At 49.1% G+C, this 126244-nt stretch overlaps 10 protein-coding genes and 1 non-coding gene across 13 annotated transcripts in view; 3 read left to right on the forward strand and 8 right to left on the reverse strand.

Annotated features, from left to right (window-relative positions):
• Window positions 1-21372, reverse strand: part of LOC131208089 (uncharacterized) — a 28182-nt gene extending 6810 nt beyond the window's left edge. Inside the window, exons 1-17 of the mRNA XM_058200735.1 lie at window positions 21023-21372; window positions 16357-20935; window positions 14887-16296; window positions 11422-14789; window positions 11261-11348; window positions 10887-11040; window positions 10433-10817; window positions 10123-10212; window positions 7966-8172; window positions 6858-6964; window positions 6304-6482; window positions 5001-5495; window positions 4339-4514; window positions 1807-4229; window positions 1139-1726; window positions 662-908; window positions 1-573 (exon numbers count right to left, since the gene is read on the reverse strand). The exon at window positions 1-573 is cut by the window's left edge and continues 6810 nt beyond it. Of these exons, the coding sequence (XP_058056718.1) occupies window positions 1-573; window positions 662-908; window positions 1139-1726; window positions 1807-4229; window positions 4339-4514; window positions 5001-5495; window positions 6304-6482; window positions 6858-6964; window positions 7966-8172; window positions 10123-10212; window positions 10433-10817; window positions 10887-11040; window positions 11261-11348; window positions 11422-14789; window positions 14887-16296; window positions 16357-20935; window positions 21023-21372 (15419 nt within the window). The remainder of the gene's footprint in view (window positions 574-661; window positions 909-1138; window positions 1727-1806; window positions 4230-4338; window positions 4515-5000; window positions 5496-6303; window positions 6483-6857; window positions 6965-7965; window positions 8173-10122; window positions 10213-10432; window positions 10818-10886; window positions 11041-11260; window positions 11349-11421; window positions 14790-14886; window positions 16297-16356; window positions 20936-21022) is intronic.
• LOC131212992 (small nucleolar RNA U6-53/MBII-28) lies at window positions 11117-11209 on the reverse strand. The gene has a single exon (XR_009156942.1). It is a non-coding gene; the product is annotated as a small nucleolar RNA U6-53/MBII-28 (small nucleolar RNA).
• A 26069-nt stretch (window positions 21373-47441) lies between the features above and the next one.
• Window positions 47442-48608, reverse strand: LOC131209728 (ribonuclease P protein subunit p30). The gene is made up of 4 exons (XM_058202859.1): window positions 48492-48608; window positions 48321-48430; window positions 47834-48252; window positions 47442-47764 (listed from the first exon to the last, which is right to left on the reverse strand). The coding sequence occupies exons 1-4, from the start codon at window positions 48571-48573 to the stop codon at window positions 47443-47445; spliced, it is 933 nt and encodes a 310-aa protein (XP_058058842.1). The 5' UTR covers window positions 48574-48608; the 3' UTR covers window position 47442.
• Window positions 48609-48858: 250 nt separating this feature from the next.
• LOC131208090 (uncharacterized) lies at window positions 48859-49573 on the reverse strand. The gene is made up of 2 exons (XM_058200736.1): window positions 49436-49573; window positions 48859-49371 (listed from the first exon to the last, which is right to left on the reverse strand). The coding sequence occupies exons 1-2, from the start codon at window positions 49571-49573 to the stop codon at window positions 48859-48861; spliced, it is 651 nt and encodes a 216-aa protein (XP_058056719.1).
• Window positions 49574-50251: 678 nt separating this feature from the next.
• Window positions 50252-57761, reverse strand: LOC131211337 (casein kinase I-like). 3 transcript variants are annotated; one of them, XM_058204763.1, is made up of 3 exons: window positions 57626-57761; window positions 57461-57541; window positions 50252-54703 (listed from the first exon to the last, which is right to left on the reverse strand). In XM_058204763.1, the coding sequence occupies exon 3, from the start codon at window positions 54436-54438 to the stop codon at window positions 52825-52827; it is 1614 nt and encodes a 537-aa protein (XP_058060746.1). In that variant the 5' UTR covers window positions 54439-54703; window positions 57461-57541; window positions 57626-57761; the 3' UTR covers window positions 50252-52824. The 3 variants fall into 3 exon arrangements, with proteins under 3 accessions (XP_058060746.1, XP_058060745.1, XP_058060744.1); XM_058204762.1 differs by having other exon boundaries at window positions 57621-57761; XM_058204761.1 differs by having other exon boundaries at window positions 57461-57544; window positions 57621-57761.
• A 702-nt stretch (window positions 57762-58463) lies between these two features.
• LOC131208765 (putative oligosaccharyltransferase complex subunit CG9662) lies at window positions 58464-59188 on the forward strand. The gene is made up of 2 exons (XM_058201645.1): window positions 58464-58737; window positions 58803-59188. Exons 1-2 carry the CDS (start codon window positions 58596-58598, stop codon window positions 59111-59113), a joined length of 453 nt encoding a protein of 150 aa, XP_058057628.1. The 5' UTR covers window positions 58464-58595; the 3' UTR covers window positions 59114-59188.
• Window positions 58997-60281, reverse strand: LOC131208763 (calcium and integrin-binding protein 1-like). The gene is made up of 5 exons (XM_058201644.1): window positions 60073-60281; window positions 59748-59995; window positions 59569-59678; window positions 59412-59503; window positions 58997-59345 (listed from the first exon to the last, which is right to left on the reverse strand). Exons 1-5 carry the CDS (start codon window positions 60156-60158, stop codon window positions 59324-59326), a joined length of 558 nt encoding a protein of 185 aa, XP_058057627.1. The 5' UTR covers window positions 60159-60281; the 3' UTR covers window positions 58997-59323.
• Window positions 60282-61037: 756 nt separating this feature from the next.
• Window positions 61038-76599, forward strand: LOC131208091 (uncharacterized). The gene is made up of 4 exons (XM_058200737.1): window positions 61038-61096; window positions 61276-61704; window positions 71155-73543; window positions 73622-76599. The coding sequence occupies exons 1-4, from the start codon at window positions 61038-61040 to the stop codon at window positions 75314-75316; spliced, it is 4572 nt and encodes a 1523-aa protein (XP_058056720.1). The 3' UTR covers window positions 75317-76599.
• Window positions 76600-76629: 30 nt separating this feature from the next.
• LOC131209628 (eEF1A lysine and N-terminal methyltransferase homolog) lies at window positions 76630-78790 on the reverse strand. The gene is made up of 3 exons (XM_058202738.1): window positions 78686-78790; window positions 78509-78631; window positions 76630-78442 (listed from the first exon to the last, which is right to left on the reverse strand). Exons 1-3 carry the CDS (start codon window positions 78775-78777, stop codon window positions 76630-76632), a joined length of 2028 nt encoding a protein of 675 aa, XP_058058721.1. The 5' UTR covers window positions 78778-78790.
• A 3766-nt stretch (window positions 78791-82556) lies between these two features.
• Window positions 82557-120024, reverse strand: LOC131210974 (uncharacterized). The gene is made up of 2 exons (XM_058204308.1): window positions 119277-120024; window positions 82557-87382 (listed from the first exon to the last, which is right to left on the reverse strand). Exons 1-2 carry the CDS (start codon window positions 120022-120024, stop codon window positions 82557-82559), a joined length of 5574 nt encoding a protein of 1857 aa, XP_058060291.1.
• A 2820-nt stretch (window positions 120025-122844) lies between these two features.
• LOC131208092 (uncharacterized) lies at window positions 122845-125658 on the forward strand. Its single transcript, XM_058200739.1, has 4 exons — window positions 122845-122967; window positions 123033-124912; window positions 124981-125215; window positions 125275-125658. Exons 1-4 carry the CDS (start codon window positions 122845-122847, stop codon window positions 125608-125610), a joined length of 2574 nt encoding a protein of 857 aa, XP_058056722.1. The 3' UTR covers window positions 125611-125658.
• The last annotated feature ends 586 nt before the right edge of the window (window positions 125659-126244 follow it).

The raw sequence follows: 126244 nt of genomic DNA on the forward strand, positions 1-126244 counted from the left end.
TGATTTTTGGGATTGCCTGGAACGCTCGTGACGGTGATGGTGAAAGGTTTCTGTGGTGGCTGTTGGCTCACCGAAGACGGTGCACTAGCCGGGGTCACCGAGACGCTCGGCGGAATCTGAGGTTTCTTCATCGAGCTTCCTGAAAAGCTGCCACCCGGTGGTGTCGGATCACCAAAGATCGTCTTGTGTTCCTTGGCCGCCGACAGGCCGAGCACGATCTCGTCCAATTTTCGGCGTTTCTTTTCTTTGCCCAGTGGCGGTTCTTCAATCGGCACGCTAACGTTATTCTTCTTCATTAGCTTCGACAGCATGTCGTTCAGTTTACCCTTACCAGCGGCGGCCGCCGCTGCCACGGCAGCCGACGGGGACTGCATCATGCCTGCCGGTCCTGAGGCACTGGTTATACTAATACCACTCGGCAGATGCTGCTGCTGGCTGTTGGAGGACTTTTTATTCTTTCCAATGGAAAAGTCCTGCACCTCACTAAGATCCATCGGGCCGCCAGCACCGGCACCCGCAGCTACACTGCTGTTCTTGATCATTTCTGCAATATTAACCTTTGGCAGACTGTAACTGTAAGGACGAAAAAGCGAAGACAAAAAGTCAAAACTATGCAAAGGAAGGGAGGCCCTTTAAAATCACACAAGATCCTTCCTTTTACCTGGAAGATAAATCGATCGGGGTTAGCGTGCTCGACGTTCCGGGAATAAGCGTCGGTTTCGGGTAGGACATTTGGTTTCGCGGAGCATGCTGATGGGCCGGTGGTGGTTGCAGCACGTTCGAATTCGTACTGCTACCACTGCCACCCCGTGCGTTGCTTCGAATCTCCTGCACGTCCTCGTCGTTCCATTGGATACCGCCGCCACTGTTGCTCGACGAGTGTGACGGTTGTGACTTTGAATTCGGAACTGCAGAAAATGAAGACAAAACAAGTCGTTAAACACCATCTCGAGACACCATGAGTTGAAACAAAGACTATGTTGGCCAATAAATTAATGTTTTTGAATGGTTGACCTGCGGATGCATGGCACAAACCCAAAATCTAAAACCAAACGCATGAAACCAGGATGCCAGATGACAGTAATGGAAGCACACCAACACTGAAGCAGTGAAAGCTTAATATGAAGTATTTGTTTACCTGGGCTTTGTGTATTATTCAGCAGCGCATGCAATTTCGCTCGCTCGGTTTCAACATCGATAGCAATGTGTCGCTTGCGTTTCTTACTTGTCGGTGGCATCGTCACACCGACTCCGGCCGCTACCGCTGCCGCTGCATGAGCTGCTGCTGCTGCCACCGCCATGCTCTGATTCATCGACTGCGATCCGCTACCAGTAGCTCCGATCGAGGAACTGTTCCCGGATCCCATCAGCATTCCACCACCGGCAGAGGAACCACCGGTGGCCGAGTGCTGACCAAGCGCCGCAGCCTGGCTGATCTGCTTCGCATTTTGATGATCGGTCGTGATCGTTATCACGTCCGGTGTGCTGGACGCCGACCGACGCAGCATATCGTCGTTCATCGGAATAATGCGCTTGATCGTCTCGTATAGCGGAATATCCAGATCGATGCCAAGGCATCCAGTGTACGCTGAGTACGATTTGCCGACCGGCCACTCACCCTGCTCAACGCAATAAATAATGTGCCCAACGCGACGTTCGAGCGCAAAATCGCGGAACCATTTCACGATCATCGACGTATCGATCATGCTGGCAAATTTGCTCATGTCTACAAAGAAAGGGGAATCCAGAGGACATTAGAAAATGCTTTTAACAAATTTTTCAATGAAAACACTTTGATAGACATACTTTTCAGATCCTCTTTGGTGAGACTGCTGTCGAGCTGCTTCAGCTTCATCAACGGTTGAAATACCTCCAGATCCGGGAAACGAGCCTTCAATTCTGCAGCCTGCTTCGAGCAGCGCTCCTCCTCAGACACCAAGTTCACGACCGCTGGTTTCGCCTCGACCGACTTCTTCTCCTCCACGATGATAACATCGGGAGATGGTGACCTTTCTGGCGCTGCTTTCGATTTCGCTGTCTCTTCGCAGTTTACAATGACCGGCGACACTTTTTCCGTATCGTCACTACTGACGATGAATTTTTCTTCACCCATAACCATTGGCGCCACTTCACTGACCGGCTCCTTTTCCGTAGTACCAACCGTGGATTCTTCAGGTGCAGGTGCAGGTGCAGGTGCAGCCGCAGCAGCAGCCACAGCCGTAGTGTTCTCGTCGACCAGTCCGGAAGCAGCAGAATCTGCTTCATTCTTTGTTTCCGGATCACTACTGGCTATCGTTTCATGTACTTTAGTGGGAGACGAAGCGCTAGGTGCTTCCTGGTTGACTGCAACTACGGTTGAGGTTTCCACTTCCGAACCATGCTCCTCCTCGTTCGCCTTTGGCCTTGGCTCTTCCACAGATTCCGCTTTGACAGTCTCAGTAGATGCTATGTGTTCCTCAGTCTCCTCCTTTGCTTTAGAAACATCTTCCGAACATACAGCATCGGTAGGGGTCAATTCTGCGGATGGTTCCGTCGCCGATTTCTTTTCATCATGTGCACCTTTAGCAGTGTTTTCGGCGATAGTGTCCCGGTTGGCAACGGCTGCATCTTCTACCAGATCACCTTCTTTGTCTGCTGTTTCGCCGTCCTTAGCCTCGTCTCCTGTCGGTTCGTCTACTTCCATGCGCAATTCCTTCTCGACGGAGGGTGTTCTGCGTCCATCGACTGATGGCTTCGAAGCAAGATTCGGCTCCTCTTCGTTGGTGTCCATTTTGTCATCTTCCTTCTCTTTCATCTCGGTCTTCGAATCATCACTAAAGCTCGGGTCAATCGTTGTACTTTCCATTTCCACTTCTTTTACCGCTTCAGTGTCTGAGGGTTTTACTTCCGATTCAGTAGAGACCGATTCGTCCTTTTCGCCATCTATACTGATTTTTTCTTCCGTGCTCACTGCATCCGGCATGTCGGGGGTTTCTTCCGAGGAATTCGGCAGCTCAACAGCCATTTTCTCGGGACCATCGGTCTTATGCTCCTCGTCGGTGGAGACAGTAACAGCATCACTAACCGTATCATCCACTAACTTTTCTTGCGATTTCTCTTCGGTGAGTGACTCCTTGCCATCTTCCGCCATCTCTGCATCTTTTACCGGCTCGACATCACCGGCGACAATGGAATCGACAACCATCAATTTCTCAGAAAGGTCCTTCGAGGGGAGATTGTTTTCGTCACCAGCATTCTCTTTCTCAGTTAGCTGCTTTTCCGAAGATACTTCCTTGGCCGAAGATGCTTCGTCGATTGTTGTCTCCTTCTCTGGCGACATCTTTTCACAATCTGACTTTTCAATCGGTGCCTGCTCGTGCCCCTCGGAAGATTCCTGTTCAACATTCTCATCTGCCAGAGGTTCCTCTGTAACTTTTTCCGGAGATTTTCTTGTGCTTTCGGCATCTCGTGCACTTTCCTCGTCTTTGCCATCTTTTTCCAAAACAGCAGAGGCAGTCTTCTTGTTCAGATCTACGCTCACCTCTTCCGCAGAAAGCTCGGCAGTATGTTCTTCCTTCACTGGGGAAACCACTTCTGCTTTAGTAGTAACATCTTTACCAACATCCTTTCCCTCTTCAACCGAAACAACGGTCGATGTTGCTTCTTTCTCCTGTTTCACCGTCTTTGCGGCAATCGGCAAGGAGGCGGCAGTGGTGCTTTTTTCAGGCGACGCACTTTTGGACGAAGCAGCTGAAGCGGCCTTGGCGGCCGCTTCCGCCTTGGCTGTTGCTTCTGCCTGCATCTTCATGAGATGTTGATTTTGCAGTTGAATTTGCATTTCCAGCTGCTGCAGGTACTTCCTTGCCGATTCGTAGAAAGGAAACTCGGGATCGGCTAGAATCAGCTGCTCAGAGCGATAGATACCGTACTTCAAAACGGCACGCAGCAACTCCCGATCGTGCCGACCCGGGATCCACCAGTCGGGCGTGTCGAGATTGTTTTCGCATAGCCGGATGTTTTCCTCCAGCTTCGGGTGTTTGATGATTTGCCTCGCCTTGGACAACAGCTCCAGCCGGTCGAGAATCAGCTTTGCATGATCCTCTGTTACATCATCGACCAGCCCATCGAGACCCTTCTCGTCATCGTTCAGCTTAACGCACGCCTGGCGTTTACACATCGCGATGAACACTTTGTAGAAATCGCTCAGATTTTCGTCCGTTTTCTTATCCAACTTGGCAAACACTTTGAATCTGTAACATCGAAAACATTTGTGAATATTGTTGCTCGCAAGTTCGACTTCTTGCTAAGGTGTGTGCCTTGCCAAATGACAAACAACACTACGGACAGACTACTACTCACCGACTCCAATCGGGTGTGGGGACGGCCGTGTTAGGCTGCAGGTCGATGCCGTAACCGGTGAGCACGCGAATGAACTCATTTTCTTCGCGCCGTGTCCACTTCTTCGGTATCTGCTCCAACCGAACGCGCTCCCGTTCACGCATAACTTGCTCATTCTTTTCACGCCGTTCCATTTTCTACAGAAACAATTGTCGATATCACATTAGAAAAAGAAACATCAAACAACGCATAGTGTGGACGGTGGTCATTTGAAATCTAGTCAAATTACCAAATAATACACAAAAAACTACCCCTACAGTTACAATCAATTTCTAAAAGGATTGCTGAAGTAATCAACCATAACCAACCAGAAAAGAAACTAATCATAATAAGAAACTAAGTAAACTCATTGAATGGAAGAAACAAAAAACGACAAATAATATCAACCTTTAAAAAGTGATGCCCCATTTGCCTCATTTATCCCATATATTACAATGCTCAGACAGAGTGTAGCACACACCTGCACATATGTTGTTGTTGCGAGTCGAAGTGATAGATAAAATAAGGTCATAAAAAGAAGCCCAAGAAAACCTCACAGCGTGAGTCCCTTTTGTTTTGTTAATGCGAAACTTGTCCCAAACGGAAACAAAAGTGAATACGATTTTTTTACTGCTCATACTAACCAAGTACATTGCAAGCTTCTGCAGATCTATGTTCGCCAGCTGGTTCGGGTCGGCCGGATTTAGGCCCAGTCCAAGACTGAGCATAAGACTGAAATCGGCTGCCGTTGGCATTCCGGAGGTGGGTGCCTGCAGGCCCCCAAGGCCTCCACTTCCAACGCCGCTCGTTGATGGTTGTGGTTGCAACTGTTGCTGCTGCACTCCCTTACCGACCGAACCGCCACCGACTGACGGGTGACCAATACCGCCGCTGGAAGATCCGTACACACCAGCGCTGCCGGGAACGGAATGTGTCAGGCCCATTGCGTTTCCTCCCTGACCACCGACGACTTGTCCCATTTGCGCTTGCTGCTGTCCTTGCTGCTGTTGCTGTTGGGGTTGTTGTTGTGATGTGGTTGTGACAATCATTGGACCAGGCGTAGTTGAAGGAGTCGAAGGTGAAGAGGATGACTGCCCGGACAGTGTCGGTGTACCCGCTGGTGGGATTATCGACTGTAGCTAGACAACAAATGCGTGGGTCGGGCGGTCGTGAAGAATGCAAGTAGTGCCGATTTTAACGTTGTTATATTTTATTTCACGTGACATAAACCGTGGAAGAGAATAAGCAGCAAGTTTAAGATTGGTACATTATCAACATTGAATTAATCAATGCCCAATAAGTTTAATTCAAATGTTACAATATAACGCATGGAATGATAAGTGCAATGATGAAAACATCCAAATGATCAAATGTTCTGAGTAAGTGCAAAATGATGGCCTCACAGAAGCGTAAACGAACATCGATCAATTCTTACTCGTATGTTGTAATACACATATCTCATCTTAACACTTTTTGCGTATTATGGTTGCCTTTATAAAGGCCCCGTGAAAATTGCTCAATGTTTTTGCATTCGATACTCGATTCGATGCTCCAGAATTGCGCAACACAACCGTAGCAATACTTCTCATAAGTAGTTTGTCATTCTTCTCCTGTACTGATACAATCTAATGAATCTATCGTGGTATGTCTCATTTGTTACTAAGGACACTACATCTGCTTGAATAGGTGATACATGTGCAATTTACAGGACGTGACAAACATACTAAATTTGATAATAGATCAAAATGCGTAATACGAACGGCGGTTCAAAACATTTTCATTGATGAAAATCACAACTAAATCCAAACTAGACTCTACACATGGTCGTATCTATGAAAGACAAACTGCAACGTTCTATTACGCGGAAGAAGTACTCAAAATAAACCTTTCATGCAATCGTGGTGATCGATAAGTACGAAATGACATGAATTTTAGTCTCATTCTTACCTTGGCCTTCTGTTGTTGCTTGAGTTCCTCTTTCTTGTAGTTGCGTTGATAGGACGTGATCACTCGTCGCAGCCTCGTGTTCAGATCCTGCATCGTTGGCCAGGCCATGTTCTCCAGGTTCGAGTCGGAGGGTGCCGGTGTTGGTGCGCTAGTCGTACCCGCTGTGGATTCTTCATCATCTAAATTAGTATTTATTACAAAAGGGGGCCGTTGTTAGGATAAAACCAAATCTACTTTCTAAGTTTGCCGTAGAGCTACATGAAAGGACAGATGCTGGAGATGATGATGATTATTATGGGTGGAGAATACTCAACCCGACGACGGTTGGGTGTGGTTGTGAGAGGAAAGTGGTGCAAAACGTGGCAAATAAGGTGCACGTGTAGTTTGTAGAAAACAGGATTCACTACTTCAAGTTACTTTCTGATTTGGAACGGTTTGGGAACGTATTTACAAATCAAAAGCAATATTTTTCTTCGACAATGTCAAAACACATAATTTACGTAACACATTACGAAATGAAATAATGATGATGTATATGATTGTTTCAGACTCACCATCCTTTGAATCGATGCCAACCGAGGCCGATCTCATCTCTGACGGAACACCATCCTCCGGATCGTCCTCATTGTCTCCCTGTTTGGAGTTTGCATCGTCATCCGTTCTGAAGAGTGTAGAATAAAAAAAAAGATGCTGAAGAACAGTAACGCTACGCTCAAGGAGTGTTGGGCTTTCCGCTAAGGGTAGTGAATGAAGTCATGAGGCAGCAAAGATTAAATAAGCATGAAGGCCTCCTTCGGTATAGAGTTGTGCTGCCTCGAACAGCATTACGAAACCGTAACATCAGTATCCAAAAACATTCTCACGATTTTTAACTTCTGTTAGAACGCAAGGGAGCGCATTAGAACTAGTGGATTCAAATGAAAACACAATGAGGTTGATTATCACCATGACTTGGAATGAGTATTAGACGATGATAAAAAGCGACATTAACGGCGTGGGGTGAATGAAACATGATATCCTTAATTTATTCCGGCACTGTATGCTTGAGATGCAGAAGCTTTTTTATGAAGAAGACAGTTGACAATAGTTAACGAATATTTGAGTTTGTATGCATTACTCTCTACCACTTCGTTCCCATATGACATCGTGATGGTGTTTCATGGTGTTTCAATCTATGTCCATTGTCTGCACACGGTGCTTTATGTGGCTAATATTGCTTCCGCCTAACACCAAATAATGCTAACTATCGACAATTCGAAGAAGCATGACATCGATGGGACACAAAAATGGACGAATCTGACAACACAATCACGACACGAGCGACAGCGAGTAATACAATGAAAATACCACACGAATCCTTTCTTCTGAATCAAATCACATAGAACGAAACGAACAGGATGCAGGGTGCAACCATCGATCGACGGTACAGACAAAAGACGCAATTGCTCTTAGAATGCACGCAGAGTGAGCATAAAATGTCGAGGTAGTAAATAGCAGTACGTTATTGTTGGTTTACTTAAAAATCGAATTCAACAGAAAAAGGGTCACATATCATATACAAATAAAGAGGTCCGGGGAGAGATAGTATCTGAATAAAAAAGTGGAAGATACTGAGAAAGATACATAGAGAGAGTGAAGGAATGGAAAAACACTTGAACTTACTCTTTAACAATCGCTGTCTCTTCGATGGTGCCATCACCGGGACCACAGTGGCTCTGGAAGCAGAGCATCGGATCCGCTCGCATCCCGCGGTAGTTTTCGCAGCCAAGCTTGTACGTTCCCACCAACAAACTTCGATCGCAACAATTTGGATTCCACCATGAGCACGGCAGCTGATCGGGCGTAGGCGGTGGCCGAATTGGGAGATCACTACAGAGAGTACAGAGGCAAAAACACGTACACATGCGCGCACGCACACACACACACACACGCAAGGTTGTCGATTAGTCCCGGCGCGTTGGTGGTGTGGTGGCGTTTGAAGTGCAGTGCGTATCGTAGAAAGGAAACGTAAATCATTTGCTCACAAACAAGACGGGCATTGGACCGGCATTCGCTAATGCTTCCGTGGGGTGGAAAAAGGAAAGTAAAGGGTAAGCCTGTCGGTTCAATAACTAGGAGGAAAAATAAAAGATCTACAAACGGGAAATATTACATGACGAAGGTACAAACACTGACATCGTATAAGTGTTACATGTTTACGATATCTTTCGCTATCTTCATTCTTTTTGTTTATGATCCCGTCAACATAAAGCATCTAACGAAATCGCGATTTTAGCACAAGCCATACGAACAAAAGAACTTTAAAATATGTATCATGAATAGCAACAAAAAAAGGGTTCTCTAGCTCACTTTGGTAGCAAAAAACAAATTTTTGTAGCCTTTTCATTTTCACGCCTCGATTTGCCATCTGCGTACGCTCAATAGTGGGTTTCGATTGAGTTTTGTTTCCGGTGTATAGTTGAGTTGGATGTTGTTAATAAAGTCATACATTTATGTATTTACACACGCAGAAAGAGAGAAGGAAAGAGAGAAAAAGAAACAATCCAATGGTTCCCCGGGGGACACAGAAAAAGAGATTTAGGACTACCCACCCACGCCGCGTTTGGACGATACCAGGACGCCACAGGTTCGCGGCCATCGAAGGTTATACGTAATAAATTCGAAAAAGAACCGTGCTCGGCCCTTATCCACAAAAATGTATAAAAACAGTGAGAGAATGTAATAGTAGCAAACATTACATTAAAAGAAAAGATAAGGACACAGACATAGAAATCGAAATCAACAACACCATTAATAAGGGAATATTCGAAATTGATAAGAGAGTGTAGCACACTTAAACACAATTGATATACACAAGGTAAGCAGCAAGGCATCTTGTCGGTTCGCACGGACTGCAAGATGAGGTGGGATTCCAAGAGACAGAAAATAGTAGCCCAAAGAGATGAAAAATAGGTGAAACTTTGTGAGTCCATATACTTGTAATTAACATTAAGTTGGTTCGATTTAAATTTGCAAAGTAGACAACAAGAGTAACGAAAAAACAAACAAATGGTAATTAAACAGTAAACTGTTTGTGGTAAGTGTGTATCGAAGGAGAGTATCGATGATCAATATACACATCTGATCATATCGTAAGGACGTTAAGGATTCGGGCAGTTTAAGCGATATTTTGCAACTTTTTGAACGAATGAGTAGCCTTTTTACAAATACAAATTGAAAGAAAAGCACAAAGGAACGGGAATATCAATACGACAAAAATTGCATTCATATCGTAACAAAATATAGTTAAGCTTTTTCTGCTTCGTGGATACGACGCACAGGAAACAACATTGAAAATATCAAAGAACAAAACTGAAATCTGTGTCACTAAAGAAACCCGACAAACGTAGATCGGCGCAGTAGGTCAGTGAAATGAACACGGGAAACGAAAGTTGCTTTCCGTTAATGCTTATGGAATACGGGATAAATGGCAGTAAAATGGATTAGCAGTGTTATAATTCGCACACTTCGCACATGAAATGATTGATCGCAACCGTTAATGTATGTATGATGAATTTGGTTAGTAAGAATTACTAATTAGTTATCGCAAATATTTATCAAAGAAGAACTGCTCGTGGAAGGCTTCACAACAGAAAAAAGTATTGCTTTTGCAATAGATGGAAAAAGTGTAGATTAAAAAAAAATATGCGTAAAAAATTAGCAATGGAACAAAAATAATGGTAATGTAGCCAGGGCAGATGCTGATGAAAGGGTGGTGTATAACCACGAAATGTACCACAGGAATGTACTGTCACCAGTAAGGAGCAAAGAGGAATATACCTTGCGTTAGCGCCATCATTGATTTGGTTAACCAAGTCTCCAAGAACTTCGTGCTTGATGTAGTACAGCATGCGAACACGTAGCAGTACTCTGGAAAGAAAAGAGGGTAACAGCAAAGTTAAGAAAACCCAAAATGCCTCACTTCATCTCTCCGCACCGCCGCACCACACCCGGGACAACGGTGTGCGGATGTATTACGATACAAAATCGTCGAAAGTAGGACAAATTGAAGCGCTACCGACGACACAATGGTGAGGTGAAAACGGAGATTTTTTTCTGTTTTGAAGAGGATGTTTTGCATTCTTCTCACTTGTTAGCGTGTCTGGTAAGGTGCTTCTTGTAGTTTATGTCGAGCAGGGCGTCCGCGTCGTATTTCTCGTCTTTGCTCCAGTGATGCGGATCGGACGTCGGTGTATTGGTGCCCCCAGTATCGGATCCGGATTTGGCCGACTTTTCGCCCTTCGGACCGGAAGAGTTGGACGAAGCGTCCTCGTTTGCTTCACCGGCTCCGCTGCTGCTTCCTATGCCAACAGATACAGAACCAATCGACGCCGTTGTCGGGCAAGTTGATTGCGGAGTAGTGGGACCCGGTGTTGCTGTTCCCGATCCACTACCGTTGCCACCACCGCCGGTCGCACTCGATTCTCGTTTCGGTGTATTGCAGGCAGACGTTGAACCCGACGTTGATTTCCGCCCTGAAAATGCAGAAACTCATCGATTTATAACGTCAATCGCTTCTTTGGATTACACACCAGTGACAGTACCTTTAGCGTTTCGACCTCGGGGGACCAAATTGTGCAAGCCACTGTGGTTGCGGGCAATTTCTCGCTGTTCACCGCCCTCGTTCGGTGTTATCAGGTCCCAGATGAAGTTTTTAATTTTTTCATCACCCTGATAGCGCTCCAAACAGTAGAGTAGCTGAAAGTTAAAAAAGAAAATCACAATGAAAGCTAATTTTGCCAAACATATTGCCGGAATTTGGTACAAAACCAATATCATTCAGTGTATAAAGTGAGAAGTTCAATGGAGTTTTACTCAGCGAAAACCTAAAGTTTTCTCAATATTAGCATAGCAGTCATCATTATGAAGCTGCAACGTCAACTATTTCTTTTAGCACAACACAAAGTGTGATACTTACAATGACCCGGGCACAATCTTCAACGTCCTGCTCTCGCCAACCGCGCTTGAACTGTCCTAGCTCGAGAATTTCTGTCCATCGTGCCCAGCTAAAGAAGAATGTTATTTCAAACTCAATGTTAGTTTATCCTAAAACGCAATACCACAACGCAGGCAGCTTACCCGTGTGACAGTAGTCCCTTTTCGACCTTGAAGCACTCCGACCTCGCCCAATTGCCGTACGAAACTTCATCGGCGCCCAACACCGCGAGCGTTTCCCGATCACGTGGCACATAATCGTCGTGCTGCAATTGCTGCAACTTTTTCTTCTCCTTGGCGCCACGCGTCCGCTTGCTGCGCGTCTTTAGACCGCCACCACCTTCTTCACCATCCGTACCCTGCTCACCAGACGACTCGTCCGAAATGTCCATCGGCACATCGTCATGACCATACCGCTTGATTTGCGTCCGTCTACGAGGTTCCGCTATTACCAGATCTTCAGTTTCATCCTTCTCGCAAGCGGTCGGATCAATCTCCGCCCTTTTGGCCCATTTGTTCCAAAAGTCCGGATCGTCAATGTTGATGTCGCTCCGGTTGGCCGCCGCGGCGAACGATGCCTTCGAGAAAGTCGAACCTTTCTCGCTTTCCATCGTGATCACCTGCGTTCTGCGCAACAAGATCGAGTCGATATCCTCTTCGCAAAACTTATCCCCTGCGTCATCGTCCATCACCGCACCGTAGGCTCCCTTCTTGAGCAGATCTTCGATCTCTTTTTTCGAAAGTTGACGCTGCGTGCCGTCCTTGTTTTGCCCAGTGTTCATACTTTGCAGGACGGCCTTATCAAGACCCAGCTTCAGTGATGCCTTATCGAACATTTCGCGCTCGTACGTGTTGCGACAAAGCAATCGATAGATTTTCACCATCTTCTGCTGACCGATACGATGGCACCGTGCCTGCGCTTGCAGGTCATTCTGTGGGTTCCAGTCACTATCGTAGATAATCACCGTGTCAGCGGCCGTCAAATTAATGCCCAATCCACCCGCTTTGGTACAAAGCAGGAAGACGAACCGATCCGAGTCCGGCTTGGAGTAGCGATCGATGGCAGCCTGGCGCAAGTTACCACGAATTCGGCCATCGATTCGCTCGAACGGATACTTCTTGTACATCAGGTAGTCCTCTAGAATGTCCAGACAGCGCACCATTTGGCTAAAGATTAGCACGCGGTGTCCGTTCGCTCTCAGTTTCGGGAGAAGCTTATCAATCAACACCATCTTGCCGGAGGACACGATCAAATTTTTGTAGTATGCTTCGGCATCTTCACCATGCTGCTGCCGGTAGTCGTATTGAATCTGATCCTCTGCGCCATTCAGCAGATACGGATGGATGCAGCACTTGCGCAACTCCATCACGGTGTTCATTAAATTCGGTATGTTGGCCGAAGTTGTGCCTTTCATGAGAAAAGAAAAGTTCTGCTCGAGAATACCACGATAGTATTTCTTCTGGATGTTGGTCAGCTCTACTTCAACAATAGTCTCCTCCTTTGGAGCGAGCGACTTCTCCACGTCGTCCTTCAACCGTCGCAGCATCATAGGTTTCAGCAGAGCCTGCAGCTTCAGCACTTCACTCTCCGTCTTGAGACTGCCGAACTCGCGCAGGAAATCCTCGCTGCACGCGAACTGGCTTGGTTCAAGGAAGTTGAGCAGTGAAAACAGTTCGTTCACATTGTTTTGGAGCGGCGTGCCAGACAGGAGCACACGATGTTCAAGATTCAGCTGACGTAAACCCTCGAGCAACTTACAGTTTCGGTTCTTCAAACGATGCGCCTCATCGATGACGCACGTTCGCCAAGTGAAGTTTTTCAAGTCTTGATAATCGGTCACGATCATTTCGAACGTGGTGATGAGTACGTTAAACTTTGTGATGTCGCGAATCAACTTGCCCGTTTCAGTACGATAGTACACTTCGTAGTCTTGGATCATCTGCCGGCTCGTCGCCGACCCGTGATACACGATCACATTCATGTCCGTCCAGCCCTCGAACTCTCGTTGCCAGTTCGGTATGGTTGACAGCGGAGCAATGACCAGAAACGGGCCTCGGATACCGTACTCGTACACCGAGTTAACGAACGTTAAGCTCTGAATCGTCTTTCCCAGTCCCATCTCGTCGGCCAGGATGCAGTTGTTACCCTTGTACCACGAGTAACGCAACCAGTTCAAACCCTCCAGCTGGTAGGGACGAAGCTTGTTGCCAGCCTTGAAAATCGGTGACTCGGGCAGAGCCTTCCACTGGTCCGGGTGGGGTCGCTTCTTGGTTTTCCACTCACTCTTTGGTGGAATTTTGTTGAACTTGTGGTACTGCTCGATCTTCGGCTGATCCACGTCGTCCTCCAACTCCCAAGTGCTGTCCTCGTACGGTAAGCTCTTCCACTTGACAAGATAGTGTTTCACGGACTTTCCCTCATCGTCCGTTAACTCCGACACGTCCAGTACACGGTCAACCTCGACAAAGTCCGGATTAAACGACTCTTCGTCTAGACTTTCGAAGATGTTCAGCTGCTGCTGTTGTTTCATCAGAAAGCGCTTGATCTTGTTGCCGACCCGCTTATCGCCCTTGAACAACTCGTCTTCGGTGCGCCACTCACAGTGCAGATAGGAAAAGTTGCGATACTTTACAAAGTACTCCTCCACGTCTATGTACACCGGTTCAGGCTTCTTTTCCTCTTCCTGCGGCTCGCCAGCTTCTTTCTTTAGCTCTGTCGTGTCAACCGGAGGCATCGTGATCACTTCGGCAGAATCGCCCTCTTCTTTCTTCACCAATGCTGTCGGGGATTCTGTGGTTGCATCGTTAGTTTGCTTAGTGTCCGGATCCTTGTCTACTTCTATCTTTTGAACAGCATCCGATTTTTCAACAGAAGTGCGTTCATCGCTTTCTGCCTTTTGAGGTTCAGTGCTATCACCAATGTTCCCCGTTTCGTCCTCCTTCGCTTCGGTTGACTCAACTGGTTTGAACGTGGAATTTTCTTCTGCATCCGTTTCCATAGGTTCTGACTGCTTTTCCTGCTCCCCATCTTTTGAGAGTAGTTCCGTATCTGTTTGTTTCACTTCCAATTCCATCGCTGTTTCATCCTTGCTCTTTTCGGGCACATCCGTTTCCATCTTTTCATCAACCAGATCGACTGAAGTAACCTTTTCCAAGACAGCAGATTCTCCAAGAGTTTCTTCGGCTTCCAAGAGTTTCTTCACTTCACCTTCATTCTCGGTTGATTTCGTTGGCAACGTGGCTTCATGCGTTTTCTGTTCTTCGCCCATCGTGCCATCAACGTCTTCTGCAGTGTCATGCTTTTCACCTTCCACTTTGTCGGATTCTACTTTAACTACTGCATCAGGGCCACTAGCCTCCGTATCGTCCTCTTTATCACCCTCCTTGCGTTCGTTCTTCAACCTCACTTCGCTCGCTTCCAGATCAGGCGTTTTTTCTTTTGGAGGCCGTGGTGGAGGTTCCGGTTTAAGCTCGCGCCTTCCCCTTCGTACGGCCAGCACTAGCTGGACGACCTAAAATAACAACACAAACATCGTTACGATTTGCTTCCTTTACGTTATAAACTCGAAGGGTTCAGTTGATCGAACAGTTGATCAGTTGATTACTTACCATGGAATCTTCCTCCGAGGTGTTGACATACACGTAGTTAGGTTTGTTAGCTTCGTCCAATTTGACTTCGCCACTTGCATCTTGCAAAGCGACTTTCGCTACATCCGAAGTGCTAACCTTATCGTCTCCTTCACCGGCTAAACCCAACGATCCGGCGGTGCCACCACTAGTATCACCACTGCCAACCACGGAACCATCCAAGCCAACTGTGCCAGCTGCACCCTCAACAACAACACCGTCCACAGCACTAACGTCCTTCCGTTCGAGCGCTCCTTCCGACCGTCGATCCTTTCGCCCACCACTTGAAGTTGGTGTCGGTGACATGAGTCCCGATTCGTCGTCTGAGAAACGCAACATAACGTCATCGACGTACTTTTTGCGCTGTGTGTTACGAGCCGAGCGTCTCTTGGAACTGTCGGCGTCCATGTCAGGCGGCGGAGACGGAGGCGGTGTGCTTAACAGGTCGTCCCCTTCCCCATCGGACTCGGTGACAATCATTCGACTGCGACGCGATCGACTCTTCGAGCTGCCAGATTTACCACCGCTTCGACGTGACGAAGACCCGCCACCCCCACCGCCACCGCTAGGACGATTACGATTTTTGCTGCTACCACCTCCTTCGCCACCCTCCTTGCGTTTGCTACTGCTGCTGCTCTTTTTCTTGCTCTTGCTGGGCGTTTCCGTCTCTCCGCTTACACTCTCATCGTGTTCTTTCTTATCCTCCTCTTCCTGTGCAGCGGTCGGATGCTTATTGTTGGGTATTTTCGATACGGGGATGTCGTCAAAATCGGTGACATCTTCCGTTTTAGTGGCCGCCTCTATCATGGTGCTATCACCACCTTCGGAAAGTTCCTCCGTTGTCGTAGTAATCGCTCCCTTCGACTGGTCATCACCAACGACGTCTTCAGTTTTTGCACCGGATGTGCCTTCGGCTGGAACATCAGCAGTGAGATTTTCTTTCACCCCGAAAACACCCTCAGTTGCAGACGATGGAACATCACCTGTAGGACACTCTGCTCCTTCCGCCGATTCGACGGCCGTCTGCAGTTTCCTCGCTTCGGTCATCATTGTCAATGACTCTTTCGTGTCGTCTGGTGCGCCCTCGAATGCCACATTCTCAGAGACAGTGCTTTGCTCAATCTCATTTGTGATTTGTGAATGCATTAATGAGGCCAACGACTGATTCTCCTCGTTCTCGCTGGCCATTCCAGTGGCGGACGTTTTCGATTGCTCATGATCACCAGCCTCGGCAAGCGTCATGCTAGCACCATCCGCGGTATCATCCATCGACAACGAATTCTCACCGTCGCTCGCAGCATTGGTGGTGGTTTTCCGACTACTCTTGCTCTTTTTCTTCGAACTCTTCTTCGATTTACTTTCCTTCTTTGCCGGAGAATCCTTCACCACACTCTCAGTTGAAGCGATCGATAAACCATCGTCACTTCCCACTGGGGCTCCTGCTGTTGCTGCAGCTTTTGCCGGTTTTTTCGATTCGCGAGGTTTGCGTCGTTTTTTGATCTTCTTTCCGCACGCATCAGTTGATGTGTCGAGATCGCCCGCACTACACGACAAATTGTCTTGGGAGAGATCACCTGCTGCATTAATCCCAACGCCACTACCTTCTAGTGCTAGTTCGTGGAACCCATCGGAGCTAACCTCTGGTAAGCCCGTTCCCGCCGTTACGGAATCTTCCGATACCGGTAACAGCGTTGTGGCCAGTGGTGCATTCGGTTGCGAAGCCTCATCGCCCGAGGTGATTCCGCCAACAAGCCCAGGCAGCAGCACAGGAGTTGTGGTGCCAGCCACAGCCGCCTCCTGTTGCGCGGTCTGTTTCTCTGCTGACTTTTTCGCACGAGATTTGCGCGGTTTGCTGGAGGGTGCTCGGGCCCGTCCACGACCTGTCGTGCTCGTTACCTGCGGACTGTCGATCATGGCTTGCGCAGCAGCTGCCGCAGCCGCCGCTGCGGCGGCCGCAGAAACAGGAGCCGCCACACCGAGGGCCGTTGTTTGCGGGTAAAGCGGATGACTTTGCATCAGTAGGCACGGTTGAGGCCCCAAGCCCTGACATCCGTCGGTCGTTTCATGCTGCTGCAACATTGCCATACGTTCCTGGAGGCGCATCATCTTCTCCTGATTGTCGGCTATCGGTAGCTTGTACATGTCCTGCATCTGCTGCTGAATAGCGGCCCGCTCTTGAGCGTGCGACAGCGGCGTTTGATAGGGCGGCGGGGGCACCAACATCATACCATCGGGCGCTCCCGTTTGCATGCCGTGCATTGCTGGCGGGACACCTGTTGTAGCAACAGCCGCGGCAGTTCCGGTCTGTGGTTGTTGTGCTTGCGCATTTTGAGCACCAACGTGCACCATCGTTCCACCCGAAGTTGGATGCATTCCATAAAGACCCCCCGCCGTCGGACCTGCTTGACCGATCAACGTTTGTGTGTACGTTGGATGGGAGTGCAGCTGTGGACCAGCAGCTCCCGCCAAAGTCGTTCCCGTGGCAGACACGGTACTGGTCGATATTGATGGTTCACCACCTGGCAATATTGTCGTGTCGTTTACTGCCGTCGTCGACGTCGGTACAACTGTGGTCTGATCGGGACTTTTACTTGCGGTCGTCACTTCCGGTGCCTGCAGATCCGTCAAAGACGTGAGAGGACCCCCTCCGGCCGATGGTTCGTTCGATATCGACTCCCCTAACTGCTGTTCCAGCATCGAGGAGGTTTCGTTCGCCAACAGATTGTTTCCATCTGAATGTTGGTGATGTTCTTCCAAAAGTGTAGCACCTCCGTCAATCAGGTTGGCAGCGGTGGCCGACGGGTCTTTCATTGGCTCGTCTAGACCGCCGAGATTGTTGTCTTGCCCCAGCAGTAAACCGGCAGCAGTGGCATGCTGTTGTTGTTGCTGCTGATGCAAAGCCTCAAAGTCCGTACCAGCCATTAACGAACTCGAACTAGATGACTTCGTATCGTCCGTGTTGGATTCAGCTGGAGCAGGGACGATGCTGTCGCGAGATTCCTCGTTGCTACTGCTACCGGTCTGCTCGGCAGACACTGACTGCTGCTGCTGCTGTTGTTGTTGCTGTTGTTGCTGCTGCTGACGAGGGTCTACGACCTCCGCCAGTGGCGTTAGGGTTTCGTGTGAATAAACGGACGCCGTGCTGCCTGTGCTCAACGTCTGATTCAAGCTTGGCGGAGCCTCATTCGCATTGCTCGATGCTAAGCTATCGATCAGGCTAAAGTCGGACGTAGGAGGCACCTGCTGATGATGTTGCTGCTGTTGCTGATGCTGCTGCTGATGCTGTGCCTGTTGATGGTGATGATGTTGATGCTGTTGCATTTGTTGTTGTTGCTGATGCTGCTGCTGATGATGTGGTTCCTGTTGCTCAATCAATCCACTTGAGGAATGATGTTGCGATTGATGTTGCGATTGATGTTGCTGTTGCTGCTGCTGCTGCTGCTGCTGCTGCTGCTGCTGTTGTTGCTGTTGTTGCTGTTGCTGTTGCTGCTGCTGCTGCTGCTGTTGTTGCTGCTGTTGCTGTTGCTGTTGCTGCTGCTGTTGTTGCTGTTGATGGTGATGGTGATGATGTTGATGCTGCTGATGGTGATGGTGCAAATGGTGATGATGCAGATGTTGCTGTTGTTGCTGATCAGTTATAGACGATATTGGTGGCAGTTCGACAATCGATTGCTGCTGGTGCTGCTGATGTTGCTGGTGGGCCTGGTGCTGTTCCAGAGAAGCGCTACCATGCATCGATGGGAGATCGTTCATCGATGACTGTTGCTGTTTTGGTTGATGTAGCTGCTGCTGCTGTTGCTGCTGCGATTGTTGGGAAATGTTGTTCACCGCTTGCAGGTGCTGATTAGGGCCGCTTGGCGACATCAGCAAATCGTCATTAAATGACGGTGAGTGGAGTTGCTGCGAGATCGAATGTGATAGGCTGACGTGACCGCCGCTTCCACCACTCGCTGTTTGCATGGACGCTAGAGAAGCGTGGTGTTGCTGCTGGTGCTGTTGCTGCTGAGCCTGCATAGCCGATTGCGGATGCTGACCGGGCCCAGCGTGATGCTGCGGCGAGGCAAGGTGAGATCCGGGCTGAAGTTGCGTGAGCATCGCTGCTTGCTGCTGCATCTGCTGCTGTAGCGATGACAGTTGCTGAGAAGGCTGCTGTTGTTGCTGTGCCGCTGACTGCGAACCCGTTGATTGACTGTGGGGCTGCGAAAGGTGCGGCTGGTGAAGGCTATGTACAGGTTGGGCCACCGAAGTGACCGGGTCGACACCGACACCGTGTACGGACTTATCGTCCAGAGAGCCGTATTGCAGGACGCCACCCGGACCCCCAGGCCCCGTTGCCGCCGGGGACGGTATCACAGGCATAGTGGTTTGCGACACGGGAGGTATCAAGCTCGAGATGTCGTTCAGTTGGCTGATCTGCTGCGCATGCGGTGGTGGCGGTCCATGCGGACCGTGAAGATGTGGGGCGTGTGCTGAGTGCATCGGGGGCATATGCTGCTGTTGCTGCGGACCTCCCGGTCCCGGTGGACCTGACCCTTGCATACCGTGGTGCGCACTACCGTTGATACCTCCACTGCCGGGCCTTTGCTGCTGTTGCTGTTGAACTGCTGCCATCGGTGGCCACTGCTGGTGCTGGTGTTGATGTTGCGGTGACATCGGTAATCGTGGCCCCAGTGGAGACAAAGGGTTATTGGCCATCTGCTGCTGATGACCCGGTGGCCCCCGATAGGCTGCCTGAGCGTACTCCATACCCGTTGCAGCCGACGGTGGCATTACCATCTGTTCCAGTGCTTGCAACGTCGTGTTGACGGCACCGGGACCACTGCCGCCCGAACTGGCTGTCGTCAGTTTGGTGCCCGGCATCGAACTGACCTGCGGTCTTGGGCTCTGCATCCCTCCGCCTCCCGCCACGGATCCAGCACTGGCACCTCCCGCGCCACTACCCAAATGAGGGTGTGGTGAGTGTGTTGACGTTGCCTGCGGCGATTGCGATGTTACAACACCACCAGGTCCCGGAGGTTTCGCCGGTGACATTACTGGACGCGGTGACATCTGTGTGTGAGGAGACATCTGCGGTGGGCGAGGTGACATCTGCGGCGAGAGCTGAGGGAAAGGAGCCCGATACTGCGGACTTCCACCGTGCTGAGTCGGTTGAGGTTTGGTAGCATTCGGCAGGTACGATTGTTGCTGGGGGACACTAGCCCCGTAACCACCGGCACTACCCCCGCCGCCGGCACCTGGCACTACACCGGGCATCGCTCCCGGATGCGTCATTGGGTGATGTCCCGGACCCGGGCCAGGTTGCTGTTGTTGCTGACCCAACGCCCCCAGCCCATGCAGTCCGCCGGCAGCGGCAGGATTCGCTTGTGCCCCCGGGTGCACAAGGCCCGGATGCTGCTGTTGTTGACCCTGCCCCCCTTGCTGGTTGGCTACCAGTCCCGGATGGTGCTGCGGTTGGCTGCTGTGTGTCTGCTGCTGACCAAGCTGCCCAGGGTGAAGTTGCTGTTGCTGCGGTTGCGGTAGGTGGGAGGGTTGCTGCGACGGATGCGTCGGAGCTAGACCTCCCGGTCCACCGGTCGGTTGCTGCTGCTGCTGCTGCGGTGTGCCGAGCTGGTGCAGGCTTGTGGGAACCTGACTACCACCGGCACCGAGGTGCTGCCCGTAACCACCACTAGGATCAAGCTGGTGTTGATTGTAGACGTGCGCGGACCGTACTGCGGCGTGTTGCTGCATGGCCGCCGCTGCCGCAGCCGGTCCGTAAGCCCCATACCCGGTTTGGGTCGGTCCCGGAGCTCCCGGGTACATCGCGTGGCCCGGTTGCGGGTAATGCTGCGACACGCGCTGCTGCTGCTGAGCTTGCTGCTGCGGTTGCTGCTGTTGGGTCGGTTGCTGCTGTTGCTGCTGCTGTTGTTGCTGGGGTTGACTTAACGCACCGTAACCCTGGCCGGGCATCATTCCACCCATCATCGATTGCTGCGTCGGATATTGCAGCTTCTGCGGATCCTGCTGCGGATAGCCTCCCATGTGTCGATACCTGTGTGCCAAAGTCATGGACACGATATTAGTTGTTGTCATATTTGGGGGTCAGACTGCGATCGGAGTTTATGAGGGCAACACTTACCCCGTAGGTGCTTGTCGCTGCGTTGGGCCTTGCGGTGGAACCTGCGGTAGCCCGTATTGCATCGGTGACGCGTACGGATTGGGTTGCGGTGGTGGAGGTGGCTGTGCCCCCCACACCACATCGCCCATGCCGGCCATCCCGGCCGCACCGTGGTCTGGCATCGAGTACATTGAGTCGGTGCCGGCTGGCTGGTGATACGATGGGTACTGGGATTGCGGAGGAGGCTGTTGCTGCTGCATCGGGTGTGGGGCCCGATGCCGCGCGTATGGCCCTCCCGCATTACCCGGTGGACCCATTCCCCGCGGGGCAGTAGGATCGTATCGATAGTAGGCATCCCTGAAAGTGGACATTGAACATTAACACTCTTTCGCAACCAACGATCGTGAAGGGCGCTGACAAGGGGACCTATGGAACTACAAATTTGCACAGTTTCGAGCCTAGTCGGAGATTGGACACGTTTTGTCGGTGCATATTCGCACCGCATCGTGTCTTTTTAGCGCATTCGGTTCTATTTCTGACTCGTGGTTTGCGCGCACGTCTTGTGATCGACGTACACGACATACGAAAAGAAAAGATTTAATTAATGTACACACCGAGGAGAATTGGTGTTATTTATAGAACATACTACACTTCCAATGATCCAACGGAACCATCATTCACTTGCTGGTCGATCGTTCGGGAGGAGTGTGTTTGTTGGAGTCCAAAAACAAAGAAATTTTAAGAAAACCACGGACATTGTGAGTTCAGCCAAAATGCGCTTAAGCTTAATGTTTACTTTTCATACAGAAAAACACTCCTTTGAAGATCAAGAGCGAGAGATTTCAGATGCGAAACACATTTTGTGAGAATTAGTTTTCTTAGCACAAGTGGTACTCTCACACCCGCCTGCGATCGTTTATCAATTGATATTAATCCACAAACTGTTTGCCAATACTTACATTTTGAATTGTTATATAAAAAATAGATCGGTGGACCCTTGGATCTATCGTTGTTTACTTAATATAGATATTTGTTTTCTTGTTTGTCTCTACACGTGCGTTGCGTACGGTCTTCTGCCTTTCTGACAGAGTCCAGTGGAGGACCGTTGTGTTGCCGTTCCTCTAACTTTTTAACACTATTTTAACGTTTGTTTCGTTTCGTTTCTTGTTTTTGCTGGTTTTTGTTTGTTTGTTCACGAGCTTTTCTTCCTACCACTGCCGCCGCGCCGCTGCCGCTGTTGCTGCCGCTGCCGCTGCTGCTTCTGCCGTTCAGAGTTCATGAAGAAGGGAAGAAGCGTTGCCGTTGGGTTTTTCGTGAGTTCCGTGCGTGAAACGCGTCCACAAGTTGGCAGGAAGCGGATTTATTCCTCTCTATTCCTTCTCTACGGTTACGTGTGTGTGTGTGTATTGTATGTTACGTCGAACAGCAGACTGTCGGACAGGCGAGAGGGCAAATACTAGCGGGGTGGTAGTGGTAGTAGTAGAAGCAATAGTACTTTTGGCGAAGAAAAGCGTTGCTACCGTCCTCTTTTGGCCTTTTCTTGTTCTTCCACGTTTCACGTCCAACAAAACGAGTGCGAAACGAAACAAAACGGGTACACGACGGTTGCGGTGCTGTTGTTGTCCTTCTTGCTTAGCAGTTTTATAATAAAATGCTAATGCTTTCGTCCGGTTCACTTGCGTCGTCCTCCGAGCGGTTCATTTGCAGTGCTTGGAGCTGCTTCCTCTTCTGTCGGAGGAGAAAAGGGACGGAAAAATAATCAATTATTTATCACATTCTATTGCTTTCCAAGTTTCCATCACGCTGTAGTGGTCCCACACTGGCTACAAATCTGAGCAGCACCAACAACACACACTGGTTTTGCTTCACGCGAGAGAGGAGTGTTCTTGAATGCCAATGTCAGTTTCTTTCCATGCCTAAAAATGCGAAACATATTTCCTTGCGCAGAACTCCACCATGCAACGCTGGCAGAATGTTATCACTGTCCCAATAGCATACTGAACTAGGGTTCATACGAGTCAAAACACGTTCGGGAAGCTCTGAAAGAAATAGAAAAAACGATTGTGTTAGCGGTTGTATAGAAGCATTTCATTTATCTAAAATATAATGTCACGGATAAATCACTTAATAGGCACAAAAAGAAGAGAAAATAAAACACAATTATGGGTAACTTTGCAGTAGCTGCGACTGTACTTGAAAATGTGACAGTTTGGAGCGACTATTTCTCGGAAGAATTTGCAACATTCCCTGTCGACCGACTTTCAATCGCAGTCACAAACTCAAACGTTACACATAGACTAAAACAAGCATTGAAGCGTTACGGTAAAGCCAATGGCACAAGTGAAGTGCAGCGTAGTGACCATGCCGAAGAAGAAGGACCTCTTGTGGGCCTGCAACAGTAGAGACTATACAACACCCTAGAAGACCCTCGACGACGCCCGTTGGCACCCATGACGAACGCAACACTACTTGAGCAATTGAGTACAAAAAAGCATCGCGTTTCGTCTAAAAGGAGTGCACGTTTTAGAGTCTTCACTATGCCCACACTATCTGTCCCTCTGGTTAGTATTTTGATAGAGTTTTACAATCGGTCGAGGCTTTACTACAGTGGCACTAGCACCCAGAGAGGTGGCCAGATTTGCAAGTAAATGTTACCTGTTGCTAAAAACCGATAAATGTTTTCTCTTTTACCGGCCAGCCGCGCACAACAATCGGACTTTCTGCAACGGCACTACACAAAGTGGAGTGTGGAATGCGCGTTTCGAACTCGTTTGACGGAAACACATTTGTGCCCAACACAACCATCAAGAGAGAGAGAGACAAAGACAATCACACAACACCCGGAGGAGGAAAATAATCTCCGAAGCCGACCATTTATGACTCGGCGCGGGTGTGTAGCTTCTTCCCGAACTCCAAACACCTTTTGGTACGCATCCCCGTCTTGTGTAGGTATGTATGTGTGTGTGGCAAAAATTACACAAAAAGTACAGCATACCACTCTGAGAGAAAGCCGTCACCGGGGACCGTATCCGTGAGAGCACCAGCAGGGAACGAAGATGCCCAGTGAACAATTTTGAGAGCCCGAAGCTGCCCCTCTGCCTGCGACGCGGCGGAGGAAGGCTGAGACGAGTGAGATCGAACGCCCCTCTGCCTGCGACGAGGCCGAGGAAGGGCGATCTCGCAGCGCACGAAGTGAGAATGAGACGCGTTCGTTGGTTGCCGGGGAAAGAACGGAAGGAATCCCCGTGAGTTTGAAATCGCCGTGAGTTTGCTGGTGGAAGACGAACGTTGGAGAGAAAGAAAAAGGAATAGAAATAACAGAGACAGCGAGATCGTGGCAAACTCCCGAAGTACCGAGGGTCCGACAGTCTCTCTTTAAGTTTTGGTGAATCGGGACGAAAACTCTGCCTCTGTTTTTTCTAAGTGCCAAGTGTAAAGTACCAAGTGCTTGTGCTTCTCTGTCGATCACGGGTGATCCTGATAGAAATAATCCAGGTAAGTTTATTGGACAGTATTCAGTGACAACCAAATAATGTTGAAATGTTTTCGCTTTGCTCGTTTCAGATGTCCAATCAGATGTCCAGATGGGATGCAAAGGATTCGATGCAATGCGTTTTACAACGAAGGCAGCTACGCACCAAATTGTGAACCGCTAGTGCAGAGTGAAGAGTGTATGCCAAAAAAGAGAGAGAAAATATATCGAAATGTACCGCCCAAATACGAACTGTTTCATTTTGGTTAGGGGGAATATGGGAGAAAGAAAACGAAAAAAGCGAGAGAACACACAGGTGAGAGACAGGGGGCCGCTCGGTGAGAGAATTCAAACCACTGCCCACTTCATAGATCAATCCACGGATCACTGTGATTTCACTATGGAAGCTCTTCGGGACAAAATATATGAGGCAGCCGTCCAGTAGTGGATGAGTAGTGGATGAGTAGTGGAAGCCTCCATACTGAGAAATCGAAAATTGTTCACTGGGTGAAAAAGTGCTCATTTCGAGAAGCAACATAACACAGCATAAGATGGAACGGGACGGCAACACGCCACACCGCCGGTTGATTTGCTACATTTCGGCTTCACGGATCCCTGCTTGTCCAACTGTCCATCTTCCGTTTTCCTTGACCATCACGCCAACACCACACTCTGTCGGAAATGGTTTCTGGTGAGATTTTTCTTTCGCGAACTCGCTCCCCGCGAGCGGACGACGGACGAAAATGTAAAATCCAACAATGGCCGGCCGTCCTCCTATTGCGCCACCTGCGGCACACACCATGACCCGAAAATACTGCCCGCGTCCGTCCGAGTGATAGCCGAGGCGAAGATACACAGGCGTTCATCCCCCCGTCCCACCCAGCATCGACCCTCTTGCCGCTGATGCCTGTATCCGGTACTCCCGGTGTGGTGTGGTTCCACTCTCTTATTGCTATCGATTTTTCCGGGGCACTGCGACAAAATCTAAATACACACACCATACGCCGAAACGGGTGTCCATTCAAAGAGTCAATCGCTATCGATCGTGTCTCGTGGCGCTCTCCGCGGTGGTTAGCATTAACAAGGCATGGGGCTGATTTAAATTCAAACATTAAACTACATCTTGAGTAGCGTTTAATTTTGGCCAATTTGTTGTGGTCACATTAAGCTACGGAGACGATCATCACAAACACAGTTTTACTTTCCAAAGGCTGCTGACAACAAACGAACGCTAAATGGGAAAAGCTATACGCTTATGGATAGCCAATAACGAAGCACATACAGCGTACAACATTCCCCTCTTCAGAGTTCGTCAAACAGAGCCGAGTCGCTCGGTGGGGCATAACCATGTCGATGGAACACATTTTGGATTGCTGTGGGATTAAAGATTAACACTAACAACTAACGCCAAATCAAACGCAACGGAACGCTTCCTTATCTCTCTCCTTGGGGGCTACTACTATTTTGGGCAAAATTTAATTTAATTCAAATCCTTTCCATCGGTAATCGAAAACACTACACTCTTCCAAATTTTCGTTCAGAGAAGCTAGAAATAAGAAGGCGCAAACGAAAGGATATGATTTGGGGAATAATGGCGTAGCCCATCGATGAACCTCTTTCTGTGACGTACATACACGAGACGTGCGCCGATGCTGCGCGCCGGTGGCGGTGACTCTATATGCTACGGTCTCAGCGCTCTTCCCGACCATTTTGCATCGATGCTTCCGGAAGATTCGATTAACGAGACACGACATTCTTCGCAGAGCTCATCTCTACACATCGTCGATATGGAGCGGGAGCTATGTTTTCCTATTGCCCAGCGCGTTCTACAGCAAACGATTGTTACCGACCACATACGCCGAGACGTGGCGCGGTCCCATTGGGCAATAACAATAATTTAGTCGAATTGTGGCTCCTGTGTGTCGCGGCGAAGTGCGGCGAGCTAAGTATTTTCTTTTGTAACGTCACGTTTGAAAGGGCACACAAACATTGATCGTCCCGATAGAGAAAGAGCGAGGTCAGTATAAGACCAAAAACGGAAAAAGGATCTTCCCAGCGACGTAATTTTAGTCGTCCTTTTGTTTTGAAAAACTTAAATTGTCTATTAATGTGAAATCGCCGTTCGCACATCGAAAAAGAGGAAACTCACGGCACACGGACGGTTGGCAAGAGAGACAGCATTAACAGGCGGCTACCCGCTGTGTGTAGAGGGCAGTTAAAACAAACGTCGAGAGGTGAGTGACAGGCGGTTGAGTTCTGCGCCATGTTTTTTTTCGGTTTCATTATCGACCCGCAGTTTCATTTTCTTGGCCACAAATGTGCTCCCTCCTGCAGCAGCAGCAGAAGCACCACCAGCAGGATGAAATTGATTCATTTGAATGCCTGTTTTTATGTTTTCGCAGGTCAGCGCGTGATACAAAGAGAGCACACCACTACAAACAGACGATCTGGTTTTTTACACACGATGCTTAGAGGTTCGTGCTCGCGTGGTTTGGCTGTATGTCTCAAGGACACTTTCCTCAACTCAAAACTATGGGGACTATGAGTTCGACTCTCTACGAACTGCGATTTATAAAGCACACTTTTTATATTAAAACACAGCTTATAACTGGTTAAGGCAGCATTCTGCGTATGATGTCATATGCTACCGTGGCATAAGTAAAGACCGCAGCTTACAGTGATCAGGTCAGTTGGGATGTTTGGTGTTGAAATGATAACCAAAATGAGAATGTTTTGGCTATCAATTATCACAGGAGAGATGTGAACTTTTTTGGTTGTCTCTTTAAATAGAGAAGAAAACAGACTAACGTGTATCGGCGCAGCAGAAATTCACCCGCCGCCCATTGAATCCGCTTTGGGAAAAACCAGAAAACAAAAGGAAGTGGACCAAAGTGGGTACACAAAAACAACTAATTTAAAAATGCAATCAAAAGAAGAAAACAATCAATGCGGCGCTTGTAGAGGTGAATAGAACGAACCGCGGTGTGCACCAGAAGTGCCATCTCTCCACGCCACACCGGTTTCGCAGCGGGCCGACTCTGCTAACGAAATGAGTGTGTATTGGTGGCGTAACTTAACTGGACACGGAATCCTAACGGTGATGGGCTGCAGAACCCGTAGAAGAAAATGGCATGGAAATGATGATGCCCGGGGTTTTCGAAGCTACCCTTCGTAACGTTGACCGGGAAGAAGGGAGCCATTTTCCACGATTGATTCCAACACACCCGACGGGGCTATGAAAAGGCGCTGTCAGCCTGTTAACATCATTCGGTGTAGAACTGAGACCGGGACCGGCTCCAAGGAAGAATCATTTGAAAGGGCGGATGACACGGCCAATGAAATAAAGTTACCAACAAATCGAAGTGTCCGTCGCACTGCTCCGGTGTGGCGCAGCACAAGGTGCAAAAAGCAACCATCGCATTAGACACCACTCAACTATCGGAGAGATTCGGATGATGCTGGGCTTTTCGGGGTTTTGATTTGTGGATTCGAAGGGTGAAGTCGAAAATGGCCTCACAACACAGCCACCGAAACAAAAAGGCACCGAGCGAGCGAGAACGTGCGCTGTGGCTGTGGGGTGAACAAACTTTTGCGCGGAGCACGGCAAAGAACGCGCGCGCATTTCACCAGCACTCGCGGTTGCCTTCGTCGTCTCCCTTGCGCTGCCGGTGGCTGCGGCTTGGCCTAGCCTAAGACGCTGAAGCGAAGGAGAAGTACCATGATGATGACAAGACGAAAAAAAGAAGCAAAACACAAGGTAACTAAAAACGGCCATTACCTTCGAAAAGGTTTTAGATAAAGTTGAACGCTCTCCGCCGGTCGCGCGTATGCTATTCCGAAGCTCGCGGCTCGGCTGCGCTCTACTCTCGTTCTTTCTCCCGGGCTCTCTATTCGTTTCCTTTCGGATACATTATTATCCGCCGGTGGTGTTTGGCGGCTGGCTGCTGCTGGCATCCCGGGCGCAGCGTTACCCGCAACCCGGTTTCTCTCGGCTTACTTGTGTGTCCACCACCCAAGCCACGCCATGATGACGTGACAAATGCCAGGCCAGCGGGGCTCATAACCTGCCAAGAGCTTGCCGCTTCGGACTGCGCGGGCTGATGTCGTGTTTGCAACATTAAAAAGAATACTATGTTCCGAAAACTCGTTTTGTCCGCAGAATTGCACCTCTCTATAGAGCACTTCGTTCAAGTGTTTAAAGCACACGTTTTTCCGCCGCCACCGATAGTCTCCCGGTATACTAAATGCGCGACAATAATATTATTTAAACCATACATTCACCAGCGGGACCCCATTTGAAGCGATCCTATGGCTGACAATAAACGGACCATCATCTAATGAACACACATTTTAATTTTACATCACAAAGCCCCTACACGCTACACTCGTTCATTTGGCTTCGTGCAAATCAACCAAAACACACAATTCGCCGCTTCTCGCCCATAGGGGGCACTGAGCGGCGAACAGGTTTACCAACATTGACACGTCAACCCTTCTTTATTCCCATTTCACTATCAATGCTCCCTCTTCTTGTGTTCGGGGTGCCGGGCTGCGCTCTCTCTCTCTCGTTAATAGCCATTGGTTGCGATAATGTTTATTCTTTCCGTGAAGCTGAAAACATGACGCCGCCGAACACAAACTCCGACGATTCTCCTCAACCAAACCCCTTTTTTCCGCGGGTTAACGGGATGGCGGCTTGCGTAACCTTTTGACGCGAGAGCATTCTTAAAAGGTATTCTTGGGTAACCATTTTCAAATGGAAGAAATAAGCAAATACAAACGGAAAGAGGATCGTAAAAAATACATTTACGGAAGAGCGAAACTCTGGAGTCGGGCACGCGCGTACAAGATGCGCGATTGCTGCAGATTCCTTGGTTTTATTTTCATTATTATATTATCGATTAGACAGCAACGAGCGGGCAGGGTCTTTCTCATTCAGCTCTGTGCGCCACCAACCTTCTTCGGAATCCAGAACGAAATCCTAGGGAAGGCCGTTCAATTTGCAATCGACAAGAGTTGCACCAACACACGGACGGCATAAAAATATCCGCAACCGAGGGGGAGCATCGAAATATATCGAAGCGCGCAAGCAAAATGGAATTGGTTCCGCAAGCTTCTTCCCCATGGATAATCGAAATCGTTAATTGGAACCGAGCTAGGCTAAGTGATGCCCTGGCTGCTGTGCGCGTGAACGGTGTACGTACCCCGATGACGCGCTATTTTAACTCTGTCCACAATGAGGGCGTTGAAACGTTGAAACGAAACGAAAGAGCTTGCCAAGGGAAACGTTTTTCCAACAAGAAATATCAACTGGTGCCAAGCATGAATGAATTAAAAAACGTAAAATTTCTAAAACAAATCACTAGATACGGTCAGTACCATAGTTATACCAAAGGTTACACATGCAGTTCTGTAGTGAGCACATGATCCCGCGAGAACGCGCTGGCACCATCCACAAACTGGGCGTTGGCATTTCCAAATCGCTCTCTTCTTGGTCTGTAGTAATGTCACCATTCCAAGAACGCTAAACCACTCCGTAATGAATCGCAAAAGCCAGCGGTACAGCTGCCGCGCTTCAGAGTCAGTCACAGTCAGACCTCCTCGAGGGGGGCGGCCCGGAGCCGAATCAGTGGCCGCCCTAAGTCCTAACCTAATCAACCCTCCGAAATCCCTAAAAACCCCTCATCATTCTCATTTCACTTTTCTACCCGCCGACCACCCGAAAAAGGAAGCCGATTTCAACCAAAAGCATCCACCGCCCATCAACGAACACATTGGTGCGAGACCAACGGGGCCAGGCAAAACATGTCCTTTTACGCGGTTCTTCTGCGGGAAACGGCGGTAGCGTGGGCTGTAAAGGATGATATTGAAAGCACGATGGAAGAAATGTCTCGAGCGCGTACACCAACACAAACACTCAACATGGCACGGGTAAGGCAAAGCCAACGGTCTAATACAAGCATATCTGTTACGAGAGACGACGGTAACACACCTGGCATGGCGCAACATTTGTACCGAAAAAGGAGCGTAACATGAAAGAATGGACTCCGGAAAGGAAGAGGAAACAACCTAAAACAAGCAAATCGACGTCGAGTGTCGTGGTGTGTTGGCCCGGCGGCTGCGTTAAGTATTCCGGCGGCGGCGGTCCCATTTCAAGACGCGAATGATGAAGGAATGAGAACAAGAAAACACGATCGATTTCTTCATTTGTCGTACAATCTGCTTCCACATTAAAAGGATGTCGGTAGATGACGCGTGTGTAGCCAAACGCCACTAGAGAGTTCATGAAAGATCTGCACGGTGGAACCGAATGTTTCACCGTTTAGGTCTCATCGACTCAGCGGATGCAGGAGAAGCTTCTAGAAAGCACAGCCCATTTTGGCTATTTTATGGACAACCGAATGACGCCGACCGTGGCAATGTGAAGCAATCCGCGGAGGGTTTAGCAAAATATGACGCAAGTAATAAAAAAAACATATAGAGGAGGGTTGAAGGATGCCATTACCCGAGTAGGGTGGATGATGGTTAAACGTACGATGGGCGGGTGACAAAAATTCTTACTAACAACTGGGACGCCAACGAGAAGAAACGGCAAACAGTGATGCGCATGCTTAAAAATTAACAAAACAATAATTCAATTCCGTCCTTTCATTCGTCCCACACTCGTCGAAGACTCTTTCTCGCGTACCCTCGTTGTGCCCTGCGATTTCCCTAAACAAACCGGACCTTCCGAGAGGCGTCTCTCTCGCTCTCTCCGTGGCCAAATTATCACAAATCCACACACATACACACATGCACATGCGGCACAGTGCGGCCATCAAAGAGCCAACCACACACCAGGAGTGAAAGGATGACGCATGCAAACAGCATCGCACTGGACACACCAAAATGAACATTTCTCTGTACGCGATACGCTGAGTCCATCTCTTTCTCTCCATTTGCCGTTCTCCGAGAACGGCGCATTTGGAACCGTGCCATCAGAATCGACGTCCTTAAACAGCACACAGAGACAGTTCTCCGCCCTGAAAATCAAATGTTACGAGGCAGGGCAACCTGCCTACAGCAGGAATTGAAAACCCATTGGGAAGTGGCAGGCTAGAGATGCTAACATTTCCACGGCGAACCTCATCTAGACTAGACAAAAGTATTTCTCTTAAATCTTGCAGTCGCTTATGATGATTTTTTAAAATCTCTCTCACACCGAGTGGGACATGGAGCAATAAGCAAATCCGAAGCTACCCGGGATGATGTCAATATTATTGACCGGCCCGTTCGAGAACCCCTTTTGTCGTGTATCCTTTTTCAAATGTAAATTTGTGTGCGTGATACCCACGCTCGTTTGTTTAACTCTCGTGTCATGGTTGAATTCAGTTTTCCACCAGCTAAACATTTCTTTTGCTATTTGCCGAAACTACGAGAGTTATTCGAACGTTCGGGAATTGTTCTAAGCTCGGGTTTGTTACTTTATCTTTCCCTGCATTCGCTACAGGCTTGCTGGCCGACCACATAATAATTCGTTTCTAAACGGTTTCAGTTGTTTTGGCATCGACATAATTTCTCGACTCTCATAAGAAACTCATTTCAAGCCCCAAGAGCTGACTATTTCTCACCAGAAAGTATCAGTAACGTTAGTGTGTTTCGTGACGAAATTAAGAACTTCAATGTACACACCTTCAAGCACGAAGCCGGTAAAGGCATAACGGGATTCTTGAGATGCGCTCTCTTTTCGATCGATAGTTTGTCCTAACCGAGGTCGGAACAAAATCAGTCTAAAGTGGTGCCGCTGTTCCAAGACTGCTATGCATTTGGACGGTGTGTGCATGACCGAAGGGCAATACTTGTAATCCTGTTTTGTCTCACACATGCAACATACGAAACTTCCGGTTAGGAGCCAGCTTCCTACGGGCAAAGAATCGTTTCAGCAGGAGATTCAGATTCGCCTTTGGTTCATCATTCCGTCTTCCACAAATAGTGTAGTCCTTTTTCTTCTTTCCCCCAGTTATTTAGCAGCCAAGTGATAAACGAATAAGTAATTTTTAATAACCTACCACAACCGTTGATCTTTTTTAGCATGTAGTGGCGAAAAGTAAAAACGTTGCCTTTTGTATAATTACCTGGAATAAAAAGAGAGAGAAAATATAACGTTAAGTTCTAGGTTGGGATTTAGATGGTTGAAAAAATAGCCGTAGACACATGTGAATGTCCTCAGAAACACTTCTGCGCATAAAAGTATGTCATTTTTTCTTTCATTCATTCATTTATTAACCCAGAATAGACTTTTTCACCCAAGCAACTAATGAAAATAATCGCTACAATCAAAGCGGGTTGCATATAGCGTTTCTTGTATCAAAGCAACCCAACTAACATCAACATGGCGCGGCTGACTGCTAATTAAAGGCGGCCATGATCACTAATATGTTGACGACCATCGCTTGTGACACGCGCTTTATGAATTCAGACGCCTCGAATATGACCCTTGTTAAAGCACCAACGAATTGTGGAAAAGTAGAAAACGAACGCACACCAAAACACATTTTAAATGCTTCGCATTCAGCCCGAGCCACCTCTTTTTTCTAATATTTACATTTACGGGCGAAGTTTGGACTTTCAGAGCGCAGACTAGAACTGACGAAAGGGTATGGAAGGAGGCGTACAGGAGGGCAGGCGACAGATGTTGAATGTCTTCAATCTGATGTTGCTTCTGCTCTTATATTTGAACTTCGAAAAGAGATTCAAGCCTGATAATCTTTTGACGAATAGAGGTCTCGCATGCGACAGGAATGCAGAGAAAAAAAAAAGCTAACCGCAGAGCAACGGTATCCTATCCTGAACAATGTTGGCACTATTCTCGAGTACCATCATGTCACATACACATTAACAGATTTCGTGTCATTCATGCACAAAAAAAATCAACCCCTTAGAGAACAAATGCGGCTTGCAAAAATGGTCAATAAACGTATGGGAAACATAGTTTAAGGTGTCGTGTCATACACATTGAACGTGGCATCATAATGATGAGCAATCACACCAATACCTGCGACCTTTCGCTACGAACGTGCGATGTGGCCGTCGACGCCATTTGCAAGGCACGTGGTAATGAAGTGCTTTTTGGCGATGACAACTCGCATGCGAGGAGCATGGACGAATTGAAGATTTTCCATATATTAGCAACTTGATTAATGGTTAACTGTATAAAAGACGGGCGACGACGAGTATCACCAAAAATCAATGCCACATTGACACACGAAGAGCAGGCCAGCGTCGGGGCAGCAGAGTTCAAAAGTCTGACAGTGGATTCTCCTATCTCATCGTTGCCGTGGGAGCATAATGCGATCAAGAGCCTTCCAGTGCGAATGCGAGTGGTGTGGTCGTCCCGAAATCAGCTAACGTCGTCAACCTTGCGCATGTTCCAAAAGCAACACACAGAAAAGGAGACTACCGTGTGTACACGTATATGTGTACTTGCGCCAAATGTAGTTTGTAGCCTACCGACCGTAAAAAAAGATGCTCTCACGAAAAGATTCTATCGAAATGTGACAACATAACTCAACCCTTAGCTTGCTTATACTGGTGTGTAGGTAGCCTCCTATCAGTAGTTGAAATTCTGTCAAATTGTCTTGATACATTTTACCCAAAAGAATAAGAGCATGTCGATTCATTCCGTCGCATGTTATAAAAGGCGTGCTAATGGCGAACATCGTCCTAAAGACAACATACCAACAAACAACTGACCTTTTACGACCAAAGTCCTCAACAGCCCATTCTGCTGATGCCCATTCTGCTTTGCATTCACTGGAAAGCCAAACTTTGCATGTTACCCACTGTCGTACCACCAGTTTACAACTCCTTTTTTGCCTATAACCAAAAGCAAGTATTTGAGATTCCGTCACTCCCCTTATATTACTCTAACTAACAATTCGCATTCAGCAGAAATTGGCACCACAGAAGCAACAGCAGCTGATCGAGTAGTAGCCCAGTAGCCCCTTGCCGTTGCGAAGCATCTCCATCGTCTGTGCCGACTCTGACAGCTAAGTGCTCACGCGCGTCAACAATTATGACAGATCGAGTGGCAGCACCGCCAGCTACGCTTCAACATCATAATTTCGTGTTTGTCGATTGTTTTGGTACTACTGTGAGGACCTTTTTCGCTTCTGTTTTCGTACCGAAACTGTCACTTTTTTGATCTTCGCGAATAGTACAAAAAATGCCATTGCTCGCATCGCGATTTTGTAAACCTCCTCATCAAGATGCTAACCCCGCGGCGAAGAGGCTAACGCCGGTGGGAAGACAAAGAAGTCCGATCGCGGTTCTCTCTTCTGTCGGCGCGTTCCGCCGGTGAAACGTCGATGACACAAACACTGCAGCGCTGCTGCCCCCGTGCTGTGCTCGCGTGTGGTTACGACGCCGGGTGCGTGACCGGCGTGACTTGGCTGGCTGGCTGGCTTGTTGGGTTTGACTGGCCGCTGCCGCCGGTCTCTGGGCCACACAAATACAAACACCCTTTCACATCGCGCGGCCGGTCCGTCGAACGATTTATCACGAATCCAACGCACACACCAGCAGCACCAGACATAGTTACTCACTGCGCCTGTGAGAAAATAACGCGCAGTCTGGGTGCTCTGCTCGCTCCAGACACGACTCACGGGCCACGGGACAAGGACGTGCGATTCGCGAGGAAACGACAGAAATGACGGCAAGTGAGAAAAACTGATTCTGGCGAGGAATTCCCTGACATCGCACGGAGCACGCGGGCGCGTGACGCGTTGTTTGGACTGACTCTTGTTTTTAGCTGCTGGTTGGCTCACCAGCCGGGGCCTCCTCAACCCAACTTAAGGCCTCACCGGTAGAGATTGTGTTCCGAAACATCGGAGGTTTCAATCTAAAACCAGCGTCATCATCATCGTCCGCTGTTTTTTAGCGATAGACAGGACGCACCTACTGACGGGGACGGCGCGTCTGGAGCTCGCGTCACCAAGTGTTTCCGACGGGACGACCGACCGACGGACAGGCATCCAGCAAGGATGATAGTTTCATGCCAACATTAGGGCGTTGTGTGCCGTAGCGAGTGCTTTACTGGTAGCGGAAGAAAATGGCGCAGACGACGCGGAGGCGCGAGGACACACGGCATGCTCGCCCACCCCTTTCCGGGTCCTTCCCTCCCCCGTGTGCTCCATTTCATTGATATCGTTCAACAGCGACCACTTTTCCCTCTTCACAATTTCGAAAACAGCCCTTGCCAACCACTTCTTCCCCCTCGGCAGACCCCAAAGAGTGCGGTCTGTTCTATATACACACTGCTGCGTAACACACTCTACGGTTCCCACACACAAAAAGCACACATACACATATAGGAGGAACGGAGTGAGGTCAAGGTCGCTTTAGGTCGATCCCCTTTTCACGCCAGTGACTGAATCTGCGTCTCCGTGTACCACTTTGCTTCGTTGACGGTTTCGAAACGCGTTAGCTCCGTCTCTCTTTCTCGCTCTCTTTCCGGTGGATCTCCCACGCGAGTCCCAGTGTGTTTGTGTAGCGTCACACATACTGATGGGGCCGCCCCGTGTCCCCCTCCGGGACCGTTTACGCGAGTTGGTTCAACAATTTTACTCCTTCACATGATGCGCGCCGTCATCGGGGTTTGCCTGCCAGGCGCCCCGCCGGCCACCTACCAGGAACAGATGAGGACGCGTTGTTTGTGAACCGGCTGTGTTTTGGGAGGGCAAAACGAACACGTCCACAGCATGCGATGCCGTACCAGCTGACTCCGTGACGTCAGGGCAACCCGCCATCGGCGGCTGCTGCCGTCGGAAGGGAGGCCGATGGGAATCCACACGACAGGAAGCCGGCTTGTTTTTGGATCCGGCTTAATGATTGACAACGAAGAGTCGCTTGTTTGGAGCTCGCCGTCCGGAAGCATAGCCTTAAGCCAAGCCACATCAACTGAGACGAACCCCGCGGCAAGAGCAAATCACTTAAAATGGCGGAAATGAAAGTTCGAGAGCAACGCGCGTTACGTTGATCACAGTCAGGCGCGACACACCGTTTCTGCCCAAATCCGTCCGCTGCTCTCTTTTTACTCACTCTCTTTGACCATTTTAATGCGGTGGCCTCTCCCCGGGGACGTCCTTAAGATGGTGACGATGCGCAAACCATTTACCCGTTTCATTTGGGTTCCCGGGAGGGTGGTTTCCATATCATTACCAAACCTCACTGATAATCTTCTGGGCGGTTGGGGACAAATGACAATACTTCTCCAAGAAATGAAGAAGAAAAACAAACTACTCGACCTAAGAAAGGCAGCGGAGGGAGCGTGCTACAGCACCGGACACCGCAGCACACAGCAGAGGGAGATAGTGTGGGTTCAATGGATACGACGAGTTGGCCTCCAGGGCGCTTAAGTGACACACCATCGCAGCGCTTTACCATCAAAGTTATACTGCCCGGGGCTATTAAAAACTATCTCGAAGCTAAACGAATGAAAGCTTCTTCTTCTGGGATCGCCTTTCTCAAGCCGATTCCAACCTTTCACATCACTCGCCACGGACTACGGTGCATGAAATGACACTCATATCGATACGGTATGTGAAAGGTGGTTTCGGCTCAATCTTTAATCGGAGTTGAAATTGAACACCGAAAGCCCAAGAAGAAACCACACAGCTCCCGCATCAGTACAATGGAAGCAATAGAGCAATGAAGTACACCAATGTACCTCCGGACATCGCGCCGTCGTTGTCCGTCATATCGCGCGTCGTCAACCACAAATGTGCCTCTCTAAAAATAAAACAAGAGGGCCCGATTTGTCAGCATATGCTAATGAAGCAAAAACGGGCTTATCGAAATCGTCCCTTTTACCGCCGCAGCAGCAGCAGCAGCAGCAGCAAGTAAAGGTGTTTTAGTGAAGCCGAGGAATCGAATTTGCGTCCGTTTGGTTCGTTCGGTCGCCGCGTTGGTCGGGTCGAGTAACAACGATTCATGACGTCGTCCATCTGCTCGCGAACGCGTTGCGGAGAACATGCTTTTACCACCGAGTGTCCAACTCGCGGTTTGAGAGCAACAGGGCCGCCATATTGGAAATCGAGAGTACGAGCTAAGCACTTCCAATCATCTGCCGAACCGGGGAATTGTTTTAGTCAGTCGGTTGGGTTTGGGGTCGTTTATTTCCTTCTTAAAAAGTTTTTTCAACAATGATGCTGTTCTTCAACACTATCCAAACTCGAAATATTGAAAATTTGTGGCTTTTGCTTTCTTATCAAAATCAAACAGACACAATCACACAATATAGAGCGCATGAGGGACCACATCCAATCGAAACCAATGTCCGCGTACACCTTTCGGATTTGATGATGTTACGACGTCCATTCACACGATGAACATTCCTCGCACAAGATTCTCTCTTTCTCTATCTTTCTCTTTGATTATCCTTTACTTACTTATCCCATGTACCCAACGGGTTGATTTCTCGCTCTACCATTCAGCAGTTTTGGAACTCCGTTTCATGTACAACACGTCGTGGCACACTCGTACCAACCGCGAAGACATAATAGTATCGATCTGTGGAGCAGTTGTACATATGCAGACTTTTAACGACATCCGCATACACTACAACCTGGCACTGATAACGATGACGGCGGCGACTGTGACAGGACAAATGTGGCGCGGACTGGCAGCACTGCATCACCATCATCACCCCCTCATGACTCGCTCTGTAACTGGCGTGGTGCGCAGCCACCAACACACAGCACACAGCGAGCGTGTCGCCATAATTTTTGCTTCCCATTGTCACGCATCCTGGGGACACACGACCCATCTGTCATTTTATCGTCTAATTGGCTTGCTCCAAACCTGGATGCCGTTGGCTCCGTCAAATTCGTTGCCATTCACCCAATATGAAAGTATCAAATTAAAACAACCCTATGAAGCACACATTAAACAGAAAAGGACACTTTAGGAGACGGAACAAGTATCAATTCCGAGCACCAGCAATAGTTCTCCAAAGTTCACGATGCAATCAATGTCGCCAGCGATTGCGCAGAGCAATCACATTGTGTCCACCGGTGGGTGCCCCAACCTGAGGGCGTCAATAATTTATACCGAAAGGCAGCAGCACAGGAGTAGCACAGAACCACAGCCAGAAATACCGGTGATGCGACACGTGAAATCCAATCTAGGGTTTTGTAACTACGGTGTGCAAGCAAATTGAGATTGGAAGCAGATTCCAAATTTCGTAATCACATTCTGCTGTTATGCAGGACCGTCCAGAAGGACGACATCCTCGAAATAGACCTGCACAGCATCACTGCTTCGAAAACCAAGCTTAGCAGAGAGCACGAGCTCCTGCGTTCCGAGTCAACTCATTCATTTATAGTTCTCGATTACATGCCATGATTCGATTCAATTGGCAAATGGGAATGGCAGGCAGGCTAATGGAGTTTGGCAATAAACTATGTACGATTGATTTGAGATCGCACATCGAGAGAAAACAATGATTCGGAAAGAAAGTTTCGATCGATCGACCGCGCCGAGAGAAAATGCGACCTTACCCCCACTATCCGGGGGGGTGCACTTTATAATACAGCAACACAAACCATAGAGTAAACGCGGCTTGTCGTTGCTCAATCAAAAGTGGGGACACACGCAAACAAAACAAAATGGCCGATCGGCAGCTTACGCGCGTTCACCGGGGAAAGGCCCCGGAACCGAAAGAGTGCTGGTAGCGGGGAAAAACAAGCGCAAGAAGACGCAATCCCCATGCAATCCATAATTTCGCCTATACGCCGCCGAGACGACACTCCGCACCGCCGCGCGCAAAGAGGTAAAACGCGCGTCCCGTCGATGGTAGCGGTGGCGGTGGCGGTGGCGGCGGCCGCAACCGGTCACCAGCAATTTCAGTTTCTCTATTCCTTCTCACTTCCCTCCTCAGCTACCCCCGCCGTCTGGCGACGCAGGCAAAACGTTCTCTCCGTCCGAGAGCGCGAGGTCGTTTCTTTTTCGCTCCTCTTGTTTTCACCTTTTTCTTCAGCGTCTTATCGCGCACCGTGCATTGCTGCACGCACACTGACGCGAGCCTCGCGCACAGTGCGGAGCTCTCCTCCTTCTGTGCCCGTACCCACCCGCCGACGGTGGGCTGCCTCTGTAATAAGAACGGACGGCAAGACTATGCCGCACACTTGATGCATTAAAAAGGCAAACCTCATTTTTGAATCAACGCGGTCTCGCACTTGCTGTGGCCCGTGGGACTGGATATTCAAACTCTTTCGATTGCGGGCGGTGGTCTGTTCCCGATCTAAGAAACGTCGATCGGATATTCGCAAGTTGTCCAATTTTCATACCAACAGAGGTGATTGGGGCGTCATCAACATGCGCGTTCCGTCCTTAGTTAGTAGAGTGTCGGAGGGACGAGGCCTATTCGTCGCACCCGGAACGTAGCAAAGCAATGAAGATCGTTGTTTTTTCACCGACAACGTTCTATTTATAGTGCGCGGGCAGCACTCGGTACGACGGGCTTACATCCATTCTTTTCTCCGTTCGTCCATTCGACCGCCGCGCATACTCTTTGTATTCTTCTTTGCATTCAAAATACGACAACGTTGGGCTAATGTACACGCCACGAAATGACAAGTAGCAAGTACATACGGAGCGGGCACACATTGGCACTAGAGTACATCTTAAGGTATAGTGCCGCGCGCACCCGTTGGCAGCAGCTGCCATTGCAGCTTCTTGCGTTTGATTATTTGCTATCTTTGCCCTTCTTCCCTATTCATCGACATCTCACGCACCCACACATCGACAGCAATCGTCGTGCAGCAGATGCATGACTAATGGCATGCCGAGCTCTCCACACCATCATCACCGAACTCGCGTCGCTGCATAATGTTGGTACATGCCGCACTTTTTCCTCATATCGATTCCTTGTGGTAAACCCCCGTCATCAGCTACGACTTTCGGACACCGTGGGAGGTGTCGTGTGAGTCTTTAGCAGAAACATGAAAATGTTTAGAAAATTTGATAAAATAGGAACTACAATCTCACACCATAGCATACACCTCGCACACTTTTGTCAACGCGTTCATTCTGATACTGATAATCAAATCAGTAAAAACATGAAGTATGTTTTTTAAAAAACAATCATTTTAGGACAAACTATAAGCCTGGGCCGAAGTTTGCTACCGTGGAATGCAGATAGAAAACAGACAACTAATAAGTGCTGATAACCTTTGATGCACCCTTTGTGCAAAATTTTAGTGTGTGCGTGAGAATGTGTATACACACTAATGCACTCTCGCGTATGAAAATGCACATGATAAACATAACCTTAATTAAAGGGTACGAATTAAATACCATACAACCGATTGAAGAGCTTTTTGTTTTGTTTACAAATTAAGTACAACTCACCTCGATAAAAATCAATTTGTTGACGAGCAGCACTGAGCCGCCTTCACTTTGAACTACCGTTTGCGATTCGTGGATCAAAAAATTAATTAAATAAATCGCTTTTAATGTAGCTCGGCACCTTTTTCGTGTGAATCTGCGTTTCAAATAGCCTTGCCTTCGACCCGTAGAAGCAATGGTTGCTGTGGCAAATCCATGATTCGGTTATTTTAAAGCACTGTTTGGCTTCTTCCACTGGGGCGGTACAATCGATTTTCAACCGTTGCATTCCGTTGCGTCGTGGTTAGTAGTGCATAATACGACTTGTTTCTCCATAGCAAAGCGGATAGGACTATAACCTTTGCACTCCAAAATATCGTAAATAAAATTCTTTTTTAAGGGCGCACCAATAATCGAACAACGAACACATAGACTCGCGCTTTTCTGTTACTCAAAAAGGAAAGTGAGAAACAAAAGCGAACCCACAGTTGGCATTGAGAGGTGAAATTTGGCGAGAAATCGAATCACAACACACTGACTGTTGGCGCACTACTGCTGGCGTGGCGGCACCATTCTAATATATTTTGGTTTTCTGCTTTTCACACGAAACACCGAGGTTAACGGATCAGTGTCGGTACCCGCCGTAGCAATGGGTATCTCGCCGCACTATCGTAAAAGAACCGTGAATTCATTTTCGAAACGCAATACCATTCGTCGTCCAATAGCTTGTCAATTTTCTCGCTCTCACTACAAAACACCTTCATGGTACAACCGCTCCACACCTATCGCGTTCGTCGATGGGCAAACAGTCAAATGAACTCTTTTTATCAAGCTCCTTAAAAATGTTACTAGGTACAGGTAAACCCCACCACAGAGAGTGTGTGCAGAGAGACATGGAAACGTCGGAGAGCCACATGAACTAATATTGCACTCATTTGCAACAATTAGACTATACAACTACAATTGAGACCGAGCATCGAATGGGACCGTATACGCAATCGACACGAATTCTTTTGCTCGCGGCGGCGTGTTACGCGAGCAAAATGCATCCAAAAATAATCCACTGTAGCGCCGTAGGGATAGAATTTGACCAAAGTTGGTCGAAAAGCAAAATCAGGACTAAGAAACAGACACCATACGCAGCGATAAGCAAACACGCGACACTATAAACCACAAAACCACACACTCGAGCGAGAGAGAGAGCTCGTTAAATAATTTGCCATTTATCCACCCGTTGGGCTAAGATAACATCAAGTATTCACTGATGGACACACTGCTCCGCACAACTCGGTTTGCACTCACATCTTCCTTCTCCCTAGTCGTCTCCATTGCATTTCGAAGGCAACCTTTGGAAATCCAAAAAGCGGTGTCGAGAATTCGCGACGGAAGCACGATGAACGATACTGGCGGCGAGACGAATTGCGACCAACGGGAACACCCTTTTACTGACTGCCGTTTCAAACTGCGAGAGAGTGCTGCTGCGAAAACGCGAGCGAGAGCGGACGAGGCTCGAGAGCAAAATCGAACCTGACCGACCTCGGCGCAGCGATTGCGGCGGTGATACCTTTTCTCTGCTACGACGCCATTATCGCCACCATTGTTTTTGTCACTTCACAATCTCAACTTTTCACCCCATGCACGGCCGAGAAGACGCTTGTTTGCTTGCTTGTCGGTGTTGGGCACTGTTTTCCAAACAACAATATACATACAGCCAGACACAATCCCCACCGCCAAGCCACTGAAAACACAAGGCAGTGGAAAGCAGTGGTAGTGGTAATGTATGTGAAACCGTTTCCCGACACACGCGATTTCGGATCGAGCGTGCGTTTAACGAACCCGTTCAAGAAGGACTGTCAGTTCTGCTAGATTGTAAGCGCCACTCAACCAATGAAAAATCATCGCTCGCCAAAAGCCCGTCCTACACGAACACCATCAAATCGAAGTGTCTCTTCGGAACTTTTCCAACACATGCACCGGAACGAGTTGGAACGCACAATGCTGAATGTTGCTCGTCCGCACGCACACTATCGCAGCTGCCGTACTTCACCTGAGCTTCTCTGTTTACAGTGGCTGATTGAGTTCCCACTTCGTGTGTAAGCAAGCAAAAGCTATCCTCAATTATCCAATTGTGTTTGCTTTTAACTATTGAACATTGAAACCTTTCCATGGCATTACTGGAAGCCCTATTGACATTTAGCCACTAGCAATGCATCTTATCCTGGGCAGCAAGTTTGTAACAATCGACAACCGAAAGCCGGTACAACAAAACATAAACCTGCCAAAGAGCGTAGCGTCCGCTTTACTCTCTCGCACACCACACAACAGGGCGGTCACGGGTTGGATGTGGTTGTGAATCGAATCGGAATATTGTCGTCACACTACCACCCCAACCGTGCGTTCGGCAATACCACATATTAAAGCATACTCCTACACGACACTAGGGAGCATTTAATTTTATGAAACCGGACTGTGGACTGTACGTCAAAACATTGTTCAATCTAATTCTTAATCATTTCTCGAACGATAAAGATGCTAAAGATAAACAGATGCTACGTTACTGGCAGTGTGATTTCAGACGGTATGATGAGCATTATATCTTATGCGCTCGCATATTTGAGCAACTTACTTTGTAATAACAACAATAGTTCAGCCGATTCCATTCTTTTAAGAAAAAACACAATAATAGTTGGCTTAAATAATATGGAAGCAACTTTCTCCAAAGGTTTACATTTTGAAGCGCTTACGAAATACGTTTTTCATGCTTCTTCGCTACTAGTTTTCTTCCCCGAAACTAGTTTTGAGCAGCTTCCAGGAGAGAAAGACAGCAGTAGCAAGAAGGTGAGTATAGATCCATCGCAAACGGAAATGATACCGAGCTATTCGCTCTGTAATTAGCCATACAGTCACGCGCTGCTCGTTGGCTCGCTGTGGTCCGACACACAAATAACATGCAAAGAAGACACATTTCGGCTGCGGAATGAACTTGCAAACACATTGAACTGTTTCTTTGACTTGGTGTATGAAGACAGACCCTACAAAGACTGCACGCACAATGACCCCCATTCATTGCAGTTAAAAGAACCTTTAAGATGCTCCTCTTTTCATCTACGTTCTTTTTGTTGAATTCAAACAATATTACAAACGAATGAATTTTGAAACATCTTTCATCCAACGTTTTGTGTACATCAGACCCACCACAGCAATGAAATCGGAGAAAATATGGCACGGTGCGAGGAGGCTTATCGTCTCATGAATTCTTATCCAAGTACTTTGTACACCATTTCAACTCAAAGTACTACACAATGATCAGTGGTAACTAACAGTAAGTTAGAAGCACTGTTTCTGCTCTAGGTGATATTCTACATTTAACACACCGCGAAACATGCTGGTATGTGTTTCCATTTGTACGCGTGAGTGTGCGTGTTAGTAGCAAACCTAAGTATTGAACAGACGTCGCTCAATCGCACTGGCACGCGCGCGGTTATGTTGACCGCCGCAGCCAATTGGATGGATATGTACCGGGAATTGGTTTTGGTATTGGTTGCATCTGTATTCATTTCAGCCGCTGTTGTTGCTATTGCTGGTACAAAGATGAACCATTTCTTACTGCGATACTTTGGCGTACGACGATTTCGTTGCTGAAATAGGAGACACGACTGTCAAAAGATATTGCATGATGACAGAGATTATGCGTGAAGTTCCATCTCATTCTTTTATTGTAAAGATTGAACGGGAATATGCGAAAATAAGTGTAAATGCTTCGTTTTAAACATAAAAAAATATGTATACTTAAACACAAACACTTACCTAGTTGCTTAATGAAGCTTCGCCGATTGCCAACCTCTGTTATTGTTAGGGTGCGAAAGTGTTTTACAGAAAAACCGGCCCACACTGCAAACTTTCACACTGTACATACCGTACTCTACGACATACGACTTTTTTTTTAAGAATGATGACACGCACGGACAAAACACGAACCACTAAGTAAACGATCATCTGCGAACATGTCACAGCGTTGCCAACTCGGATACTTTCTGTCACTTTCGTCACCACTTACTTAGCAAGCGAAGACGACTCATTTCGATACACCAACGTGTTTACAACACACGAAAACAAACGCAACTTAACCGAAAACGAGACAGTCTCGTGAAAATGGTTTTGGTTTTTTCACCATTTTCCAACAGGATTCGTTCGAGCAGTTTCGTCCGAACTGGCACATTAATAATGACCGTAGAGATTTACAAGCTGGAGCTGTTTCTCACGGGTTGGAAAAATGCTTTTGATTTTCTCTCAGCGTACGAACACGGTGCCATCGTTCTCCGAGCATCGACCGTGGTAGAAGAGAGATTGGAGACAATTTTACTAAACTCCTTTTTAACCGTTCCCCAGTCAACCTTTCTTACGCTCTATTCTTGCGCCGCGGACAAATGGATCAAACGTGTGGGGAGCTATGAACCGGTCTCGACCAATGCACAGGTGCAGGCGAACGTTTCTGGTGAAGTGTCCAAATTACGAAGAGAGACAGACACAGCGCAGCATCGGTGGTCACCATCTTTTCCGGTCCACGTCATTAGGCGAACGATAGGTCAAGCGATAGCGTTTTTACTGCTGCGTGAGCTAGTTAACGAGCAAGTAGGCTATGAGAATTCGTTTCGTTCAAAGTTTGCCTTATGGCTTTTATGGTTTTCTTCTTTTCTACTTTTCACTATTTGTATCATTGGCCAAGTATAGTGTACATAACATAGGCGGTTTGATTTGCAATTTCGCACCGAACAGTTCGGTTGGTGCCCAATTGGAACCGGGTAATGGACATTTGTGGTAAAAAGTGATAGAGAAATCCAGAGACAGAGAGAGAGAGTACAAAGTGGGAGAGTAAAAAGGCGAGAGACAGATAAGCAAAATGGTAAAACAACATCGTTCCACTATACAATCCGTGCGACCACGGAAGACACTCATCCAAGCAATAGTAACAATCGAAGAAATCATAAAAGAACCAGGTGCGAGTGAGAACATCGACTCGCAAGATATAAAAGGTTACTGACGAAAAATGAGAGCAAAAACGAAGTAACGAAGTACAGCTTCTGCTGAACGTTATCTGCTGTCTCGTTTCGCCACCCCGGGAGGGCCTTTGTGGCAAAACTTGTGCCTTGTGCACCTTGAGTTCGCTTCTGCATATTCGTTTGTTAGCTTCTTTCACTTCTTTGCACATTCCCGCTTGCTTCTTCGCCGCGTCCGCTCTTTGGCGGCTCGCTGTTTCTCTATCTCTCCGCATATTATTGCATGCCGCCTCTCGCTCACCGTAATCGGGAACTGCAAGCCAAGAGAGCTCTCGACACAGCTATCGCTTGTCCATCCGTCGTTCGGTCGCAAGCATTAAAGCACAACACACACTCCTAATTGCAATTGAAGCGAAATGTTAATTCGCGCACACTTTGACCGAGGCGAAAAATCCTCCATCTTTGCTCTTGGCATGTACCGCGTCGATACACCGTTAACGAAAGCTGTCGTAGGCATAAATCCACGTTGCCATCGATATTTTGCTCTACGCTTTCCAGTTCTCACTTGCGCTTCGCTTGATAAAAATGTTTGATAGATTTTTCAATGGTGGAAAACCTTTTGCACTTCTTTCTTCGTGATATGGTTGCCTTTTTTGATCAGACGAATGCTCATTTTTTCATGCAGTGCGATTGCATATAACGATTTACGAAACGGTTTCGCCACGGACAGAACGTTTTTCTTTCTGGCTTAAATTTCCTTTTCCCTCATCGGTCTCATCTTGATGCGAACACACGCAGGCACACCGGAATACACTGTGCCATGGGAAAAAGAAGCAACATTTTCTCTATACCGATATTCGTTGATCTATATAATGTAATTTGCACTGACCGCTGTTCGCACCACATACCGAAGACACGGTCGCGAAATTTGGCTTCAAGGCATCACTCGGTGGTACTTTTCGCAGTGCCCAGCGCAAGAGAAAAGTATTTCGAATGATTACTAGGCATCGCCGCAACCGAAATGACCCATTCCTATTCGATTCTTGAACTCGTGTTTGATTCCCACGGCGAAAAATCCGGAAGCGAACACCAATTCGAGCGGGACACTCACGCATACACACAACGGCACACCGCTCTACTTCGGACCAACGCCATCGGATTACAGAAAAATCGATCACCTTTTGTCACTTATTTCCCCCGAATAACGATAAATTGATGTATGGATGGTTGAAAGGGAAACAAGCAAGCACATTTTGCCAGTAAAAAGCTCACAAACCCACTTCTCAACATCGAACGCATGCACTCCGCATGTATTTACGGATGAACCGACTATCATCATTACGCACCATTAAAAAACACCTCCATTTTGTTTCTTCTCATCGATACGATTTTTATCTGTAGCTTCACTCCTTCACTCCAGCGCCTTCGCTGCGACTTGCTGGCTCCGCTGTCGATGATCAACCAACGATGAGTGACCAACGGTGTTGCTCGACGGCCGAGAGCGAGCCCACCGCCCGCTTGCTTCTACTTCTTTCTGCGGCTTTGTGTGAGCGAGACGCACTGTGTGCTCGCGTTGTCAAACTCCAATTTAATCTCTATGCTCGTTTTTATTCAACCATTTTTTCTTGCTTTCCCTTTTTTTTCGGCGGTTGCACTGCATCCGAATCATCCTCGTTATCCTCGTTAGTCACTTCCATATCGAACACGTCCTCTGCTGCATCTCCACTTTCATCGGTGTCGCTGATGTCCTCTTCGAGTTCGGTATCGGAATAATCGTCACTATCGACAGTAGTTGGCTTTTTGGCGCGGTCTCTGATCACCACTCCGGCCTTACCGAACCTTCGGCCCTCGGCTGAAAGCAGCACCCGGTTCGCGACGCCTCGTACTGATTCCTTGGATTGTTCCTCGCTCAGACCAAAAATAAGGCCACTGAAAAAGTAGTAAAAAGAATACGATTCATATTCCCCGTAAGGCTCAACGGACGGTTTGCATTCTTACAGATTTGCAATATCGTATGGACTGCGGAGTTGAAATTGATCCTGCGCGCTGCTGGAAATGATGACGTTTTTCGATTTACCATACGCGTGGTATCGGTGCGATCGTTCTATTGTCCTTTTTCGATCCGTTGAGCTCACGATGGCGGGTGCATACTTAATCTCAAACACAATGTTCCGTTCCACGGCTAAATAGTAGTACTTTCGGTTCATTCTAACCTGTACCGTGCCACTGTTGTAGGTAATAATATCGCACGGCAGTGTCTGGCAGGCGTACTGAAAACTCGATTCATTGGTGGGTAAAGCGGCTATAAGGTTGTACGCCCGTAGATTGTTCGATTTGTTCAACAACAACGAAACAGATGCATCGGAAAAGACAACGGTAAGCCGATTTACCAATCTGATCTGGCCTCCATACTTAGCCTGAAAGTAGTTTACGAATTGCATGATTGAAGCAGCAAGAGGCTGTGCCCTACTCTACCATACTTTACCTTCAAGTCCCTCAAACAATAAGGCACAGGAATGGGATCCTGCTTTTTGTTGACATCCTCCGGGCGGCAAAGATCACACGTTTGCTCGATCGCGACATTGCGGTACCCTACTGCAAAGATACAACCCAAAATTAATCTGCTATATGCATCTTACAGGGCACTGTGACTCACAATCTATTGCTTCGCGAACGATTGACATAAGGTCACCGGAACTAGGGATGCATAAATCCGAAAAGCCGGTGTATCTGTTCATCGTGGTTGAAGAGAAATCGGGAACAACTTCTTCTGTTTATGTTTGTATTGCATTGGTAACAAAAACCCACGTGGGTGAGTGACTGCTCGAATGTCATAACTGAGTGACTGGTAATTCGAGTACATTTCTGTACTTTCAGGATAGAGATGGCCTTAGGATTGGTTTTAAAACATCTTAATTTAAAACATGTAAGTCAACTTGGCCGTTGAACAATGGTTTTATCGCGTTGAAGAGCATGCACTTCCAAGGTCTTTATTTACAAGTTTATCACATTTTTCCAAGCGCTTAAGCCACAATCGACTTCTGGTTGACGAGATGTCCCGGCAGAGGAGCCACATGCACGGCTCCCGGATTGGCAGCAACGTATTTGGCAGCATGGGTCACCGGCAGGTAGTTGTTGTATCCGTATCCGTATCCGTGTCCCAGACCATATCCGTTTCCAAGACCGTATCCGCCATACAGTCCCAGATGGTCAACCGTCTTCAGGGTGTTGACGTTGGCCTGGACAACGGTCGGAGCGTATTTCGATCCGTAGTATCCGTGTAGTCCTTGGTTGTAGCCGGAATATGGCAGACCAGCGGCGTATGGCAACGCCGTAGAGTAAGGATACGACAGTCCGTGGTCCAGCAGCGAAGAGTATCCCAAGCCACCAAGGGAAGAATAGTGACCATATCCGTCGTACGCATTCAGGCCATAGGCTCCGGAGTTGTAGGAGTACGGGAGAACCGATTGAACGTCCGGAAGGTACGATCCGGTGGATGCGGTGGCCAAAGCCAGGACGGCGAATGCGACAAAGGCCTGATTGAACGATGAATCGAATTTGAAAAACAAAGCCAAAAGGCATTTTGGGTTAGGAACTCACCTTCATGTTGTTGTTTGAAAGAAGTTCGGCTGTTTGTAGCGATCGCGAAAAGCTGCCGGTGAACTGTGATTGACTGATCGGAGGATCGTCTGCTTTTATAACGATGGGTGAGCCGTTCGACTTCCGTAAGTCCTTCATGATGAGCTTTCCCTTTCATTTTTCGTCTTTCCTGGTGGCTTCAATATAAAAAATGTGTCTAAGAGCAGATTCACTATCAGTTCGGTTTCGGATCATTAACTCTTCGCGCAACGTTATCGACCATTGCTTATTGCAAAATGAAGGTCATTCTTACTTTTTGTTGAGATCCGAAAAGCATTCTGATGATTCCAATTTTTTTACAGTTTCCAAATAATATTTTGCCTTAGCTATGCTTCTCAATGAACTGTGTCGAAAATGGTCGTTGATCATTCGCCACGCATAAATACTTCTACCCATCGTGGTATAAGCCTTTGGCCACCAACCCAATACCGATAGCTTCAGAGATGGCACCCAAAGTCGTCTGCGAAGTACGGCTGTGAAACTATGAGAAATTTTGGGCAACAAGTTTTGCTCTCCATCATTGCCAATTTACAATTTAAATGCACAATGGACACAGCAGGAATATGACGGCAGCAAAGAACAGAAAGGAACGGAAACACAATCAGCCGTAATCGTTGACGCGTGGAAGTCATAGGCTCATCAATTCTTATCAATAGGGCATAACAAAGTGGGATGGAAAGAATCGTCCTCTTCGTTCCACCCTGTTGATAGCTTTCTTTCGCCGGTTGATCGTAACATTGGATTTAATGAAAACAATTCCAACTATTTCTGTTGATGTATATTTTTTGTTCCTTGTTTTGTTTGTATGTTTTATTCTGTCCTTTCATTAAACGAAACTTCATTCTGTTTGCCGGTCTGCATTTATCGTTACCATTCCTTCCAAACCCTCGAATTCCATCGACAAACGGCACCCTCTCACCAAAACACTATTCTTCCGATTCGATGGAATTCAAAGGTTCGGATGCCTGTCCACTCGTGTTGCTCTCCCTTCTTCATCCCATTCCTAGCTGGAGTAGATTAGTGCTCCTTCTTTACCATTTCTCGGTCCTGGGTTTACTGTTGATATCTCGCTAGAGAAGCGCTATATCAACTCCCGTGTTTTGTTTAATTTTAATTTTTTTTGTAGTTTCCGTTGACGCGCGTAGTGGTTACTATTGTGTATCTTATTAATGCCTAGAATTTCTTAAATGTCGTAATGTTTCCCGCAATGCCGCTTCACCTTAGCATTCACCACGAAAAACATCTTAATCGGCCCCTCCGGAAGCCGGAAGCTGCTCCGGAAGATGGTCTCTTCTTATCCGTTCCGTTGGCAATAAGAACTTCAGTACGTACGGTACACACACACACACACACACTATCGATTACTCTAAAGGTATCTGAGGATAGAGTGTGAATACTTCCATTATCCTTGTTAGATTTTATACATTTACGTTCTCTGTTCTCATGCTAACTCGTCATCGTCACGCACCGGAGTGTCATTCGCGCGGAGGAAGTGATTTAGCTGCGCGCCAAAACCACACAACTACGGCCCCCGAAAGGTGGGTTTTACCCGAATTACGACGAGGATGCGCAGAAAGGACAAAGAATGTGCTTCAAGTTTTCTTTGCGGTATCCTTCCTCTGTTTCGCTTCTTAACGGTTCCCGTTCAAAGATCGTGATCACGCGCATTCGCTTCTTCGTGCACGCCAGTCACTTAGCGGGTTGCGGTACACTTCAAGAGTGTTGGTTCCTAATTAATTACTATTCGATCACCATTTCTTGCTTGTTCCTCTGCACATCTCTGTCCTGATTTCGTCCGATTCCAATTCTAGCTTGTATGAGGAGTGTACGCGTCAGTAAACACCAACCTAATCGCAGCAAAAACATGCAGATTTATCTATATTGGTTGCTGTTCTCTTTTCTGTGTATGTGTGTGTGTGTTTGCAATTAATTTCATTGTTTATTTCCAAACAGAGAGGCGAGTGTCACCCCAATGTAGGTAGTAGTGATAAGCTTCTTAGCGTACCTTGCACAGTTCATCCGTTCATTGTTCCTTTAGAATCCTCCCATCTATCACGTGCAACTAACAAATATTCTACAATCCCGCTCCTGTGTCCACGGTGCACTTTGCAAGTGTTGCTTCCCAATCGTTGCCACCGTTTCTATACTTGTCTATGCTTTGCGTTACTTCTGTGCCTTTTAAAAACCGTTTCACCACACCCGACCAACCCTTGTGACCCCTCTTGGCAGAGTTCCTTTGCACTTGCACAGAAATGATTCTTTCTCGCGCTCCAAACACAACGATCCTTTGCGTTCCGTGTTTCATGGCGCTTTTTTGTTATTGATTTACTAGTATTTTCGCCATACTTTGTTTTGTTTGTCTAGTTAGTATTTAATTTTAATTATATTTTCATGCTTTCTTTTTTCGTGCTTGCATGCAGAAAGACTTGTCAATTCACCAAATGACCGACCGTTTTGCTTTCTTGTCACTTTCTATGCTTCACACTTTTCCTAACTATACGAGTATCCAGTTCTGGTGCGTCGACCATCCGCTACGGAGAACGTGAAATATGAACTGCTACCGATCGTGCTCGTGTGCCCCCTGTTACAGACAAAAATTATAGTAATAAAAGCACTGCCCAAAACCACGGAACCACTTTTCTGCGACTTTACGAAGTGGCACGAAGCTTGTTTGCTTTCTTTGCATAAGAAACATGTTTTATTTTCATTACACTGTATACATCGATTAGATTGAACAGTGTTTTGTTAACAATCAGTCCAGACTTGGTCAGCGGACGGGAATCCCCGGGATGGCTAATGGTTGTCGATGTGATTGAGTGTTGCGAAAAGCAACGTAGAAAAAGCCTGTCGTGTCTTGGCCGTAGATTTTCCCCAATTCGAACTTGACATCGTCAAAATTTGGCATTTGACCGAATGGAGAAAAGCAGGAAATTTGATGAATGAGCGCGTTCATTGTATGATATAAAGGCCCGAAAAAGTAACCCGCCAAGAGCTTACGTACTTCTAGATATCTCCAAAACGCTAGATCATGATGTTTTTCACACATTCACTTAGTTTTTGTCGTTGATTTGCAGCACGAACATTGAATGGTTAAATGTTTGCATACTATAAGCACGTTTGCCCGGTGTCTCTTTTGATCAATCATTTTCCCCACAATAAGTTTCACCTAACATTCTGAGTTGGAGGATAGGAGCGAAAAGGGGAAAGAAATGGAAACGGACACGGGATTGTATCCCGCAGGGTTTATGGTAAGAAAACAAATGCTATTGTCACAAGTTGAAGAAATACTTGAATGAGAGAGGTCCCGGGCAGGCGCGGTGAACGTTGGAAATTTAAAAGAGAATTTAATATTATTCAGCATTTCTGGTGTCTAGATTTTGTCCGCGCAGGCGGATCGACGAGCGGCGTTCGGGTGTGTCGTGCCTCGAAAACGAAGCTGCTGCTGCCGCCGCCGCTACCGCAACAGGATCGGAGCTTGGATCATTGCCACCGGCGCCACTACTGTTGTTGTTGTTGTGGTTGTTGTGGGACGATGATTGACCACCCGTCGTCTGCTGCGGAGGCCCACCAACGACACCAACACCGGTCTGTCCGCTTACCATAACGCCACCAACACCTACGCCTACCATTGCCCCAACCTGCTGCTGCTGGACGTTGGCTCCGGCACCACCACTCATCGGTCCTCCTCCACCGCCGGGTTGTCCCTTCTGCAGCTCGGTTCTTATGAAGTGTTGTAGCAGGTGGCGCGTCTGTGGAGTCATTTCCTTGTTCTTCTCGGCGGCTGCTGCGGCCGCAGCGGCTGCCACCGCAGCTGCACTGTTCCCCGTGACCGTGTGACTGACCATGGCTCCACCTAGTGTGCTGCTGCTGTTATTCACGTTGTTGGCATTGTTAACGCCAATACCACCGGGTGCCACGATACTTCCCCCCAGCACTGTTGCAACACCACCACCGCCGCCGCCGCCCTTGGACGGTGTTGTGGCCGACGTGTTGGTGATCTGTTTTTCGTTTTGTGTTGCACTTGGCGTTCGACTCTGGCCTCGCTTCATGCTCGTGAAGGTGTTCAGATTTGGGCGTCCAAACTTCAACATGTTCCAATCGAACACGTAATCATAGACGAAACCCTGCCGGTGGAAGAGTGTCCGGAACAGTTTGCGTAAGTAGCAGTAGTCCGGGCGCTGGATGAAGTCCATGTGGCGACAATACGCAAGGTAGAGGCTGAATTCTCGCGGAAAACCCTTGCAAAGTTCCTCGACGGGCGTCGACAGCTTTTTCTCCGAAATGCGCTCATACTTTTGGCGCTTGTTGGCCGCCTTCAGGCCCTGCCAAGGCAGCGTACCGAGATTGAAGTACATCAACACGTATCCGAGCGACTCCAGATCGTCACGGCGCGATTGCTCGATGCCGAGATGTGTGTTAATCGACGCGTACCGCGCGGTACCGGTGAGATTTTTGTTTTCCCGGTACGGTATGTGTGACATGCTGCGCGAATCCTTGTACTTTTTCGCCAGCCCGAAATCGATTATGTACACAAGGTTGCCCTTCTTGCCGAGACCCATCAGGAAGTTGTCCGGCTTGATGTCGCGGTGGATGAAGCTGCGCGAGTGGATGAAGTCGATGCGCGAGATCATCTGGTCCGCCAACAGTAGCACCGTCTTTAGTGTGAATCGGCGCGAGCAAAAATTGAACAGATCTTCCAGCGACGGACCGAGCAGCTCCATTACCATAACGTTGTAATCGCCTTCCGAGCCGCACCACTTGATCGTGGGAATGCCCACCGCGCCCTGGAGCATCTTGTAAAACTTGCTTTCGATGTGTAGCTGCGGGTGTTTAGTTTTGATGCACTCCAACTTGATGGCTACCTCCTCGCCGGTCGTGATGTTGGTGCCGAGGTAGATGTCTCCGAACGAACCGGAGCCGATCTTGCGCCCCAGCCGGTACTTGTTGCCGACCCGTAGCTCCATGGTGCAGCACGCTTTCTAATGATTATTTTTCTTGCCGATTGCACGTACTCCGTTGGTTTTGTTTACCCTCTTCACCACGAGTTTCGCTTACTGATCGGGTCCCTTTGGGTTCTAGACGCTGTCTTCGCCCTGTTCTAGCCGCTGCGCCGCTTTACCGCGCAGCTTTGCTCGCGATGTTTGCTGCTTTGTTGTCAGTTGTCCTTACCGCTGCCACGTTTTATTTTTGTTGACCACTTACTGCGCCCAACAGCAAGATGGACGGTTCCTTCGAAGAATGGCGGAATGGAAACGAGAAAAGACAGAGGGAAAGAAAGGCAAATTAATAAAATATTTAAAATGAGAAAAGAGCTGTGATGCAATGAGAAAAAGCTTTCTTTGTCATCATGGCAACCCATCGGATGTCACAACGCCATGGAAACTGCTCCAAATTCCCTTTCACAATGTTTCGTTACTTCTATTGGCCACCGCGAAAGAAAGTAAATTAATGGGGACTTCACCATGTCCTCTATAAATGCATTGAGAGCACTATAATCACACGTGTCTGTTTTTCGCTTGTCCCACGTAGAACGTTATTACATTGAGCGGTATCAGCAACAAGCGTCTTTGTAGGTGCTCCGCATTCATATCTTCCGCGATTTCACTCTTCTCTGACTCAGCTCTGCATTTGCCATTGTGATTTTGCTGGTCACCGTTATACGCATCCTACAGCATATTTAGTACCCTTGCTCTGAGCCAAACGAACACTGCCCCGAGTGCAAAATGGTAAGGTGCTGCGATTTTTTCCACTGACTCCGATGAAAGTAAAAAAAATGCCCGGATAAAATATTTATAACGTGATTTTCTCAAGGAAAAGTAGCAACACAGCACTTTCAACAGCGTTTTGGTTCCATTCGCAACAGTACCATTTTTTCTCATCGCGTGGTTACGAACATAAGCAGCGCCGCCAACAAGACTGGTTTGTTTGCGGAAGTGACCACTATGTGAGGGCTAAAATCGCTTGAGTATAGGATTGACCTTACACGAGGCATACGGAACAAATAACATCATGCCAAGAATTATGAAAACAGCCTTTTGTAGCGTGTTGTTTTCTGTCCAAACTAGGGCCTATTCTAACGGTCACATCCTAATCATATTTGCTGCACAAGGAGGTTTTACTTCAAACCTTCAAAGGGAAAACAACACAATCGCAAATACTGTCTGTTTAACTCTACCTTGAATCAAATTTAGAACACGAGAATCAATGCAGAGCACAACGGAAACCTGAAACTTGAAACCCGACACTACCAACACCGATCATTGCGAGATTTGTACACACACTATCGAACGAAGAATCAAATTCCGGTACGTCTAATTCTTGGTCCAGCTTTTCGTGACGCCATGTAACTTTGCTGCAACAAAAGTATATTTAACTTAACGTCTTGGCTGTTCTAACAATCCATCTTCCAACTGAGCCTGTGAAGCCCCTTAGTTTGGGATACGCATAACCAAACATAATGTGGCTTCCTCTTGTACAGCTAAGAAAACGTGGAGCGCAAAATTTGAAATGTACATAAATGTTACGGTCAACGGGAGTAAAGAAAAGCCTTAGGAAAACATTTTGAACTTTTAGGCACGTTTTGATTTTGTGTTTCTTCGCTTCGTTTGAGGGCTAAAACATGTTTTTCTTGGTTGGAAAATCAGCAAAGACTAAGAAGGCTTGTCGATGAGCCACAAAGAGACTGCGTTTCACTTGTTCACTTTGTCACTCAAAGTTCTGTTGCGTTTACAGTACACGGATCATTACCGATAAACGGTCCGTGAACTTTCAGTAATTATTCGAAATTACCTTTCTCACACTTTACATATGGATGTAACAACTTTTGACGATAGTTTTAGAGTATGAGAAAAGTATGTGTCGGTAGTGCAGTTTGTGTCATTTTTGCATCACTTCACTTCAGCGATTGACCCTCGAAAATATCACGTACGCAACATCTACCAACAGCACAAATTTGTCCTTCCAAGATTTGCAAATTGGACACAAGGTTGCCACCATTTTTTACTCCCTTTGCACTCGCATTTATACCAGCACATACAGAATTTGTACAAACGACGACCGGGAGGGAGATGATGATCGTGAGACCATTTTCAGCAATTTTCCATTTTCATCTCCACTTGTGCTGTTGAACACAAAACGCAAGAAGCTCTCTGTGACTACCGATCCAGGTTCTACAGTCGCTTCTGCTCGACATAACGGGCCCGAGTAATCATGGACGCACCAACACATTCAATCGGAGCACTCGCGGAACAAATAACTACAAATAACCCGTCTGCCTCACCTTTAAACAACACTCCGTTGGAAAGAGCTTGTGACGTACCGATTGCACCACTACATTTGTTAACATCGCCACGAAACCAATGCACACTCTCGCGTTAACAAAGCAATACTCCGTGCCAGAGTCATTCCAGTGAGCAGAACGACGAACGAATGACACCATAAACCTTCGGTTGATATCCTTGGCAACACTGCTGCTACTATTCATGTTTAACTCTGGGTGTGTGCAGCAAAGTCGCGCGATGAGCCACATACACTCTCGCTCGTTAACACTTCGAGAGAGCGAGAAAATGCTATTGAGACAGTACGGGAACGAACGAGAGACCTTTCCATTCGCTTCGAAACACTATCCATTTGCTTGGGCTTTAGCTCTGCCATGTTACTAATACATGCAGACGCACTCCTCGCTCGTGGTTATCTCGTACGTTCGTCCTTACCCGTGCGCCTTTGTTGTTCCGAAAAACAACCCATCTCATTTAACTCCGCACGACACTTGGCTAGCTCACTCACACTATCTACCTGGTGCCTAGTGCTCAATCGTTGACAGAGTATGTGTGTGGTTGACGTTCGTTCGCGGAACAGCAGAACTTCCGTGAGCGCATAATGAAATACTCCGAACAGCACAACTGGAGATCGATGTAACTTTACGTCTGATTACGTCGATTGGCTGAGAATGATCTCCCTCCCATACTATGTAAGCCAAAAACTCACTTTTGCCTTTCGTCGACGGGCAGCATTGAGGTTATCCTATTTCCGCAGCAGCTCCCACAACACTCGATGGCTGACCGTGTGCTACTGAAAGAAAATAACCCATGAGCCAAATAATGAAGACACACTAGATTCACGCGTAAAGCACGTTTTCGAGTATTACATTACAACTTTGAATTTCTGGTGCCCGTTTTGCTCTCCTCCTGCGAATTCCGTGTCTTCTTCGATGTAGACCAGTTAGGAGAGCGACCCAGCAGCACACGGTCACTGCAAAACGCAACGCGAACCTCAACCTCTCCTTGGAATGACGACTTCGGAAGTACTTGCTCGCAGCACTCCGTGTCAAAGCTGCTTCGATTGCACATTGGTGTGCGTTGGGCTGCCTACGGCCAAACATGTGTGAGTTCTTACATGCCCTTTAGCGAGTGCCACACGAGGCGTAAGACCTAGCGTAAAAGGAAAATATAATGCCAAATCTTTTACGCTTATGTCAAAAAGTTTATACGGCTGCGGAGACGTAAAACCAAGCTTAAAACCGAGGCTAAACACTGTTTGCAAAAGCTTTGTTTACAAGCAGTAAATAATGTAAGTTCTTATTTGCTGGTACAGCAACAAAATCTAAAAAAATAGAAAAGTTATTTGTAAATCAACTTACCGCTTCGGCCCAAAAACACAAACGTAAAAACGTTTTACATTTCGGTATATACTTTTTTATATTTTAAGTCCGACATACGAAGCGATAACGATTTGGCATTATATTTTCCTTTTGTGCTATTTACGCCTCGTGTGGCCTTGGCTTAGCTGCTTGACTTGACCGGCCAAAAGCTTCGATTTCCAACTCAAAAGCTTCGAATAGCACATGTTTGTCTCGGTTAAAATTATCACGAACTTCACGCCATTTCATGAACACCGGTTTTTGATCAGCCTGATTAATTAATGTCCGACTGTATCAATTCAGTTTTTAGATTACAATAACGGAAGAACGGGCTAATTATTTAACCGGATTTCGAGATATAGAAACAGGGTTGTCGGAAAGCTATACGAAAACGTCAGTTTCGTTGACGTTTCTCGTAGTGGCAACATCATCAGCATCAACAACCCGGAATACGGAACAACAGAATCAAGTCCTGTGCTGAAAATGATAGAAACATTGTACAGTCTACCTTTCTACCTTTTTGAGGTGCCTAACCTAAAGTTAAAGCGTCCATCATGGTTGCATCAACCGTCGGCAATGACCGTATTTTCGTTCGTTTTGCTGTCCTACTTTCTGGTCACCGGAGGTTCGTGAGCTCTTCCTCCATTGATATCCCATCGCACGATTCTAACATCTTTTTCGTTTTCGCAGGCATAATCTACGATGTGATTGTAGAGCCACCGAGTGTCGGTTCCACAACAGATGAACATGGGCATTCGCGCCCTGTGGCGTTTATGCCGTATCGCGTTAATGGTCAGTACATCATGGAGGGACTAGCCAGCAGTTTTCTATTCACCATTGGTGGCCTCGGCTTCATTATTATGGATCAGACGCACACGCCAGGCAAACCGAAGCTCAACAAAATTTTGCTGATCGCCATGGGTTTCATTTTTATTGTGGTTTCGTTCATCACAACTTGGATTTTCATGCGAATGAAGTTGCCAGGCTACCTGCAGCCCTAAAGAAACAATTGAACCATTACCACTCCGTACACTTATGTTGAACGTATTTTCCTTCCAAACAATAAATATAATTTTACTATAACAAAATTTCGTTTCGAAATCAACGGTATAGGTTTGGTGTACAGTCACAAACTTGTTGCTACAAGTTATCAAGAAGAGTGATAAATGGTATGAGATTCCTCTTGGTACGCAAAGTGTTGTTCCGGTTCTCTACAATCGGATACGAAAAGAACTGAAAAGGAAAACCTTGGTTGGAGAACTCATACTCATTTCGCGCGATTGTATCGAATTAACTCACTTGATAAAGTCCGAAGATTTATCAATTATATGCTCAAATTCTGCAAATGAAAGTGCTCCATCATCATCCAAATCAGCTTCTTCAAGAATATTCTGCAAGAAAAGTGCATACGTGCGATGCATTTACTGCCTTTACAGCATGATGTGTTACAACATACATTTATGAGTTGATCAATATCGCTATTTCCTAGGTCCAAATTGTATGCCACCAATCGCTGTATTACTTGTTTTAGATCGTTTCTGCCGATCATATCATCTCCGTCGAAATCTAAAAGTAAAGTACACCTTTAGTTTGTTGGTTTGGTGGCTACGGATGTCCATTCCATCACTGCTGTACCATATATGCGAAAGGCGTGTTCCGCTTTAACAGATTTCGGTGCAGCATCCGAAAATACGGACATCATATCGAGAAAATCTTCAAACGTTATGTCTCCATCGTTGCTAGAGCTAAATACTTTACAAATTCGGTCGCCAAATGGGTTAGCTTTCAGCTCCGGATACTCAAGCACCTTGCTCATCGTCAGTTTTGCGTTCTTATTGTGACCCACTTTCTCGGGCGCCAGATTCTTGAACTTTTTGTGGGCACTAAGAAGGGCAGTAACACGAATTAGAATAAACGCGAAATGATTGGAATATTTGTAAGATGAAGAATCTACACTTACTACAGAATTTCCTTCTTAGTGAAGTAGGTGAGGTCTTCGTAGTCCTGCAATTCGTCCTCGGAGAATTGACTTTTCACTTGCCCCATTGCTACACGGAACTCGGCTCAACTAGCCAGCGGTAGGATTGTTCAGCAGTAGGTTGAAAATATGATTTAATAAGTAAAATCAACAAAATTGCTCCAAGTGAAAATGTTTGTTTTGTTTTCGGACTGATGACACTCGTGAGATATTTTTTCTATCCGGTGTAAAAGATATACACTATACTAATAAGAAATCTTATTCGCCATGAATTAACGAATTGTGGCAATGAGCAAACGATTTGATTTCTTACCAGATGATATCATATCATATCATAAGAATGAAGGATATCATAGAAAAGCAAATAGAAATGGGAAAATACGTATTCAACAACGAATGTTTACGTGTTCGATAAGTTGTCTTTTTTTCATCGGGTCCTCAAATACACGTCAGAACTGATGGAGAGACAACCAAAATCAAGGTTTGAGAGAGAATTCAGTCGTCGCGTGAAACATCGAGCAAACTGTGTCTATTGTGAACATGAAAGTGCAATAAGAAAGAAACATCGTACGGCACAACGGCGAGCGAAAAGAGAAGCTTCCTTCTTCTTGCTGCCACATTCATTTGTTTGCGGAAGGACGAACCAGCCTTTCTGGTATCATAATTTTTGTGTTCATTGCAAGTTTTTGGCACGAAGGAAAGTGCGTCCGCCGTATCATCAGTCCAACGGCGCGAAAGAAGAGAAAAGTTGTTGTGTGTTGCTTTTACGAAAATAGTTCTCTCAACGCCAGAAAAGTGGATGCGGTTCTTGGGAGTGTGTCTGTGTGCTTGAATTTTCCGTAGGTGCAGTTTCGTATGTATTTTTCCTTTTGTGGTGCATATTTTGCTGACCGCGACAGTTCACCCGGCGCCTCGTTTACAAATGTCGCCTGGATCGTAGAATAAGAATGAAGCCAAGCTTATGCTGTACGTACTGCACCCTGTTCCTGGTGTTTCTGGTGTCCAGGTGAGCTTCCTGTCGCCACCATCCATTGCCGTCACATGTCGTCCTTCGCAGACTTCTTAGTGACAGTGGCGCTATGATGCAATCGGCACCAGCTGAATGGCATCGGATCGCTGCCAAGCGCCGCGGAGGAAAGTTCAATTTACTCACTCACTGCACCGTTTCTCCTTTGCCATTTGTAGTTGCACGCTCTTCATCATAGTTGCCTCAGATGCCCTGAAGCCAACGATCGACAAATCAGAGCGACAACACGACTTGCACAGTCATTCGCAGGATGCTAGAACGGGGTCAAATCCGGGGGATCCCGTAGCCGGTACAAATGCCGTCGTAAACGTAGCCAGCTTCACCGAGACATCCTCTGAGGTGGCCGGACGGAAAGCAGCGTTGCGCGGAAAGCCAAATTCGGTGCTGCATAGTGAATCGTCTATGGTGCATTCAAATGCCAAAATTACCAAACCCCTGAAGCGTCCCTCTCACGGTAGAAGGGAGAAAAATACGCTCAAGAAGAATATTCTCATCGAAAAACCGAACCTGCACGGCGAGCCTCCGGATCTGAAGGATGTTATCTTTTTGGAGACCATCTCGAAGAATGTAGGAATCACGAACAGTGGGTGAGTAAAACAGAACAAGCATGACGACGTTCCGTGGGAGGTAGTAATACATTCGCGACATTCCGTCACGGATTGATAAGATAGCGCTCGTCAACTGGTGTTACTACGGGAATTCAGATGATAGTTTGGGAAAGTCTTGGAACCCTTCAATACATCCCACTCCGAGTTTTTTTATAAGTCACAATACCCGCGCATTTTACTACGCTCCAAGCGCAGCGCCTGCGTGACAGCGTGCGCCGTGATGTGTTTTCCCGCCTGCCGTCGTAAATATCACAAAAGGCGTCCTTGAAGGTCACACACAGTAAGAAACGCTCACGTGCGCCATCGTTCTATGGTGTGGGCTTCCACTTTCTACGACTGCCACAGGATCCGAGCCGAGCCCATGTAATCACATGTTTGGGGGCAGTAGCCCAAAGTGCCTTGACCATAAAGAAAACAATCTCTTCGACAGATGCCGCCATTTGGTTTCATTATCGCCACCACGTAACGCATCCTGGCGCGTGGTGCTTCGCTAGGCGCTTTCTGCTCTGATAATTCAATAAAAGATGTGCCTCGAGCCACGTGAGCGCGGATAGCGGACTGACTTTCAAATTGTCTCTCCATACTCTTTGTAGTAAGGCTATTTTTGGTCGCTTTGCTTATTAAGGAATTTGAAGTACTTTTCGCTTTTGTTAAAGGGCAGGAAACATTAGCCTTGCCAGGTACATCGTCACTAATCGGGCTTGGCCATTTCCGTTTTTTTTAACTGACACTAAACCTGCAAACTATGCGATCTGTCGACGTTTCTGCGTCAGTTGCTGGCTTGGAAACATCGTAAACCGACCTTGAAACTCGACCGATTACGGTTACGGTTCATGAGTGCTGTGCTTCCCACTCAGATGGACAAAATCGAAATTTGATGAAAAACGATGGGCCAACTTCTGTAATTGCCAACACGCTTAGTATTCAAATTGCTGCAAACAGCGTGCCGTGGGTCATACGGGGGCCATCAGCATTACTAGAAGTGCTTTCTTGGCATAATGAGTGGGCAGAAGGTAACCTCTTTACGCAGTGGCCCAACCTAACGGGACTTGTCTAGTCAAGGTCACTGTGAAAGCCTTCCACATTACTGAAGCTCGTTACTTAACACTAATACAAAGCCACGATGAACTATGTGCCCTTAAAGTCATTGTAAAACAAAATAACAAAGTTATTTTCAATGTTTTTGCGATCCCCTTATTAGAAAAGTGCCGTGAAGTCAACGAACGCTCCTGATATTGTTGCTATGTTTGGTATTTTGGTTCGTTGTTGTCTTGCGCACGGAATACGATGATAACGAGCCGCCGTCCATGGGTGACGACGGCCCTGAAGTATCAGAAAAGGGTTGCACGACCGGTTCAATGGTAAATACGGCGCCGTTGATTGATGTGAAAATACATGACGACATGGAGCAAAGAGAAACAAAAACAATCCGTGACGCTACTCGCCATCGGTGCACTGTTACGTGCTGGCTACGATGTATGATTACGATCGGTAGTAGGATTACTTCATAGCTGGAGAAAGTTGGGGAACGTTGAAGTAGGTTTTTTGGTGGATTTCGAAGAGTTCAGCAACACGGGAAGATACGGTCACGGATTGCACCCCCCAATGATGGGCAATGACAGTGAGTGTCCAATACGAGCAAACCCTTGCAGTGAGCTTAATGCGTTTCAAACTTCCTGTATTTGGCATAATTGGTTCGGAAAGCGGCGTCCAGTAGAACGAGTCCTATTTGGATGCCAACGGCTGAGCCCCGGCTTCAAGCTGCAAATCCAAATAAGGATTACAGACTGCTTCCTTGAGTTGTTTGCGTGGGACCACCTGTTCCTATAGCCACACTCCATCCCCCGGAGCCGGTTTTAACTCTCGTGGGCTTCATAAACTCCATGGCGCCCTGTAAATAAAGCATTACAAAACTCCTTTCGCTTCGTATTGGTGGAGGTTCCCACTCGTTCGTGTCCACGCAGAAGGCTTTCGTCCAGCTGGTTGTGTTGGTTCGCGCGCGATCCGTTCTTAAAGGTGCCAATTCGTCGATCAAGTTGTTTGGCACACAACAAATCAACAAACACAAGGAATACGGTTCCCAATACGATTTCTTGCCGCAACCCATTCACAGCGTCAGCCGTGACGTGAGCGTGAATGTGCGACGTGTCGGCCAACCACTAGAGGACCACCACGTGCGCTACGAGCCGCTGGACGGGCGGGCGTAATTGTCGCGACAAACTGTGTTCGCGTCGCCATCTGTCGTCATCGTTCCACGAGTGTCCGGCCGGACCGGGCCGTTCGGGTCTTCGCTCGAAAGTGGCTGGCTCAGTTTCAATTGAGTCTTTCGCTTGCTCGCCCGCAGTCTGTCGCAGCAGTGCTCGTCTGCCGGTCGATTGTCGGCGCCGCGACGAAGGTTCCGCGGCTCTCCTTGGTATCGTGGCAAAGTGAAGGTTGGTTCCCGTATCCGATCGCTGCCTCGAGTGGTGCCAATCGGGGTTTTGTGTCGCATTCCGGGTAGGGTCGGTCGGTCAGACCTTCGGAGATGCCCTTCGCGTAGCTCGAGTGCAGTGCAAGTGGCGTGTTAGTTCACACACATGCCGGCCACACTCCGTGAAATATGATCCCGATGATACGGGGTGTTCCTATTGCGTGCTTAAAGCTTAAATCAAGCAAAAACTTCCAACGGTTCGATATTATGTCACAGGATTGTCGTTGGCGCTCTGCGACAGTCCCGGTGCCGTGTTGATGTTCCTCCTTCTTCGCATACATCAATGATATTGGCCGTGAAGTGGTAGTGACACAGAACAGACTGAGGCAAGTTCTGTTGTGAAGCGCATCGTCAAATGCAAGTGACTCTGTGCTGCAGAATGCAGTTCATCTGGCCGAAGTTCGCTGCCAACGGTGGGAACAGTGTCGGGAGTTACACAATTTCTAAAGAGAACATGCTTGGTGGCGAATTCCCATTTGATTTAAATTTAACCTTCGTGTGATGCAGCTGCACTTGAACATTGTTGTTCTGTTCGTTGACACGTTGACGCTTTCGTTGAATGATCTGTAAATGCGCTTGAGTAGACGCTTGACATTAAAATGTGTATTTATTCATAAACATGCCCGTTGGAATGCCCTTGAATATATTTGTCGGACTACCCGGTCCATCGAGGGAACTTCCCGGTTCACTGCCTCATCGGATTAGTGGACTATTGACCAAAAGCACCCGTACAGCTTCATTTGCGTAGCTAACGATACAACGGCACACGGAAGCACATCAAGACACGTTCATCTCGGATCTGCACATAATAGTGCTTCAAGGAACACACAGCGATGATGGAATTTCGTTGCATGTGTCCGTGGTGCTAATGGCAAACGACACGCTTTCCACGCATACGACGGGATGCAGCGGAAGAGAATGTTTTTAATACTTGGGCAAATGACTAGAACTTATGTGCAACCCTCGGATGATCGTGCAGGAAGCTTTGAATAAATGAGCGTGTTGTGTATTGGTGAACAAGAACCGGGCAAATTATGCAATGGAATGGAATGTTTACGATGAGTTGCTGCGTGAGACGTAGAGGTTAATGTTGTTAAATGGTGGCAGCAGCATTCCCCTTTCGTCCGACGCATGGTGTTCATAACGGACTGAAGAACTTGTTATCACCGTGAAGTGAAGCCCTGCAATGTGGTTCCCATGGTCTGCTGTTGCTGCCATGTGCCAAAGCGATAAGGGATTATTATATAGTATAATGCAATGGTTTTTTTATACAGAACATTTGGTTGTGAGTTGATGCAAAATGATTATGGCTTTTAATATATTTTAATTATTACTTCCATTTCCGAGACGGAATGCCACTTGAAGTCTGGATATTCTGGCACAATCAAAGTCATGACTAAAACTGGCGAAAACCAGTGCGAGGTCTTTCGAAAGCCGTATGCCCTTAGAGGAGCGAACTGTACGGAGCGACTGATTTCTTTTGCAGCAGCACAGCATGTGTTCTGGCGCAATGAGGTTAAGCTGCTAAATGGATGTTTCATGTTTCGTTTCCAACATCACATATGGGTGTGCCATATGATTGTCGTGCTTGCTTTCAAATACAGCCATTTGATAAAGAGAGCGGTCGAGTGACGCCCGAAAAACAGAATATGCTTTAAAACTAGTGTGTTAATTGTGCGTGTCAAAACAGTTAGTGCAGCCAGATTGTCCGTATTAGAGGTATCCAATGATCATAAATGGGGTCAAGTGATACAAAGCAGCAGCTAATACATCATACGGCTTACAAACTTCACTTACTTCACTTCAGCGTACTTCACTCCATATACAAGTCTCCTGCACAGTAGAATGTCGCGGTTTATACCTTTTTTCCCCGGGAACCTTTCGCTGTGATTAATGTTTAGAGAAAGTGATCCAATCTTAAGCACGGCTAAACCTACGCAAAAGTGGCTAGCGATACAACATCACACCGGGTGGGTTTTTGAGACCAATTTTTCTGACGCAATGCGGTGCCCACTGCTGCTGCGTTGGCTCGGCTCAGTGATCTCGGCTATGCTCAGAAAATTCACGACCGCTACTGCAAGCAGGAAAGAAGTGAGCCAAGAGACAGAGGAAAAAGAATACGTAAAGAAGGAAAGATAAATCCAAAAACGACACTGCTGAAAGACGTGGCCACTTTCCCAATGCGTCGGCCAATGGTCGAATTAATTGCATTTTCTGCTGGTGCACAAGACCGAGAGCATTTGATTTGTGCGAAAGTGAAAGCCCCGGTGGGCCAAGGAAAGTATGGAAACGTAACAGAAAACCCTTTTTCCGCAATCACCGTCATCTTCCAGTTCCTTCCTTTCCGGAGTGGCGGGTTTCAAGGAAAGTTGTCTTCGTTCCATAGCTTCCATTGCTCCTACTTCCGTCGTCAGCCTTCTCCTACCTTGCATTGGGCGGCAGAATTAATCTATTATTCAATCCTTGGTTGCAGCGAAAAGCGGCAAGTTGGCAAATGTTATGCAAATGAAGTGTTTGGACTGTGTGTCCCCAATGAGGCTGATTTTCGCTCGCCGAACGGATATAATATATTCGATGTTGCCCCATAGCGAGACAAATTTTTTGTGTGCCCTCCATGGAAAATGGCCAATAGGCGCGACAAGATCAAGACACCGTTCCATAACCGGTTGCTGCCCAGCTACCCAAAGCCCGTGTGGTATTTAGTTTCTTTGGACTCGCTCGGACCCTGTCAGAACTCGTGCTTAGTGTTGCGGTTACTTGTGATCTTGCCTTTGAACGTTTGGCGAAGGTTGAAGGTTGTTCCGAAATAAGCGATTGTACACAGACAGAGTACCTTTCAACTCAATGGTCATGATTGAAACTATTATTGATTGGCCTTAGCTGAAATAGTTGAATGAGTTTCATAAACGTTTTGTCTGCCCTTCGAAGACCATTGGTAATTTTGTTACTGTGTTGCAAAATGTGGCACACTGATCAAGTGATCTAGCTCAGAACGAGCCATTGCGATTCTCCTCGTGACGAGTAGTGTAAGTTTGTGGTTTATCTCGTCGATCGCTGACGGTCGGTACCGCGTGGTGACGGGAACGTGCTGTCCCGCGTTTAACGTGCGCATTGTGTTCCTGTCGGCAGCATCGATTACTTCGTACACAGTGACCACACACGCCTGTTTTTGCCTTCTTTTAGCTCTGTCTCTTGGTGACAAACGCGTGGTACCCACAACAATAAGTGAACCACATAATGATGATGGTGGCCACGCGGACAAAGTGTTTGTCGATGCATATTTCATAGCAGCGGGTGTTTTGGTACATTGCCGTTTTCCCGGGCGCCATCATGGTTTCTGTATTTTCCATTAGCGACCTCGGGAAATAAAAATGATTCGATGAGCTGTGGTCGATGTTGTGGTCAATTCGATGCTGGCTGGCCTTGACCATCGGAATATGGCGTCGCAAGAACTTCGTATACAGCGCAATGAACCATCGCAAGATGATGGTGGCTTCTCACGTTTCGGCGTCGAGATCGAGAATTGTTTTTGGCCACGGCGCCATTTCGGTGTATTGTGAAACCTTATCTCAGCGCTCATCGCTGTGTTTGTTTCCGCGTCGCGTTTTCAAGCCTTTGCCGGCTGATACTACCAAGTACGTGCTGCCGCACCGTATCGGATGCTGGCCCGCTGGCCCCCACGGCCACTATGATAATGGTGGCACTTTGAGTAATGTGCGCCTCGAAGCACATGGCGCCCCACGACGTGCCTTGAAAGGCGACACAGACACGTCCTTTTATTGTCTCCATACCGTGCGGGCGCGGATCGCGAGTTGACATTCAGAACACTCTCGACGCGTTCGCTTCGTTAATAGTCACTTGTGTGGAGATGAATATGGCCGGCGCTTTCGGTTTCATGGCGTCACACTCTCGGTTGTGATGATGATGCTTTATTGATAGTTGCAATATCGCCGCCATTGTCGGCGCGTTATCATCGCGCCCCGGAATTTGGTTCACGGACAGACAAACACCGATCGTGGCCGCCGATTTATGGTTGGAGCTCCTCCCGGACCGGTGTCCACTATCGGAAGCCGACCGAGTGTTTAGGTTCGACGATAGTGCTGGTGACGGTGCTGGAGTTGTTTATCAACAAAAGTGCTCCGTAATCAAACTCTACGAATGACGTGGTCGAATCGTGCTCTTAGTCGTGGTCCTAGGCGCGTTGCCGTAGCGTTTGCGATTACATTGAAATCTAAAATGCTCAAGCGCTCTTTGAAATGTTAGACGCTGTGGTCAAGGCAGTAAGGCGGCAGAGGGCCACTTCCTTTGCCAAGAATGCTGGCGATCGTTGCTCTCGCTAGAATGGTTCTGATATTTTGCATCATTCTCTTACGACGCGGCCAGTGTTACTCGGGATCGCCTTTGGCGCGAAACGTTATTAAATGATGTTTAAGCGGCACGCTGGCAGCAGCAACCACAATGAAGTTGAATTAGAGTGCATCAATGTAGATCCCCAAGATGATCGTTTAGCTACATTCGTTGCCGCGAGTGTTGCATGCAGTGTGGCTTTTCATTCGTAGTTTTTTCGTTAATAGTAAGATAATAGTGTAATATGATGATAGTGTAATAGAGCAACCCCTCTGAAAAAATTGTCTGATGGTGGTTATCGTACTTCGAGTATCGTATTCCGCCGGCCAAAGGACACTTTCTTTGTTTTATTTAGAGACCCTAAACGTTTCGTATTTATTGCTAGGCTTTGAAGCTAAAGTTACCCTAGAATTGTGTTAAACCTCAGCATTTAATATCGTCATAAAGTAGCATATCAATGTCAGAGGAGATACACGATAGCGACGTACCGTAAACGGGTTGTAACAGGAAGAGGACTCGTGTTACATTTCCGATGGACATTTTGACGTGCGCCCCGTTCAACACGGACCAATTTTCTGACGCCGAGTGTCACGTGGCGTTTGGCGCAAATGTCACGAGCTTGGATTCGGAGAACGGTGTAACCGTTGTGTAGTTTACTGTTGTCGCACGAACGAAATTATGGTGCCACCAGGAAGTTTGTAATGCGTCAAAAATTGCCCGGCAATTGTGTGCGTTATCATCGTTTCCAGAACGGTCTGTTAAAGTAGTTCGTGTTCTCCTTTTAGAGTTCCAACGCGATTCTGTCCTTTCACTTCGAAACTTATCATAGCCGGGAACCGACCGTGTTGGCATTTGTTATCGTTCGGCGCTAACTTTCATGAACGGGTCCGTCCGTTCTTAAGCCGGCCCATAAAAAGAATACGGTCTATGGTGGACTAAATTTGTTTGCTTGTTTGCATTTTTTAAAATTCATTTCCCGCCAGCCAGTGCGCCGTAGAAAAAGTGTGCCACAACCGGTTCCTTTCATTTCGCAATACGAAGGTTTCAATTTCTTCGGCGGCCGAACGGGCCCCGCGGAGAAGCTGTGTTGTTCGGGGCGCCCATCCGTTTGCGTCAGTGTGGACCTAGTGAACGGTGTTAATTGTTGCGGGACGACAAAGACGACGGCGACAACTTTGCCTTCCAATGATGGTGGCCACCGCTGGGTGTTGGGCCATCGCTCGACTTCAGTTTGGCTAGAATCGCAAAACCTGGAAGGCAAACGAGTTTGGGCTCTCGAAAGTTCGGTACAAGCGAAACGGGTGTTATGTTGTTGTGGGCGCTCTTCTGTTTGCTGAACGGTTACCGCTAGCCGGTTTTAACGCATTTCCCGCGATCGATGTTCATGGTGGTGCACCTGTATCTGGTTGCGTTTTGCTACGTCAAATGGCAGCTCTCGATGAAGCTGATCAGCGTGCTTGCGGAGCGTATTAAAAGGATGCGCAAACTCACCGTTCTGCTGACCTTCTGCTGGGTAGCGCTGATCTCGCAGATCGTGGCCATCTCGAACCTGTACCATGATGGGTAAGTTTGTCGGCACCGGAAATGTAAGCCACTTCGTCCTGTAAGGCACCATCTGTAAGGGAAGGTTGTATTTGATTCCCAAATATTACCGAACGTTGTATGCAGCCTATGTTTAGGATTACTGGCCACTGCCACTCCTCAACGAAACAATCGTGTTTGTTTTGCCATTCACAACGGTACATATTGCTGCGGCCGATTGAATAAAAATAACAACAAAGTTCAAAACACGTTCAAAATTAGACGGTAATCCGCCTCACGGCGCAAACCTTGTCAGAAACCATTACCCGGCCTTGACTCACCAGTCGTGTGGTTTCACTGTTCGTGGTCGTGTGCTGCCTTCCAAGGTGTGTTTTGTTTTGGCGCCGCACAATTGGCGTATGTGATAATTATGCTAGTCCGGAGGGGCTGTTTGTTCTGAAAATGACCCGAAATAGAACACATCCTTAAAATATTTGTGTGACGACACTTCAGTGCATTGAGGAAAGCGTGTTCTCACGTGGTAATGCTATTATCACGGCGCGGCGTGGTCGAGGCAGCAAGCGTGACCGTCTCAGGAATGCCGGTGTAAATAATACCTTACAGTGAGGGAATTCTTGTTCCGCAAGGTGGCTCCCGGACTTGTCACGTGCAAGAGGAACTTACTTTCGTTTTACCAAACTCCCCATGACCGTTTGAATTCTTTGAATAACAGTAATCGAATCGGTTGATAGATCACGAGATCGAAAGCCGGCAGAACTCGTCTCGCAAGGTCGTTTTGGTCGTGGATCAGAGGATATGGTATTTGTTCAATGGGAGTTTGATTCCGCCGTAAGTCGTGGCGTGCGCGATTTGTAATTGGATTCTGTCGGTCAGTAGTAGGACCGGGCTTTGCTTCCGTTAGAAGGAACGGATTCCGTCTTGGGATGATTCTCAAGACGTTCGTCTGTTATTTGCTGGAAGTGTTGTTTATCTTGCAGTTGTGAGCATTCGTTTCTTTCCTTCTTGTGTCCGTGAGCTGAAATCAATTTTTGTATAATTTACCTTTCTCTCTGTCTCGTTTTTGACCGTAGGTTACAAGACATTCCAGGGCCACAATCGGTAGTTACGTTGGTCGACCATCAGCGTCGCGAGCTGAGCAATATCGAAAACAAACTGGAGGAGAATCTGGAGGCCACACTCAAAAACTTGTCTCACAACATTCACACCGTTCCAGTGCAACAGACTGTCGTTCCGGTGCTGCAGCACGGTGAAACGGAACAGCGGGAACTTCCAACCGATGCCAGTAATCGAACACTCGAACAGGCGAACGGGACCGAATTTTTTACGGAAACATCCGATGGCGACGGTAGTACTCGAACACCGGAGCAACCCAGTTTGGTGTTAGTTCCCGTCGATGGTGGAACGCATGTACCTTTCGTTCAAGACGCCTTTCATGAGGATGTGGCGTCGGATGGCGAACAAGTCCTACCGGACGCTGATAGTCCCGAGATGGGTGAAGCTGGAGGTGCAGCTCTTAAAGCCCACGAGGTGAATCTCACCGAGGAAAACCCCATGCCAGTGTTTAGCGAGTGGGCCGAAAAGCAGATGGCCGAGGCGGAAAAGAAGAAACAGCTTGGGGAGGTGGTAAATGCTTCGTTGATGAGGAAGGGTACAAAACCGACCGGCAGCAAGACCGGTGGCCCGTTGAAGCCTCGAGCAAAAAATTATGCCGCTCCTGAGTGTGGGGCGAAGATTATAGCGTCGAACCCGGAGGCGCAAAGTACGGGCTCGGTGCTGACGGCCCCGAAGGACGAATACCTTCTGAATCCGTGCACGAGCAAAATCTGGTTCGTGGTGGAACTCTGTGAACCGGTGCAAGCGGAGCGCATCGAGTTGGCAAATTTCGAGCTGTTTTCGTCCTCGCCGAAGGACTTTAGTGTGTCGGTAAGCAATCGGTTTCCGACACGCGACTGGGCCAACGTGGGTCAGTTTACGGCCAAAGATGAGCGCGACGTGCAGAGCTTCCAACTGCATCCCCATCTGTTCGGAAAGTTTGTACGAGTCGAGATTCTGTCGCACTACAATCAGGAGCATTTTTGTCCCGTCTCACTATTCCGCGTGTACGGTACATCGGAGTTTGAGGCGTTCGAAACCGATAACACTCCGATGGTACCGGATGATGACGACGAACAGGGCGATGAATTCATTGAAACGGCGGATGTGGCTGAAGATGATCCCCTTCCGGCAGACGGACAAGCGGGGGCTCCTACGGTTCCGAATGCCAATCATGACGAACGAAATGTCGAAACAGGAACACAACCGTCGGGAACCGAAAGACAACGAACTGCAACATCCGACAAACACGATAAGGACACCAACAGGAAAGGAAAGCCAAGCAACCCAAACAACATTCTAAAATCTGCCGGCGAAGTTGTGTTGAACATGGTAAAGAAAGCGGCCGAAGTGCTCGGTAAATCGGGCCCCGAAACCAATGCTTCCTCGAACCCAGGTTCAGCGGGCACGGTACGGGAAGTCGTCCTCCCAACAGCACCGACCAATTGCATTACCCTAGCTTATACGATACGTTGCGTTAACTGTAGCGACCATTTTCGGACTCGACTCGAGTCCACGATGAATTGCAAACACAATCTTCTGACTAGTCTGCTAGGTGTGGCGTCAATCGGACACTCGTTCGATCGAGCGCAGCATTTTCTATGTGCCAACGTGTTAGGATTTAACTTACCACCAGCGGAGGGATTCGGAACCGAGGAGGAGGTATGTGTAAACATGAGCCACAGCGTTTTAAATCTGCTTTTGGACGAGCTGGTGGCCAGTTTCTGCAATATAGTGGCGTTCGATCGCAAACTGCTACCAGTCATCAGTAGCGTACTAAGTTCTGCAATGGATGCCGTCGAAGAAGATCCTCCGAAGGATCGCGCCGTGGCTGGAGACAACCCGTACAGCGATGCCAGTAGTTCGTTGAAAGGGGATTTGGAAAAGGGAGAAAGTCCACTTCACCAGCAGCACCATCCGTCAGCTGGCAGTGGCATCGAGCAGCCGGTGGTAGAAAAGCACGAACCAATCATCGAAGATCAGGAACGACGAGTCTCGGACTGCGGGGAACCTAAAGTATCGTCATACGAAGAGCCCGAGAAAGATGATGTGAATATGTTTAACATCGCGTCGGAAACACCTAAAGTCTCTTCCGGCGACGAAAGACAATCTAGTACGGGTGAGGGAGATGCCGGGCTACCAGTGGACGGACAGCAGAAGCAACAGCAGCAGGAAAAGGAGGAAGCTGGCACGACTCAGACCTGGGAAACGGGGATGGATGATGGTGCAATAGAGACGGGTCCATCAGGGAGTGGAAAGGAGGGAACACTCGAAGGAACTTTCAACTTGCCCGCGACAGTCGCACCCACGGGTCCGGCAAAAGTGCAACCAGAAAGCGTTTTCCTACGGCTTTCGAATCGTATTAAGGTAGGTTTGTTTCACCGTTGCTTTTCGTTCGTTTCCCTTTTTTAGAATGCTATTTTTAAACGTGTCCTTTCCCTTTAGGCTCTCGAGCGAAATATGAGCCTGTCGGGCCAATACCTGGAGGAACTAAGCCGACGCTATCGGAAACAGGTAGAGGAGTTGCAACATTCGTACGCCAAAACATTGCACGAAATTGAGGAACAGACTCGCCGTGCCCGCGAAAGTGAGGCAAGCCTTCGTGAGGTGAACAATCAGTTGCGACAAGATTTGGCCAATTTCCGCTCTACGGTAATCGATTGGCGCAATGTAGCATTTGCGGTCACCGTTGCCATCATGGTGATGCTGTTGGCACTGCTTGCTCTGGTGCGCTCATTGATCGTTAACGGGCATGGTCGGATGACTATCCCACAACCGGCACCGATTCCACAAAGTGTACTTGACCGTGAGCTGGCTCAGGTTGGACTAGACGCTAAACCAATTCGTGGACGGATGCTACGAAGAAAATCCATCGATGGGATGCCCGTTGCCAGCAGCAACTGTGTTGTTGGTGGTGGTTCCGGAAGTGGTTCCGGTGTCATACTGATCAACGATGAATCACTACTGGGAAGTACAACGCGGTCACCCACCCGGTTGCGGCAGAAGCGTCCGAGTGAAGAAGCGCTCAACATCAGCGGAACGTACGTTAATTTGCTGATAGACGACGATGTCGAGAAGCCACTAGGACAGCGTTCATCTGCCAACATGCTGCTTGCTAATGCTCCGACCGGCGAACGGAAGAAAGGAAAACATAAGCATCGTAAAGTGTCTGCTCCGTCAATGATGACAGGCTCCTCGACACCGGTGAGCGGTAGTGATGGCAACTTTCGACACGAACCTCCGCGACGTTCCATTTCGATGTTAGAGCCACATGAGCGCGGGGATCACGCCAGGACGTCGGCTAACGGTGGTGGCACTAGAGAACCGCCAGAGGTGGACGGTAATCGTATCGAAGAGTTACCATTGCTGGAGGATAACGACGAGTTTATCATTCCTACCGCGAGTGATCTTTCGTACGATGAGTTCATGCCCGGCGCTCTGTGCAAAGCGGATGCAGTGGACAATGAAAGTAAAGTCGAGGATGGTGCGGTGGTGGTGGAAATAGCAGATCTTAGCGAACATCCGATGAGCGCTTTGGAAGCAAAGAAACTGTCCAAAACACGTCGCTTGTCCTCCCCAGCATTCTTCAAAACGTCTATATTGCGTGCGAGTATAGGGAAAAAGCGTTCCTCAAAAACATCATCCGTCTCGTCATCGTCGGAAGACGGTCGGCGGTCGTCAAAAAAGTCGACCAACAGCAGTCACAGCGCCGGAAGCAGTAGCCACACTAGTAGCAGTAGCAATAGTAGCAACATAAGCAGCAACAACACAACCGCCAGTTCCGAAGAATCTGCAATGAAGCAAGCGTCGGAAGGGCTGTTGGAGAAAGGCGGAAAGTCGAACGGTAACGGGATTAGCAGCGGTGGCTGGGAGTGGTATCGATTGAAGCAAAAGAAAAACGGTATTAGTCCACCGTCCTCTAGTCAAGATGCGCCCACCAGTAGTGGCGAGCCGGGACGGTTGAAAGGAAGAGCAGAAAGTCTCGACGAAAGTGTATACAACGGATCGTCAGCGACGGATTCGAGAAAGCTTTCGGTGTCGTTCAATGGCGAGCTACCGCCCGTAAATGGTGGGGGTTTGGAAAGGAAAGCAAGTGGAAGCAGGGGCAGCATACGACGACTTTTTCGAAGGGTGTTCTAGTGCGGCAGGTTTGAATGACCTACATGGCCCAACACGCGGAAGAACTAGATTCATAAAGAACGATATTAAAATTTATGATAGACTGATGACCATCTAAGCGAAACAAAGCTTGTAGCTTGGGGGTGCAAAACGTATGTAATACATCGTAACGATCTACATTTCATGTACACAACAGCACTATCGGCGACCGTCGTCCGTCGTTTCGAGGATGTTGTTCGACTTTTCAATGTCTCTGTTGTAGAATTTCCAATCTGTAGTTGGTGGTCTGTTATCAAGCACAGGTAGAATTTCTCTGCTGCTGCGTCATTGTTCCTTTCTTTGGTCACTAAAATTGGTAACGAATCAGCGCATTTAGTAGGTCAAACTAAAGCTAAAATGAATATTTAAAAAAAGTACGAATATCTAATTGCTTAGTATCGTAGTAGCCTTGGCTATAGATGGAATCCTATTTGATTTGCTCTTAGAAGCGTTAGTGATCAGTGCGGTTTGATAGCTTCAACTTTGCGGTGTTTTTATTTGTACAAACTTTTTGGTCGACGACGCGATCTTGCAGTAAGCTCGAACCTGAATAGTTTTCTAACGACCACCAGAAACGTTTAAACCAAACGTCTTCTATAAATGTAGGTGTGCCTCACAACCGTTGTGTATTCTGTTCGTCAAACGAAGTTAAATGTTGTCGCATGCGATGGTTTTAGAAAAACAAAGTAGGCCAGTAGGGGAAATAAAGAAACAGAGACACGATTCTGCACATCGTTAAATCACATAAGGAGCGAAATACCCTCGAAATTATACATTATGTATCAAAAGACGCACACCAGAAGCGAACGAGATGATGGTTCGCGGTGTAGTTATACGTTGGTTTTACATGTTTCCTGTTGCTTGTTTCATTTCGGAAAACCAAAAATTAGCCATAAAATACGAAATACCTAGTGACATTCGGCTAGGTGATGAGTAGTAATGGGATTTGAAAATGAAAAATTATCGCAGAACATTGTTGTTCCTGTTGTTTGTTATGCTATGTAGTGGAAATTAACTTAAATAAAACCAGAACCAGAATCCATAATATATCAAAATACGCATCCACACTGCAACACTAAGTTTGGCTATGATTGTGCTTAACATAGTGAACATGAACACACAAAAGAGAACTCAGAACTGACCAGACACCACGAAAGTAATACATGAAAGAGACGCTCCTTTTCACACGCAAGACGATGGCCAACACGGAGGGGAAAATTAATGTAGTGGAAGGTGAAATAAATTATTCTGTTAATCAATAGTGATTTTTGCTTGCGGGTTTATTTGAAAAAGTCCTACATTTTCAGCGCACTAACGAAATCGCTCAAATCGACTAGTTCTGGCTCGCGGGTTAGCTTTTCCTTTCGCGCTAACCGATTGACGTCATCGGCCGCCGTTCGAAGCTGCTCTTGCCAGCTGGTTGCATCCCGTAGATGCTCATTGTCCGTACAATAAAACACTTCGTTAACGTCTTCGTCCAGTTTATAGGACAGAACGTAACGGAAGGCATGCTTGAGCCGCTGGACTGTTGCTTCTCGTAACCCGTCGTTACGGCATACCAGATTTAACACAAACAGGCCTTCGGCACCAACGAGCTTCCGGGCGTTAGCTAGCACGTCCGATTCAATGAAAGCAGCTGGCGGACAACTCATTCCGACCGTAGGATCTTTGCTGTCTACGTCAAAGAGAAGCGCTCCGTACCGTGCACTACGAGCAACTTCCGTGGCCAAAAAGTGAACACCATCATCGATTACAACGCGTAGTCGATCGTCGAGCTTTAGGCCAAAATATTTCACTGCGACACGTTCGATCTCTTCGTCGATCTCGATCGCTGTGATGGTTGTTGTCTTGAGGCACTCGCGAACGAATGTGCAAAGACCACCGCCACCAAGCCCGATGATGGCAACGGGAGTGACGGCTTGGGTGTTACCTTCCGCAAGTTTCACCGCAAGCTGTACACCGATCGTCATGTACAGGTGATGTTGACACGCGAGGTAGCCTGGGTCGACGACTTTCTGGGGCGCACGGGATCCTCGGACGCGACTCATTCGAAGGGTTGCCTCCGATTGGACCACCGATTGGTTGGCGAGAAAAATAAGACGTCTCAGCAACTTTCCGTTGTCTCCGATGATTTCCTCCACAACGTACTCCCCCGAAAGAGCACTGTGCCCGGCGTGAATCGTTTCTCGCCGGCCGACTTCAGCACCGATCGAAAGATAAGGTATCGCGCCCGTAATTCCAGCCGGTGCCAGTGACTTGACACTTTCTCCGAGTTCGTCCTTGACCGTCTCGAGATCCTCGTACCGCTGGCCACGATGCATCGTTACTACGGCGAGCCGGTCAAAGTTGGCCGATTGTTGTAACTTTTGGCGACCGGCCGGAGTCGCGAATAGCCATTCCGTTTCACGTCCTTGGGGCACGATGAATGCCGCATACTTGCCGCTGCCGCGAGAGGGTGCCTTATCGAGCACGTGGATCGTGTACCGAGGGATTTGCTTCTCTGCTGGGTGAAACAGATCGAGAGAAACCTCCGCCATCCCGGCGATGCTGCCTCGGGCCAACCCGTTGCATACCATTGCGGCTTTCTGGGCGGACGCGATGGCTGCAATAAGTTCTTCTGGCCGTTGCACACGTTCCATCTGATCGCCCGCTAGGCACAGTTCGAGAACCCGCATCGGAAGGGCTTTAAATTTTGTCGCCACAACGGCAAACACGACGAGCGATGAACTGTCATCATTTTCTGGCTGCTTTAAACCGGCTTCTGCACAGCGCACAATGCGCAACATGAAATGATGAGCCGGAAAGTGATCCACAATCTCGCGCAGAATGTGTTCTTGAAGCAGCGAAACACAAACGTATCGACCGCCCGTCCGAAGAACGCGAGCGATTTCGGAGAAATACTTCCGCACGGTCGTTACCACCGGTTCGGTGTTGTCGGTAAACAGTGCATCGAGTGTTCCTTTGTCCAGCACCACAGAGTATGATTCATTCGGAAAGGACATGGCCGTGGCATCCATCTGGTTCCAGGTCATCTCCGGCCGTGTGGTGCGATTCGCATCCTGCATCTGCTTGATGACAACGGGCGAGATGTCGATGTTGGTAATCTTTCTACAAAAGGACATAAAGAAAATCTCTGAAACAAGAGGGACGATGGGGGCAAAGCAGACCACTTACTTAAAGCCCACATCGTAAAGGTCCATGCTGAGCTTCGAGTTGCCGCAGCCGACCACGAGGAGCTCATCTTTTGGCTTGATGTATTTGTGTAGATGCCCACAAAGTTCCGGATACTCGCCATACCTGAGTAAAGTAGTTGTTAGTGTTACTCTCTTCACATAGGAACACTCTACCTACCATTCAAACGCCTGTTTGCCGCGTTTGCGGAAAAAGCTGTTCCAGTACTCGGTGGATCCAAAATCTGCAGTCGTTTTTGGCAAAAGACTCATCGCGGTCGGCGCAACAAGAGGAAAACGAACGAAAACATAAACAAGAATGGTCCGCCAACTGTCAATGGCAGGGCTGTGCTGAACGCTGAGCTCACCCGATGAAAAGTATCACGGTTAGTGGTTAGGGCCCTTTCGAACAATTCAACGTTAACATGCTAGAGCGAACTATTTACGATCTTTTTTACCATACATCACCTATTTTCGGAAAGAATATCACACAAATAAATAAACGATCAATCGCTTAGAATTTAAAAAAAAAACATTTCAAGTAGGTCAGTTTCACTTGATCCACCTCAAAAAATCACGCTTTGGTAGTGGAAAACAAATGGTTTCAAAATGTGTGTCGATGTTTGTTGAAAAAATAAATAGTTAAGTAAAAATACCATTCTCGATGCTTGTTGAGAATTGGTCTGTGAATTACTCTGAACCACGACTTTGAGGAGGAAACTGCGCTCACATTCATTCGCTGGAAAAAACAGACTTACCCCAACAGACAATTGCCAAATGCACAATCATTAAACACGCTCAAAATCAGTTGCTTCGCGAAACAAAAACAAACTTGTTACCACATGCTAATATTAATCATTTGAAAATGAAAAAAAATATTTTATTTCACGTAAAAATGATTTTCATTTACATCTGTTTCATTGCTCTCCTTTCCTTCTGCTCCAGCAGCTCCAGGAGTAGATCCGATGGCGTCCCTCGAAAGTGATGCAAAATTTAGACCATGCTTCGAAAATGGTGGCTCAGAGGTTTGGGCGTTTTATTAATTTACTTTTGTTGCGCGTTTTTGCTGCTCTACAGTTTCGTTCTCTGTTTCATACCAAGGCTGTTTTGCTAAGCCTAAATGTGCTGGTTGTGTTGCTCCTTTTTGTTTCGTCTAATACATTTACTTTTGTTCGAAAATGGCGGAATTTGATTGAGTATTCCCTTTTCCCTTTGCTCACGATCGATTTACGATCGAAACACAAACATATATCATCTTAACAAAGGTGTAGTTCAACAACTTACTGTTTGAGTTACATTGTTTTTTTTTTCATTTTGTCTGTGATTGTGAATGTTGCATTTATGTTATTACTGCAATCGTGTATAATTTGCTTTGCTGCTGCTCGTGTTTATCTTACTGAGTTTCCTTCCATTGGCCTTTCATTTATCGGGTGATTGTTGCGATTCGTTAAGTAATACTCTTAGCTGTTGGCTTCCCTTTCGTTTCGTTTCCTTGAAAGTGAAAGTGCTCGTTTCCGTGCACTGGTTAATTCATTAGATAGGAGTTGTTTCTTTGATTGTGTGCGATTTATCTTGCCTCGACTATCGTCTGCCTGCGTGTACAAAATATAGGAATACTCTTTGCGCAGTGCGTTGGCTCTTGTCTGTTTTGCCGAAAGGTTTCACTATTCTCTCGCAACTTTCTACGGTATCTTTCCCCTCCGGATAAATGGGTTACCATTTGAATGTTTTTGACGTGTGACGTGTGGCCCATGGAATTTTATTGTAATTTGGTTATGTCTTCCACTCTTTCATTAACAATTTTCATACAAACTGCTTCATTCATATCAAATCTTCTACACTTAAACGTATTTTTGTATTTAATTTCGAGCCAAACTGTTTACCTCCACATCCTTGATCGTCAACATGTTTCATATTGGTTGAGTTTTCATTAAACTAAACCATCATGGCAGTGGTTCGGGGCAGACGCAGACACAGGTCCGCGTAGTTCTACCATGAACGATGCCATGATGCCATGTCCAACCGAAAATTGGGATAACAAACAAACGAAGAAATAACGTAGTGTCCTTTTCTAAGTGCAATTCTTTTTATGTTTGAAGTGATTCCGATGCGACTTTCCGAATGGCTCTTCGTTGGTGACTAGAGAATGACGAACCGAACACGAAGGGTGATTAAATCCATCAGAAGTAATTTCAACGTAACGTACGCGTGTTAACAACCCTGCTGTTTTCAATAGTGGAGTGTGCACCGCAAGATGGAAGATTCCGTTTCTGCAAAGTATGAACTGTAAATTAAATGCTGGTTTTCTGGTCTGGTTACCCGCGTGCGCCAGAGTGCGGCGAGCGGTCGGTATACTATTGTTTCTCTTTCTATTGGGGGTTTATGTTTGCTGATGCCTTCGAGTGGAAGAGCTTGGAACGAACGAACAGTTCGCAAACCGCAACTGTGTCAGTTGGTTCATCGAACTGGCGCGATTCGTCTCATTCCACGCCGACGGACACTGGTCGGTAGTAGTAGTAGTAGTGGTGATCCATTTTCTATTGTAGTTTGCATTATTCGGTTGATTAATTGGTATCGGTGGCGTACGGCAAGAACAATCGGCCCGCCCGGTGCTACACATCTACCCACTCAGGCAACAGGCTCCACGGGTGCCATCTGTCGGTCGGAGTCGGTTTGGTTTTGTGGTACGAGCGAGAGAGAGAGGTTAGATATTGTTCTGCTGTTGCTGTGAGTATATACTATTTCAGTTATGGTGTAGTACGGTGTGTATTTATTGTAATATATGCTTTGACTATTGCAATCGTATCGGTGAGAACGCAAATGGCGCGCGGGCCTTGACGTGAGAGGAGAGCTCTGTAACTGAAGCGGTTTCTATTGTTTCCAAACCACACCTGCCGAACTCCACCACCATCGTCGATCACTAGTGCGCCGGTGGGGGCACCTGCTGTTCAGGACACGAGCGAGCGGCGATTTTGACCGGCGATTTTCATGATCATGCTCCGACGTCCCCCGAATTTGCCCATCGATGATGGTGGTGGTCGAACACGTGTGGCTTGTTTCATTTGATTTCATTTTGTAGCTCCTTTCTATTGCGAGTATGTATGGTTGTGTGGGGTTTTAGGTGTACATGCTATCCATTTGTCTATTGCATCGGTACGCCGCGGATGAGCGTACCGTTCTATTTCCTTATGCGTATGCGGGTACTTTACTTATAACCTATTGAGCCTTTCTCGAACGACAGATGGCACTGGGAACCGCCTGGCGCTGGTAGACCGGTAACCGACGTGGTCGACACGGCAGGCCACCTGTTCGAGCCTCGCCGGTGAAGATCGCTCCGGGTTCTGTGGTACTTATTGGTTGGTTTGTAATGGTTTTGTTTGCAATATTGGTTGTGTTGTGCCCGGCTGTCGACCAACGTTTGCGTGCGCCTCCATTTCGGGATGGATGATTATCATACTCTTACGTAAAATTTTTGCACCTTTGCGGTTTTGTGGAATAACACAAACGTGGCTGGAGTACACATTCAACTATACGTTCCTACTAGTGGCTGCCCTGTTCGACGTGTTACATTTATATATTTCTTGCTTTACAGTTTGAGTTTGGCTCATCGGGGTGGACGATACAATTTTCCCTATCTTTTCACACCTACCGTCCCGGTTTGCTCTATTGGTTTACTTTCATTCCAATACGTTACTACGTAATAGACGAAAGAATAGACGAAAGAATGTTGATTGTAAGTTTCTCGACGACTGCCACAGCGAAGATTGGTTCAACTCCCGCCGGAAGCAGGAGTGAACAGCTCGAGTTCCCTAGGATGCACATGTGGCTTAACACAAGTACTTAAAACTTGCAATAAACATTCTTTTGAGTGATTGCCACTAGCTAATAATGCTACCTCCTATACACAATTGCACCTTGCGGATAAACATATTTTACACTTCATAAATTGAAACATTGCACCATTTGTTGAGTATTTCTTCACACATACATGCACACTGATACACTTACACGTGTCTACTTTCACACACATGCACCACACAATTGCGAGGCATCTACTTGCGCAGCAAGATATCGATGGCGCGCTTCCCGTTGGCGTTCCGCAGCTCATTATCGATGCGTTTCTGCAGGAGATTGTACAGCTCGACGTACTGGAACTCGGCGGCCGTGTGTAACGCCGTGTTGCCACGTACATCGGCGTGGTTCAGCGGTAGCGCCGGGAACTTGAGCACCTCCCGGACAACGCACGCGTTCCGGGAGAATACGGCGTAGTGCAACGGTGAGCGTCCGTCCCGATCGACCAGATCCCGATCGAGCGGTAGGACACCACCGGTCACGATCGCCCTAACGATGTTGAGATTCCGGTTGCAGATGGCAGTGTGCAGGATCGACTGCCCGTTGGCGGAGCTGACGGTCGGGTTGGCGCCGTGGCTGAGCAGATACCCGAAGATCGCCTCATCGCCCGTTTGGGCGCTGATGTGGAGCGCCGTAAAACCCTCCTTGTTCCGGGCGTCCAGCGTGTAGCCGTGCTCACGGTGCAACCCCACGCAGTACTGCACAATGTCGAGAGCCCCGCGAAGCACGGCCAGATGCAGGACTCGGTTCTTCGTGTCCGACTCCTCCGCCAGCAGAAAGCGCACCACCGGCGGGAAGTTGTTGACGAAGTAGCGCAACAAGTCCACCCGGCAGTTCATGGTGGCGATCGACAGGACATTGTGGCCGAACTTGTTGCAGTGCTCCACGTTGGCCCCGTGTCGCAGCAGAATGTCGAGCGTTTCGAGTGGAGCACGTGCGAGTGCGTGGAACAGAGGGACAGAGTGAATCGTGTCCTTACTATTCACGTCGACGTCGAGTTCCGCACCGAGCAGATACTCCAGGATGCGATTGTAGCCTTCACGGGCGGCACAGAAGATCAGCTGATGGGTCTGCGGTTGATGCTGCGACTTGGTCGGCGACAGTGCGGCCAGCGTTCGTCCGATCACCTCAATCCCGGCGCCCTTCAGCAGCAACAGGTTCGCGATGTCGAGCGCACTTTTGCGCACGGCGATCGCGAGGACCTCGTCCAGATCCTCGTCGGCACCGCGGTCGGTGATGTGGTTGAGTAGCGTCCGAACGATGGCCACGTTGCGATTGCACACGGCCAGCACCAACGGAGTCATCCCTTCGCTGTTGGCCAGCGTCGGGTTGGCACCGTGTCGCAGCAGAGCCTTCACCCGTCGATGGTCGTTACAAAGACTGGCCAAGTGTAGGGGCGTCGTGCCGTAGCGTGGACTCGCCACATCGATCCCGTACAGTCGCTGGAGCCGCTCGATCGTTCGCTCGTCCGTTGCGTGGTGAAGTGGCGTAAAGCTGTCCCCAAAGCCGTCGGCAGGGACCCGGCAGCATCGCTCGAACCCATCCTTAACTTTCAGCAGATCGGCCACCAGCCGCTGGTTACGGAGCACCTCCGGCAGTGAGATCTTCCCGATGGGCTGCCCGCTCCGGAGCAGCAGCCGCGTTAGCTTTCGGTGTTCCGCCTCTATGGCAACCTCCAGCGGACTTACGCCGTGCGTATCCGGCACTCCGACTTGTGCTCCGTGGCGCAACAGTATCCGCACGATCGGAACACTCTTCGACTCGACGGCAAAGTGGAGCACACTGTGACCGCTCGTGTCCCGAGCCTGCACGTTAGCGCCGTGACGCAGCAGCAGCTCTACGATGTCCGCGTAGCCACGGCGGGCTGCGATTTGGAGAGGCGTCAGTCCAACGCTACCATCCTTCCGGTTTACGTTGCCCTTGAGCTTGCGGTCCGTCTCGAGCATGAACTGAAGGGCACGCACCCGCCGGAAGGTGGCCGCCTTGGTGTAGAGCCGGCCATACTCGGCCGCGTTGTTGGCCAGCATAAACTCGACGATCTCCTCGTTCGTGTCGTCGCAGTACTGCAGAAACAGGTCCAGACAGGCGCTAGCAATTTTGGCGCTCAGAAGATCGTTGTTCTTGAGGAACACGATCGCTTCCTGGTCGTTGTTGAGGAAGATCCAGGCGTACTGGGCGCAGCCGTACTCACCGTTCGTGTACCACTTGGCCCCGGCATTGGTGAGCGCCTTGACCATTTCGATGTTGGCCAGCTTGCAGGCCACCTCGAGCGGTGTCTGACCGTACACGTCCCGCTGGTTCAGATCGTGGCACTGGTCGAGCAGCAGGTTCAGCATTTCCACGTTGCCCGACTGGACGGCGTAGTGCAGGATCTCGGTGTTGCTTTCCGCGTTCACATCGTAGTCCGGGTGCGTCTCGAGGAAGCTCGCAAACAGCCGGTCAAAGTTGAACACCAACGGGATGGAGTCGATCTGCTCGTACCCGAAGTCGGCCACGATCTTGGACAGGATGTCCTCGTCGTTGCTCAGCACCGCCAGGTGGTAGCAAAATTCGGTCCGCGCTCGGCGATCAGCCAGGATCGTGTGAAGCGGCCGACCGCAAGGTATGACCCGGACGCTGCTCTCCATCAGGTGCGAGAGGGGCTTCAGGAACTCGTCCACCCGGCCAAAGTCGAGCAGGTGACCGAGCAGCATGCAGCTCTGGTGCTGCACGAGCTGATCGACGATACCGTGCCCAAGGTGGCTCTGGCCGAGCAGGTGCGCCTCCTTCCGGATCGTGTCCCGAATCTCGCCGCAGCTCTGATAGCGGAACCCCTCCATCACCTCGTGCTGGTGTCTGACCACGGCCACGCGGTCCGCGAAGCTCCAACAGTGCCGATCGTAGATCTCCGAGATGATGTTCTTCGACAGCTTGATCACGCTGAGCGCGTTCAGCAGGATCGTCTTGGGTCCCGTGTTCGGAATCAGCACCTCGTACGTGGGGTGGCCGTGGGCGAGGTAGTTGCGCAGGTTGCGCCCCGTCAGCACCGGGACGTAGTTGCAGAGGCTCTCCCGGTTGTCGGCCAACCGGCCGGACAGGGCCGTGGTCGCCTCGAGCATCAGCATCTCGAACGCGATCTCGTCCGTCCGGTCGAAGGCGCGCATGTTCATGTTCTGGTCGAGGAACAGCTTCTGCAGCTGGGCCACCTTCTCCTCCGTCTCGCGCTCCTCCTCGCGCCGCAGATCGGCCAGTAGGTTGGGCTTGTGCAGGATCCGGTGCCTCCGGAGCAGCTGCCGCAGGAGCTCGAACCGGCGGTCGGGATTGTCGCGCACCTTCCGGAACAGGGCATCATTGACTAGAAACGGTAACTGGCGTCCGGTGGCGCCCTCTAGGCGCTTGAGCAGCGAGCTACCACTGGACGTGAGCTGCACCGTGAGGCGCAGGTCGTCCGCCGGCGGACTTCTCGCGAGGCTCCGATCGAGCACGTAAAGCACTCGGGCCACCAGCAAGGCCAACCGCAGCTCGAGCGCAGACCGGTGCCGTAGCGCGGGAAGCTCGTCGTACAGGTACACCAGCAACGTGTTCCGGAGCTGGACCAAAAACTCCCGGTCGACATTGCGGTTCCGCTGGAGCACCCGCAGGTGCGAGCGAAACGTGTGCCGTATTTTCTCGTAGCTGTGATTCGATTTGATCTTCGACAGGAGACAGTCCACCATCAGGAGCGTGTTGCTGAGCTGCTGGTGGAGCACCCGGTAGCTGTCGATCTCCTTCAGGACACGAGATCGCAGCGTACTGAACCGCTCACTTACGGGCAGATCGCTGCTCCGGTACTCCTCGGCGATCGCATCGAGCAGCGCGTTGATCTCGAGCAGGGCAAACGGGGCCACGTCCAGGTCCTGCCGGTGGCAGTCACCGGTCGGTGAGTTGTGACGGAAAAGGTACGCGTAGTAGGACTTGATCTCCTCCAAGCTCTTGCTGTCGTACAGGCGGTTGATCAGGGTTTTGATCGCCAGCACGTGCTGCAGGTTCTGGGCGTACCGGAAGAGGTTGTGCAGGATCCGCAGGTTGCGGTGTAGCTCCTCGTAGTCCAGTAGATCGTCGCTTAGATGCACGTCCTGTCGTTCCTGGGCGCTGGATACGTTCCCACCGGCCAACAGTGGCAGTAGGTCCGTGCCGCGTCGATAGTGTGAAAGGACATCCCGGATCCGGGCATCGGCCAGTATCCGCTGCGGTGTCAGCACGTTGACGAAGCTTTCCATGTGCTTCGCCAGCACGGGCGTATCGCGCCCGTGGCGGAGGGTTTCGCATATCACCTGCACTACCCGCTTCATGGCGATCGTCTTGATCTCACGATCGTTGCTCCAGTCAAAGTCCGTTACCGAACCGATGTACCCGAGAGCTCGGTTGATGGCGTGCAGCTCTCGCATCCGACGGTAGCTTTTGGCCATCTTGCGAAACAGCTTCCGGTTTCGGTCCGACACTTTGGGCTGATTGGTACGTAGCACGTAGCACCGGTAGCTGATCGCTTCCGCTTCGACCTGCCTTCGGACTTCCTCCGGCAGGAGGTGGTCACGTACGATCTTGCGTTGCTGTGTGAGCAGGTTCTGTACACTCAGTTCTACCGCAACCCGGTTGGGGTCGTCGGTGTCCCGTGCCCGTTGCCGCTCCGTCCACAGTTCGTGCAGTCGTGCCCGATAGTTGCTGCTGTTCTCGGGCACGACGTTGCTGCCCATGACCACGTAATGGCAGAACATTAGCTCACGATTGCGTTCGCTCGTCCACTGGAACTTTCGAGGGCGCACTTTCGAACAGGGCGACGGATGCGAGGCTGAGCTCTGTTCGAGTCTCGACTCGGTGTCAGCATCGGAAGGAACGGAGCACTGGCCGGCGGGCGGATCACGGGAAGGCGTTGCTGGTGCGTGTCGTGCCAGGATCTTCTGCAGCTCGTTGGCAATCGCTCCTAGGTAGAGCATCAGCTTGCGCTTGTCGACCAACATTTTGTAGATGTCGTACCGTGGTGGGTCTTTCCAGATGTGCAGAAATATTGCTGAAAACGGCACAGAAAGGATAAAGGAGTTATTGAAATTAAAATTAGGGGAAGAAACTTATCGAAATAGTGCAGGTCTTGAAAGGATTTTCGCGTTAAAATAGTCGTACAAATAAAGCTTTCGCGATAGCCATATGACCAGGGGGGATCCAAAGCCGGATTTCGATAATTGCGGACTATGCGGATAATCCATTTCGGCGGCCCCTAAATCGGCCTTACGAGTGGACTTTCTGGCCTCCAGACGCAAGCAAACAAACGACGCAAGCGGTTGAGGTTGTTCCATCCTCACTGAAAAGCTCTCGGGAAGGGGAAAGCGATGAATGTGTAGGTTCCGGTTCTAGCTGCTGGCTGCTGGTGGCTAGCTGGCCATCATCAGCAGCTGTGGTAGCAGTGAGGTCGTAAGCCTCGTCCAGCATCGAGAGGAAATGCAAACAAACAGGTACTTCCTCACTTTCGCCGATGGTTCGAAAAGAAATTGGGTCTGTTTGGGTTGCTTCCGTTGGTTCCTTTCGATAGTGCAAAATGCGTCAGAGAGAGAGATAGAGCGAGAGTGAAAGCAGAAAAGTATCCGCAAAACTATTCGAGCAATTCATTTTCTCCGTGCCCTCGTTTCATGGAATTCCGTTTTCGGTGGCGAATGCCGGACCGACCAGAAGCTCTACGCTCTTTTCACCCCTTTCTTTTTCACCGACCAAAGTCCTTTTAGCTTTTAATGTATTTCTGTGCCGTTGCAGAAAAAAGAAAACAACGAGAGGAGACGGCCGAGTGCCGGGACGACGGGGAAAATAATTTAAAATTTTACCGATTAAATCTCTCGCGGGAGTTTACCTTTTGGCCATCGTTTCCGCACGACGGCACCCCCCGCCCCGGGCAGCCGTCGCGTCTTGACCCCAACCGGCCAAGGAATTGTATTTTTTAACGAGTTTTTCTTGTTGTTTCCAACAACAAGGGAAAGCCGAGAGAACTGAGAAAAAAGGGCAGCCGGAGCGGTTCCGGTATTATGCTCGTCGCGAATACTCTGCCTGCCGGCTTTGTGCTGAGGTGTTTGTGTGCCTTTTTATCTGCCGATTTCAAGATGTTGCCAAGTTGCCACGTAAACTGCTGTCCCCTTTTAAAACGGTTGCTTCACTTTGTTGCTTGCAGGAACGTTGGAAAAGTGTAGTGCCCTGTTAGCATTTTCTACATTCTTTAGCTTTCCCGGTTTTCCAGGAACTTGTTTTGTGCTTAGACTTGGAGTGGTCCCAAAATGGAAACTTATTTCGTACCAAACATTAAAAATGAAAACATTCTTTTCCAAAAGGCTTGAGCCAAAGAGTTTCTAGGCTTCAAATGAAATGTGCCAATAGCGTTTTTTGTCTTTAATTTGGGGAGCTTTCTTCAACAAAAGATATAATCAATTTTTACGTTATTTGTTGTTGGGATTGTTGGTTCATTTGTTGGTTTGGAGGACATCAGTTTTTAGTCAGTCGCTGCACAGTTTTTCTTTCTCTCATACAATTAATAAAATTCTTGGAATGCTTTTTGACATTTTCGTCATTTCAAATAGGCATTCCCTGAAAGGAGTTTGTTTAGGCCAAGCTGACTAAAAAGTTAATGTCAGAATTTTGGTTTTCGGTGTTGCCGACCTCGACAATACTTTGTGGTATAAAACATGCAATATTATAAATTGAATACCGATCAACATAGTAAAGTTTCGTCACGTTGATATCAAAACAACACTCAGATTGTGAAAAATCAAATTAATTAAAAATTATCAGGAGCCAGCCAGAGAAACATTTGGGAACGTTGGAAATAGAAAATAAAATCTGAAGAAAATAGAAATAGAAAATCTGAATTGAATCTTAAGAACAAATTACTCATCAACTTATGTTTGCCTTACAATAAGATATTCTTGGCGATTAGGTTTCATTATCTGGTTCCAGCCTTTCATTGGTTAACCTTACATAGTTTAGGCTTAAACTTAGGTGAAAACTTACTAATAAGTAAAAATCGTTTAATTTTTGTAGGAAACGAGCAGTTAGGTTTTGAAAAAATGTTTCCCAATTAAATTCCAAATTAAGTAATTTTTTCTGAAATAATGTAAATAAGTTTGAAAAGTTAAATATTCATTGTTAAATGACTCATGTTATGTTGAATGAATCGGGTTGAAAATTATTCTTTCAACTTTTTTGGCATATCGGCTTCGATAAAAACTTAGTAACCGTCGGATGATGGTGCAAAGTAGTTAAGTTGGAATCTGTCAATTAGCTTATTTTCTCATTCTACGCATGTCACCTTGAGCACGGCTTTCGTCCATTTTAAAAGGTCAAGTCAAAGTTTAGATTAAATTTTGTGTTTCCAACTAATTTGCTTGTGCGACTAATCGCAGGGTGTTTAGGAAACTTGACAGAAAACGTGCGTCACAAGCGAAGGTCCGCAAAGTTGTAAACATTTTTCTTTTTCCCAGCGTACATTCCCAGTTCAGCGAGCGGCTCGTTGTTACTAACAAAGTATGTGCTCGGGACCGTCCGCTTTCGCCATTTTGTGAACCCCCAATGCCCGATAGGGTGGGGGAGCACTAGAAACCTTTCCCGTTTCAAAAAGTCCGTGGCCACGTACGTACACACCCACGCAACAGACCACTCCCTCGGCACCGGCGGAAGGAGCGAAATGCATTTACTCGAACGACCCACCGACCGATCGGACGAACGGACGGACGGATTCACGCACCCGGGGTGGCGTGGGGTGAAAAAAAGGGAACAGGCACAAACTAGTTCCCTCCCATTTTTTCGCCCACGGTTCGCCCGCGCGCCGGGGTCCTGCAAAAACAGCCCGCACCACATAGCCGGCGCTCCGAGAGCTGCATTCGATTGGCCGATATCGACGGATTTTTCCATAAAACGCGCGGAGGTCTGCGCAGAAAAACCGACCCTCGTGCCTACGCTCCCACCGCCCCCCAGCCACGTATGCAAATACATGCCACCCACTGTGGGGTGATTTATGCCCGTGATAAGCGAGTGCCGGCCGCCCGACGAGCCCCGTTTTGTTTCGATTTTTCCAGAACCACCACCACCGCGACAATTTCCACCGAACTCAACCCCTGGCGGGGGATCACCATGGTAACGGAGATGGGGTGGGGGCACTGCTTCGGTTGCGTAGTGCGTACGTGCGATCCGCGCCGCGTCCGCCCTTCGCCCGAAAGGCAGGCCGCGGTGCATCCTTTTGCACGGCTGTCTATCATACTGGCGGACACCAAGCGCGGTCCGAGAGTGGGCCATACGCACACAGCCACCCAAAGTGACAAGAGAGAGAGAGAGAGAAAGAGATAGAAAGAGAGAGGGAAAGGGAGCGAGGAGTGGGGGGGGGGGGGGGGGGTTCTAGTGCAAAGCTTGCTGCGATGCGAAACCGAAACCACACCACGGCTCGGACCACGGCCCGGATGCACCACGGTCCTGGCTGGCTGGCTGACTGGCTGGCTGGCGATGGCTTCCGGCGTCCTGTGATTCGTCCAGCACTCACTCATACACACAGCGGGGCCACATTCCCGTGGGGGGCCTCCGTTCGTGGAAAGAAAAAACAAGGCGCAGCCTAGCGAAAGCGAAACAAAGTGGAAAAAACACTGACACAAATACACACCAAAATCCTTCGCGCAACGGTCAGACCGTGGAGACCGTGAGCAGGACAGTGGCGGCCAAGCGGATACCGGAACACGGGCACAGAAACGGAACGGAGCGAACCAAAAAAAAAAAAGAACGCCCACTTTTCCCGGGGCTCGTCAGTGTTCGTCCGGCGGCCGCCGTCCTTTTATTTCGGCCGGTTGCGTTGCGACGGCGGAACCAACGCAACATACGCACGTCGGATGCCGTTTCCCGTCGGAGGCCGCTAACGATACGATTTTTTTCGCTCCTTTCACTCATCCAAACGAATCCCTTTTCGAGTGGGCGAGGGGAACAGACTCTACGGCTTCCTGATTGGTGCAGGGCCCGGGTTCATTCGTCGGCTCGGGGCCGTAAAAAAATCCCTGGGGAGAATAGGGTTCTTTTTTTTTGGAGACGGTTTCGGACATAACTCCTCATGGCAGGTGTCGATTGCCTACCTTTCGGCAGCTACGACCGACACTCGGGGCAAGTGTTAAGTGCCCGTGTCGGATCAGAGGCCGGGTTGAAAAATTGGGCCCTCGTTGGACAGCGATTAGATTTTGATAATCAAGCACCCGTGTGGAAAGACGTCCGAGCGGCAAAGAGCGGTTAGAATCGGTCACCTGGGCTAGAAAGTAGGCCCGAGTGGGCCGAGAGCTGCATTCTACAGCGTTTAAATTCCTTTCGAAAGGAACAGGACCATCACAGGATCGTTGCCTAACTTTAACCCAACCGGCGTACTCCAGAATGTGACTCTTCTGCTGGCTTCACTTTCAACAACGGGACCCCTGTCGGTGTCCTTCGTCGTCCAGGCCGGATCGTACTCAAAAATTGCAACTATGCCCAGCGCCCCTGGGACTGCTGTGGACCGACCAAAAGGGCCGCTTTCCCTTTCGCTTGACCCGCGCAAACACGTTCGGCAAATGCAAATCGATGCCTAGGGGTGGGCTCGCCTTCAGACGGGACCATCTGACCGTTCCGAGTCCTAGGAAGGCAACGGTGTCGTCCGTCTCGACGACACGGCTCAGACGAATGCCGGTCAAGCCTTCTGCCGGTACGGCGAGTCAATGGACCAAACGCACACTCGGACCTGGAAGACTTCCTGTGAAGTACACGAGCGGCGAGCGGTGAGGGTCCCTAAAAGGGTCAAGAAGCTCCCTTCGACCTATGGCTAATTGATGGAATGGCGTTGCGTTTCTTAATTTCTCCCACCAAATGCAAGATGGTCAAGATGCACACGGTGTCAGCGCCCGCCAGAAAGGAGCCCGTTTCGTGGTCCCTTCATAGCGCGCAACGGTCGGGCGCAAGAAGGACACCCTTGGGTCGGGTTCGCGCGCGCGGCGCGGCCTTGTTCAAACAACGCTTCTCGTGCGCTTCGGTGGGGTGGTTTTTTTAAACAACTTTTTTAAACAACTTTCCGATTGGTGCCGTGTCTTGTGGCGCCCGATGCCCGTGAGCCCGGCACATACACTCGACACCAACACTACACTACAGCGAGCGAGCGGGCGAGCGTTTCGCGCGCTTCGTTCTCGCGCCACGGCCCGTTCGCGCCAGCCCCCGTGTCCGTTGTCCTTGTGGTGGTGGTGGTGGTGGCTTTGATAGTTTTCCCGGCCCTCGGTGTAGTTGTGGGCGCCTGTACCACACACGGCCCCACGGCTGGCATAAAATAATAATAAATCGACACGGTCCCGGCGCCATCGGAACGGGGTGGGCCCCCCTGGCCACACGCACCCCCAACAGGCCGCCCACCGCCGGGCGTTAAGCTTGCAACCCTTTGTCGAGTTTAGAAACCGAGGGGACTCCTCCCGGCCGACGAAGTGTGGAAATAGTTTGACGTGGGGCCGCCTATTCTTGTCCCTGTCGCTCGCACACATATACACGCGAACCGATCCGATGCATATGTGTGCGTATGTGTTGTGTCGCGGGAAGGAAGGCGATCAACATGTGCTACAGTGAGGCTCCAATTTTATCAACCCCTGCGCTTACAGGCTAGTGTTACTTTTGTTTCTAATGGTTATACATTAGAGGTGGTTTAATAAAAAAAAACAGAAAAGATTAGAGCTGTTAAATGCTTTTAAGAAACATTTTAAGTCATTCCGCTTCTGCATAGCGAAGTAAGTGAGTGAGTCCAGAGAAAGCGAAATCGATTTGAGTATAATGTTCTTCAGCTGTCTGGATGGATAATCTGGAAAAAGCTCGCTAATGTTCGGTGCGTTTCAAGGTAATTGTAAACCGAAATCCTTTTCCGCCTTTTCGATCGATTATTACGACGATTATGATGCTTACAAGGCTTGTGATGAAGGGCAGTAACGCGTGTGGTTGTGTTAACTTCACTCAACATTGGCCTCCAAACGTCGGTCAATTTTCTTTCCGCAACTGTAGTTTGTCCCCATTTTATATCCTTTCTAATAAGAAATAAGGAGTCACACGACCCAACATCCGATCGGGGGACGTCTACTGTAACCGAACCCACTTGAAGGGAGCATTCTTGGGCATAACTTTACGACCAAAAAGGTCCAAAGCGAAGGGGTTTCCGAATTACTGTCGGACCGTAAATATGTATTCGACGAAATGGCCCTACTCATAACGGTGCGGTAGTGAAGGTGTTTGGGAAATAAAACAGCAAACCGTAGGTTAGAAAAAACAAAAATGAGTATCCAACAATAATTTCTGGGCTGTCGTTAAAAATGGGAGAAGTCCCGGGAAGGCCCTCGGGACGTCCCGCTCGCCAAACAGGAAGTGGGTAATTTGGGGCGCCGGTCCACCGGTGCGAGTATCGTTTCCAACCAGTCGTCCAGGACTCGTCCCCGGTGTGTGGGTGTCGGTCCTGTTTAGACGAGTGGCGCTTAGACGCGAAACATCCTTTCGGCGGATGGCGTGTGTCTGGGTGAGCAGCGCTGTCGCCGGGAAGCGTTGGTAATGCGCTCAGGGCAGAGGATCGAGCAACGATAGTTGGTCGAGCTGGATGGGTGTCCCACTGTCATCTGTCCGTCCCTGGCCCGCGTGCTCTGGTTTACTTGTGGGCATGCTGCACACATACAAACACGCGTCACGTATCGCTCTGCCATTCCGCGTGTATCAGTTCCGCGAGCTTTGCGTGAACCCATTACCATCGTCATCATCAGCAGCGGCGCCGTCGTCGTCGTCATCCTCAGCCTGGCCATACGCACACCACACTCACCTACACCACGGCACATGATTGGTGTGCGTGTCGCGCTAGTTGCCCGGCAGTTAGCCCTTCATTAGATGTAGCGAGCAGCATAACTACATAACTAGTGGAGGACCGCCACCGGCCAACCGGGGGAGGGGGCCGGTGCCGGGTGGTTTGATTTGTGACCTGACTTAGGCACGGCAGTGTGCAGGCAGGTGGGGTGGACAAAGTGCGTGCGGACAGTTTTGAAGCATCAGCAGCTGCAGCAGCAGCTAGTGAAAATAATGTGAAATAACAATTCGCTCAAACCCGACGCCGGGGGGCTAGGGGTGGAAAGTTCCACTAGTTTTTCGTTCGCATTTTACTGCCGAGTGTCCCGGGTGGTGGGAGGCAAATAGGGGACGTGGCAGCGAAATTAAAATGAGGCGAGTGCACTGGACCTAAAATCATTATCTATTCTCTCGCAGGAATTGCAACGCCATCAGCGACGCGATGACCAATAGTTTATTTTTTCCTAGCCACCCCACCAGTGGGGGGGTGGGATCGTGGGGGGTGTGCTGGCTACCCGGGACGGTCAGGGAAATTATTTTCTCGCGTAGCACCATTTTCCCTCTAACTCCTAGCCGATGGTCGAGCTCGGATCGATGCGAGAATGGCGCTGCTGCTGCTGTGTGTGGCTAATTCTTTCACTGCGCCATCTTTTTGCCTATTGATCATTTAATTTGAAGCTGAGGCAGGCGGGTGGTAGGATTTATTATCCGTGCCGGAGGAATGAAATCGGGCGCCTCGGCATGCTCGAGCTGCCTCCCCAGGAGCGTCCTGGGACCGGGGTCCGGGATAGGATCCTGGGCCAATCGGGCCACCAAAATCGGCTGTGGGAATCAGGGAGCACTATTGAACACTGTTGAAACTGGTTGGTGCTGGTCCGGCCGATCCGGTCCGGATGTTTGGGCCGCTGAAAGGCCAGTCCCGGAGACCGTTTAGTGGTTTGCGCTTCGGGTTTTCTTTTTTCATAAAACAATTTCCACTCGAGCCCGCCATTGCGAGCCAGTGCGTGTTCAAGTGCCCGAAACGCGCACCAGCACCAGGAAGTGCACGGTGCGTGCGGTTCGATTAGAACGCCAGCCGGGAACTCGAGGGACTCGTTCGATAGTTTGCGTGCTAATTGTTTTCGTTTTCGCCTCGCGGTTAGTCGAAGCCGGGGCCCGACTCACCGGCTCACGGCTGCCGGGGTCAACGCCGGTGCGGTTTTTAGATGTTAATTTTAATTAATAGGAAAAATCGAGATCCCGGCGCACGGTGTGCGCCCGGACGCTCATAATGGTGGCGATTGGCGGCGCATGAGCCGACAAAAAACCCGTTTTCCGGCCGTGAACGGCGAATGCAAATATTGCCGCTTAGATGCAGCTGGCTAACATCAAACGGGGTAAATAGCGCTCGGAAGACAGATGCAGCGGGCCGGTCGCGGGGCCAAATGGAAAAGCTTTGTTTATTCTTTTCACATACGCAGCGACGGTGCAGTTTGTATGTGCCAAGCGGAATGCGCAGGGTCGTCAACCGCAACAGAGGGCATGTAAAACGTTGCGATGGAGGCGCATGGTGTTTCAATTTTCTCCCGATGGAGACGCCCTGTGGCCCGTGAACCGCGAGCGTTTTGCGTCTTCAAACGGACGAAATAATGGGAAATTAATGAAATTTGTGGAATGTTTTTTATGAACCAACCTGACAATATCGATCCGACGGTTAGAAATGGTGGCCGTAGCGTAGCATAATTAGGGAAAAGTTTAAAATATGCACGAAAACCTTAATTGGCACTGTCACCGCAGGACGATCTTTAAACAAATGTAAAACAGCTCAGCGCCAGAGAAAAGTGGACGGCAAACGAAAGCGCAGAAACCTGACAGCAACCGAGCTCTGCAAAAGACCACGGTGTCTTCCCGAACGTCCGGAAGAAAATGGGAAAAACTGTTTAATTTGTTTCATTTTTCTTTTCTCCTTCGACACTGTCCCCGGGTTTCATTCCCGGGGTTTGTTTGCGAGTTTCCATTTCTGGTTGCCCAAAACCGAACGAAAAACCGGACGATCGAAGACGGACCGGGGCAGGAAGGAACAGGCTCCGAAAGCCCCGAAAAGGATGCAGTGCACCGTGTTTTTGCATTTTGATTTCTTTCTGCCGTCCCCCGGTTCGATCGGAAGGGACCCGGGAACTAGTGCACCATAATGGAAAAGTGAACTCGGATCGAGCAAAAACTTCACCACCGAGTGGTCCGAGGGTGGGAAAAAGAGACTTAAAATACACACCGGAGCCACGGCTAGCCGGCAGCCCGGCAGGAGTGGGCTACCCGTGATCCGGGGGTTTCTTGCTACGACGACTGCGGGAAGCTGTGGATATCAGAAAATGAGAAATCTTTTCTCAGGCACAGCACAGGGACCAACACAAAAAAGAATGAGTGCTGTCCCCGCCTGCCGGACTCGCGGACTCCAGTGCCCCGGCTTGAAGGAAAACAGAAATAATGCCAACAGCAGCCGGGAAAGGCATCGAGGCGCTGTCTGATAAAAAAGTTGTTTAAATAACAAAAGTGTACGCTGCTTTTTTCTCGGAAGTGCCCACAGCTAGAGCGCGTTCTCTCGCTCCGTCTCTCGACGGGTCCTTAACACCGTCCAACCCGTCCGGCCCCACCGTTCGCCGTTCGCCAGTGTTTCCGTTTTTTATCTGTCCCTCACCGAAACTAACCCGTCCGGACGTCCGTTTATGTGTGTGTTTCTGAGTTTCCTCCTTTGCGCCGGGAAACTCTCCGTTTTTCGTTTCGCCAGCTTTTTGCGCTTTCTTTTCATTTTAATTTATCTACGCTAGCCGGGTCTCTCCGTCTCCGTCGCCGGGGGTTTCCTGCCATCGGACGGACTCTTGCTTTGACCAAGAACCATGGCAACGACTTTACATTAAATACGGTTTCTTTCTTCGGCGGCACCAAGCCAGAGCCAGCTTTTGCTGCGTTGGGCGTGTTTGCGAGGTTTATTTTATTGATTTACGTTAAAATGCTTCTTGCTTGCGCCAAACAAACGAACGAAGCGTGATGTCTTGCAACCGAACGGCTTACGGTGCGGTTCCATTATAGTGCCGAGTTCCACAACGCAAGGCTTTGCCTTTGGAAGAATGATCAGAACATTGTTAAATGTAATATAAAAACCGTGATGTTTGAACAATCTTTTCTGCAACTTTCTTTTTCCAACTAACCGAACGAACAACTTCGTACAGGACACGTAACCCAGTTGGTTGTCCAGTTCTTGTAGCAAAAGAGGAAAGGAAACCGGACTCGGTAATGGCAAACCCAGAAGCCGGCAGCACGGAACGGAATAAAGTGTCCGCAAGTTTTCTTCATGGACTTCGGCGCACACCATGGATCCACCAGCCGGGCCGGGACCGCTGTCACCAACCGGAAGTCTGAGGACGTGCCGCAATACGAAGTGGTGCCGTGCCTGTCACCGTTTATCGCCTCAGCTTGGGTGCGCTCCCCGACGGGAACGGCGGATTTCAGACCCACGTCCAGCGATGGCGGAGGGCGCTAAGGAAGGTTGGGGACCGTAAAATTCATATTTCATCGCCATTTCTGTAAATGAATTAGAGGTAATTCAATCTGTTTGACTCCATTTCGTGGATCGGGGTTTTTTCTCTCTCTCTCGCTCCCTTCAAAGTTCCCTTTCTTCAAAGCTTGACGGTGGACTGTTTAATGTCAGACCAAAACATCTTTTTTTCTTGACTCCAAATAAAAATCTATTCACCAACGGCATGTTGTGCACTTTATGCTGCGTTCATAGAGTATGGTGGGACAGTTTTTTAGAAATGGAAATGCTCACCCAGAATGAGGAAAATGATATTGCAGCAAGAAATATCGCTCGAACCGAGCGAATCGAGGGCCGCACTCTAGAGAAAAGGGTGCAGTTGACGAGTTTCCTTCTCGTTCGTTCGAGTTTCTTTGTTGGCCCTCCCCGAAAGCGGTCCGCGGTTCGTTCGCGGCGATCCGATGCTGCTTGAAACCGGGAACCTTTCACGCGAACCATTCCGCATTTCGCAGAAACGTGATGATGAGCTGCTGATGGCGTTGCCAGCGCCCGTGCTGTAGCTCATTTTTCTTTCGTTCCCAAGGTCCACCGTTCCATTACTCTGCCGGCGAGTTTGGTGTCCGGCAGCCCTTGGAACCAGCAGCAGCAGTTTGTATTAATTTCCACATTTTCATTTCTGTTTGCACTTATCCCACCCGGGGGAGTGCAGAGAGGGAAAATTTTCCAGTCTTAAGCCGGCGTGGACGGCGACGGCGTCCGGCAGCGTGTTTGAAGCGACCGGGCAGGGAGATAGAAAAATTAATTTATTTCTCGCAGTGGAAAATAAAATTAAAAGCAAAAAAGGAACGGGCACGGAAGCGAAAAAAGCTTCCCGCGCCTGGCGGCGGCGGTGGCGGCAGCGGCAGCGATGGCAGCGGTGAGTTCCCACTCGAAGAAAGTTCGTTCTGCTGACGTGGCTAGCTGGCGAGAACGGGTGGACAGCCCGAGCCGGTCAAAGGTGCACCGCTGGAGAGAAACGGCGCTTGATGAGAGATTGCATACCATGGACACCTCGGCACTTAGCTCCCCGAGCGCTTCCACCTCCTCGGCTCGCTGAACATTCACCCGCTTCCGGCCACCATTTTCTCTCTCTTTCTTCCAGTCCAGTGTTTATTTTCGCATCGAGCACAAAGCCCCGCTGCCATAAAAACAAGTCGTCCTTTTTGCACTCGGTACAAGTTTTTATCCAAACTCCCCGTCACTCACGTTCCAGTTGGACCGATCCATTCGCCGGGGAGAAGGAAGTGCATAAACATAGCGCCAACGGTGGTCCGGGTGCTGAATTAAAGTAAATTGTTTTAGAAAAAAAACGACCACTTCCGGTGAAAAGGACCCAGTGGCCGATACCTCGAAGTATAGATTGGAACCCCTCGATGGGTAGCCGAGCCGGCGTTCGAAACAGTTTATGTTTATCGACGGCAACATCATCGTCTCAGCTCACATCCTCCGGAGGTTTATGGGACGCCCCATTGGCCGGCACTGATTGAATTGAATCGACAGGACGAGATGCATTCTTTTGGAATAAATTTCTTCTACTAGCACCGGGACCGGTCGGTGGAAGCAACAGTTTGTTGTTGCAGAGTTGCGACTCTGTTGATCGTTTTATGTCCCTAGTGGCTCTGTGTGTTCGTGGGGAGCATATGTTTCCCTTCGGGGAGGCCACACTAAAGACATCACTTCTTAAAGCTCTTAGCCAGATTTGAATCAGTAATTATAAACCAGTCCATGGCCATGGCGATCGAGTTGCTCGATCGGTTCTAGCTGAGCTAGAAAAAGTCGTTTTCGATGACATATTAATACCTTAAAGGCCCTTGGAACGTGGGGAACTCTCTCGTGGCCCATTTGGTTTTACTCTTCATTCACTTAAAAGCAATGGAATGGTTAACGGAACCATTAATGGCCCAGTGGAGAGAGTCCACAGAGTCCGTGCATAAATTATGTTGCGTCAATTAAATCAAACGGAACACGGATGGGATGTTGCTGGCCGCGGAGTTTGCGGAGTAATTAAGTTACCTAAATCGGATTTTTTAACCACTTTCCACCCAGTGACAGCTCTGAGGAGTAGCTACGCAAAACGGCACTGATGGGGCCAACGGTTTCTATTGTGCATTTTCATTCAAAGAAGTGTTTTTGGCGAACAAAACCGGATGCGACACAAACCTGGGCGGGGGTCACCGAGGTGTCCTTTCTTTCTAATGATGCTTCATTCCGAGCGATTGTCCCCAACAATCGCAGCACTTGATACGCAGCATCGCTCGACGCTGCGACCTACGTTCCGCAAGTTGCCGCCACTCTTAACGGGCGGCCGGTTGTTTTAATGACCAAATATTTGCCTGTCTCTCCGACAGACGTCTGCACGATAACGAGTAGGGAGGATTACTTTTTTCTCCACTTCGCTGGCCAAGATGGCCGGCGGCCGTACGAAAGTGCTCGATGCTTGCGAGCGAAGGGCAGACAAAGTGGTGCGCCTCGCACCGGAAGCCTTGCATCAGCCCTGCTGCCCTGTGCCTCGGTCCGGCGTCCGGCGTCGATGGCCACTTTCGCGCCCGCATCCGGGCGCCCGGGTCGATGATGAGGTTTTAATTGTGTTATTTTTTAATTAGGCAAAAAATTAAAACGTTTGTCCGCCGGGGTCCGGGCACAGTTTTTCCGCGTGACAACGCAGGACACGGCGGAGAGCGGCCACTTTTTTCTTGACGTCTCGCTCCCCCGGACTGTGTTGCGTAAAACTCATTTTCCAACAACGCCAACGGAGAGCGGCCAATGCGGCCCACCGTGGAGGAAAATGTACGCCACGCGGTGGAGTGGACTCGTGGCCCGAAATGTGTTTCCCGTTCGACTTGGAGTGTCCTTTGGCGTGCGGTAACACCGCAAGGCGTAGAGGTGGTTTTTTTAATTGAAAGCAAAATTCTTTTTCTCCTGGCTGTCCTTAGAGTCCTTCACGCGACCCATAGGGCAGTGTAGCGCGAGTTGTTTGATTTGAATGAGTTCTTTTGTGCAAAGATTAGTTTCGTGCCAGAGAGTTATGGAGGGTCGTAAAACGGGAAGAAAAATGGTCCATCGAACAAGCAGGACCTCCGGTGGAAGAAATATTTAATTCAATTTATTTCCCCGACCGCGAGGGCGAACGCGAATAAAATCAGAAAATATTGCACCGTAAAGCCCATCATTACTGCGGTACGGTTTGAAAACCCGGGCCGGAGTCGGTCTGGTGCTTCTGCCGCTGCTGCCGTTGCTAATTAATCAAATGGTACGTTGTCTAACGGCACGGCGAATTGTTGCCGCCGAAGAAATGTAAATAAAAGTACGATTCATCGGAGCAACGGGCTGGCCCGATTCCTGGGCCCGGCGCTGGGCTACGCATTTAGGAAGCGGCAAAAAATATGGATGGAAATAATAATCATTCCCGGGGCAAGGTATGGCTGTGTGGGGCTGCGAGGGGTTCGGTTTCGCTGGCAAGAAGAAACAGCAATCCTTACGCTCGACTAGCTTCATTTTCGGTGCTGAGTGAGGCTGAAGCGGTCGGTTCCTTACGGCCACCGGCGGACCCCCCAACGGGCGGCGGTTTGGGGCCGGTTTCCCCCGGTGGTAAGGAAAAAGTTGTCTTTTGTGAGGAGCAGAAGTAAAAAATACACAGGAAAAAAAACAGAAACGAGAAACAGAAATGGCTCCGACTCATAAAAGCTCGGCTCGCTTTTGTAGCATCGTGGTCCCCGTTTCTGGTCACTCCGGGGTTGCCTCGCCGTCTTCGTCGTCGTTGCTGTTGCTGTCGGTGGTGGGCCCTGTTTTATGTCCCTCCCCGCGGAACCCCTCATTTACACCTCCACTCTCAGCACCGGCAAGGAGTTTTGGGGCGTTTTTTCCCGGCGCTCACCCACCCAACCATATTTCATTCGCCGGGCGAAGGAGGTTTTTTGGCATTCGCTGGGGAGCTTTTTTGTGTGCCCCTTCCGAACGGCGCTGTGTCCATCCATCAAAGGCTTTGTTTGTGTGCTTCGTTAGGTTGCCCCGCGACCCAGCGGAAACCTTCCTTCCGAGCGCCGGCCATTATGCGCAACGGACCGGCATCGACGGCGATGGGTTTTCCTTTTGCCACTCAGCGCCCTTTTTACGCGCCAGGCGGCGGCGAGGCTGGCCCGTAGCTGTGTCCGAAGGCGTCCGGCTGCGATGATGCAATGAGAGAAATCTTACTACCGTCGGACCGCTTGGTGAAGGTGTAGCGCACGGTCTGCTGACCTTTCTGTTCTGGCTGTGCCAAGTGACCAAGAGCCCGTTTCCCGAGCCGGGGTTTTACCGGATCGGGAGCTATAATGAACGTTTCGGGACAATTCTTGAGAAATTCATTAAAACTGCAACAATGGTTCGCTCTCGAACTCGAACTTTGAAGCTGAACTTCACAACTGTCGTATCAATTAAATAGACTAAGTGTTTGCGTACTTTAACTCAGGGCTTTCGGAACCTCAGGACTAATTTCAGTATTGTAACAACAGTACTAAAATTGTTGTTTATCTGAAACGAATAAATAGAATCGTTCGTTTCCTTAGTAGAGCGAGCTGTTGCATTAGTATCGAATCGTTAAATGTTAAATATCTGTGTTTTGGGGAAACGCAATGGTAAAATACTCCACACGAGTAACACATAGCCCACGAACCATGATAGGGTGTATGGAGTACACAAGCACCGTGCCTCGTAACCTTGTTGGATTCAGATTGCTGTCCAATCGAAGGGAACCTTGCGGAAACTTTGAAAACGGATTCTTCAAGCGATTTGACGAGTAAGAAGATTTAATTTGGAAGGAATTTGTTTGTATCCAAGAAATGGAGAAGTCCTCAATATGACAACTATTGCTACAATTCAGGCGCCCATTGCTCCTGGCTCCAGCATTTTACCCGCCAGGGTTTGAGAGCGTAGTCAGAAGATTTTCTAACCTCCTCGCATGTTCTCTAGAATTTGCTTTTTCCTACGCGTACCTTTCCATGTGGCCTTTCCTTCCTGAGCAGATCTTACACAATGAGTTGGAGAAACCAAAAAATTAGCCCGTGTTTTAGGCACAAAATAACCATTTAACTACTTTTCCACAAAAAGAAACCTAAAGTTTAGATAGCAACAAATTGCGAAAGACAAGAGCTTAAGACTATCATGCACGAATCTCAAAAAGGCAATTTAAACTTTACGAACGAAAAAAGTGGCTAAAACTTTACAAACTGCAACGAACGAAGCACAGGAACGGTTTTTCGCAAAACCCCATACGGGACCGGAAACCCTAGTCCGGCGGCAATGATTTGCATGTCGAAAGTCAACACTAACGATGCTCGAATCCGGACGGACGGTCGGTCGGTCGGTCGGGATTCTCCGTGTCCGCCCGGTGTAAGTTTGCTCCGACTAATAAGCTCCGACCAGCAATCATCGCCTCGTGGGTTTGAAAACGCTGACCGGATGTGTGCAGGTGCAACTACACCGATCGTCGTGATTAATGGTGTGCTCCGGGAGCAATTTCGGTGCTACTAAAGTGGAGCGGTTTTTTCTCACTCGCTAACTGCAATGACTGCAGCCAACTTTTGGCCACTTTTCGCCTCTCGTTTGGCGGCGAATTCAGAGAACGTCAGCGGCGGGTGATCTATTCACCCGAAAGTCAAGCACTTTTTCGGGCGTTGTCGGGCGAAAAAAGCTACGATTTCTGGCAGCTAATCAGGGACAGGATCGGGTTTGGCTTGGTATAAATATTTTCGGGAGCAAATTTTTGTGTGTCTCGCTTGCGTAAGCTTACGGATGAATAATTTTGCAATTACTTATCCCGCCACAAAAAGGGGTAAACCCATAAAAGGCACCGCCGTTCGTACGCCAGAGAAATCGTGACGGTTGATCGATGGGCTGAAAGGCGAAGAGGACCCACCGGAACTGTCGAGCCAAGCTCGTCCTGGCCAGGACCATCACCTTTGGTGCACCTTTTGCGTCCCGCCGTTGTTATCTTTTCACCCATTGGCTTTTTAATCCCGGGGACGTGAGTGTGGCTGTGTATGTCTGTTATATGAGTTCTCAGTCGTAAGAGTCCCAGGACGTGGCAGACAATGTACGACGGTACAGCACGGCAGAGCGATACAGCGTGTTGCCTAACGAATAATTTTCACACTTTCGTGATGAAAAACCATCCACCGGTCTCCAGCCCGTGCGGAGTCGTAATTGGAGCCTCGGGAGGGTCGGCCGGGGTGGGCCAAAAATAAACAGGACAACCGCAACCCACCTCGGCGCCTCGGTTGACATTAAAAATAAGAAGTTATTTTTCAAATTATACACTCCGAACTTTTTGGGGATGCACGCGGACACCCGGCCATCCCGTCGGAGTTGGTTGGCGTGTCAAGATAATTCTTTCCGTGGGGTTTTCTCAGACCCCCGTCATCCTTTCGCTGCTCCGGCAGTGCTGCCCGCGGGAAAACGTGCGGTCCTTTCTTCCTGCGAGCAGTTAACAGTTTTTTCTCCTGTTGCGCGTGTGGTGGTGCCTGGATGGGAAACCCAGTGACACAAGGAAAACACGGTACACGGGTTCGGCTTTGGGACGTGAAGGGAGCGGCGGCCAGTGGTGGGGAATGAAAAATGGGTCCGAAAGCTGCAAATGCCGCAAAAGAATGGTTGCCGAAGGATGGAGACTGTTTGCTTGCCGTGCACTCACCGGTGACACGTTCCGAGGAGCGCAGGATCCCGGTGGCCCTTGGTGGGGCGCTGTGAGGGTGAGGTAAAAAAGCGCAACAGTGAAACAGCAAAATGGCAACCCGACACCCGGGACAGTCGAGCAGTCCTGTTTTTGTCGATATCCTATAAATTTTCCCGGCCAGCGCCGGCGTTCCGTCCGCAGCCATGAGCTTCTCATCTGTCTTCTCAGGAAGCTTCACGTGGTGGGTTTATGGTGTCGCTTGTTTTTCCGCAGGGCTTTCCTACACAATTTTTGGTCCGTTGCGAAAGAAACGGCGAGAAACACAATAAAAGCTTTTTAAATAGTCTTTGTTTCATACTAAAATTAATTCGGAAGTTTATGTTCCATTACTGAATTATTTGGCTCATATTGCATTATAGTTGCATCACTAACTAGTTTGATAAAGTTAAGTAAGTAAATGTATTCTCCATTAATCTTCTGTAATTAACGCTTTTTAGTGCTCCGTTTTCGGTCTCCACTTTCGAAAGCCACCGTCAACTGTGTTCCGCGAAGCTCACCCGCTCAGGCAGCCATATTGGATTTCAAGTCAATTCTATTGGTGGAAGTTAGTGAACCGGCAGAGAAAAGAAAAGGCAACGTAGAAAAAAAGATGGATAAAAAATGGAAACCAACCCACCGGACCATGGTGGCGGATCGATAAAAGAAAGGAAGCGTGCCCTCCACGGTTCGTGAAGAGGGAAAACGATGGAGAAAAAAAGCAGAAAGAAGTCGTTTCCATAAGAATTTTCCAGCACCACCCCGTAGTGTCCGAGAAAGAGGAAGACAGAAACAGAAGCTAAACATGACTCCCGGCCGCTCGAGTCGACCGCAGTTCGGGAGCCCACGATAGGTGCGAAAGCATAGAAAGGGCATCCTTGTCTTTTGGGTTTTTTTTGTTCGTCGTTACCGTCGTTCCCTATGCCACGGTGCAGAGCCCTTCTCGGACACCACAAAAAGGACGTGCGCGCGTTGCTGCAGGAAGGAGAACGACGTTACGGGACACGGAACCGAAAGTGGTCTAAAAAAGGACACACACAAAAATGGCGAAAGAACCGGCGTGTGTAAGGATAAGACATTCCCTGGGCGCTGTTAACTTTTTTTACGGCCATTTTTTTACGGAACCCTTCGTAGTCGATGCCCTGCGATGCGATAGGGTGTCGGGTTCGTTTTTCCTCGGTCCATTGGTCCTCGGTGGGTGGACTTGTTGTAAGCAAGCAAGAACTGGGGTTCCGCAGTGGAGAAGCCCTGGCCAGACCGGATGTATGTGTCTGTTTGAGAAGAATGGAGAGAAACTTCTGCTCGTACTTCAAATCCCAACTTTGAGTGTATGAACACGTACCGTAAACCAGATACTGAAAACTCTTATATAAGTTCCAATAACTTATCGTTCCAGCGGATGAGGCGGAACTGGATTGCGAGCGTGCATTAACGACCGGGGTGTTGATAAGGTGTGAAGAAAAAACGGGGCTGGTGGAAAAACTCCGGAAAAAATCCCATTCCCTCACGGCCCCACCGAAGGAAAAGTCAGCCGCCCGAAAACTGGCCATGTTTTTCTTTCCGTTCGAAACTCTTCCGCAGTCCGGAGTGTCTTCGTAATTTAACCCACTCTCCTCGTAACTCGGTGTCGGGCATTAGAATTTTCTTCTCGCATGCTTCATGCATGCTCGTGCTCGGTTGCGGTCTACAGTGGCGTTTGCGAAAGTGGTCCTTTGCCGGCCGATGGGTTTTTAGTTTTTATCAAGTAACAAATAAACTTCATTGTGTCCCATTGGATAAAGGAGGTTTTTGGCTACGAACTCTGCTCTTTTGCTCCAAACTCTGAACCAAACACAATTCCCCGTGCCACGGTCGCGAAGATAATTCGCACATGACTGTGGCCTCTCCGGTGGCCGACCAGTCAGCGAAACTTTCCGCGAACACTCGAAGGTGGTGGCAGAAACTGGGCGAAAAGAAAAATGCTACCACACTTTATTGCTCGTATGTGCCGGACGGCGATACCACGGGTACTGGAACCACAGACCCACTCCGGGTGCCAGTTCACGTGGCAGAAAGAAATGGCCCCCGTTCGTCACCGGGTGGCGTGTAATTTTGCCGCAACGTGCGACCCGGAACGTTTGGGGCGCACTTTTTGCGCATTCTTTCCGTGGTCCACCACGGAACCTCGTTTGGGCAGGAATTCTTGGCGGATTCTTGAGGCAAGCTCACACTCGCGACGATGCCATGCGCTGGTGGAATGCTGGCGGATGGAGTTGTAAATTGTTGTAAGAATGGCCTTTCGTTTTGGCCAGGAAAAATGGCCACATTTTAATATTTTACGGAGTGCATAATATTCAAAGACGGATCGAACGAGTTTAGGAAACGAATGTAAAAGACACCGATTCACTAAACTACGCTGGGTTCGTGCGTCAACTCCGACCATTAAAGCCCATCAAACACGTTAACTACGGTTCCCGCTCGATACGACCTCGATATATCGACAAAACGACCCACATTTTCCGTACGCAGGTCCCGTACGGCGGGACGTTCCTTCGACGGCCACCGAGTCAAAGGGCAGCAGCAGTTGCAAATCACTTTCGCTGCGCCTTGATGAATGGCCCAAGGATGGCCCAATGAAGGCCACCGAAAGCCCGGTCCCGTGGCTTTGGATTGGATTAGGAACGTTCCGTTCCGGAACCGTTCATTAAAGCCGCGAAGACGGCGACGCCGTTGGCATCGTTCGGCTCCGGACGGTGCTGGGCCTCAGGGACGATGCTGGACCGCGTTCGGCTTTTGGGGCAGAAGCGCCAGACGTTCGACCACTACTGCCACCGGACTACGGTGACACCGGCCATGGATGGTGAATGTCCTTCGGTGCTGTGGTAGACTCGGGATTAGAGTCAACCCGTTTGCCACTCCTTCAGTAGATCAAAGATGGGCGGCGGTTAAGCGGGTGAAAGGACTGGTGCTTTCTTTGGCCTAAATGGAGCATATGAAGATGGACCATTTGACGAGGGAAAAGAAGTTTCTTTGATTCAACATTAAGCATTTCCAATCGCTTGATGGACGTTACCTTGATCGTATTGAATCCGATCTTTTGTTTATGCAAAGAGCATCAAGCTTAAGGACAGTGTGTCAATTCTAGTAATGCGACCCCCGTTTTGCTTTCTAATATATTAGCAAATCTTTGATATGCATTTGAAATGAAAAGGCTTCTTTCTTTGAATCCTTTGTACCATGTGTAGTGATGTTAAAATATTCAAAAATACCCTCCAGAAGCTAGGCGGACGAAAGTCCGTCGAATCCGACCTGCTCCGAAGACGCTCGGAAGGCCGTTTCATTTTTCAATGCCGTTTTCCCCGCCCCCCACGTCCATTTCCCTAGGACGGCCCGGCCTGGTTTCGGTCGTAATCGGACACAACCACACTCTGGCCGCACTCCGGTGGGCATTAAATCAAATCCCGCAGTGCGTTTTATTATCCACAGAGGGCTCATCCAACGTCTCACTGAGTCGCCCCGGGTACAGCCTGGCCCGGTGTGTATGACGTTGCTTCGGAGGACACTTCGGCACGGGTGCCGAACACGAGAACGCCGGAAAGAAAAAGAGTCTGTCATGCCAGTTTACAGTAAACATTGTTACAAGACATCCGTAGCTCCTGCGACCGACAAGCCCGGAACTCGGACAGTATGGCTATGGTAAGTAAAGCTGTAAATCATCAACCAAGCCACACGCCTGGCCTTGAGAAGCCGCAGGCCAGTCCTTTCGCCTCGTTACTGTCCCGTGAGGCGGGCCCGAGACCCTGGCCGTTAAGATTTGTGGCCCACTGTAGCTAATCGTCTGTCGAAGTCGTTCTTTATGGCGACCGGACCCCATTTGCGTTGGTTTGCATTTCGAAGTGTAACGCAAGGCGGTAGGATCATGTGTCGGGGTCGCACTTTTAACGGCCCTTCCCTAAACCGAATCAAACCAAATGGGCCGATTACGTTTGGGAAGTTATCGGTTTTGAAATAATTATGATTGGGATTACTACGGACCCCAAAAACCACTCGCACCCGAGCCCGAACCAAGGCTATTGGTCGTTCGACGAACGGATCGGATCCTTAAAGGCGCGGGCGCGCGCGCCCGTGTGTGACCGAAACGGAGAATAAGTTTTCGGAAGATTATTCCAATTTCTCGAATTCATTAGGTCGAACCGACAGCCCACTGGCCGCTATGCTCGCACACAACCACACATGAGCCGGTGGAGTGAGTGTTCCGAGAAGTGTTCCTGGCACCCGGGGAGCAGCTCCCGGAGCTTCGGATACAGTGTACACTCGGAACCGAAGGCCCATCGTTGGGCTCCTTATTTCCTATCGAACCCTTTCTTATTTCCATCTTCTGCCACTCTCACAAACACATACCAAGATGGTAGGCACGGGTCCGTCGCTGTTTGCCCAGAGCTTGCCACAGCAACAACAACAACGACCATGCGCCTCCATGATGGCGCCGGAGAACGACGGCGCACTGGAGTGGTACGGGACACCACCCATCCCCGGGGGTGGTGGTCGGCCGGCACCGGCCAACACTGACTGGCTGGCTGGGATGGGTTGTCTTGGAAAACGTCTTAGAAAGTGGAAAACGTCTTACAAAAGCAGAGTGTCCTGAGCCGAGGGACCGAGTCGAACCGAGCCGAGCGCTGCGATGATATCCACCAACTGGCACTCAAGGAGCCGGCGTCGCTCCTACCGGCCACCCAACCCAAGGGTTCCAGCCGTGGGCCCCGTGGGCTCCCCTTCTTATCGGTGATCCGGTCTCTCGGACACCCGATGACCGGGGCGACGTCCGAGGAGCGAAGACGGATGTTTGTGAGCGGTTTTGAATTTCAAATCGAATCCATTCTTCTCTCGGCGCCACCCAGGGTGGGTGGTGGTGGGGGTATGAGGTGCTTTTCAATAAGAAGGTGGACCCGACGCTGTACGTGTCCTGTTGTGGTTCCGAAGTCTCTCCGTTTCGCTCGCTCTCTCTCTCTCTCTCTCTCTCTCTCCCTCTCGCTTTGGTGATAAAAACGATGTATCACCCAGCTCACCCACTCAACCCGTCGCTTTCTCATTAAAATGGGTTCCTTGGCCCACACCCCACACCGGTTCCAGTGTTCCTGCCGGTGGCCCAGTGGCTTCGACGTTTCGGAATGAGGTGATGTCCCTCGATGGGACCGTTGTTTAAGACGTTTCACATCGTTTTCACGCGCCACGGGGACGCTCGCGTGTGTCGGCGTGTGCGAACCGTAAGCTGTCCCGCTCTCCCACCCTTGGTGCTGGTGCCGTCTTGAAGGAGTCATGTTTCACCATTCTGCCCAGCATGCCTCATTAATTCTTCGCCTCATTCGCCCGCCTGCAAATCGTTATTATCAGCCACTTGTTCCACCGACACCCCCGGCGACAGCCTTGGGTGGGTGGTTGGGCGATTGAGTAGGGTCCAGTGGCCCCAGCGGCGGGGCCCCAGCTTTTCGTCAGATTTTGCCTCGGAATGTTCCCTCACGGTGTCCCTTAAAGAAAGGGGCCCTCGGCGCCGGGAGTGAGGTTCAAGAAAGTTTGAAGTTACCGACCGCCACCGCCGCCAGGACCCGGGTGCCCCCCGTGTGTCGGGTTGCCCGCTCGCCTTCTGACCGGTGCGTTCCGAGGATTGTTTTTGGGTTCGGTCGACAACCGTTCCACCGGTCACCGTTTTGGGGCCATCAGCCGAGAGAGCGAGCGAGTGAGCGAGAGAGAGAGAGAGAGAGAGAGAGAGAGAGAGAGAGAGAGAGAGAGCCAGAGAGATAGCTAGAGACAGGAGGGGGACGGTGAACGGGGTGGCCAGTGTGCATGGACCGGAACGGAAGCGGAAGCGGGGGCTATATCTTAACATTTTCTTATACATTTTATGTGTGTACACGTCTTATCTTTAATGCATACGGTGCGGTGCTCACATACGGTGAAAGTTTTGGGTGACTAGTGTGGGTGGGGATGGGTGGGACCCGGACCCGGTCACACATACAGTCCGGCCCGGTCCGTCACACATACACACATACATCGAGACACGAACGGAACGAATGCCCGGTCGTAATTCGGGCGTCGGAGGAAAACCACAGGAAAATCTTACTCACTCTTTCTCGCTCGCTCGCCCCCTCCCCGATCGGTTTCTCTCGCTCTCGCTCACTTTCTTTGTCCGGGTATCCCGGCACCGCACCCAGCTAATCCCTGGCTAGAGGATAATGAAGCTCGTCCTGGGGGCGAACGATGGAGCGGCCAGGAGCGAGAGCCTTGCCGTCAGCTAATAATATGCAGCCGAAGGCGGCCAGACCGGTGGCCCGGACGAAAAGGACAAACGCTGAGCGAAGGGATCCGGGAAAGATCTTTTATTAAGATGCCGACCCGTAGCTGAGGTGCGTGCCCGTGTGTGTTCGTATGTGTCCCACACACATACAGCCAAGCCTAGGCTAGGGGAATGGTTTTCTTTGCTGACTCGACCCACGTCCACGTCCTCCGGTTCCCGACGTCCGACCAACCCGGTCCACGCCGGGCTTAGCGGTGGTAGTTTTATGCAATTATAAAATACTGCCAACAGATAAGAAAAACGGACCTCGCCGGAGACCTTTCTTGGACAATCAACGGCGGCTGGCAAGAACAGGCAACGTCTTGTTCCCTCCAACACACGGGCGCGCATGTGTGTGCGGGGCCACGAAGGATCTGGATCTCTTGCGGTGGGTGGGTTTTCTTACGAAAATCTTAAGCACGCACGTGCCGGCGCACACATACACCCCTTTCACACTTACACAGCTCAATCGAAGTGGTTGTGCGTGCACAGCTAAGTGCACAATTCGGACAAGCTCCTCGGCCGGTCGGTCGGTCGGTCGGGGGATGATTATAAATTTCGAACCGAATCGGGCCGCCTCCCTGTGGCGACTGTGAATGTATTTGTGTGTAGTGCCCGGGTCGTACGTGTGCAAGCGCAAATGCATAATGCACGTGTGCGTTTGGTTGGCCGTTTGGCTCATTTTCTTTTCCGCCGGGCTCAACCTTTCGAGTGCAGCGGTCCCGTTCAAGATGGCGTCCGGTTGGAGGGTTCCGAGGGGCGATTAACGAAGGGGGCGATATGGGTTGCATTGTGTCGCCTCACAATCGGTGTGATCCATCACGCTGGTGTGAGTTAATGATTCGGAACGGATGGCCCGGTTTTCAGCCGTCGCCGAACCGTCGCCAGGACATCTCTTATTAAACAACAGCCCTGGCCCAAGCGGGACCAACGAAAAATTGAACCATCGACAACCGGGGGGCACGGAATGAAACTAGTGCTTTTCGATGCTAAATAAAATTCGCCTCTGTCCGGTTTTTCTCCCCACCCACTCTTTCTCTCTCTGTCTCTCCGATTTCAGCTACTAATTATGGCCGAAGGCGTTCGATGAGCGCGATAATGATGGCCACTAATTGGAATCGAAACGCGATAACGTCTCGTTTCGCAATGGTGAACGAACGGGCACTGGGAATATAGTGTGGCCGGTATCTTGTTTCGGCGAATGTAGCGAGTATCGAATTCTCTGGTCTTAAATCAATATTTTAAAGCATCGGAAAGCTTTCGCTTGGAAGCTGCTTGGAAGTTGGTTAATAACGTAGACAATTAGAGAGGGAATTTGTAATGTCTGGCGACATGTCCTTTGAGGCATTGGAGCAGTTAAAAATATCCAAAAGGCCAAACACGCTTTTTATGCAATGATCCATCATTCAGATCAATGATCTAGCTTCAACTGCTGTTTCCGTTGCCCTTTGGAGTCCTACTTTCACTTAAATGCATTTGCTCTTCTAAATTATCCAAACTCGTGTAAAACACGATGTAAAACACGGAAGATGGAAGAATTAAACACGTGAAAAAAGATAGAAGGAACAGAAACATAAGACGTCTGATCAGGTTAACTTCCGACGATGAAGTGTCATTTTATCACGTTGCGTTTGACAGAAGTCATATTTGACGAGTTTAGGCTGCGTACACACTGTGCCGCGCTACAGGGCGTCTACACTCGTTAACACCCTTTTAAAAATCAGCTAAATCGTTGTCAATTGTGGAAAAAAGCTTTGACCTTAAGAACAGACATTCCACCAGGCATTCGTAACCATTAACTGCCCCTGACCGGCTTAAGAAATATTCAAACATTTGTGACCAAACCTTACCAAACCTTCAAACCTTAGTTCATTTCCAAAAACCTTAGTAACCATTGCTTCAACTTTACCACTGAGATCACGGCTGATCTAAAAACGAAAATAACAGTATGCAATTAGTCATAGTCACTTGCCCCGTATTAAAATGGTGCATTTTTCAGCGAACTATCGAGTGGTAACATAAACAAACTAGAAACAATTTTTCCTACCCTCGCCATCTTCCCTCTATTCGGTGCCGATCCAGACCATTCCGTATCGAATTTCGATCGCCCTTGTCCATTCGGCGTCGGTTTCTGTCGAGCTTCAAGGCAAAGAAAGGGGCCGTTGGGAAGGGAAAAAAACGATCGAAACGGTTCCTGGCCAAGAAACGATTGCGAATCTAGTGACCTGCACGGCTGCCTGCGATTGCATCTTACAGCGGGTCCTGCAGCGAATCGCGAACGCGTGCTCCGACTGGAGCGTAGTGCAAAAATAGTGCAGTGGCGAGTGTGTGCAAATAAACACGAATGAAAAATGGGCATCTCATAAAAATGGCGTAAACAACACGCCTAACGGTGCCAGAGGCAAGGTTTGGCCGGCAGATAATGATACCTTTCCGGCCCGTCAGTAGTCGTGGTGCACTACTGAAGCCGGCTCTAGTTATTAGTTGTGCTGAAGGTGAATGAGGTACGTACCGTACGAGCTACACTGCGGTCCTGGCTATGCGAAAATAATGTTCCAAACTTTTAATGCATAAACTCTTTCATGCAAACTACAATCTATTTCAGCCAGTACCGTAAGCCAAAATTCATATTTAACTCTACGATGGAAGATATGTGCAGCGAAACAATGACCAGCACGGGCTTATTTTTAATTCCAACTAACCGCAACACAAACAGCCAAGTCGTGTTCTGGCCCCGCAGGCCTGTGCTGTGGCCGACAGGCAGCAGTAGCGCCAAACGCACTGCACTGCACTGCACGCCCGAGGTGTAATGTGCTAAATAATAATACAGAAAGAAAAAGTACGCTGCAGAAATATGGCACGTGGATAAGACGTTGAGACGGGCGCCGTTACACTGCGCTCTGCCCGCTCTGCGGCCAGATACATTTGTACATTGCTCGAGCAGGACCGAGCACTGTTTATGGTACAGTTTTGCCCAGTTTTGTTTCCCTATTTGCCCTAATGCCCCCGGTTCGTATGGTGCTCCGTCGTCGTTCGCGAAAGAATATTTCTCGCCGAACTGCGGGATGGTATTTTTACTTACTTGCGTTTGTGCAATTGGTTTGATTTTATTTTCTGCTTGCGCCACAGAAATGAGCTGACATAAAAGCGGAGGTAAAAAGCAAGAAATGCACCTTACGGCGCGTCAGTTTCGATTCGAACCGAGTGCCGGGATGCGAGCTGCAATTTAGACGCCGGCGTGTGAAAGAGAAAAAAGTTTCCAACAGACGCCCGGAGATAGTTTGTTTATCTATCGTTTTGCACCCGGCCCTGGCCTGGTGCATCGGTGCAAGATGCAACCGGCGGTAGTGGTGCATTCGCCACTCGCTAACGGCCTATCTGGAGAATGATGCTACACCAGAGCAGGGGTCACAGTCGGTTCACCCTGACTCATCGTCGAGTCTCTTAGATGAGAGTCGTTTTCTTGCTCCGTGTTCCTGGGGATCGTTTATTAGTTATGCTGATAATTCAACGATTTAGGTTAAAGGGCTACAAAATTACCCTAAATGCACTTTCTTTCGCCCTGTTTCGAGGAAAGAATTCAGTGGCAAATTCGGGCTAGTGCCATATTTAGAGCACTCCACAAATTCGCTCCAAACAACACACGCCCCAGGTTTGCTATTTTTGTGTTCATTCTTATATATCCATATTTTGCTCTATGCACCTCCCGCCCGGCACCATGACCACCGTCAACACCCGCCGCCATACGGGGCCGGCTTTTGAGGGGGGCGCCAGCCCCTGGTACCGTCCTCAGCCTCTCGCAGATCGGAGAATCGGAATGCCGCTCTACGCGGACGGCGCGACAAACGGGCCATCGGGCCGCTTGCTTTTAATTCGCGTAGAGCTTTGTTGCACTTTATTGTGGTCCCGTGGTCCGCGGGTGTCTGGCCGTGTCTAGCGTCACCGCCACCAAAGATCGCGGCCGGTGAGATACCTTTAAGGCCCTTATTTTTTCGTCTCACATAACTCTCGCCCGTTGCGCACACACTTAACGTGCACGGGCGCCCATCGGTCTGTATGTGTTTGTGTCGGAAGGCGGAAACCACGAAAACAAAAATAAAAATCGAAGAGAGAGAGAGAGAGAGAGAGAGAGAAGAAAAAAGCGCATAAAAATAATGCACTTTGCATTGCGCGCGCCAGAGCGCACCGCAAGCGCGCAACTGGTCCGTGGTGGTTCGCACTTTTCTTCCCGTTTTTTTTTTGCTGTTATTTGTTTGAACTCGTTTGCGCAAATTTGTTTCAAGTATTGGCGGGCCGGGAACGGGACGGAGCGGCCCTCGCAAAGGTCCTCCGATCATGCTCTCTCTCTGTGGTCCAGCAGCCGCGTTCTGTTGGCGGATGCATTTAGCGTGCGGTGTGATTTGCGTGTGCGATTTGCTGGTTTGTGTGGCATTTTTTTTCCTTTCTTTTCGATCCCACATACACACGCGCGCAGAATGATGCACTCTGATGCATCGTTGCATCGGTGCGAGCCCCCGCCATGCAGCATGCTTGCTGCTTGTGTGTCCGTCCGTCCGTCGGGCGTCTGGCGAAGCGAAGATTGCGGATGGGTTTTTATTGTTTCATTTCTGGTTTCTTTTCTTTTCGGTTTTGCATTTTAAAGACGTTCGCCTCTAGACATGCGCCGGGTCCGATCTTCGGCGCAGGGTCGCCCTGTGGCCCTGACGTTAAATAACATCAACGCATCGAAAGTGCGGCCACATGTAGGTGTTGACACACGCTCGGCTTGGAAATCCGGTCTGCGGATGACCCCCCGCTATGTCTGCAGCGCTATCGTTAAAGGCCGCGCGAAGCTCTGGCCAGATAATCGGCCACAAATGTGTATATATCACACGCGCCATTTTTATCTCCGCCGGTCGGTCGGAAAGCCGATGTGCCGGGGTCATTTAATGGACGAATCCCTCTCAAATTGGACCTGCACAATGTGGAAAGATCAGCAACTTTGAAAGTATTATTTTGATTTATTTGATTAGTCGAAAAATAAGGTGCATCATATGATCGTGCTTTTATGGCCCATTTGGCGCTCTTTTGTTGAACTTTCAATTAATTGCCGTTTAAGGCGTCAAACTTCATTCTGAAAATTGTAAACATTTAGTATACACTTTTAAGTTGACGAAATGAGACATTTTACGACTTGAAGAAAGCAAGGAAATATTAAAAATTTACTTCCAAAGTGGTCGGTCGTCAACTCAGGACGGCGCTACGTGCCATCCAATACAGGGTTAGCCACAATTGATATTTATGTTACGCGAACAAACCAGCAACTATTGACGACATGAAGACCGAAATTCACATTGCCATCGCCGAGATTGGATCAAAGATAGTCGAAAATGTACTCAAAAATAGGTCTATCGAATGGGCTACTGTTAAGCCCAGCGTGGTGGACATTTGACCGTTATTTGTTTTTCAAAAAAAAATTAAGAATCAACCTTTCGAATAAAAGTTCTAGCATAGAAAAATATTAGGGCGTTTAAGAAAATTAGGCGAGTCGTCGGCTGTGATTTCATTAAAACCGAAGCCACTTCATTACCGCAACGTTCAATTACGCCTTTTTGAGCTTCACGGCGAATAAAATGTTTCCTATCTTATCTGCTGCCCCGGGTGTGTAATTAAAAATTAGTGTCCGACCGAGGTAGCTGTACCCTGTTCCAGGTAACATGTTGATTGGATGGTAACAAGCGTTGAGGGGGCATTTTTAGATAGCGTCAAGAACGTGATAAAAAAACCTCCTCACTTAGCACCCCATTACGGCCGTTGGTTACGCACTAATTGACGAGAACGGTGACCCTCCCGGTGCCTCATCTCGTTAGTCACTTAGTTAGCGGTCTATTAAATTCATCACGTACCCCGCGGTAGCCGGGCTTGTCCTTCGAAACCCCTGTTGGTGTCCCGCCGGGCCCCAAGGCGCACTGCAGAAAAAGCGCCCAACGGTTGGTCAACTTTTGCCCAGCGGGGACCCCGTGTTCTCCGCCCGGCTCGACGGGGGTCGGCTTCAGTTTCGGTTAACACGTGGCCCTGGGATCGTCCTTTTTCGGCCACGCTCCAGTAAGTCGCCCGGGCGGGCCCCGTCTCGATTGAAGTCCGGCCGGCTGGGTCCTGGGCGAACTGTTTGCTTTGCTCCCGAACTGGCGGAAAAGATGTCCGCCGCCACCCCGGGGGGGTTAATATGGGGTTAACCACCGATTCGGACCGACCCACCCCTCCCGGTCCGGCCATCGGACGAGGGGTGTTGAGTTGAGATAATATTTTGACCATTTGCGCTGCGAACCGTTACGGGGGTTTTGGGGAAAAATTCGGTAATCTGATTACGAGCCGGAACCAGCACCGGGGAGTGAAGCGAGCCGAACAAAAAGGACGATGAACTTCTGGTTCCTTGGTGTGTGTTTTTCCCCCGGTTTGGCTGCGGGGATCGACCCGTTTACAACTGGCCGCCCCAAAAACAGCTGGGCCCGTCGTAAAACATGCCGCAGAAACATCAGCTGGTCCGGTTTTCGGTCGACGGACGGACGGCCGGCCGGCTGAAACGGGGGACATCCGATCTGCCGGGGCTGAGTGGTGGTGGTTGGGGTGGTGGCGGCAGAGACGGCCCACACGTGTGTATGTGTGTTTCAAAACAAAACTGACCATCCGCAAGCCGGTGGTGCCTGGTTTACGGTTGCCTTTTTTCCCCCAGTCATTTGATGGCAACATGTTTGGTATTATTTTTTCCCCCTAACGGACTGTATTTCTTTTTTTGTTACATACGCCACGTGCGTGGTGCGTTTTTAATTCAGTGGTCAGATTGGAATCCGATTCGAAGCCAGTGATTGTTGTCTCTCTGTCCCCGTTTCCCGATCGCATTGCGATCACTTTCTGTCCATTATCGGATTGCTAATCGGCGAAATGGCGTTAATAAGCTCGAATGAAACTATTTTTATCATCCATCCAGCCGATTGAAAGTGCGCCAGCCATTGACACATTGGACTTTGATTGAATTGCGTGAAAGAAAAACGGGCCCCCTGAAAGGAGGTGTCTCACTAATTCTAGCAATTCTTCGCCCCAAACGGATCGGAACATGCTCTGCAAGGAGCAGCTCTTCACGGGTGGCGAGCAGCAAACGGAAATGTTGCTGCGGCCGGGGCACCAATTCCTGCGGAGAGTAAACCCGCCGGAAGCATAGTTTCTTGCGCGCATCCGGGACGCCGTCGTCCGCGGTGACGCGCGCGAGCGAGACGGCAGCTGGCCCGGCCAGACCGGCCTCCCGCAGATGCCACGTGGCGTTCCACGACGGGACGGATGATGGTTCTTTAAAAATAAAAAAGCGCGCGGAGGTTGTTTAACGCAGCGAACTGCAGCGCCTGCCGATGCCCGGGGCAGGATGCGAGCAGGACCCGCCGAAAAGAAATGGCAGCGCGACCGAGAACCGAATTGGGGCAAGGCGCGGGGACCTTCATCTTACGGGCCCGTAATCGAGTTAGCGAGTATTTTCGGTTCCTCGCACCGAGTTGCGTTTAGATTTCTGTTCAGCCAAACAAGGTGGAACACATTTTTATCCATCGTTTTCGGTCCCGAATACGTTAATATCCCGATTTATAGTAATATAGCGAACAGTTTCGTCCACGCTGATTGGCTGCTGAACTCTTTCTAAGCCACACTAAGCCCTTGCCGCGGCAAGGCGCGACTCACTGGGGTGGGTGGTTGTCTGGGGGCGAGCTAATGACGGCAATGACTGGCGTTACTACCATAATGATGATGATGATGCTGCTGCTGCTGCTGCTGCTGCTGACGATGGCGATGATTACCGTCGGCAGCGGCGAAAGTTGTTTAAATAAGAGTAAACCGCGGACGAAAGGCATAAAACTAATTCCGCGCCTCGGTCCTGGCACTTAGCGACCCACCGCCGGCCGCGGTGCGTCCGGAAAAATTAGTTTCTCTCACGGGGAGCTTCCGGCGGATTCTATCCCCCCAGAGGGAAGCCTACTATCAGGGTTCGGAATGGCTGTAAGGATTCAATTGGTGCAGCGGTCCCGATATAAAAATGTTCGGGATGGAGCCGCCCTGCCCTGGAGTATTTCAAATTAAATTCCCGGAAGCGACGTGCTGTAAGTTTAATTCTTTTCAAAGGCACTAAAATGGCCGAATCGCAATATTCCCAATATATTTCATTATAGTCATATTTGTAGCTTCAGGAAACGCTGGAAGTGAACCTGTAAAATTTGGAACCATACAGACCGCATTGAACTACTAATTGAACTAGTTGCGTGAACTAGTTGAAGTGTCCAGGAACCAGAAAGTTGCAGCACATTTCTGTTGCAAATAAAAAAAATGGTACCACAACGCGTAAGCTGGTGGTCAAGTGACCCAAAGCCAACGTTGGCAGAAACTCGCTTTAAAGCAACGCAACCACAACGCAAGGACTTCGGGTGCCCTTCGCGAGGTTCAGTGTCCCAGAGTCTGTGTCCGAGTGACCTTCAGCTGGGAACGCAGCTGGGGCCCCCTGATGCCAAACTCACCGATACAGAATTCCATGTGGTGCAGCGGCAGCTGCTTGTAGTGGTTCCGCACGAAGAAGATGTTCTCCAGGATGTGGGACAGCCGCAGCAGGAACAGGCTATCGACGTCCATAAGGTTGTGGCTGTCGTAGCTGCCGCACAGTTCCTGCACGTCCGACACGATCGCCTCCAGCCGCCGGCGGACGGTCTGGCCGCGCGCATCCTGGCGCTTCCGTTTGCCCTGCCCGGCAGGACCGGCAGCCTCCGCAGCATCGTTCCGCAGCCAGTAGTCGTGGTTGATGAGAATCTCGTTCAGGTACGATTCCATCGGTTCGTTGAGCGGGACATTCTTCAGCCGCAGCTCGCCGTACGCCTTGGCGATGATCAGTATCTCGTCCTCGTACCGGAGCCGCTTCAGCGAAATCAGATACTCGAACAGCTGCAGGTTGCCGCGCCGGATCAGCAGGTAGTACGCGAGGTGGTCATCCAGGTGCTCCGTTTCGCAGCGGATCAGGTGCTTCGCCACCTCCTCCAGGTTGTTCTCGAGCGCCAGCTCCGACGCGGTCAGGCGCTTCTTGTTGAGCGCGTTGCAGTCGGCGCCCCGTGCCACCAGCAGCTCGATCAGCTCGGCCCGGTGCCGGCGGGCGAACACGGACCGGTGGAGCGCCGTGTTGAAGAACTTGTCGTCCCGGGCGTTAATGTCGGCCCCACCGTCCAACAGGTGGCGCACCTTGTCCAGGTCGCCACACTGGACCGACTCGAACAGCATCCTGTTGCCGCCGCGTGCCCGTCCTGCGTTCGCACTGTCCCTGCGGTGGCCTCGGCGGGGCTCGCCCCTAGTTGGCCAGCTTCCGACGACTCATGGCTGCGTGTGCCCTTCGCTTCGCTTGCCGCCCGCAAAAGTTTAACTCGAAACTATTCGAACGATTGTTTTTCTTCCCCACCCGGCCCGGACACAGTCAACGGAACATCCACTTTGGCGCACTGTACTGTTTCTGTTGCTAATCCTCCCCGGAAAAATCGGAAATCGAAATGTAAACGGCAAGAGTAAAACCGAAAAACCCGGCACAACACTTCACTGCGTTTGGCAAACTTATCGACACAGAGAGAGCGAGAGAGAGAGAGAGGGAACAAAAAATAAGGGAATGCTGAAGGATCGGTGCTCAGTGACGCTGGCCACTGGCCGTTGATGGCGCTGGTACCGTGTGTCCTGCTGGTCGTCGTGGTCGTCCTTCCGCACCGGGGACCATCTCGCGACAGACTGATGGCTCGCGTGCCGAGGCACACCCGTCGATGGCCGCGTGGCTTGCCCGCTGTCGGCCGCGCAAAGGGTTGCGCGAGTCGCGCGAAGACGACAAAAAAAAACGCACCGGAAGCGGGACCAACAAGACACCAGGCGACGAACGGTGGGGGCGCGCGCGCGTTTCTGAAGTTGTTTAAAAACGATTCCGTTTGATTTCCAACACCACCGCCGAAAGTTGCTTAAAACTTGGCGAACGCGCGCGGTACACCCACACAGACACACGCGGCACGTCCCCACGAGCGCGGGTGCGCGAATGCGCGCTATCTTTCGCTGCGAACATGCACCGGCCGCCAGCTGCAGGACCGAAGCGCGCGCGCCTCGTGAAACGCATGCACACCAACACACCCGCAAACACCCTCGCATGCAATGCGTGGCGCTGGCCGGAAAGGGAAAGGGGGCGCGGGTGCACTGGCTCACCTTCAGCCCCGGTCAACTCGCGAGACTGTTTACGTTTTGGTTTGGCGTTTTTAAACTAAATCGCTCGCGGGTCGTTCGGAGCCGTTTTTCTCTCAACACTTTCGGTTGAAGTTTTCTTTTCATTCACTTGACACGATTTGCCATTTCTGGTGGCTTCCTACCGTTCTTGGTAAACGGTTCTTGGCCGGCCCTTGGTCGGTTCCTTTACACAGCCACTCCCGTCGGAAGCGGGCTTGAAACGGACAACGTTTTCCCGGTTTTCGACTTTGTTGATAAAGCCGCAGACCGACGACGGAACGGAACGAACTCACGGAACGGAATGAACGGACGGAATGTGTCTGTTGCCGGTCCACCTCCGCGCGCGTACGGAAGTAACGGAGCGGCCGCCGGAAAGGGACACAAAAGGGTTAACGTACCAACACACCAACACAGACGCGCGGGTTGGCGCTATCGGTGTGCGAACGCGCTCGGGTGGCGCACGTTGCCGTTCGGGTTTCGGGTTCGGCCTGTTCGGCCCGTTCGGCCATTCCCGGCACTCTATTTCGGTAGCAAAAAGGTAAACAAGGACTCACCCAGGATACGGCGGTGGGGACCTTTTTGCTGGAGCGTGTGAGCTCGTTTGAATTGGGTGGCCATTCGGTGCACCACGTGGCGGGCGCTTACAGCGAAACTATAGACTGCAGTCAGAATATTTATTAATTCGAGGTATTGGAAGGCTACAATAAAAATTGGTTTCCTTCAAAAGGGGTGAAATGGACAAAGTTTTTCAACACAACACTCAGAAATGCAGTGGAAAGCGAAAAGCTATTGAGCGTATGTGAAAATATAAGTATCCCTTCGATTTGAATCGCAATTTTGAGACGTTGAATGTTAGTTTGAGGTTGTATGGGCAAAATATGTCTATTATGATAAATTACAGTTTGATTTAATCTCGTAGACTGGTACGGCCATTTGTGGCCGTAGGTAGTTTTGAGCACGGCGAAAATTAGTTTAGTTGAAGTTGGAAACTTAAAGTTTCCAGTTGTTAACACCAATTTCCTTCGTTTTGCTCGGTAATACAGCAAATAGAGTAGATTTTGGTACTTTTGAGCAATAAAAACGTTTTTTCACATGATTTTTTGTTTCAAAATACAGAATTAAGGATGAGAAACGCATCCTGAAGAATTCGCAAGACCTTATCCTTCTCAGTTTGTGTGATGGCAGAAACCTAGAAATATTGTAAACTAACTGATGAAGTACGTCGAATGAGTTTTTATGTTTGTTTTATAAAAATTGTATTGTAAAAGTGTTCGAACAAAGTGACGCAACAGTTGGTAAAAACTCCGAGGTGGTCTATAGAATGCGGACAAATCAAAAGTTTCTTGTTTTCAAAAAATTCCGCACTTTACTTAAGCCAAATCAAAATAAGAAAGGTATTTTATAATCGGCATGTTTTGAACCTTCAGCTATTGTGAGAAAAGTTCCTCTGGAGCGAAGAATCCTTCATCCTCGTATTTCGTAAAATCTTTTGCGTTCTTCAATCAAATTAAATTCTACATGCTTTCCACTGTATTCAACAATTCAAATATTCTGTTATACCGCATCCCGGACGAACTGTTATACTGATGTGCATCTCCTTGGTAATAGTAGATAACTTTCACCGGGCAGCAGCTGCCAACTTGTCAACTGTCAACGGCTTCGCGATGGCGCTTTTGAATCAAACCATAGCAAACGTTTGTTGTTGCATCCAAGCGAACGAGCCAGTGTTCAAGGGACAAGTTTTTAAGTGTTTTACCAATCACAAACAACGCAACGGCAACATCTGTGGATACTTCCTGTGAGGAAACGCCAACAAAAGTCGCTTCAGTCGTTCGTTCGGTTCAAGATACGATGGGTACCGGTGGACGCCTGGCGGAAGTATCGTCGTACATTGTGGAATTCAACAACCACATTCAATCGTACTTTATTAGCAGTACATACGGCAACGAAACGCTCGTTAATCGATGTTTAGAGGTTGCTTTTCAAGTGCACTGGAAATAAACAACTTTTTATTGGTTCGTATTGCTTTTCACTTGCAGAAACTTGCGTCCGATGGAGATTGCGGAACGTTCGATGTCGGGGCGTACGAGTGCAACGTTTTCCTCGTCAATCTGCACAAACTGCTGGGCCACAGCATGAAGAAGACTCAGTTGCTGTGGTCCGTGGTAGGAGTGCTCGAAGTGGCCGTGAACGATGAGCAAACGCGCATGGCACTGGTCAACAAGTTTCGCTTCCTGCCTGTCCTTTCGCTACTGCTGCTCGAACTTCATACTGTGGACCAGCAGAAACGGGTTCTGTCCCTTTTGCACTACCTGACCTACGGTGCCACGATCGATAGCCAGGAGATTTATGTTGAGAAGCTGATAAAGAAGCTGCTCAGCCTGATCGAACAAAACCATCAGGCCAAGGACCGCTGCGAGTTGGTTCAGCTGGCCCTCTCGATACTGGTGAACTTATGCCACCGGGATCTGTCCACGACGTTTGTGCTCACGCGTAACACGAGCATCTCCCGGCTGTGTAACCAAATCAAGCAGTTTGGTCTGCTGGCCTGTAGAATGTACATTGTGTTGGAGCAGAACGACTACATCAAGGAAATGGATCTGCACTATTTACTGCGGATGAGCTTCGAGGAGGTGCGGCTTTTGCTGGCGACAAAGAACAGCTTCAGCTTGCGCCATGTGGTAGACTTTTTGCGGTACGTGAAGACTTTGAATGATATGCGTGAGAGCGAACCCGTGAAGGCAGCACTGACGGACGAATACTTCGGTCGTGATGTAAAGGAATTCTTGCAATCGATTGAAACGTATTGGGATGAGCAGTCGAAGCAGGACGAGAAAAGAGACTGCTCGAAGAAAGCAAAACTTAAAACGGACTTACGGAAAGATAGCACTACGGATGGGTTGTTCGACATATTGGAATGTATCGTGTCGCTGAAACCGGACGATGGTGAACTGTACCGACAAATTTGCGAAATCGGCCCAATCAGGCTCATTAACAGTGCGCAGGAGGATTGTTCAAAGGCCGTTGATTTATTGCGCACCATTCTGGAGAAACACCCGAAGGACACGGACTTTGCGGCGGGCTGCAAAGCGGTGCTAGGTCCATTGATGGAGATCATTTCGAATAATGACGATCTGCCTCTCATGGCTGCCTTCGCGCGACTATTGGCTGCGATCGGAAGATCGCTCAACGCAACGGATGAGACAATGGACCAGATTGCGGAACAGTTCTACCAGCATGTGTTCGGGCAGATGTTGAATCAATCCCGTGACGCTTACTCGTTTGATTATTCCCTCGGCAAAGGTTCTATCCGGACGTATCTTTGGTCGTTGCACGCCTTCAACGAGCTTGGCAACCTCTCTCCGACACTCTGGTATGCGAAGGTGGCAAATCTGCTCAAGCAGAAACCGATCCAGTTCCTCATCGCGAAAGGACTTACGGATGGTGGTGATGTGGAGTTGTTGGAAGCGATGCTTTTGGTAGCTACATCGAGTGACTTTCCAAAGCGCAAGGTCGCTTTAATGATAGACATGTTGAAAAACAACGTAACAACGAACACGTCGCCAAATGGCAGCAGTTTAATGACCCCACAGGGCCGACTGCAACCAATGGTGCCGCCAACGGGATACTCTTTCATCCGCGTGATGGGTAGAGATTTGCAGGAACGGATGGACCAAACAGTGACGCAGATGCAAGATGCGAAAGCGGCAGGGCTGATAAACGATGTGGAAAAGTCGGAGCTGGTCGAGTTCTATACGTACAAGATAAACATGCAGACGAACCTGATGGCGGACTTGCGCAACAGTTTGGAATCGACATCGTCCCAAATTACGACCCTGATGCACCAGAACCAGCTGTTGATGTCCGAAATCGAAAAGAGTCAGAAGAAAAGTTTACCGCTTCTTTTGAAGGAATCTGCGTAAGTATAGCTTCTGTTCTTCCCATGGAACTATGAGTGCGTTTTATTGATTTCTATTACTAACGTAGCTTGGAAAACGAAAACCGACTCTTGGAACGAGAGCTTGTCCAGATGAAGGCGGCCGCCGCGTCGTACGACAAGAAGATGAGCCACATGAAGCAGGACATGTCCGAATACGTTAAGAAGTACGGCGAAAAAAGCCAAAAGTGTGCGGCACTGGTCAAGGAAATCGAACACCTTCGCACGAGAGATAACAACTACGAGAAGGAAAACAAGCGATTGCTACAGGAACTGGCAGTGATGGTGAGTAACGTTTTTGGAACATTCTGATCGCATTAATGGCAGCTTATCTTCCTTTTCAGACAAAGAATCGTGATGATGCGCGCAAACTGTTGAAAGTGGGCGAAGAGGATCGACAGAAGCTCACCGAGCAGCGTGATGCCGAGCGCAAACAGTTCGAGTGCAAGGTACGCGAGCGTGAGCGGGAAATTTCAAAGCGCAACGATCTGGTGCAGCAGCTGGAAGCAACATTGGTACAGCGTGACAGCTCAATTGAGTCGCTGGAGAAGATTTCGAACGAAATGCGCGAGAAGGTGAAAGAACGCGAAGATCGTATTGCCCAGATTGAGGCGGAGCTCAAGGAAAGTGAGAAGATACAACAAGCGATCTACAGTTTGATGAACAAGAGTAAAAAGTAGGGATGACACAAATCTGATGGATCTCTGGCGCGATCTACGTTTTTTGTGACCGTGCGTGTATATTTTGTATTATTATTGCACCCAACTTTGCTACTAAAATCATCGCTAACTTTATAAATAACTAAATAGACAAAATGATTTGAGCGTATTATAGCGTGTCATTATTGATAATGGCAATAAGTTCCGGATTCGCCAGCATAGTTTGGTGAGTACCGTCGATAATTTTTACTATTAGCGATGATTGTGTAAACTTACTGAGGCCATAATCCTCATCAATGTCTGCTATCATTCTAGATCGTACCAAGACTAGTGGCGCGTTTACCCGTTCCTTCGCGTCGGCACTCATGTTCATTGTAGCTTTAATACGGTAGAAAAGAATGCTCATCATTTTGCGTGAGTAGTCCTCGGAAAATGGAGTCAGTTCGCGTGCCACTTGCATAAGTTTCTCAACTCGTGCATGGTATGTAGGTTCGTCCATGATAGGTTTAATGATATCTTGCGTTGTCGTTGGCAAGATAAACGAAAGGACGAGCGTGAGGATCGCCATCTGAACATGTTCGTCATCCGCTCCAGTAAGATGGTGGCTCGCGAAGCGTTGAAGATACAGCGGAGAGCCATCCACCATCATTAGCTT

Source organism: Anopheles bellator, chromosome 2 (genome assembly GCF_943735745.2).
Source record: "Anopheles bellator chromosome 2, idAnoBellAS_SP24_06.2, whole genome shotgun sequence".
Lineage (NCBI taxonomy): Eukaryota > Metazoa > Arthropoda > Insecta > Diptera > Culicidae > Anopheles > Anopheles bellator.

Excerpts from the sequence above, each read along its gene's own strand:
- LOC131209728 (XM_058202859.1), bottom strand. The coding sequence starts at position 48,573 with ATGAACAGATACACCGGCTTTTCGGATTTATGCATCCCTAGTTCCGGT. Across the intron at positions 48,253-48,320 it reads ATTGTTTGAGGGACTTGAAG|GCTAAGTATGGAGGCCAGAT; the intron begins GTAAAGTATGGT and ends AACTACTTTCAG. Across the intron at positions 47,765-47,833 it reads CCATACGATATTGCAAATCT|TGGCCTTATTTTTGGTCTGA; the intron begins GTAAGAATGCAA and ends CTACTTTTTCAG.
- LOC131208090 (XM_058200736.1), bottom strand. The coding sequence starts at position 49,573 with ATGAAGGACTTACGGAAGTCGAACGGCTCACCCATCGTTATAAAAGCA. Across the intron at positions 49,372-49,435 it reads TTTCAAACAACAACATGAAG|GCCTTTGTCGCATTCGCCGT; the intron begins GTGAGTTCCTAA and ends TCGTTCAATCAG.
- LOC131211337 (XM_058204763.1), bottom strand. The coding sequence starts at position 54,438 with ATGGAGCTACGGGTCGGCAACAAGTACCGGCTGGGGCGCAAGATCGGC.
- LOC131208765 (XM_058201645.1), top strand. The coding sequence starts at position 58,596 with ATGATAGAAACATTGTACAGTCTACCTTTCTACCTTTTTGAGGTGCCT. Across the intron at positions 58,738-58,802 it reads CTACTTTCTGGTCACCGGAG|GCATAATCTACGATGTGATT; the intron begins GTTCGTGAGCTC and ends TCGTTTTCGCAG.
- LOC131208763 (XM_058201644.1), bottom strand. The coding sequence starts at position 60,158 with ATGGGGCAAGTGAAAAGTCAATTCTCCGAGGACGAATTGCAGGACTAC. Across the intron at positions 59,996-60,072 it reads ACTAAGAAGGAAATTCTGTA|TGCCCACAAAAAGTTCAAGA; the intron begins GTAAGTGTAGAT and ends TGCCCTTCTTAG. Across the intron at positions 59,346-59,411 it reads AAATCTTCGGACTTTATCAA|TTCTTTTCGTATCCGATTGT; the intron begins GTGAGTTAATTC and ends TTTCCTTTTCAG.
- LOC131208091 (XM_058200737.1), top strand. The coding sequence starts at position 61,038 with ATGAAGCCAAGCTTATGCTGTACGTACTGCACCCTGTTCCTGGTGTTT. Across the intron at positions 61,097-61,275 it reads CTGGTGTTTCTGGTGTCCAG|TTGCACGCTCTTCATCATAG; the intron begins GTGAGCTTCCTG and ends TGCCATTTGTAG. Across the intron at positions 61,705-71,154 it reads GTAGGAATCACGAACAGTGG|GTTACAAGACATTCCAGGGC; the intron begins GTGAGTAAAACA and ends TTTTGACCGTAG.
- LOC131209628 (XM_058202738.1), bottom strand. The coding sequence starts at position 78,777 with ATGAGTCTTTTGCCAAAAACGACTGCAGATTTTGGATCCACCGAGTAC. Across the intron at positions 78,632-78,685 it reads GGCAAACAGGCGTTTGAATG|GTATGGCGAGTATCCGGAAC; the intron begins GTAGGTAGAGTG and ends TACTTTACTCAG. Across the intron at positions 78,443-78,508 it reads CTTTACGATGTGGGCTTTAA|AAAGATTACCAACATCGACA; the intron begins GTAAGTGGTCTG and ends GTCCTTTTGTAG.
- LOC131210974 (XM_058204308.1), bottom strand. The coding sequence starts at position 120,024 with ATGCTGTTCGAGTCGGTCCAGTGTGGCGACCTGGACAAGGTGCGCCAC. Across the intron at positions 87,383-119,276 it reads CCACATGGAATTCTGTATCG|CAATATTTCTGCACATCTGG; the intron begins GTGAGTTTGGCA and ends TGCCGTTTTCAG.
- LOC131208092 (XM_058200739.1), top strand. The coding sequence starts at position 122,845 with ATGGGTACCGGTGGACGCCTGGCGGAAGTATCGTCGTACATTGTGGAA. Across the intron at positions 122,968-123,032 it reads TCGTTAATCGATGTTTAGAG|AAACTTGCGTCCGATGGAGA; the intron begins GTTGCTTTTCAA and ends TTTCACTTGCAG. Across the intron at positions 125,216-125,274 it reads TACAGGAACTGGCAGTGATG|ACAAAGAATCGTGATGATGC; the intron begins GTGAGTAACGTT and ends CTTCCTTTTCAG.